This window comes from Hirundo rustica, chromosome 1, assembly GCF_015227805.2.
Source record: "Hirundo rustica isolate bHirRus1 chromosome 1, bHirRus1.pri.v3, whole genome shotgun sequence".
Classification (NCBI taxonomy): domain Eukaryota; kingdom Metazoa; phylum Chordata; class Aves; order Passeriformes; family Hirundinidae; genus Hirundo; species Hirundo rustica.
The window spans coordinates 109143676-109287854 of record NC_053450.1 but is presented as its reverse complement, the minus strand read 5'-3'; the positions used below and the strand labels follow the sequence as shown (position 1 = coordinate 109287854).

The 144179-nt window shown below is 40.2% G+C and overlaps 2 protein-coding genes and 1 long non-coding RNA gene across 3 annotated transcripts; all 3 read right to left on the bottom strand.

Annotated features, from left to right (window-relative positions):
* Positions 1-35469: 35469 nt before the first annotated feature.
* Positions 35470-81611, bottom strand: DPY19L1 (dpy-19 like C-mannosyltransferase 1). Its single transcript, XM_040082773.2, has 23 exons — positions 81265-81611; positions 80293-80361; positions 75204-75228; positions 74609-74696; positions 73834-73971; positions 68713-68833; positions 67078-67171; positions 64988-65045; positions 61263-61354; positions 59686-59785; positions 58230-58307; positions 56621-56707; positions 55035-55094; positions 52534-52614; positions 51657-51758; positions 50856-50927; positions 49399-49448; positions 48752-48776; positions 47052-47171; positions 40509-40683; positions 39660-39759; positions 38084-38209; positions 35470-37058 (listed from the first exon to the last, which is right to left on the bottom strand). The coding sequence occupies exons 1-23, from the start codon at positions 81557-81559 to the stop codon at positions 36902-36904; spliced, it is 2313 nt and encodes a 770-aa protein (XP_039938707.1). The 5' UTR covers positions 81560-81611; the 3' UTR covers positions 35470-36901.
* A 2922-nt stretch (positions 81612-84533) lies between these two features.
* On the bottom strand, positions 84534-94497 carry LOC120758255 (uncharacterized). The gene is made up of 3 exons (XR_005702821.2): positions 94431-94497; positions 87231-87378; positions 84534-85734 (listed from the first exon to the last, which is right to left on the bottom strand). It is a non-coding gene; the product is annotated as an uncharacterized LOC120758255 (long non-coding RNA).
* A 9173-nt stretch (positions 94498-103670) lies between these two features.
* Positions 103671-141748, bottom strand: TBX20 (T-box transcription factor 20). The gene is made up of 8 exons (XM_040076040.2): positions 141574-141748; positions 139294-139528; positions 137803-137967; positions 132195-132303; positions 126556-126714; positions 123130-123206; positions 112012-112121; positions 103671-107728 (listed from the first exon to the last, which is right to left on the bottom strand). The coding sequence occupies exons 1-8, from the start codon at positions 141698-141700 to the stop codon at positions 107388-107390; spliced, it is 1323 nt and encodes a 440-aa protein (XP_039931974.1). The 5' UTR covers positions 141701-141748; the 3' UTR covers positions 103671-107387.
* Between the last annotated feature and the right edge of the window lie 2431 nt (positions 141749-144179).

The window sequence follows — 144179 nt, the reverse complement described above, 5'->3', positions numbered from 1 at the left end:
TTAGAAAAAATAATCTGTTGATGGTCCAGCCTTGTGAACGCATTGTAGGTTTCACAGGGGACCAGTAGTATGCAGAAGTTTGCTGCTAAGCTCCCAAGAACCTGTGCATCATCTTTCCTCAGCCCTCTGGGCATCTTCCCATCACACTGTTCTCAAATGTAAGGAAAAATTTCCATGCAGGTGGGGTGGTTGATATTAACTTCAGTACTACAAGGCAGCTTGAAGTTTTTGTATTAAAAATGCACTCTAACCAGATGCATGGCAACTGAGTTTGTTTCCTCTCAGTGAAAAAATTATTCTTACTTAAGCAAACTCAGTTTAAAAAGGTGTTTTTATTATTATGATCATTTGCAATGAGTTTGTTCCCTGTAAAGCAAGAACTGAATAAAATTTCTTTATAATTGTCTATATTAAAAAAATACATTTTCCTAACTAGGAGATATATAAAATCATGGAGCTTTATGTTCTCAGGAAAATAAATAAGGTATCTCTTTTTATTACCATGAAGTTCTGTTATTTAGATTCTATGTCTAAATTTTGCTACTGCTTAATTAAAACTATGAATCTACAGCAGCCTTTACAGCAGCGACCTTGGATAGGCTGTATATAAAAACCAGACAATATTTTTTTCCCAAGGGCATGTAATAACTTTCCTAAAATTGGTCTACTCTGTTTAAGCTTCATGGATTGTGGATTTTAGCTTTTTCATCTGATGAATGCGTACTCGCTACCTACTTTTGAATGGAGTTTTTAGACTTAATACCTGGAAATCAGATAACATTTCTGAGCAGTACTTCGATTTGCAAATTTAGTATGACTCAATCCCACTAAAATTTACATAATATTCACTGGGGTCACCACATGAATTATCCCATCCATCTAAATTAAACATATGCATGAATTAATGTAAGACTCTGGACTGAAATAAAGTCATCATCCATTTATTTACAAAAAACCAGCTTTTTGTTTCATTCATTATTGTACTACGTAACATTTACAATTTGTTCTTATCATTTTTCGTCTGGACACTATTGTGATGCCTTTCCTCATATAAGAATCCTTCAGTTTAAATGGCCTCACACTGCTTTTGTCAGTATCCCTTCCAAGTGTTTAAACACAGGAATAAATAATTCATTTTATTTTCTATGCTGCTTCCTTACTGTGCAGGAGATGGCATTTTCACTACCTTTTTCTGTTCTCCACATCTTCTGTTTTAAAGCTGAGTTTTTCCATTAGTCTGGAAAACACTCGCACAGTCCTCCTTTATCTCTGGGGAGAGAGATTTAGAGAATTTCATCTGACTCTCGTTAACTTCTTATTCCTTGTCTGCAACTCACTCTACATCTGTTGACTGTTTAGCTGCTTAATGGTGCCAGAGTTGCTCCAACAGAGCCCACACTTAGGAGGAGGCAGCAGAAGTCAGTGTCAAGGTCTGATTGCCCAGAGAGGGGGGCTGAACACAACAAGAAGAGGGCATCCAGCTGGCTTTTCCACCACAGCCCAGGAGGAGCTCTGGTTTTCAACAGCTTTAACACTTCAAGGAGCATCTGTGAGATCCTTCTGACATTCCCAGGGTGAACAGAAATATTCTTATGCATGACTGCTAGGACTTAAAGACTTGTATGATGATAAAGTCCTATTTGACAGTAGATTCCTGAGAAGCATGAAAAATCAGACACTCATCCCCTCAGAGAAGTCACATCAAACAGCATAGGACTAGGATACTCTCCAAACTAACACTAGTTCCAAGAAAACATGTATGCTTTCTGTGCAAGTTTTAAATAAAATCTGAATGAGAAAGCTATTTAATTCTCTTTTTGATATTTTGATTGAATTTAAGGTTCAGTTCTCTTAGAACAGATTTACATCTCTTGCTAGAAATGTAAAGCAGTATTTTGTTTTTCACCTTGGTTTTGCCTCAGATATTTCTGTCTCCTATTTGTTTTTACTTTGAAAAAACTAATGCAAGGCAGCAAAATTCAACATTGCCTATTGTGACCATTGAAGAACATCAAAGCAAAACTACCTAGAAACATTCTTCAGCCTCCTACACTCTGCCAAGCCAGTGTTGAGACATGCAGATATTATCAGTCCAAGAAAAGAAAAATGTAGCCACTACTTTGTTGTTTGCAGGTTTGGAGCTCTTTTTAAAAGATATTTTTCCTGGAAAAATAACTATACTTTTTGGGATGACACAGGATGATGTGACTTCCACAGAGTTTAAAAAAAAAAATTCTTACACATCTCAAATTTTTGCAAGGCGTAAGTGAATGAAGGCCCATGCTCTACAAGTTACCTAAGAATTTAAATACTGATTGTTTTAGTGGGAGTCAAGCATGTCATCATAGAAGTGGACTTTCAAAACATGCTTTTGGAGTAGAAGGTATTGCAAGCACCAGACCCCTCCTAATAGCTGTCTCTAAGGACATGTAAGCAGGAGTTAAAACCAGTAAAATACTTAGTTTAGTTCAAGCCCTGACATTTGAATACCAGAAATCTTTATGTCTATTCAGATTACATGTTTTCTTGACAATACAAGATACAGAAAATAAGGAAAATACCATACCATAGGGCCCTGTGAAAAACATAAGAAAAATAACCCAACTGAACCGCCCCCAACACTGACAAAGAGTTTCTCAAGATAAGAGGTGCCATATCAACACTGAGCATGATCAGTGGGGCAACTCCGAGCCGAGGTAACTGAGAATCGTCTCTTGGCTCTCCTTACAAGGAATATGCTTGCTGAAAAGAGGCCTCAAGTCCAGTGTCCCTAAATCTCTGTTTGTGCAGATACATTTCAGACAAGAACACCTGAGGCGTCACGCTACCTGCCAACTCACTTGACCCCCCCCCAAGGACTGCAGGTACTTTTCAGAAACACTTGATGGAAAAAGAACAACAAAAAGAAAGAAATTACAGAAAGTACACTAAAAAAATAACTGTATACATACATATATGCTGTGGACACAAGTGCCTTTTGTCAGGAGAAGAATCATTCCACGAACAAAAATAAACTGGTGTGGAAGCTATCTGTGTGTACCTTGCAAGACAGAGGCTTGGTGCTTACAGGAGCAGAGATTTTAGTTTATTCAACCTTGACAAATGGGATTAATTTGTGGAGTAAATGCAATTTTTAGTGAAAGGTAAAATATACATAAATTTCTTTAGCAAACTAATTTATTTTACACAGTGTTTAATTAAGATAAACATTATGGCTGAATGGCTCATTAGATAATATTTTGTCATTTTTGATGGAATCTTATTCTGAGTATGCAAAAATATGGGGTAGAGGGTTAGGCATACAAGCATATGCATGAATTTACAAACAGACAGCTTTCCTCAGACTGAGCTGGTTACAGTGGTACATAGTTTGTGGATTTAGACCCAAGTAAGGCAAGTGAATATGCGTTAAATTCAGCAGCTTTAATAAAATCAGTAAACATGAACAGAATCTGAGGCATCACATAAGAAGATGACCTTCAGGACCCAAATAGCAGAAATGTGATAGTTGCAACACTGTGTTAATAATCAATTACATCAATTACAAGAAATTCCATTGTAAATTGGGAACTCATCAGCTGGAAATGTCTGAAGAGATGAAAGCCTTGAGCATCTTCAGCCAGAGCATGCCTGGTTACTGACACCATAATAGCCAGTGAGGTCAGGGGGCTTATATGATCCCCACAGGTATCTGGTGAAGCATTTGTCAGAGGAGCTCCAAGACTGTGTGAGTGTCACTGTTGCTCTCTGATGAGACCACTCAGTATTAAACAAGAGGAAGAGGGAGTGTGGAAAAGAACAAGTTGAGCTTTTGGTTTGTTGAGGCTGGAAAGCTGAAAAGGGGTATTTCTGCTGCCTGTTAAGACAATAACGTCAGTGGGAAAAGGAAGATAGGGAAAAAAAACCTACTTAAAAACTTAAGTCTGCAACACTGCCCTGGAACCCAGACCCTGCCTCCTGGAATGATCTCACTATGAATAAATTTGAATAAATTTATCTAATACAAAGATCAGCCTACCCAGACCTCATTCTATGGGTTGGAAACAAGCTTTTGGGTCATAAGAGAGCCTTTCTAGTTTCTGTTATGGCTGTTTATTGAGATCTAAATCCACAGCAAAACAAGGCTTCCTCTACAAGATTTTCAATGGGACCAGGAGTTGTTCCTCTCATTTTGGAACTTGCTAATGGCCTTGCCTCTGTAATAATGCAGTAAGGAGACCTAATATAAATAGTATCAAAGGGGACTTCTATTTGGGGAGATAATATCCTCTTAAGTCAGGCTGAGAGAGTTGGAAAAGGCAATGAACTTTCAGGCATGAACATGCTCTCCCCATTGCTGCCCTGCCAAATCACATCACAGGTTTCAGGAAAGTACAAGGCAGAAGCTGGCCTTTTCACTTGTGTTCAGGCTTTCAGGCTGAGATCAATACTGATGAGAGCAGAGTTATACACGCAGTGCTCTTTGAAGTATAATTCTCTGTCCTCTTTGCCCAAGACACTCACACTCTTCAGTCTCACATGAAAACCTCATGCCGGAGCAGCAGCCCACGGCTACACTGGTGGCTTGCAGACAACCTGGATCTACTCACCACTGTCTGGGTTCTGACTCTACCTTCACACGTGCTCATGGCTTTACAAAGAAGTGACTAAAAGCCTGTAATTGCATAAGTTATGTACGGAGTGACAGCAGAATTCAGACTCCTGGGCAGGAAAGACTAATGCCCAAAGGAAAAATTCTTGTAGCTCTAAATTGATGAAGTGTCCTTAACTTAAAGGATTTGGGTCCCTTAAATGCTTTTCACAGAAAATTAAAGATAAGCCAGACTCCCCTGATCGTGCTAAAAGCTAAAAGGCACTTCATGTAGCTCCTAGGGGGTGAAAGGAGACTTTAAAGTGATCAAGTAGCAAAATATCACCAAGTCCCATTTGGACCTCATGGCTTAATCTTGTCATTGGGAGGATTATTCCAAGAAAGTTTTTAAAAACCTAGACAGGGGATTTACTGATTTGTATATGCAATTGATCATTGTAAACTGATTATATTTAATGTAGGTAGAATAAGCATGCTCAGTTTTAATATGGCACCAAAATTGCAATTTAAATGTGACTCAACATTATGATGTTTATGAGATGCCTTGGGTGTCAGATAATTCATAGAGGAAAGTCAGATCTCATCAAACACTTGGCAATTCCCAGAACATTCCCCAGAGAATGGACTGGTAATGTGGGACGAGGTGTAGGGTCATCTGGAAATAGTTATTGTCAATCAAGCTCTTGCAGCAAATTATTATTTTTGAGATAACTTTGACTTTTTTGCATGCAGAAAACATTTTCTGGATCAAATGGAAAAGGGGGGTAATTCAGCATCACCATGGCCTTGGCCACAGGGTTAAGCAACATGCTTATCAATGTCTTCATGTAGCTTCTCAGATCCAAAATCCCTAAGGCTAGAAATAAAGAGATATTTCCTGACTCCCGCTCCCTCATGGTGTCCAGTATCCACTCTGTAGTATTGAACCCCGCAGACTCATCTCATGACTCCCCACTCTAGGGAAAAGACCCTCACAGAGGAGCATCCTGGAACTGTGTTGTGATTTAAGCCCAGATGGCAACTAAACGCTACGGAGCCACTTGCTCTCTCCGCTGCCACATCACCCCAGTGGCACAAGGAGGAGAGTCAAAAGTAAAACTTGTAGGGCTAAGAACAGTTCAATAATTGAAATGAAGTAAAATATAATAACAATAGTAGTAGATTGAAAAAGAAAGAAAGAACGCCCAAGAAAAACAAGTGATGCACAATAGAGTTGATCACCATGTGCTGACCAGTGTCAAACCCCATCCCCACAACCAACCATGCTGTCCAGGTAACTCCCCCAGTTTACATACTGGGCGTGACATTCTATGGTATGGAGTATCTCTTTGGCTGGCTGGGGTCAGCTGCCCTGGCCACGCTCCCTCCCAGCTTCTAGCGCACCTGCTCACTGGTCAAGCATGAGACGCTGAGAAGTCCTGGGCTCAGGGTAAGCGCTGCTCATAAACAGACAAAACATCAGTGTGTCATCAACACTATTCTCATACTAAATCCAAATGACATCACTCTACCAGCTACTTGGAAGAAACTAACTTTATCTCAGGCAAAACCAGGACAAGCTGCCTCTGCTTTCACAACCCCCTACAGCTCCTCCCCTCACTCTTAGCCTGTCTTCCCTCCTACACCAAGATTTTCTTGTGGCTTGGGGTTTCTTGTTGAGTGTGGAAAAATGTCTGTATCCCTATGAAAATGGAAAAAAAGAGAGGAATTTCATGCAAATGAGTGTAACCTGATTGAAGAGGGGGGAAATGGCTCTGCCTCAGTTTTCTTAAAGAGCAGTACTTGGCCAGGAAGAATCACTGGAATGCACCATACTGCATGACTGCAGTAACCACTCATTTCAAATCCCAAAGCCGTGGGTGGGATACCTAATTAACAATATATGGAGGCAAGCTGTTGATACAGCTCACACGGGGACTCAGTGAGATATCAGAAAGGGCCTGGTGGGAATTCAGCATTTCACACTTCAACCTGTTTAATATTTGGAGCCAGGTTCTCTTTATGCATCTCAGCAGGTCTTTATCACCTTTCATTGAAGATATGGTGGGTTCATTAGATCAGGCCCACATCTGTATATCGAGGAACACAAGTGTGAGCCATTCTGAGCCACAATCAATCATCAGAAAAGAGGCATAATTTTATTTTTATAATTATGGGGATAATTGCAAAAGATTAGTAGTCTAGCCAGCTGGAGACTTTGCAAAAGCCTGAAGGCAATTAAGCGGCTATATTTTGAATGTATCTAATCAATTTAATTTCTTTTCTTAGATAAAGCAGCATGAACCTCAGTTTGCATTGTTGGAGGAGGCCTGTTGGGTGATGAATAAATATTTCTGGTAGATTAACCCATCCCTATCGCAAGTCAGGAAGATTCTTTCTGTTGATTTCAGTAGGAGTTGATCAGGCTCTGTTCAGGAAGAGCACAAGACCTGTTTAATTTGTTTATGTTTAGTATTTCGGGCAGGACTGAACTGATTTAACTGCCACCTCAAACAAACTGACATTTAAAAAACAGGTTGCAGTGACTTCTTTTTGGCCAAGCAGAATGCAAGGAGAAAAATAGTGAGCAGTGACATGGAATTATCTAACAAAACACCTAAGAAATGGGATGGGAGGAACCACTGAAATGGTGACAGAGTGGTGAAACAAGTAATGCTTGCTTCCTCTTTCACACGTCATTCTATTTCTTGAAAGGATCCCCTGATACTCTGCTGAAATTCAGTGGATTCAAATTACACTACAGACAGGAGAGACAGAAATATCATACAATACCAACATGTGTTTGATGACACTATGGGACACAAATCTTTCCAGGATTTTTGCAGAAACCTCAGACATCTTTTTGACATTTTTATGCGTTTGGCAGTGGTATAATGTAATTCCTGGATCACCAAGTATGCTCAGAGTCACGTCTATAGGAACTAAAGTCAATCTCAGGAAAAATGCAACTCTGTCTAGTCAAGATCAGAATTCTGATGAATTTTACTCCTTCCCACCATGAACTGGGATTAAGCAGCATAAAATCCATGCTTGAAAGGTCCCAATAGACAAAAAAAACTTAATAAAATGTGCTACCCTGCTTATACTGTGACAAAAAGTTATAGATAGGCTTTCAAAAGTGGGCTTGGAGTATTTCACAGGTGTCAGTCACATAGAGAGTTTGGGGATTCACTGTCATCTTCTCTTTCATCTTCTTTCTCATCTTCTCACCATGGGGAAACCCTGATCTCTGTAGGGTAACTTGTACCATGTACTTGTGTCTGCAGCCTGAAACCCAGTCTGCAGAAAGAAGGAATCAGACTCGAAAAAGCCCAGGAAATGTTTACTCATAGTCAAAAGCCATGTCCAAGCCCACCATTTGAGTAGTTCTCCAAATGGCACTCTTGTGCATGTGTGAGGTTAAAGGCAAAAAGTCAGGGGCCACAGTACTCTGGTCATTCTGCTCCGCATTCAGAACCAGTTTAGATATCTCTGCATGCTTCTGCACCCAGCTGCATCCTTAGACACTGCCTCTGCATATATGCCACCCTTCTGTCCAGGAGACAGCCATACCAACTCTGACATCTGTCTTTTTAGTAAAGTAAAAGCTTTTGGTTAAAAGACTCAACATGCCTTACTGCTTTGCTGTTCGTTCAAAGAGAAGGTGAGCTTAGGGTAAAAGTGCCCTAAGTGCTTGTCTCTGCCAAGCATTCTCATTTAAGATAAACCGTATAGCAGTCTGATTTTAATATTTCTGTGGTGTAATAAAAGCTGCCCACCACTCCATTTCTGCCTCACAAAGCTAATATGACTCAGATAATTAACTCAAAGACAAATGATTATCAAGCTACAGGACATTCACCAGTAGAGTCATTAAACCATTTAAACACAGAGCCACTGCTCCACTGACTGACAATCTTTATGTGATTAGCTGAATTCATTTCATGATCTTTTTCAGCCAGCAGCACAAAATATGAGTGCAGTTTCCCAGTTTTCCTCTTCTGAATTGCTACATTAGCTGCCTCTGAAGTTTGAATCACAAGGATTTGTGAAGCTTCTGCTGTTATCTATTATAGTGATTTATGGTTCATATTATTTCAGGTGGCATACCTGCAAGCAGAGACAGAAATGGCACTTCTGCTCTAAAGCTGCTTTTAAGTTCTTGAAAGCATACCTGAAAAGCAGAGGGGGAAAAAAAAATACTTTTCAAGTAGAGTGACTGTCAGGAAAGTTTGTTTACTACAACCCACAGATACAATCAGAACTGCAGCATGACATTTTTGCATACCAAACCTCCCCACATGGGGCTTTTTCCAGCCACCCCATTGCAGCTTCATAAATCCCTGATCGTGCATTAGAAATTTTCCTGTCACCATGTTACAGGGTGTTGAAATCCACAGCAATCCCCACACAATCCTTGATTTCCATCTAATCCTCCAGCTCCACTTGCTATAGGGAAAAGGGACAGGAGGAAATGTGGGGGATTAGTGGGGGGACAGGCAGAGCTGGCTGTAGGTGCCCTCTGCCAGGACTGTGCAGGCAAAGAGGGCATTGAGGAATCACCTTCCACTCAAAATCTTTTCCCCAGGGCTCTTGCAATTGCTCTGTTACCAAGTGTTATGCAATCTGAACCCTGTAGGCAGATAAAAAAAGAAAGTGGAAAAATATCATATTGATCTGATCCAGTACACTTATCAGTGATTTGAAAACATAAAGGAAATCACTTCTGCTAGGCTATGCAGATGTCAAACAGATAAACACTGATGGGGGCTGAGTTCACAAAAGCAGGACAAGGACATTCAGTAAATTAGTCCAATACAAAAGGTGTATGAGTACAATCAAGCACCAAACTATGCATCGAGGGGAAAAGAATGCCCCTCTATCTAGAGAAAGGGGTGCTGTGGATCCAAGACCAGAAAGGGACTAGAGATGATAATAATAATAAACAACAAAGCATGAGCTCCCAGTGTTATCAGGGGATCAAAGGAGATCAGGGAAAAGAAGCAAGGGGTCATTCAATACCCTTCCACACACAATGGGAAGGGTAGACATAAAAATCACACCTTTTTCAAAAAGCTTTTACAGATTTTGGGTGGTTTTAACTAGTGGAGGGAATTACCATGAGCAAGAAATACTGGGTTCCTCATCTTGGTTTTTTTCTTATCAAAGCTGAAGAACTTCTCTTCTATAAGCGCAGTTCAGCAAGCCTTCTTCAGTTTATGGTATTTGAAAAGCAGAGTTATGTCCTTCATGGATTTACCTCATCCCTTCTAGCAACAGTTAGCCATAATGAGGAATGGAAGAAATAAAGTAAAATGGTTCTCCAGCTTCCAACATGATTTTGCATCCTTGATTTGGGATAGAAACAAAACAATGATTATTAATGCAGAATCAAAAACAGTCAAGTGCCCCAGTACATGTCTTCTAGGACATGTTGAAGTGGTGCAGGGAAACCAGCGACTGGGTGAAGTCTGGGTAAAGCAGACTCCTAACCTCGTCCCAGCAGGATAAACAGAGTAAACAGAGCATCTTAACAAGAGGGATGAACAAGACCGTGGCTGGGTAGCAGGAAGAAACTCACAGGATTATGAAGGAGATTTCCTGTTCCTATTGTCTTCAATGGAAAATCTGCTGTTAAAATCAAAAGGAACACACAGACCTTGTTTAGTTTATCTGGGAGAAAGCCAGAATCTGGACAACATCGTGATACTATTTATGCACTGTTGGGACAGTTACCTTATGAGAACAGGAATAAGATATAAAAAAGAGATAAAGAACAGATTGTGAAACCAGGTGCCTGGATAAATGATGCCCTTCTTAACACTGAGTTGGTGTTAAGGAGCTTTATTCCAGTTTTTGGAGATTTCATGACACCCCTATTTATTTGGCCTAATGACCAAGGAACAAAGATAACTGGGTTCAATAGGAAAGACAATCACACTTGTGAGCAATCACTAGAAATGCATTATCATAATTAGCACATGTGCTGGTTTTCAGTATCTGGAATTCATCACTCCTCTCTAACACTTAATCAGTTTAAATCTTTGTAAACTCTTAAATGTTTGACTGAAATGAGCAGCACCTGCAGTTACTGTAGCTCTGGGTGGATTTCAGATTAAAAATATGATTGCTATTTTTGGAAATAAAAAATGTCACAGAAAAGTGGTGAAATACCACTCCCTGCAACATTCATCTGTGAATGAGTGCCCTATTGCTTTTGAGTGTGTCTCCTTTTTCCTTTTCAGATAAACCCAGCCAGGATCACAGCAGTGGTAAAACAGGGTTTGGGAGGAGATGATTTCTAATCCCTTTGTGGATGTCAGTTTCTCTTTTCCTTCTTCTAGCAACTGTTCTGGCTTGATGTAAATCTTTGCACATAGCAAATAGGAAAAGAGAGATGTTACATTTTCACAGTGCCCCACAATGATATTACCAATTGCAATTTTAATCTGCAATATGGACTGCTTTTGGCTCTACAGCTGAGTCACTGTGACTGCTTGGATCTGCTTTTGTAATTTTGAGAAGGATTTATTTTTCTAAAAAAAAAAAGCAGGGAGGGAGGAAAGGACTAAACTGGCTCATTGGTGCTTGGCAAACACCTGAGTCTTTTTCTCTTGAATGGAGGATTAGTGGGCATTAATCCTTCCTGAAGGCAGTGTATTCAGCTGATCCCCATGTGGAGCGTGGTCCACTGCGACTATTGAGATGTACTGCCTCAGAAAAACTTGACAACTGGCCTTGTCTAAGTGCCAGGATGCCTGTAGCCAAGCAGCAATGGGCTAGCAACCCCTTGAGAGAACCCTGGCACCTAGGCCAGCAAAGAAAAATCCATCCCCTCCATGGCTCCAGAAACAACACTGGGGCTCCAGTGTGCTTGAGTTATCCTCGTAAGACAGGCTCTCTTTGAAAGGACATGTATATCTGTCAGCATCTCGTGTGTGGGAGGGCAAGCACAGGGCCTACAGGCACCAGGCAAGCCTGGTAAGGTTCTTCACAAGAGTCAACATATATTAGTATTTCATTCAATTTTCATCTCAGTTTTTTAAGGTCTGAAATTGGAATCACACAAACTAATGGCAAAGTTGTAGCAGCAACTATATGATAGTTGCTTAATACATAATTAAGCCTGTTTTCATTTTTCTCTAATTGGAACAGGGAAGGAATATTGTGACTGTTCAGGGTCTTTTTTTAATAATCTCTCTGTGTTCAACTGCATCCAGGTTTAGCTTAAATATATTGCTCCCTCTTCACCTTCAAGCTCAGATGGTGGTATTTTTTGTTCAGTAAGACAGATGTGAAAATAAATCATTACCTGATTTAATAATACTGGAGGCTGAGGAAATGCATTTATGAATGCTTTAGGGAATTTGTTTACATGCACTCCTTCATTGTCTGTTTTACCCAGACTGAATGTCCTTTCTTTTTTTCTTTTTTTTTTTTTTTTTTCCCTAAACAAGACATTTGGAGACATTTGAAGGTTAATTTAGCATTTCTCAAATGTCACCTAAACTCTGACTGATAAAATTATCTAATTTCTTTTCCACCCGTCACCACAACAAACTCTTAGCAACTTATTCACTTAAAAATTCTTTGGGCCATAGTCTCTGCAAACTGCACACACCTAGAAGCATGAGCAGAACCCTTGGTTGTGATGGAATAAATCCCACTTCCTTGTCTTCCTTTGGTTTCTTCTTCATTATTTCCATAGAAGATAACAAGGGCAGACAGTTCCACCTACATCTCTACTTACAAACTAGGGTCCTGAGAAAGAAGGGATGGGCATCCTGTGACAGCATTTAGGCTGGCAGCTTGGAAGACCTTTGGGAAGCAACTCTCCATGGGGTTTGAAGACAATGGGTTTTCTCACAGCTGTTGAAGCCAGTCTGAATCTAAGGTGTCATGTCCATCAGGCTGTCTGAAAGAAAACTTTACTCTTGTTAGGGCTGTTTTTAGCTCGTAAGATCATTTCTAAGAGTCACTAGCATGATGGGAGGTGGTGGAGACATGCTTGTGGAGGACAGTGGGAGGTCAAACTGCTGCAGCCCGACCGTTCAAATCTGCACAAGCATCGCTGAAAGGGTGCATATATCCATGTGCAAAATTGCCTGCACACTGTCAAGCCTGATGAGACATCTTTAACTGACAGAGAACTGGAGGCACCAGTAGCAAACTCTTCACACTACGCAAATTCCCGCCTCCCTCCCACACAGGGTGGTCCTGCCAAGGTCATAACCCTGTAGATGCGACAAATTAATAAAGATACGGGTGCTCCAGGTAAGACCTGTCTCTGTCTAGCCTGCCTGTTGACATTTTTATATTGTTTGAAAGTAGACATAAATATCTAGGTTTGTTAGGCTGCAAGTTGAACTTTATCTGAACTCTATGGTTATGTTGTGGAAGATGGATTGAAGTGAAATCTGGAGCTAACAGTCTGAACATTAATTAGGATTAGGATAGACAAAGCTAGCTACTTAAATATTACTTAAAAATTAATAGGTAGAGAGCCCCCAGGTCATGGTATATGAACTATAACAGACACACTACAAAATTGACTGGAGAATCAGCTGAAACTTTCACAAAATCTGACCTAAGGAAGTATGAAGACAACAACATTGCAACATTTGGTAACAAAACAGTGAACCAACTAGGAGTGATAACACCCTAGACTGTAATTCATCTGTTTGTCCATACTGTCACATGAAGGATGAGGAGTTCAAATAGTAAGGGTGTAATTGGTCAAGGATTTCTTTGTTTGGGGTCCCTCTTTAGAGGCACCTTGCTTGAGCTACCAGAGACTGTGATTGGTCTGTGCCAAAAAATTATCTAGTGGAGATGAGAGTCTGGTGATGAAATTTCTCTAACATTGCAAGACAAAGGCAGAGTCAGGCCCCAATGCCACTTAAGGCTTCCCAAAGTGAACCTCTCACTTTGTGCAGGATGCATCTGTGACCAGACCAGTGCACAAGACACCAGCTGGTGAGTGTATTTCTCTGACTTAACCAGAACTTCCCACCACAACTCCTGAAATTCACTGCTGTCAAACCCGCACTGAGGATGGGGAGGTTTGGTCCAAAGACCTGTGAAGCCGCTGATCCCCACAATTCAGCTATTTCTGCTTGCCATAATGCATCTGCAGCAGTCCAACAACAGCAGGTCATCACCATTGCAAGAAAAGAGTCAGACCTACCAGGTTACACAGGGACCTTGAGTTGACTTCCTCGTCTGTCAGTACAGAGTGGTGGGAAAGATGGAATGGAGTTGCCTTCCCAACATGTCAGCATCCATCCAAAGGTGTACTCAAGTAAGCTGGCCTGAAACAGATGAGGGCAGATGGTCAAACTCCAAGTTTTGGTTATTTACGCATTTATCAGAAAAACTCAATTCTCATAACTGTTATTACAGCAAATTCCCAAACAATATTTCTTTTGCTGCTGCATGTGACTTTGTTTTACTTGGAAATATCAACCACAATGAGCAAGCTCTGAAATACCGGAGTGAAGCAATAACAGGATGAAGGGAAAGAAGATATTCAGTTACCAGAAGGAAAACTGGAATTTTCCAATCAGCTCACGAACCAGGGTTCAGTGGCACTCTGACAACTAGAGCTTCAATCAGTCTGCTAAGTCTATTTAATCTAATTTGCTGATGAGATCAGGACAAGCCTTCCTCTTCATTCTGCTCCTTGATCTAGTGCTAACTACATGTATTGCTGTAGCTTGTGCCATCCACCTCTGCACCCTTGGGACTCTCCAAGAACAAGTGTGCATACAATGCTTGTTACCCTTTGGTGACAGCACAGAAAAATCCTTTTTTTTTTACAAATTTGTGCTAGTCTAAGCAGACCAAATTAATAACCAAAAATACAATACTGTTAAAACAACATTATCATGCTGCAACTTTAGAGAGGAGGGTGATATTTCCTCTGTAACTATAATTACATAAGAGGCACGTAAAGCAGCAACATAATTACTCAGCCTACACTGTAACTGTGCCTCAGAATTGCACAAAATTGACAGAAAGAAAGCAACAAGTAAAGGGTCACAGCAACACATGCCATTTCCAGGTGAGGTACAGTCAGTTACTATGTAAAAGTTTAAAAAGACAGGGCGAGAAAGAGAATTTGCCGTGGGGAGGTCAGACCCCTGAAGATTTGGATCTGTGCCACATTACCCTCCCAGATGGGAAACTCTGAGTTTGACAGCTCAAAACTCCCACAACCCTTGTTTATCCCAATACAAATGGTGGCAATTTATGCCCTGCTCTCATCATCTGCCAGGCAAGGAAGGAGAGGAGGGAGGATCATGAGCACATTTCCAAGAGGACAACATTGCTCCTTGCACTTTTCAAGGTGAGCCAGACACTGCCCTTCCATACATTGGATCTATGCAACACCAGCAGAGCTCTGATTCAGACAGGTACTTAAAAATGCAACTTTAGCCCACCAATTACCCTTTCTACAAAAGGTCATGTTACCATCTCTCCAACCCCATCCTTCTGCATTCTCTGGGACATTTGCTTCAGGGGGATAAGGTTTAAGGGCAGGGACACTCCTTTGATATGGTGGCATGAAATTAACTGCATTGTCTGTAACACCACTGATGCCAAAACCACATTTAGGTGTGTGTTTGAATGGAGACACTAAAATGCAAGTTCAGTCCATCAGTTCCAGGTACTGGATGCTGAGTTGTCTCCCCTGGGGGAGCCCCTGCTTCTCCTGCACCCTCCCAACCCCCCCATCCACAGCACACTCTATGCCCACAGCTAAACATCTCCCAGAAAGTGAGGAAACCCCTAATCTTGCTAATCTGAGAGCAGAAGCACAAAAGGAAGTGCAGGGACACTTCAGGCAGCTCACTAAGAGGCTCCATGCAGGGCTAAAGGAAAATGGTGCCAACCACACATCTACAGAAAATCCTATCAGCCTCCTCTGCCAGGAGCTATTTTTGCTCTGCCACATATACTGTAATTTGCACAGAATGCTCCAAATTTCATCCTCAGCTTTCTTTGGGGTATGGATGGGCTTTCCTAGAGATTTGTTGAGCTCGCACAGTCACCGGTGTTAATAAGAAGCATTCAGAAAGGGCCACTGTCCAGACTGATGCACCTTAATCCACAGAGCAAGAGGGTCAGTTCCACCACAGCTCAGCTTCCTCAGCTGGAAGTGAGTCCAGAGCAACATGAGCAGAAGCATCATGTAAGAAGCAGATTTCTTTACTGATCTTTAAAGATTAGATACCTTTGTGAAGCAATTTTTGACCTTCTAAAAATGTCATTTTTATTCATTCAAGCAATTTGCAACATGAAAGTTTAAATATTATTCAGGGGAATCCTTTGTCCTTTTGAAAATGCCGTTATATTCATCAAGACACACATATTTGTTATTTATATGACTCTTTTTAATTCTATTTTACTGCAGTCCTGAAAGCAAAGTTCATGACCTTTAGCTACACTTTGAATTCCTCTTTACTTGTGTTGCCTCAAGAATTTACACCACACTGAGCTTGCTGCAAGGCTCTGAGGCTGTTTCTTCACCTTTTTTGAAATATATTTGTCTGGAGGTAGGAACCAGGGCTGCGGTTCCCAGCCCCCTCGCAGTTCAGGCAAGGGCCCCACGCTCCTGCGATGTCGCCAGCTGTTCTCTGGGCTGCAGGAGGTGAGGATGCCCCTTTAGCGATGCCTGGGCATCTCTCTGCTCTCCCTCACACTAGCAGAGCAATAATTCAGATCTCTGCTCTCCCTCACGCTGGCAGTGTTAGGCATGCAAAAACCGCTGTACAGGTGCACACAAAGTGGCTTTTCATCTGACCGGGCAGGATACCAACACCTCTGCAACTCAGAGGCGTATCTGCCTAAATATTCAGGGCCAGAGCTGCTGCAGCTACTTTGCCTTTGTCATCTGAGCTATTGAGATGAAAGCTTTATGTCTCTGCTTTTATGCCAGCTACAATCTTTAAATCCCTTCTTGCAGAGTCGATATGCTCCAAGCCCTTTACCCGCCCCATCCTTATTTGTACACAGGCAGCAGCATCACGTCAAGGAGCATCAGTGCCTCAGGTTTCAGGCTCACTCCTTGTCCCTAGCTGTAAGACAGCACTTGAAAAAAGAGAGCACTTAAATCAGCCTAAATCCAAAGGAAAACAACTATTTCCAGAATGGCAAAATTCCATTATTTTTGCATTTCCATTTAAAGTGTGAGAATATTTTCCTGGGTTATATATTAGCATCTCATCTAGTTGTAAATCTTACAAAGGATAAAATATTGACATATGAAATTTTACACTGAAATGAGCTACGTTTCTGCAGTTACCTGAGTAAAAACATATGGAGGATATGAAAAGGCAAGAAAAGCAATTTTCTAGAGCTCTGACATACTGAATTTATAGAGATAACAGCGTATGAAACAGTGAACTGAAAGCAAACCCCAGCCACTTTGGACCATGACTAAGTACCCTTGGATTGAAGCTGATGACGCACATTCCCTCAGTTCAGTGTTTCCAAATTCCTCGTTGTGCTGAGCTTCATTCTCAGTAAATTAGCAGATGCTGCACTATGCTGCCAGGTAACAAACTCATAGCAAATAAACAGTCTTTCAACCAGACAACTGTAATTCAGGTCTTCTAGATGCCAGGTATCCTGGATGTGCAAGATTCCAGAAATTCCTTCAGGCCTTTGCATAATAGGAGGGCACTGGATCTGTCCCACTCCATATGGGCTGCTACTGGGTACTGAGTCATGTTCAACACATCAGTCATTATTTTTTCGGCACTTCAGTGTCTGGGATAAAAACTGCTAAAATCTTACAGCTCTTTGCTAGGGAGGTTTAGATTGGATACTAGGAAAAAATTCTCCACCAAAAGGGTTGTCAAGCACTGGAACAGGCTGCCCAAGCAAGTGATTGAGTCACCATTCCGAGATATTTAGGAAAGGCATAGATGTGCTGCTTAAGGACATGCTTTAGAGGTGGACTTGGCAGTGCTAGATTAGTGGATGGATTCAATGTTATCAAAGCTCTTTTTCAACCTAAAAATGATTCTATGACTCTAAAACACTTTTGCCCCAGGATAGACACAGCTGGCCAGTATCAGGGTGAGCAGTCTGTATCCAGTACTTGCCCTTCTGGGTGATACAGGTGGCACCTACCTAAGGCACTACAACGCCTGCTTGCTCTGTTCAACACAACTATATACCATAACCAAAAGTCTTATTATTCTCATACTTCCTAGAAATTATCTCCTGACTTCTCTCCAAATCTCTGGCTATTTGAGCTGGAGACCAGAAATTTTCTCCTCTCGTATTTGGCACAGTTCAATCACTTTACATTTTGTTCTGGATTTTTATACCTTTGTCAGTGTTAGCTGTTGACAACACATGAGATGGCATGACATTGTTCTCTCCCTTTTTAGCCATTCCTGCAGTCTAAGTCTTTCCTTTACATATCACACAGTTGTTTTCTTCTCTTTATATCTGAGGAAGAGTGGGGGGGGTGGGGGGGTGGGGATGTTAAATAAAAATAACAAAGACCTTTACTTTAGACAGGGTACCTCAGACACAAATACAACCCCACCCTACAATTAAAGTTCATGCCCTCCACCTGTGTGTGCACACTCAGGCTGGTGGCTGCTCAGGTGATGACCTGCTATGTACCTTATTTATCATGCACCTCTCTGTCTTCTCCTAATCAAAACAATCTGAATATAGGCTTGATCAACTGCCATGAAACATCCAACATTTTATAAGTTATGCGAAAAAACTATCTGCATCTTTAATGTGGACTTTCTCCTGCTGCAACAGGAGAGCTCTCAAGCAGAACTGGTGTGGTATTCAGCTGTGGTCAGTTCTCTACCCAGGACACATTCACAACCTCGCAATGCTTATTTTCACAGATACTCAACTTTGACATTAAAAATAGTCCCCACTTTTCACAATTTCAGTCTTTAGGGTGTGACTTTGTAACATACTGCAAGTGTCACAGAGGGCTTGCTACAGGTTTTCCGGAGTGCGTGTTTCCTTCACCTTCATCTCGCAGCCCTTGGCTGCACACGTCTACAAATAACTTGCACAAGCACTTTAAATTAGGTTTAATTTCAGCAACACTAAGTATTACCTTGACCTGTTCCTATATCCAGTTCCCCATAAAGCTGCAGAATGCCTCAGCTAACCAAAGGGGAGGGTGGAAGTGGAGAGCCAGCAGACCGTGTTTTCTGGCAGCAACAGCAGTTTGTGGAGATGCTGACATTGGCTTTGTACTCAGAAAGCAGAAAGTCTTCCATAATGTCAAAGCTTTCCAAAACAATTGTCTGGTAAAATGTACTCTGAGGACAAAGCACTGTGGGGGCACCATGAATGAAAACTCTGATCCAGCATTGAGCCTAAGAGCAATCCACTATTTGGGTGCCCTTGGACCACACAGCACGTGTGCATGCCTAGACCATGGAAAACCTACAAGTGTGTCAAAGTTAATTCAAAACTAGCACAAACCAAAATTAAGGTTGTGTGTGGAAGTTAATTTATTCATTCCTTCTATATGTGGACAGAGCATGTCTAGAACAGAATTACAACTACAAAGTATATTTGATTTGTATAGCACATGAAATAGGTTACCCTGATTAATTCTATTTCATTAGTTTATCTTATCCCAAATGTTCAATGCATAGCCACACACCTTCTTTACTCCATACTTTTCAGATGTGCTGCCTTAGATTTCTATTTTGTATCTAGCATCACACCACAAGTTTGCATTAGACATATCAATGAAATGATGTCCCCAACATCCTTGTGATGAAGCCCATCGTTCCAGCCCTATGGACACAGAAGAGGAGTCTTGAATCACCTGGTATAAACTGATACTTTCCAGTCAAATTTCCTACAGGCTTCATGGACAGCTGCAAGTGCTCAGCAGATTCTACTTGCATCAGTGAAGGGGCCTGAATTGGGAAAGCCTTGTTCACCATTTAGTTTGGTTGACTTAGTTAAACTATCAGCAGATAATAAAGGGGATAATATAGGACTCAACCACACCTTGGGAAATAACTCACTACATTAGAGAAGCACGCATCACTGCCTTCTCCAGAGCTATGGGATTCTGCAGGTGCAGACACAAACACACACTCCACATCCTTGCGATCCTCTGGCCAGTTCCCTTGAACCTGTGCACTTCACAAGACCCACAGAAATGCCTTAGCTCCACAGCTTGCCTTCCAAGCCTGTGCTGATGCTTATGCCTGCAAGCCTACAGGATCTTGGGCTGGACCTACCTGCAGCCCCCTCTGGCTTTCTGTTGTGCCTTTGGAAACAGGACTATAGTCCCTGTAGGCCAGAGGGTGATTTGCTGGAGTACGCACAGGCCTTCAAACACCAGTCAGACAGCCTCCTTTTCTTGGTCCTCCCTGCAGCAGGTGCTGGTCCCACCTGTGCTGACTCAGGAAGGGCTGGGAGTGCTTCACAAGGGTGGCACCGCTTCCAAGCTCTTGAGCTATGGGGTGCCGTGAAAGGGGCAGGGATGTACATACACTCCTTGAGCACAACCTGCAGATATAAGGCAGGAGAGGGGCTTTTCTGTCTGGAATATTAGGATGGAAATAATATTTTAAAATCAGGCTGACGCATGCAACAAATATGCCTTATAGATACCTTGTAGGCATCTGGATCCTTCCAGTGAAAGGTCTCTCTCTGCCTCTTATGTGCAGAGAGGTGGGAAAAAGCTCTGAAACATAAGCACTTTCTTGAAAATATACTTCCCTCTAGCCACCCCCCGGCTCTCGCTAGCTCAGTTATTCAGGGGTTTTAGGGAAATATATTTCAGAGAGACAGAATAGAGATTTCAAAAGAGTGGCTCTCACCCCCAGCTTCCGTCCAAGCTTTATTCTCGATGTGATGTTCCAGGAGGCCGAGGAGAGAGAGAGAGAACCAGGAAGAAACAGGGGTATATCTAGTTTTTGGCCAAGGAAAGATATTGGCCCTGAGCCAATAGGGTCAGGAGTAGGTATGATAGGGAAAAAGGGTTGAACTACATAGCACAGGTTTCAGGGGGACTCTGAGGGGAAAAACCATTCCTCAGAGGAACACAACATCTCCCCCTTTTTTGTTTAAGATCATTAGAAGAAGAACATTAGGTTACACGGAATGTGGGTTTTCCCACCAATTACAATTGGTGGGGGAGCTAACCTGCTTTAGGTTTGCCAACTCTATGTGGTTGACTTCTGAGGTAGAAGGTATGAGACTATTGATAGCCTTGAAAATCAAACAGCGTAGTATCCCGAACGCTATTGTTACAAGGAAAATAATAACAAGAAATAACAAAATTGTTTTAACTATAGAAGTCCACCACCTTGTAAGTCCCCAGCCTTTGCACAGTTCTTTGATCCAGTCCTCAGATTCTTGCTTCACTTGTTCGATCAAGCTGTTCATGCTTCGAATGGCAGCATGGATGTTTGGAGCCTTCGAGGTCAGGTTTAGGCAACACAGTCCTTCAAATTCCTGGCATTCATGTCCATGAAGTAACAAGAGATAATCTATAGCAGCACGGTTCTGGAGAGTGGCCTGTCTGGTAATTTCCTCATCTTCTAGGAGAGAGCTGATGGCGGTGGACGTTAAATTTGCCTGTTTGACTACCCAGCACTCTAGATGGCCCAATTCACCTAGAGCTTTAGCTGCTGCGACCCATGGAAGGAACAGGGACACAGCGACTCTTTTTGACTTGGCCCAATGAAAAATTTCTGAATTACAATTTGGATCCAATTGGTCAGCACTTCTCTTTTGAATTTTGTTTGCCGATTTGTTTTTATGAGTCCATTCACCAATTAAAGTTTGGTTGGGTGTCAATACGGACAACCGCCCTATGGTACATGGCCCTCCTAAAAGCCGAGACAGAATTCCTGCCCATAATGGAATTCCTACCAGACAGGTGGACATAGGATTCTCTGTTGATGCAGTGGACAAACATATGTTTTCCTGCGGAAGTGTCTGTGCCAGGGTCACCCAGACATTTTGACATGGCTGAGGGATGATCCATGCAGTTGCCAGACTGTTCAGCAACAACAAGATGACAACTTGTATGGGGTTCATCACAGGGTTGAGTGTGAGGTAGGCTTTCTCTAAAAAGAAAAACAAACATTTTAAAACATGTTAAAAGTTTCTGTTTCTGCTGGAAGGAGTCCACATCTAGGAAGATTCTTTTTCTTCCATCCGGCGGCGTCTTCTTTTGGATGCAACGGCTACTTGCCTCTTATCCCCTTCTGCTGGAGCTGGATTTTTAGGGACAAAAGGTTTCACCCACTTCTGGGGAATCCACCGCGGGCCTGAGGGAGTGGCCACGCACGCATAGCCACGACCCCAGGTCACGAGCTCATAGGGACCTTTGGTTTCCCAAGTTTCTGGATCCCTAATCATGACTGGTGGACGCTGAGACAATTTGAACTGATTGCCACTGTTAAAATGGCATACCACTGGTGGACTCATGTTTTCAAATGAACAGTTCAGAAAATTGATGGTAAACATGGCTTTGCAGAGTTTCTCATGTGGAGACATCCACACAGTTGTACTACTCTGTCTAGCCAGGACCTGTTTGAGTGTCTGATGTGCTCTCTCAACCACAGCTTGACCTGTGGGGGAGTGAGGGATGCCAGTCTTATGTTCCACTCCCCACTGCTGGAGAAACTCCAGGAACCCCTTGGATGTGTACACTGGGCCGTTATCAGTTTTGATTTCTTTTGGAATCCCCAACACTGAAAAAGCTTGCACTAGGTGTTTCTTGGCATGTTCAGTCTTTTCCCCTGCATGGGCAGAGGCATACACTGCACCTGAATGTGTGTCAATGCTTACATGAACATATTTGAGGTGTCCAAAACTAGGAATGTGTGTGATGTCTGTCTGCCATACCTCACAACTGCCAAGGCCCCGGGGGTTAACTCCCATACCCATCGATGGCATCGCTTGGACCTGGCAGTTGGGACAGGTGGCCACAATGGCTCGAGCCTGGCTCCGTGTTAGCTGGAACTGACGGATCAGGCCTGGCACATTCTGATGGTATTGTTGGTGACTCAGCTTTGCCTGTTGGAAGATATCAGGGAGACGTGCTTTTTCAACAGGTGCAGCAAGGGAATCTGCCTGACGATTCCCCTCTGCAATTTCACCTGGCAAATCCGTGTGTGATCTTACATGCATCACATAGAACGGATGTTCTCGATGAGAAATTAAATAAATTAGCTTTGAAAGCAATCTGAAGAGATGCTCATTGTCAATTTCTTTGAGCACAGCCTGCTCCGCTCTGGACACTACCCCCGCCACGTAAGCAGAGTCTGTTACCAAATTAATTGGTTCCGAGAACTTCTCAAAGGCTCTTACCACTGCAGCTAGTTCAGCCACTTGGGGGGATCCCTCCACAAACTCCACATCAGCTTCCCAACGCTGAGTCTGAGGATTTCTCCAAGTCATCACCGACTTGTGGGAAGCCCCAGATGCGTCCGTGAACACTGTGAGAGCCTTGAGTGGTCTCCGACTCCTCTTCTCACGAGGAATGAGGTGGAATTCCTCATTGAGCAACTTGTGAGACGGGGCATGGACTGATATTTGTCCCCTGTAGCTGTCCAGAGACAATTGGAGACTGGCATTGCTCTGGAGCAAATGCTCAAACATCTCTTTGGTCAATCTCTTGGGAGAGTTCCTTCCCTCCTTAGAAAGTTTGACCGGAAGGTGAATACATGTAAAGTCACAACCAGCCAGCTCACCCTTGCCTTCCGAATCAGTTGAGCTATCAATTCTTGTGGCTCAGTGATGGTCTTGGATCTTTGGTGAGAGAGGAAGACCCACTCTATGATCAAGAGTGAATCTCTCTGCCCTTCGATCCATTGAAAAATCAAACCATGCAAATGTGGCAGTTTTCCTAGAACAATGAATTGGAAAGGTATGTTTGGCTCACATCGATGAGCCTGCCTCTCTGATAAGGCCTTCTGTGCTTTTTCGATTGCTGTCTTTGCCTCTGGGGTCAGTACCCTGGGAGAAACCAGCTCCCTCTCCCCCTTCAATAAATTGAAGAGAGGGTCTAAATCTTCATTTGTGAGGCCTAGCCAAGGTCTTACCCAATTCAAAGACCCACACAAGGAGTGGAGATCTGCTAAGGTTTTGGGATTACACTCAATTTCCAATTTCTGTGGAACAATGGTCTTTACAGCTATTTGTAGACCCAGGTACTTCCAAGGTGGCATCCTTTGAACTTTATCTTCCTGCAATTGAAATCCAGCAGAGGTTAAAACCTTAACCACTAGGTCAAGCGTGTGTTGGAGTATAGAGTCATTGGGGGCACACACGAGTAGATCATCCATGTAGTGAAGGATGATGGCATCCTTTCTCTTGGCACGTACTGGTGACAGTAGTGAGGCTACGTACTGTTGGCATATGAAAGGACTAGATTTCAGACCTTGGGGAAGTACTTTCCAGTGATATCTCTTCATTGGGGCTTCTCGATTAATGGTAGGAACCGAGAATGCAAACCGTGGGGCATCTTCTGGGTGTAGAGGAATTTGGAAGAAACAATCTTTGATATCTAAAACAGCCAATTGCCAATCTCGAGGGAGCATTGTTGGAGAAGGCATCCCTGGTTGGAGTGGTCCCATGTCCTCTATAATTTTGTTTATTTCTCGGAGGTCATGAAGCAACCTCCACCTGTCCTTTCCCGGTTTCTTTATTACAAAGACTGGGAAATTCCAGGGGCTTGTTGTTTCTTCTAGGTGACCTTGAGCCACCTGCTCCTCCACAAGCTCCTCAAGCGCCTTGAGCTTCTCTTTACTCAATGGCCACTGTGCTACCCATCTTGGCTTATTGTCCAACCACTTTAGTTTGTGGGTAGGGCGCTCCACAGTGGCTATTTCTAAAAATCCTGGGGTGTCTTAGGAATGACCAGTTGGACTCCCCACTGTGACATGGTGTCTCTCCCCCATAAGGGTGCCTTATAATCAGCAACGAATGGACGGACATTTGCCAATTTCCCATCAGGTCCCTCAATTTGCACTATGTTTTTTGAGATTTTTGCCATTGTGATTCCTCCTATGCCCTGAAGTTTGCCTGCCACAGGTTGCAACTCCCAATGTGATGGCCACATGCTCTCAGGTATAACGGTAATGTCTGCGCCGGAGTCGAGCACCCCCTCCACATGGAGGCGGTCTGACCCACGGGCTAAGTTACATGCCAGAGAAGGTTTGTTCTCCCCCACCACCTCTGCCCAGTAGACTTCCGGTGATTTTCCATCCGCTAGGACCTCAGCCGGAACAGGAATGGCCTGGGCAAGGACTTGCCCCTCTGTCAGGTAGAATGGTGGGTGCATGCAGCGTGCCAACAGTGTGAGGCCTGTTATCTTTCCCTTAATGGTCATGGGAGCTACCTCAACCTCAAAGGGTGTGTGTGCTGTGTCCCCAATAACAAAATACTCACTGTTCGGTTCCATGTGGTTAACCCTCATGTCCTGTGAAATGTTTTGCAGGTCCACTGTAATTACTGTCCAATCAGTAGATCTGAAATGAAAACCTTTGGTAGTCACGAGCCTATATCGGCCTCGCGGCTGCCATACCTTGTTAGTTGAACATTTGACATTTTTATTTTTCTGTACCCCCACACCCTGCGACCTGCCCTCCCCCTTTTTTGTTAAGAGAGAGACATTTGTCACGGTATGGCCTTGTAAATTTCTTTCTTGGCGCGTCAAGGAGATAAAATCTGGGCCGCGCTGTGAATTCAGTTTTTTTGATTTTTTGACTTGTGTTTCTGGTTTTCTGGGCAGGCCTTGGCGAAGTGTCCTGGCCTTTTGCAGTGGTGGCAGATGATGTGCTGCAGCTGGTCTGATGACATCGGTTGCCTCCTTGCTCCTGGTGCTGCAGCTGCCACAGGCTTTGGGTGTGTCAGTCCCGGATTCCTTTCAGGTGCACTGAAAAGTTCTGCTCTCGTGGTACAGGCTTCTATCATCTGTGCGAGACTAGGTGATGGGTCAAGGGGAAGGCTAAGAATGATTCTACGACAGGTCTCATTAGCATTCCTCTGAGCCATCTCCTTAATCAATTCTGCCTGTACCACTGGGTCTTGCACTTGTCTTTCTACTTGACTTCTCAGACGGTCCACAAACTGCAAGAAATTCTCTGAAGGAAACTGTTTAATGTTAACATAACTGGTCTTTATCTCAGGTGATGGAATCTGATAAAAAGTCTTTTCTGCAGCATTACAGATCTTATCTAAAACTGACTTGGATAACAACCGAATTTGCTCATTCGCACTAGATAAATCACCTTCACCACACAAATGATCATGTGTGATGTCATTGTGATCGCTGTCCTGAGCATCAGGAGTTTGCTGAATTTCCTGCAATACTGTTTTCAAAGCTTTTTTCCATAATCCTTCCCATAGGTCATACTCTGAGGGAGTTAATAGGCATCTGAATAAATCTTTAATGTCACTGGGTACCATCTCATTTGAATTGAAGGTAGCTTTCATCATGCCCTTAAATATTTCACTGGATCTCCCAAATTGTTTCTGCATTTTACACAGCTCTTTTTTGTCTTGGTATGAAAAAGGCAAATACTCTCTACGCACGTGTCTTTTACCTACATATACTACAGGGGCCACAGATGGAATGCCCTGCTGATCGTTATTATGAGTTGCTAAAAATCCTGCCGCTTCTCTATTGCCGAGGCAGCTCGAGGGTGTTGTCCCACCCCCTCCCTGGGATCCAGCAACAGGCAGTTCCTCCCTCCTCCCCTGGGGTCCAGCAACAGGCAGTTCCTCCCTCCTCCCCTGGGGCCCCAGGCTAGGCTGCCCCTTAGCCCTTGTAACAGGGGGGCCACCCCCCCCGACTCCGCTGCTGCGGGCTGCATTATCTATCTCCCCATCCGCGCTGGGAGTAGTGATTGCAAGGGACCCTCCCCTCTCCCCCTTCGCGCGGCCGCTGGGAGGGAGGGGGAGGCACTGGGGAGAAGGGTGGGGTGGGGGATTGGGTGAGAGATATGGGGTCGGGGCGGGAAGTGGGGGGAAGAAGGGATAGTGGGAAGGAGGAATGCAATGCCGTCTGCCATCAGGGCTGACCGCATGGTGCGAACCCCCGAGGGTCTCATCCACGTGGCTAGAGCTCCGAGAGGAAAAAATTGCATCTTGCTGAGGGAAAACAGGTGGGAGAGGAGGGTATAAGGACGATGGGTGGGTTTGAGGAGCAGAATCGAGTATGGAATCAGGGAATCCCTGCTTCTCGGAAACAGGGTATTGCTGAGAGGTTTTGCATGGCTGTCTGCTGTTTTCTGCTTCTAACAGTTTCTTGCGTACTTGTAAGAATATTGGAATAAATGAAGAAATTTTGTTTTCCCCATTTTCAACTTTTAAAGTTATTAATTTTCCCACATCATCCCAAAATGAAACAGAATTTATATCTTGTAGAGTACTGTCTGGAATCTCAGCTGACAGCCAGGAAATAAATTTGAGTAAGAGCTTATTTGGAAATTTTAGATCTGTTGTAATGTTTTTAAGTTGTTTAAAAGCACTCTTTTGATTTCTCGATAAACGTATGCCCATGTTTCTGATGTTTTAAAAGCAAACTGTTCGAAAAATCTTAACCCCTGACGTGAAAAAACCAAAGACGCCGCTGCGTCCCGCTCGCTCCCGAGGTATCAGGGGCAAGGCGGGCTGCCCGCGGCTCGGGGCGGCCGTCTCTGGCCGCTTCTCCCGACTGCGGGGACACGGGCAGGGGGGTGTCCCGGTGCCGGCTTCTGTCCCGGGACCCTCCCGTAGCTAGCCCACCCCAAAAACGCGCGGTTCTCCCCAGTACACAGAACTCAGCCGTTCCGCAGAGAAAAAATCTCAAACCGCGTTACGCAACACACTGCGGCGCAGGGTCCTAAAGCCCTCTCACTATTAAGCTATAGGGATCTTCTAGCGAACCCCGCAGCACGTGTTGCAACGTCAGGGTTTTCTGTCTAAGGTCGATTCACTTTTGTAGTAAAAGCGAACTCCCGACCTTGTCCTGCCACCCCGAGCTGCTCGAAAACAGCCGATAGGGGCCAGGTAGTTGTGCCTCCCAAAGAGCTTTGTTAACCCCTTAAATAGGGAGTCCCTCTTCATGCGTGGGCTTATTAATATTTCATAACAAACCGACGTTGGGGGCCAACTGAAAATATACTTCCCTCTAGCCACCCCCCGGCTCTCGCTAGCTCAGTTATTCAGGGGTTTTAGGGAAATATATTTCAGAGAGACAGAATAGAGATTTCAAAAGAGTGGCTCTCACCCCCAGCTTCCGTCCAAGCTTTATTCTCGATGTGATGTTCCAGGAGGCCGAGGAGAGAGAGAGAGAACCAGGAAGAAACAGGGGTATATCTAGTTTTTGGCCAAGGAAAGATATTGGCCCTGAGCCAATAGGGTCAGGAGTAGGTATGATAGGGAAAAAGGGTTGAACTACATAGCACAGGTTTCAGGGGGACTCTGAGGGGAAAAACCATTCCTCAGAGGAACACAACACTTTCTAAAGGAAAAATCCTAATTAACAGCCCTATGAACAGTAATGCCTGCTCTCCTTAGCTTTCCCTCCTTTACCATAATAACCCCCTTTTCCCATGTCCTCAGTACACCTGCACAGGGACAACAGTGTTTAGGGACAGGGGTACTCAGGCAGCTGGGTTCTGCTGCTTTTGCAGTGCAGAAGGAAACACTGACCTCTCTTGCTGTGTACCAGTTTAACCAAAACCTGTACAAAATATCCTATTAACGTTCTACCTCCCCATCAAATTTCATTGAATTTAGGTTAGAGCTCACGAGTTTTTTGGTAGGGCCTGACAGAGCAGGGATGTTAGGAAGGTCCAGCATCCCAGCTTCTATCAGTCTTGTTTGACCCAGCCACTGAAAAAAGCTGGCTGACTGTCTGTGTACTTCCCCGTGACGCCTTTTCTCCTTGGTGGTTTGAAGGTTCCTGTAGCTGTGTGATGGATGAGAATGCAAACTCAGCTGACGTAAAAAAATTAATTTATTTTCCCAGATGAGTTTCATCTGGACCAATTCCTGATCTGGTTTATGCCCCTGACTGCATGAAATTTCAGCTGGCATGTGAGCTGGCTGGGGGACAATGAATTCATCAGTGGCACTTGTGTTTATGCTATCACATACATTGAAACACCGCTTCAGCCAGACTAAATCTTTCCACCATTTTAATATCACTTACCTTAGAAAGGTTTTAGGAGAAGATTGTACTTAACATTCTCATAACTATATTTTGCATTAGCCATTCTCTCAAAGTTAAGTCAGATTTCCATTTCTTCCAACATTCATCCTCCATTTTATTCTTAATTCAATGAAAAAGAATAATTTATTGATGTTTTTCTCAAACTGAATGTGATTGCTGTGTCTCCCCTCAGCCCTTCAATCTTTCTCAGTCACAGAATAGTTCTGGGAGGTGGTATTACAGCTTGTACAAATTGTGCATTTCGACTTCAGTAATCCTGAGGAAGCAGAAAATCTCTACCTCAGGGAAAGTTTAGTTTATCCTCTTCTAAATCCTTCCAAAATCAAGCACACCTGCTAGTAAATGGATAGGGAAGTTTCATCCATGAGATGAGACTGAACCCAACCACTTGTGAAGCAAAGCCTGAGCAAATAGGCTCCTGGATACTGGAAATGTAGACTAAAACCAGGGCAACCTCCCTGAAGTTGCTGGAGTAGCACTTGAATGGCATCTCACCTGGCAGTGATACCTACCGCAGATGAAACCCGCCTGAACTCTGGCATGCCAGCTGTGCAGGTCAGCACGCTCCATGGTGACAGCCCACGGCACAGACTGTGACCTTCCCAGCTCTGAGTGTGTGTCCCACATGGACCTTGCTGGTCACTCACTGCTACCCATCTTGTTCTCTCAGCTGTGATTTAGGCAGTCACAAAGGAGTCAGTGAAACTCATTTATGGAATCTACGTCCAAGGGTGTAAGTAATGTCCAGAAAGATTCCCTGCAATGGACCTCTGTGCAGAAACCACAGAGAACTCAATAAGCCAAGCCAGCAAGAGGTTTTGGCTCCCTTGCTTTTTACCTTGAAATTGTCTCTCTTCTTGCATATCCATGAGCTCAGATGGCAACAGAAAAGGGTGCCCACAGTCACCTTACATGAGAAAGTACGAAGGTCTGTCAGGAGACCAGAAACAGATTAAGTGTGTCTGTACTGTTTACCCTCAATTCTATTTCAAAATTGTGTGCTTACTTCATCCCTGTTTCTTAAAATATGTAATCTGACCCACCATAACAGATAAGTGTGATCTGAAACACCATCAGAGAATATCTTATGACATTTTGGCCACTTTATCAGAGGAAATTGCTCTGATTTATGAAACGTACAGTAAATTTTTCATGTGTATTTTCTGTAATTTCCTGTCACAAATTTGCAGAAAAATGTTCCATAAGGAACTGTAGGCATTTACAGAATGGTAGCAACATCAAAAGGTTCATCACTGTTGTAACTTATTTGTGGAATTTAAATAGGGAAGCACAGAACAGGTAACCCTCCATCAGTTGCCTGCTCTGCACAGACAGCATATAAATTCCTTTAGTCACAGAATGGAATATTACTTTTAATACAAATGCATTAGGTGAAGTGCAGTGGTAATAAGGGGATGAAAAAAAGAGGTGGGGAAGGGGAAAGCACAGTGTGAGGCAATAGGGAACAGAAATCCTGTGCCTCATCTCACTGACAGCAAAGGTGGCAGTAACCGTGTGCTAAGAGGGTTTCCATGATTTGAAACAATTCAGAAAACATACCTTTACAAAGATAAACCAAGCAGTTAAGCTGGTAAACAATATTGCTATGAAGTAATGTCACCAACCACAGACCACTCCAGTTTTGTGGTTTTAAACATACTGGACATATCCTCTTCTATTTCAAAAACTCTGGCAGCAGGAGTGGGCGTTGCAGAGGTCACATGTTCATTAAGCACAGTTCCTCACAAAAGGTTTACAACTGAACTGCTTAGCACAGCAGAGCAACATCCTCCTGTTGCTTCTTCAGTGACTTGTCTTAATGTGCTTTAACATCAGTCTTGGAAAGACAACAAAAAAAGAAGGCTCAGAGTGGAAGGACTGTGCAATTCTTCATGTGGCAGCAAAAAACCAATGCACAAACTCTACTCCTACATCCAAAGCAAAAGGGCAGCTTTAAGCAGTGATTACTGAGGATCAGAAAATCTTTTTAAAATAAAAGTTGATTTCTTTCTTGAAATGCTTTCAAGATTTACTGTTATTACTACTATTACTAATCTTTATAACAACTATTATACACATAGGCTGGCATAAACTACTTGTAGGATATCAGTTTCTCTCCCTTCCTCTTGAGGTGAAAGTTTAAGTAGCCAGTTTTGAGTGACTGACTTGACCAATACTTTTTTTCTGGAAGTTGGGTCAGGACTGGACACCAAGAATGAAGGCACACAAAATAATTCACAACTTTAGAAAAGCAATTCCTTCACCTCTTTTGTACTAAGCTTTGTTTATTATGTTCCCAGTGATTAAGAATCCAAATAATCCCTAATTTTGTCCAGAGTGCCTCTTCTGCATGTTGACACGGTCACATTCATTAGTCAGATAAAGTTATACTCCCTTCAAAGGTCTGCACCACAACACAGTGTATAACATTGGTCCAAAATGCTCTTAAGATGAAATCAAAGTCCTTGAGAAACTTGGTCAAACAACCAGCCACTATGGCCTAAAAAAGATGTCATGCAGATTTCCAGCAGTGTGAAGAAATTCTTCCATGTCTGGATGTGCTGCTTAGGGTAGTAGCAATGTAGTCCTCGCCAAAAACAAATCTAGTTTCGACCAACTCACCAGTTCAAGACCACACAGATCACTTGCCCTGATCATTGGCATAAGCCAGGCATTTTGACAAGATTTACTAAAACCAGGTCACTCAAGTCTTTTCTGTTTAGTTTTATCCCATTTCCCAGCACCAAAGAGAAACAGGAAAAAAAAAACCAAAACCAGAAACAACAACAACAACAACAACAAAAAAACAAACAAACAAACAAAAAACAAACCCCAACCCCCCCAAAAACCACCCCACAAACAAACAAACAAACCAACAAACCAACACAAACCACTAAAACAGAAAGAGACATTCCAAATGAAGTCTGACTTCATTGAAACCATGTTTTCTTTCGACAGTTCAGTTGCCCCTTGACATTGCAAACATTTACACTTTCCAGTTTATTTCAACTGGAACTTTATTGCTTCACTATTTCCTTAAGTGTAAGGATAACCTTACAAAACAAGCCATCAGAGCTGACAGGTTTCTTTCTAAATTCAAATACAAATTCAGTTGCACACCAAGGCAAAGGAAGGCAGTAAGACAATGTCACAAGCTCCTAATTCAACATCTTTTTACAATATCTTCTTATTTCAGGCAAAACCTAATGGATAAAACAAACCTGTAGGTTTTCAAGTAAATAGCCAAGACCTCATTAGCTTAAAAATTAGTTACAGATTCTGTAAGCACCACTTGCTAAGTAATGTTTCATTGGTTTTAAGCATGAAAAGTAGTAAATTCTACTACCTTAATTAAAGTTCTGAATAAAGTTGTGGAACATAACTTCTTTTGATCATCTTGTTACCATTTATTCTTTCTCAAAATAATTATTCCTTTTGTTTTTCAAGGTCAGGCTGGGTGAGGCTTTGAGCAACCTGAACTAGTGGGAGGTATCCCTGCTCAAGGCAGGGGGTTGGAACTGGATGATTTTTAAAGACCATTCCAACACAAACCATTTTATGATTAAATTATATAGTAACACAAAATCAGCCAAAGTGTGTCAAATCAAAGATTCTTTATGCAGCAGCCAGTAGCATAACTGCAGCTAAATCCAGCAAGGATCTAGAACAAAGAAAATTAAGGTTAAGGAAAACAGCTACACCTTGTGCTTTTATACAACACGTGTTTTGAGTCATATGGCCTTAGAAATACTCCAAGAATGTAAAAATTTCTACTCAATGCATTTACTAAGCTTGCTTCTAACTTTAGTTTTTTCAATTTTTTTTTTTTTAATAAGCAGTGGAAGGTAAACTTCTCCAACTACAGATGCATTACATTTTAACACTCCAAATAAAAGCAAGACAGCAATTCATACACCATCACAAAGCTAATTTAGGGGAAAAAAAATAGGAGGAATCCTACTCTGGGCTATTTTCAGGATTTGCTACCTTGCTTAAGCCAAGAAAAAAGCAGGATTTTCAGAAATAGTTGAACTATAAAAGCCAATACTTCAGAAGAAGCTAGGATTTTTTTCGCAGAGCTCAGGCAGAGATACCTATACCAAAACACTAACTGCCTGCAAATAATGTCTGCTAACAGCATCTTGAGACACTCCAGGGACTTGTAGTCAACAACCAGTTGCTCAGTAACATGAAGATGATACTGTTCAGGTGTTCAAACACAGGAATTATTAGTAATGGGAGTAAGAATTTGGTGCACTGGCTTTAAAAATAAGCTTGGTCAAGCCTAAGGAATGAACCAGAGTGATCTGCCTCCTTTCAGGTAAACATTTAAAGGAGAGAGATTTTCCTGTTGCAGGCTCAGTATCACCTTTAAATGTGATTCAGTCAGTGTTTTTATATTCTTCAGTCTAAAAACTGAATCTTATTCTTCCTACCAAATGGGCAAAACAAATGCTGCTTGCACTCAAGACTCAATTTAAACATTAATAACCTTGACAGGGTGGAAGACTGGCCACAGGGATCCTCCTTGAGTCCTCGGCCAGATATGAAATCAATATTATTCATTCACTCTGCATTTTCTATCCATATCTCATGATCTACTGGCAATAAGTCTTCTATATATGCTGTAACAGGAAGTAATAAAATTGTTGAACTATTACATGATGAACCCACTCAAACAACTGATGCTTTCAGACATTATATGAATTACATCACTAATGGAGAATTACAGCATGAGATCAGAAACAAGCCAGTTTACTGAGAAGGAGATTCTGCCTTACACTGTAAATCCCCCTATTACTCTGTTCCAATATAAAAGGTCAGCTTAAAGCTCCACTACAAACAGTTCATCGAAACACTCAACTTTGATTTTGTACTGAAATAAAAGTGCTTATATTGTACAGCTACAGCTGAGAACTTATTATAGCACCGAGAGGTTTCGCTACCCAAGCAAATTCTGCACAGCTGACCAGCTCTCATATTTAGAACTTCTGCACGCCACGTAGAAAAGCAATGCTGATTTCTGACAACCCTGTGTTTGTACTCTAATTCCTTACATACCTGCTTTTGCTAAAGTTTTCTTCACTTGGAGTAAGTCCTGCGTTTTGGAACTGCATGTCTTAATCATAAAAATTCAAGAGATTGATTCAAGTTCACTGTTTCAACTGAAACTGGCAAAAGAGCTTTTTTTTTTTTTTTTTTTTTTTTTTTTTTTTTTTTTTAATAGTATATGAATAGAAAGACGTGCAGGGCAGTACTGCATAGGATTTAGCACCTTCATTTCACAAAGGTGCTTCATTTGGATTCCATACTGAATATTAAGCTTGCACAATTGTCAGAAGTTGATCAAATTTCAACTGTGCCCACTGTACTGAAGAAATTTAATGCAATGCAAGCAGTATTTCAGATTCCAACAAACCAATCAGGCAGATTGTCACAGTTTAACCTAAGCAAGCAAGCCCCACACAGACACTTTTTCACTCCTCTATCAGCAGGACCAGGGAAAGAATCAGGAGAGCAAAAGCCAGAAAACTCATGGGTTGAGATGCAGTTTAAGACAGAAAGCAAAAGCTGCACACACAAGCAAAAAATTAGGAATTAATTTAGTGCTTCCCATGGGCAAGCAAGTGTTCCTCCACCTCTGGGAAAGCAGGGCCCCACCAAGACAGCAGTGACTTGGGAATACAAACACCATCACTCCAAACATCCCTCCCTTCCTCCTCCCTCTCCCAGGTTTGTTATACACTGAGCATGATGCTGTAGGGTCTGGAGTGTCCCTTTGGTTAGTTTGGGTCACCTGACTTGGCTGTGCCTCCTCCCAACCTCCCATGCATCCCCAACCTCACGGCTAGAGTGGCAGTATGCCTTGGCTCTGCCAAAACCAGCACAATGATCCAGTATTACTAAAATGTAATGGAAACTGTCTTCAAGTATGGAAGTATTCCAGTCTTGTGCCTAAATTACTTCAAGGTCTGCATGTATTTAAAGCCGAACTTACTTGGGTTACACATTCATCGATTAGGATCTTGCAAAGAGAGAAGCAACTTCAATGAGAGCTAAGAAGCCTCCAACTTGTGTTCTCTGGTTGAAGTTGCAGTGATAAGCATAATATTAACATTGTGCTCCTATGTGTTAAATGTTGTGTTATTTAAACAAAAATTCTTTCCTCTGAAAATGATAACAAATTACTGAGATGACAAGAAATTCATAACAAAAGACACCTGATCAAAGAATTCACATATTTCTTCCTCACAAACTTATACTGCATTTTTTACTCTGTATTTTTGCATTACTAAATTTTATCACATTAATACCAAAAAGATGAAAATAATTCATTGAGTTTCAGAGCAGTTCAAAGAGGGACAGACGAAAATGAAAATTTGCAGTGTCATTTGTCAGCCATGTAGTGAGTAACAGTCACCTCCTTAACAAATGATGAACATTTTTACTAAAGCACATCTTTGAACCTTAACTTTCAAATGTTTCTTCATTCCACCAGTCTATTCACATATTCCTGCACTGATATTTTGAATAAAAAGGAAGCCAGAAAGAGGTGTGTGAATTTGGTTTAAATCAGCTGCAGCCCTTCTGTGCATTTCTTTAGTTGAAAGTTCAGCTTCAATCATATCTGCTGTGGTAACTTGTTAAACTTTGGTTTAGCAGACAGAGGAGAGTGTAACACCTACCAGAAACATGAGAACCATTTCAATCTTTCTCTTTTTTATTTAACCACATAAGTACATGTCAACAGTTGGCATAAACTTCATAAAAATACAGTACCTTTTTGTGCCGAAACGCTAGTCACAATGTTTTATATAAAGACTTTTTTCCTACTTCCTTGAATTCAATTAACATTTTAAAAAGTGACTTCCCAAAAGCCCTTTTTTTTGTGAGTTTCCTTATAGAAATTTTTCCAAAATCTATTCTGTAAAAGTTAAAAAGCTAATGCATTTTCAGCCATTCTCCCTCACCCGCTCAATAAAACAGATTATAAAAAAATAAGACGTTTTAGAATACTGATCAGTTGTTATACTACTACTTTATCACAGGTTCCCATTTAATTGACACTGTTACAGGCGTGATGGATGGTGCCCCCGTAACATCCAGGATCACCAGCTGCTATTAGTGCTAAAAAGACCAGTCATACCAATTGACTGATATGGACAAAAAAACTGAGTTGAAACAAATCCAAACCATGAATGATACACGGCGAAACATCAGACCTTAGAAGTCTTACGATGCTATAGAATCACAATTACTGTGACAGCTCCCAATGGCAATAAACATACGAAAATTTCTACCAAGTCAGTTAAACGACTAAAGGGTGTCCTCACATTGGGTATCTCGGAAAGTGAGTTCTCTATTGTCTAATTATAATACTGGTGTGACATCACGATGACAGAAAAACAGCAGAACCAGCCTAATAATGCTGGAGCTATTATACCCACACAACTACACCCATAGCACAACTGGGATAAATTTCATTTTTCTTAAATGCTGATGAAAAAGTCCAGGCAGGATCTAATATATGGGGAAAGGAAAAAGGGCATTAAATTTTGAAAGCAATTTCTTATCAAGTTAGGCGCTGAAGGTCTAGTTAAGGCAGTGAAGGATTTATTTTAGTATCTTTCTAAGGCTATGACAGATTTTTCCTGAATAAAGCATTTTCCCTTAAAAATTTCATGTATATTATGCCAGCTTATTCTGAATGCATAAGAATGCTAAAATCCCTTGGACGCTGAGAAGCTAAACTATTGCTTACTGCAAATATTATCCTTATTAGTCTTCTTTTTTTAATATCAATAGGATTCCAATAACATGCACCAAAAAAATGAAGTTTCAAGTCCACCTACAAACTTTTCCATAGCTACTTTCAGCTCTTTTTGGATCAGTGTTAAATAACATGTGCAAACATATAATCATTTGCATAGCAAATCTCAAGGGACTGACCCTGAAATAGAAATCCAAACTGTTAGGTTTAAGATATTTCTATAATCAGAATTCACTTAAAATGGTAAAAAATAAAATACAGATTTTTCCATTTTAAGCCTAGTAAAAAAGGTATTTCTGACTTAGAATTCATACAGTTACTAGTTTAAAGATTTGAAAGACTGATGCTTCATTGCATTGAAATGTTATTCCTTTGGAATCTTCAAGACTCTGTAATTGCTGTTTTCAAATACTGTGATGAAATATGGCCTGGAATCCTTGCTCATAAGGGTACATAAAGGAATTTTTCCTCTGTTAGCAGGATCTTCAACATCCCAAATTTCAGGCATACTGCAGCCAGGCCTAAATAGTAGGAATAGAAAAAGAGAAATTAAAAAGTGCCGTAAAAAAACCCATGAAGCTTGCTTCATAGAGCCCCATGAATACTTGATCATGCCATATATATTTTTTTAAGTTTGCCTTTAGATTAGGAAAATTATCAGATTACAAAATCAATAAATATAGTAGTAATTTAAAATAGTATTGAAAATGTGTAAAATGCATCTGGCTTCCATGGTTACATAATTAATAAAGAATTTAGAGGAGGAAACACATAAAACAATGCAAATTATGCAACACATTATACATTACCAGGGACCCTTAGATCTTCCTATAAAATGGAGGGTGGTATACATATTGCTAACATTTCTAAAGAAAATTCAGAAAATAAGACACCTTAACAAAGTAGTAACCCCTTGCTTTTTATAAAAGATCACAGCCAACATCAATTCCCTGTACAGCTGCCTTTCAAAGTTATGACTGAGAATTTTCTAATTTTATCAAAGATAATACCAAAGAAATTGAACAGATACATCTAATTTTATTCTAAATGAAAAAAAAAATAAAATCAAAATTGTGTTCTGGAGGACAGAAAGAAATCAAGGGGGGGAGGAGGGAGAAGAAAAGGCATAGCTCTTTCTGAAGAACATCTTAAAAGTGACAAAATTTTTAGTGACTATTAGTGGTCATAACATTTTGGTGCTCCAACAATCTTTTACTCTGCAGCTTTTATTGATACTACACATCTGTTCTTGCCATCAGAGAACAATTACTTCTTTCCTTTTGTAATGACTTCTTTCCTTCAGTGTTCTCTAGTGAAGTTTAAAAACCCATACAACACAGCTTTCCAGGCTCACACAAAGAACACAGGGTTGCTAGTGAGGGTAAAGTCAATAATAACAATTACTATCTACAAATGCCAGACAAAAATGTATTTTGGACACTTTTAATAAAGAAAGCACAATTCAACATTCCAAACCTTGATATGAATATTAGACTACATATTTGAGAGGTGTATTATTCCAGTGAGGAAAAGGGAGATTACTTACTTTTTTCTGCTTACACACAATGACTCTTCAAGGATGTAGTAATTCACTCCTAGTTTTACCAAATCGCTTTTTACTTGGCTTGCAGGTTTTCGACTGTACATGGAATACACTACTTTAGTTCTGGCCCTTCAAAAAGAAAAATCTAAGGGTTAGCTGCAATGAAGCATGAAAATGTAAGCTTTAACTTCAGGAGAAGAAGGCTTTTTTATTACACAAGGTAACTTTACTAAAACAAAGTTTACATTAATAGTGCCATTTGCTTAAGTATGATTACATCTTCACAAATATAATGATTCCAAGAACATTCAGGTTTTTTGTAGCAGGAGACAACTTTGTAACAAGACCCACGGTTACTGTGAACTGAAAGTGTAAAGATGTCAAAGCAACGTAGTCACTGTGTAATACTCAAGGCTAGAAACGACCTTGCTTGGGCCGGCGGGATCAGGAGGAATTTGCCCACAGAAGCCTCTCCACAAAACATCCCGGTCACTGTGTGTCACTATGGTCAAGCTGCCCTCGCTGGTGCATTTTGAAATGCAGAGCACAAGACCTGGAGTCCGCCTACAGTGATCAGCAAAATCAGCCCTCAGACACCATGGTCCTGTTTCAGAACTAGATGACCTTTAAGGTCCCTCCAAACCAGGCCAGTCCATATCACATGCAGTAACATCCCCCTCTGAATGTGCAAAGTATGATGTTACTAAAGCCCATTCGTTTTCTGATACTTAATATTGGTATTAAGTACCTTATTTTTCTCAGACATGCCCTGTCCCATGATTTTGTAACTAGGACATAACATTTCAGTTTAAAGGGGCCTACAGTGATCATCCAAGTCCCACTGTCTGACCAATTCAGGGTCGACCAAAAGTTAAAATCCAGTTAATGCCAGGCAGAGAACTAAGGACACATAAGGCATGTAAAATGAAACTCTGCTGCCCTTTCTCCTTCATCCCTCTCTATCTTGCTGCTTTCTTGTTGTGTTGGATTTCTTTTAGGCAGTTTCACCAAATTAACAAAAAAACGCTACACTATTAAATTTAGTAAAACAAATTCATGACCTTTTCAAATAAATCAATTTCAATTTAGGCAAATATCCTGATTTTGAAAACAACAAGAGTACAAATCTTAGTAACTCCACTACAGAATTTCAGCATCAATAATTAACCATTTATCACAAAAATTACAGCCAATCACAGAAAGCTAATAGAAATAAATACCCTGGCTATCTTGGGGGGAAAAAAAAAAAAAAAAAAAAAATCTAACTCTTTACAATGTCAGGGGTAACTAGAATGAAGAAAAGATATCATTGTACAGATGAAATCTAATTCCTTAACTTAATACTGATTTTCTTGTATGTAAGTTTGAAGCCCTATTTGTCCCTAAAGTTTATCCTTTCTGATGAACACAAACCCTCAAGAAATAATGCTTGTGTTTTCTACCTGACTGAAATAACAAATCCAGTCCTATGAGGTTTTAACAAAATTTACAGTATAACATGATGCCATTCCTACTGTGTATTGCAAACATTATGAGAATCAATAGCAGATGCAAATAAAACCTCAACTGCAAAATTTACCTTAATCCTGCATCTTCGTAGTGAGGATGATTTACAATAGGACGAAGTGTAGACAATTTAACACTTGCCATTGTAGGCATTGCTCCTGCAAAAACTGCATCTGAAATACACAATCAAAGGTATTTTTGAAACGAGAAATCAAACAGTTAGAGAAACAATTCAAATACCTGAAGAGTAATCCTGCAGAAAAGCCATGAAGAGGGTAAGGTACTCCTTTTTAAAAGACCATATGCGACATCAACAGGAAATCAGTGTTTTTAGTTTGGGGTATTTTTTAACCTTGGATATAAGCCATTAGATAACTAAGCAGCTAAGAATAGAGATTTAGCGCATCTTATTTTTCTTGATTTGGTAGAATAACATACTCATTATAACAACACACTTTTATTTGTCACTTCTTTCACTTACGGGCAATAAAATCTCAGTCCACCACGGCTTTATCATATTTTCCTTCTAAAAGGCACTACATAATTTCCAACCAGTTTTCTGACACATTTTAGGAAAAGGAGGGGTGCAGCCAACAACACACACAGGTATTTTTAATTCTCTTCTTGCAAAATGGTGACATGGACCCACATATAGGATCAGTGTCGTGCAAGTAAAAACCTATTTTAATTTGACTTGGCAAAGACATTTTTGTTGAAAATACTCCACCAGCGGTTAGAACCTCCAGAGCAGTAGCCTGGAGTCTAACAAAGCCAGCTTTTGGTGCTTTTTTTCATTGGACGTAACTTTTATGTGGATAAGTAGACATGCCAGATCTACAGATAGCAGCAACACCTCTGCACCAATTTTGATAGGTTCAACCTCACAATAAATGGGGACATCCTACATTATTAAATAGTTTACCTTGTCTGGTATTGACTTTTATCCACTCTAAAAGTTCTTCCTGTGGCAAATTGCTAAATTCTCCCATGATGTTCCACTGAGTTCGAAGGTTTGCAGATCCCTCTATTGTCATCAATGCTAAAATAGCAAAGACCAATGTTTTGGGCTGGATTTTATAGTAGAGCCATCCAAACAACTGAAATGCAAGAATCAATTAATTCCTAGACAACAATCCTGTAATGTTACATAGAGAACAATTCATCATTATTTCTCTATGAGGAACCTAACATATATTGCACTACAAAACATCTCTGCTATTTCTTCTCCACTAAACTTCAGATCATAGTATCATAATATAGTTCAGAATAGAATAATATATTATATACAATACATATTATATTTCAGAACATAATTCCTAAGTACTATTCATGTTTAACAAATATTGTACATTACATTTGCAATTCTAAATAAATTTAAAAAATTTAAAAAAATTCACAATGTGAACTTTTAAAGCTGTAGCTCAAAATCTGCAAATAAAGATGATTCAATAAAGGCAGCTGGACTTTTACAGTATTTGATCTCCTATTTACATCTAGAGGGTTTTTTTCTGTAGTATACAGATTAGAGATTGCACTGCAAACTTCTGAAACATATTAGAAAAACACAGTACTTTGAGGATAGTAAGTTTAATGCTGTTTTATATCTTACTCTTTCCTTTCTTGAACTGGCTCTTGCCTTGTTTCCCAAAGACAATTTGCTGGAGGCTCTAAGCAAATATTCATATATACATGAAAATGGGCAGCTAAAAAAGTAGTACTAAATTTGCTGTGTTGAAGCTTAGTTTGAGCAGGAACGCTTTATCTCATCCATATTTGAACTAAAACTTAAGAAGGTTTTATAAACTACATCTTTTCCCAAGCTATTTTTAATTAGAAGGCTTCACACTTCAAAAATATCAAACCCACACTAAATAAATACATTTCGTTCATAGTACCATTACCTGTTTTTTGGTTTTTTTTTTAATTAAAGCATGAAACAATAAAATCAAATGCCTCAGTAGAAGCTCCCACTAGGCTAATTACACCAACTAGGTACTGTGTGTTATTTTTCTTATAAACTAATCACAAACTACCTCAGATTATTAATATTCTCCAGCCACCTCTCCAAAAGCACTCTAATACTGCATCCCTCCCCAAATACTCCAAAAGTACTCTACTCTCATCCCTCAAGCCTCACTAAACACTCTGAGAAGAACAGCAATACTTTCCAGGGAAAATTAATATCCCAAACAGGCCTGACCACTGTATGTATCTGAAAGGATGAAGAGAAATTAATTCATTTGTAGGCTGCTCTACACATGAGCAAACCTCCTTTTTACCAACAGTTACAAAAATGTCACTTTACTGACATGTTAGAACTTTGACAGTTCCACAGCTTTTAAAATCAAAGAAAATTACATTACTGTCATGCTTTTATACAACCTCATTCACGTTCAAAGTCTCTGACTTTAGCACTATTTTGTTTACTTAAGTAGCCTAGAATGGTTGAATATATATGCACCGCAAAAGAAGCATTTCTTTCATCAGATGCTGTTCCTTATGTGTTTTTTAATATCAATTCAAAGTTTTTGGTTTTTTGCTTTTGTTTTTTTTTCCAAATGAATACTTTAAGTCTTTCTCCACTTATTTTATTTTGTTTTCAAAACTTCCACCAGGACAATAGGAAAAGAAAGAGGAAATGTGTGGATGGAAATGGTCAAAAGTCTGAATAGAAACAACAACAGATATGAATCTCACTTGAAGCACAAAGAGTAAATTAAATTACAAAAATGAACGGATCCCTAATTTGATTACTCCTCTTTGTTCAACTTAAGAGAACTCAAGGTTCTAATCACAGGTTTCTAATACTTAAAATGCAGTTGTACAGAAGAAGGGAGTTACTCTCTCTGCAAAGATGCAGCTACTTTATATTTCATTTCATTAAAAAACCTTTCTTGAATATATGTTATGAAGTGAATTACTTTCCAGTGAACATCAGGTCACTTCTTTTCATCACAATGCATTCCAGACAATGAAAACATTCTTTATTAAAAAAAGAACATTATCATTTTTATTGCCCATCAGCTGCCACAAGCTGCTGGTAATGGAAAAATGGAAAGTGCAGGGATTCAAGCAATGGGCTGAAAGAACACAACATACAAAATTTCTTTTCCATGCAAAAATAATAATAATTAGCCTCCAAATAAATTAACACTGCAGATAAACTTTCATAGTCTACTTGATGAAAGGATTGTGTTGACCTCAATTACAATAAGATAACTACCTATCTTAAATTTGCTTAAATTTTTCTTGCATCTGTAAAACCAAATTGTCACTTATTAACTTATACTTCATTCAAACATGTAAAACTTAAAGTGTACTGAGTATTAATCAATCATTTGGTCACAAGTCCCATCTTCCCCTTCTCACCCAAGGAATTCTGGATCAGTATTGCACACACAGTCAGATTTTTCAGCCTCAAAACCTACTTCCCCTCAGCAGCCAGTAGAACAGAGAAAGCTCACTGAAAACCACTTGATATTTTCCTGGCTCTACAAAAACAAATAAATCAACCAAAACAAAAACCAAAAAAAAGAAAAAGGTTTTCTTATTGCTTGCTTAAGTCTTAGAAGTGATCTGTTCAGTGATCTGCCAACAGCGTTATGGGCCACTGTTTCTCTATCAGGCTGTATCAGTTTGGCACAGCCTGGTTTTGGGTAGCAGGGCGGCCACAAAGATGCTGGAAGCTTCCCACCACGTCTGGCTGATGGCTCTGAAGATGGACAGGCTGCTGGCCAAAACTGGGCCAGTGAGAGAGGCTGGTAACACCTCTGTATGGTAACACCGTATTTAAGAACAAAATCAAAACAAAAGTCATGGGTCTTGCTTCTAGTCAGAGAAGAGGAGGAGATGAGAACATGTGAGGGAAGCAACATGGAGACACCAAGGTCAGTGGAGAAGGAGGGGAAGAAGGTGCTCCAGGCACTGGAGCTGAGACTCTTCTGCAGGCCACAGCGAGACCATGGTGAAGCAACTGTGCCCCTGCAGCCCAAGGGGATCCACGAGGGATGCAGAGATCCACCCACAGCTCATGGCAGGGAGGTGCCCGTGCCAGAGCAGGTGGATGCCTGGAGGAGGCTGTGATCCAGTGGGAGACCCAGAGGAGGGAGAGGGGCCCTGCTTCCAGGCTGGTGCAGCCTGTCCTTGGAGGACTGCACCCCGTGGGAAGAGAGACCCATGCCACAGCAGTTTTGGGAGGACTGTCTGCCCATGGGAGGGACTCATGCTGCAGCAGGTGCAGTATGGCTGCTGCTCGTGAGTGGAGCCATGCTGGGGCAGTTCATGGAAAACCATCTCCCGTGGGAGGGATCCCACGGTGCAGCAGGGGAAGGACTCCTCTCCCTGAGCAGCAGAAGAAAAATCTCAGTGATGAACTGACCAAAACCTCCAAGCCCTGTCTCTCCGTTGGTGGGAAAGAGAGAGGGGCTGAGGAGGGAGAAGTTGTTTTAAGGGCTTATTTTACTTCTCATTATCCTCTGATCCTGTTAGTAATAAATTTCACTTTGTAACTAAAGTTGAGCTATTCTGCCCTTGAAATATTTCTCTCAGTCCCTATCTAACTCATGAAGCCTTCCTTAACTTTTTTTTTCCCTTTTCCCTCCTTTGTCCAGCTGAGGCAGGGGAAGGTGAGTGACTCTCTAGGTGCCTGGCACCGGGTCAGTTTAAAACCACGACACATGCTGAAGCCAGTTCTGTATTACTTGGAAGATTATCAGCCTCTCCCTACTAAAGCAAGCACACATCCATGAGACCAGAAAAATATGCAGCTTGTCTTCCATAGGTATCAATCAGCACCAACCTAGGGAACACACAGAACAAGCAAAAGAACCTTCACTAATAATGAGACAAGGAAATTGATTTTATTTTCACTTACACTGTTCCCTTAAAAGGTGGGCTCACTTAAACACTTCTCCTAAGGGCCAGGATATTCCCAGGCTGTATTATATAGGGCTGCTGGTTATTTATCCCCTTCTGCACAAAATAGATGTCTGACCTGCAGCAATCTAAAGCCCTTCCCTAGCACTCATGACCTATTTCTTTCAAGCCAACCATGCTTCCATGATGCTGCAACGAAGGAAGGAAAAGTCACTGGACCAGAGTCACCTGGTCCAACAGGGGCAGCTCCCAGAACAGGTTATCATCTGCTCCCTGAGAAGCTTACTTTCACTCTACAATAGGAAACAGCAGAACAACCAAAGGGCCAAAATGGAGTTGGAAGCTGCAGCTAAAAAAATATTGACAAAATACTCTAAATCTGTCCTCTCCCAATATTTACACACTTACGACACATGGCTTCCTCTAAAATCTGACACACAACAATTACAAAAAGCACCAGCATTCACTAACTGGCCTGATGACCTCAGCTGCAGTACTAAAAACCCACAACAATCCGGGAAGAATTACTGAAATGCTATTACTCAGGTGCTTTAACAAAAAAAACACCATGCAGCAGAAAAAAAAAAATCAATACAGATTTTACAGTGGCACAAAATATACAAATACTTTTAGTTTTGAACTTCACTACAAAACTTTACTACTACCACCACCACCACGGCAGAAAAGCCCATCAAGAAACTCAGTTGAAAAAAGAACTAGGAACAAATCAACTTTGGACAGAATTAATTTAAATTGTAATTGTTATCTCGAAATTGCATGTTAAAAGAACATTTTTTCATTTTGTTTTTCTGACTTTTGAAAAGCAGATTTTTCATTTCAAATTGCTCAGAAACATCTTATGGGAGTTCACGTAGAAAAATACCCAGTGCAACTGCTATTGCTTAAATAATCACACTACCTAAAAGGTTGCCAGCATTTAAAGAACAACTGAGAGCTGCAAAACTGAACACCTGTGAATCTTCCAGAATTTCAAGTATGTAGAGGATATTCCTAAGTCCCAATACTCAATTACAAGGTGGCTAATGAAAAAGGTTTTGATGATTTGTTAGCATTTTATATTTTACCTGTAACAGAATCATTTGATGTTGGCAAACACACAGCACTTTCACCGAGGCCAAATAAATCAGGCATCGAGAAAGGGATGAGCACAACATTTAAGCAGACTGATACTGTGTAACCTGTCCACTGTTATGAAGAACTGCCCTTCTCTAAAGATCATTCAGGAAGTAATTCAGTTTTCTGGAAAACAATTATTTGTTCAGCTGGCCTAACATGAGATAGCTTTCCCCTCTTTGCATAAATCTGTCTCATTCACTTATCTTCCAGTAGTTTGACACAGGTATCAGCTGTTTCACAGACAGGAACTGCCTTCACTGTACCACCCTCACTCTGCTTTAGACACTTGTACAAAATCACAGTGCAGTGCAGGATGACAGGGACCTCTGAAGATCCATCCCTGCTGCTTGAGCATGGTCACCCAGAGCCAAGTGCCCAGGTCCATGTCCAGACAGCTTCTGAATACCTCCAAGGATGGACACTGCACCACCTCCCTGGGCAACATGTGCCAATGCTTCTCACACACACAGTTAAAAAGTTTCCACATGCTCAGAGGGAACTGTTTGCATCACAGCATGTGCCCATCACCTCTGGTCTTGTCACTGGGCACCGTGTGAAAAGACTCTGCCGTTCCCTCCAGTTTTGTACCATCAGCAAACCTGCTGAGGCTACACTCTGCCCCACCATTCAGTCCATTACAAAGACACTGAACAGTCCTGGACCCAGCACTGGCCCCTCAAGTAACTGGCCCTCAGCAAGACTTGGCACCATTGATCTCCCCTTTCTGGGCCCAGCTGTTCAGAGCTCTCCATCCACCTCTCTGCCTGCTTTCCAGACACAGGACTACTTACCCTACTTTTGCTGAGTGTTCAGAGCTTCTAAAACAACTCTTTAAATAGAGATTTAATCACATTCTCTTCTCAAAAACACCGATAATGAAACATGAAAAGCCTATTCTAAGACCTTTCATATCTGGAGGGAAATCTAGTAACATTTGATGTTATTGATGATTTCAAGGTAGAATGATAAAAGCTCAGGCATATGAGTTTTGATTTTTAAGACTGAAATGTTTTCAACATGCAAGACTTCAAACAACACTTCTGGAAAGAATTAATAGACAAAAAATAAGCAATGCAGATAAGCACTGAAGAGCTGTGAAAACACAGTGTAAACAAAGACAAACATTGGATAAAATTAATAGTCAATAAAAACTTGCAGTGGCACAGAGGTGTGCAAACACAGTAAAATCTAAGATATATCTCCCTGTGCTCAAGCTCAAAATCCAAGTATGTTACCTGGATAATAATGCAGTTGGACAAGCTGCATAAACCATGACTTTTGCTTTATTTGTGAAGAAGGGAGAATTGAACCATTTTTTGACAGGCAATATAATCTGGTTTATTTTTATCTGGTACCTTCAGATTCAGCAATTACACACAGAGAAATCTGCTTTAGGACAAATATCTGTAATGCTCTAAGTACTGAGATAGCTACAGGATAAAAGAAACCTTACCTGTTTTGAACACACCAAGGAAGCCATAATACACAGATGTGGTGTTAAAAACAGTTTTAGTCTCATGATTAAAATCGCTAGGACACTGTATGCCAGCAGCTGCAATGCATGGAATACCAGCTGAAAAGAAAAAAAAAGAAACCACAAAACACAGAAGCAAATTTGCATACTTTTCATTTCTGACTTAAATACACAACTTCATTTTCAGTATAGCTTAACTGACAAGCTTGTCTGAAAGAGTCCAAGTCAAAGTAAAGATATTCATATTTCAGATGGTGATAATGACTTTGTTATCTTTTATCTAAAGTGCATGTAGTATGCTAAAGAATGGAATAACAAGGAGAAACATTATCAATAAAGAAAAAGTAGCTAGAGAAACAGCTAGCTATTTAAAAAAATCCTTAGACATTAACAGTCAATTACATATGTAAAATTTCTTGTATAACCTCTTTATAGAAGTTACAAACCCCTACTTTTTAGTGCCCAAAATACTCAAGTATGGAATAAGAGAAGCAAACAAGATCATCCTTGATAATCACACAATCAGAGGCAGCTGGCTTTAGTATTCTAAAAAGCATCAGATATGCCACTGACTACTCCTAACATTACTCTATGTTACTTGTCAAAGTGCTGTGCTAAATCAGAGGCATTTTTGCAATCAGTGCTTTTATCTGATTGATTATCATATAATCATTTAGGTTTGAAAAAAATCTCTAAGATCAAGTCCACTCATTAATCTAACACTGCCAAATCCAGTGCTAAACCATGACCTCAGTGCCACATCTACATGTCTTTAAATGCCTTCAGGGATGGTGACTGAACTCCTTCCCTGGGCAGCCTATCCCACTGCTTGACAACGCTTTTGGATATTTTTCCTAATATACAATCTAGACCTCCTCTAAGGCAACTTGAGGTTAAACCGTGACAGACATCTACCAACTCGCTTGGACACCTCATCCCAGTGCTTCACCACTCGCATTGTAGAAAGATTTCCTTACAGCTAGCCTAAATTTACCCGATTCCAATTTTAAGTCATTAACCCTTGTCTTACTGGAACAGGCCCTGGTAAAAAGTTGTCTTTGTCTTTCTTACAGGTCCCCTTTGAGCAATGAAAGGCCCAATAAAATCTCCCTGCAGCCTTCTCTTTTCCAGGCTGAACAACCCCAACTCTCCCAGCCTGTCTTCACAGGAGAGGTGTTCTATCCCTCTGTTTTTATGGACCTCCTCTGGACCTGCTCTCACAGGTCCATGTCCTTCCTGTGCCGAGGGCTCTAGAGGGGGACACGCTACGTTATTTTGAACAGTTTTACTAAAAAGAACCATGTGTACTACAACATCCATTAAGGCATATCTCAAAACAGAATTTGAACATAATGTCATGTGAAACCCCAAGTAAAGGAACTAATCTCCTTCTCAGTCTCCATGTGGAGAATGGAAGGTCCAAACGAATAGCATCTTTTGGAACAGCTACAGTAAAAGCCCTAGATTCCTCTCTTGCACAGTCATCCCCATTAGCCAGTATATTCCTCAGTTCAACATTTCAGAACTATTCTGGTGACCCAACTTAAGATGAGGGAAATAACGATGCAAACACCAAGCTTCAAATAAACCACGTGTATCAGCACCAGCCCATTGCAACCTGCATTTCAATACTATTTGCATTAACACAGGAATAAAATTGTGCAGAAAAAGGATCTTACCTCACCATGGTTAAAACGTTCTTCTCTGAAAAAAATAACAACCCCAAATCCACCATTACTTATGTGCTACAGAAGTACTGGTTTTATTTTAAAATCATCTCTAATGGCATTAGACAATGCAACTAATCCAGTAAGCATGAATCAAGTGTCAGAATTTTTCCCCCTCTATGCAAGTTTTGAAATAAATAACTAACTTTCTCAATGCCTGTATCTATTTGGAAATCTCAAGTATTGATTTTAGCAGTTTTTTTTTTTAATTATTTACATGAGATGAAACTCAGGTATCTTTATAACCTGGAAGGAAATAATGGGGAAAAAAGATTTTGCATTCACTATTTATAGTAAAAAAGCAAAAAAGGCATATAAATACTGGTTTAGGAATAGAGAAGAAAAGCAAACAATTAAATATAAAGTCTAGGCATAAATAGTTTAAGATGTCTAAAACAGGTTTAGCAGATAACCTTAGTTTAAGTTATAATATAAAAATACCATTTGTAATATATTCATTCAGTAACTGAACTGCACATAACTAACCTTTCAAAAAGGACTTATATAATGTAGAATTCTGAATTATGTAGCATATAGCAAATCAAATGAACTTCCAGAAAAAAATTCAGTTTTACATTAAAAAAGAAGACAATACTTACTTTTCGTATCGGCCTGTGTGAAATAAGGACCACAGAATATATTTAATTGCCTGAAGAAAATAAGAGACAACAAAAAGTATGACCACACTTTCAAAACCATTTTGAAGTATTTTCAACATTTGCTGAATTAAACTACACCTGGGTAGTCTCTTTTTGAGATAATGCTAAAATAAAAGACGTGCAATGTTTTAGCTAAAACCTTTTTAGAGGATGTTTAATTAGCCAGGTAGTTAGTAGTTATCCAATCTGTTCCTGTGCAAACTGTAAGTTTCTACACAAATTATATATAATCAAATTTACAAAACAGGTATGAACTTCAGTTTTAGTATTCATCAGCTAAGTAACAATTTTTTTTTTTGCGGCTTAACATCAAGACTGGACCTTTGCAAAAATCTTTGTAAAGGGAATACAGAATTTTAAATACATGTTTTTGAAAACCTGTATTTTTTCTGACTGTGTTTGGTTTACATACCAAGGTTTCAGTAGCAGGAGCTGCAGGGGTGGCTTCTGTGGGAAGAGACCAGGGGCTGCCCCCATGTCACAGAGAGCCAGTCCCAGACAGCTTCAAACCAGATCTACCACTGGCCAAAGCTGAACTCATCAGCAACACTGGTGGGGCCCCTACTGACAACAGGGTTACACAAAGGTAACTGCAGCAGGCTTAAGAGAGAGCAGTAAGAAAACTGGGAGTGAACGACCCTGAAGCCACTGAAGTCAGTGAAGGAGCGGGAGGAGGTGCTCCATGAGAACCATGACATTGCAGCTTTAGGAGAACATCATGGTGATGGGATTTTTTTTCCCCCTAGAGGCCCATGAAGGATTCTGGTGGAGCAGGACCCCATGCCAGAGCAGGTGAACACACCTTGAAGGATGCTGCAACCCACAGAGAGCCCACAAAGCAAAAAGCTCCTGGCAGGAAACTGCAGCTCGTGGACAAGAGCCCCCAAAGGAGCAGGTTTTCTGGCAGGAGCAGCAACCTGTGGGGGACTCATGCTGGAGCAGTCTGTTTCTGAAGAACTGTACCCCATGAAAGGACCTATGCTGATCCAGTTCTTAAAAGAACTGCAGCCTATGGAAGGGACCCATTAAGCCTGGGGATGAGGAGAAGATGGTTTTAGTTTTGGTTTTGTTTCTTGCAGTTCAACTCTATTTCTAATTCATAAAAAGTTAGATTCATGTTCCTCAATTCAAATCTGTTTTGATCATGAGTGAATCAGAGAGTGAGGCCCCTGGACTTATCTGGACCCATGAGATTTTTCTACTCTTCTTTCCCCATCATACTGGGGGTAGGGAATGGCAGAACGGCTTGGCAAGCACCTGACAGTCAGCAAAAGTTCACCCACCACATCAATTTCTTTCCCATCTGAAATAAGTAAGTAAATAAGTAAATAGCAATCCCTTCAAAAAAAAGAAATGCAAGTTCAAGGTAAAGGTGATTTACTAAATCAATCACTTACCCTTTTGGTGATTACCCCAAAAACCACCAGAACAACAGGTAATAGCAGAGTCTTTGTGTATCTTACTGGAGTCTAAAATGGAAATCAAATTCATTAATTGCTTTCCTTCATTATTATTTTAATCATCATTTTTTAATCATCGTTTAATCATCATTATTTCAATCATCATTTTAAAGAAATTAATATAAGGAGATCTTCCTGGAGTAAAATATAAATGTGAACTCCACCCAGCAATCATACTAAAGACATAATACTAGGGACATCAGCAAATTATTTTCAGTTCTTTGGAAAGCCTTCCAAAGATGAGAAATAGATTGTATCTCATCTGAATTTGAACACTGTGGGTTAACTAACCTATAAACATTCTAAATGCATTATCTAGGCACTGATAAATTAAAAAAGGCTATTAATGCCACATTATGAAGTTGCAATGCTGTTCTGTAGTCTAAACCTACCACATAAGGCCCTTGCAGTACATTTTCCATATACTCAAAACCAGGTACTGAGAGCCCCATAAAATCTTGTTTGCAGAACTGTAACCTTTCATTTATTCGTGAGGAAGCACTTCTTTCATTCCAGCAAGCACATTTCTTAGATCTAACATTAAAACACTGCTTCGGTTTAAGTTCATTTAAATGCAATAAACACAATTTAGCTTTAGTTTATTAATTTCTCTTTTCACAAGTATGCACTTGAACTTATGATGGCAGTAGGAGCTGTGGTTCTCAAAGGTCTTAAGTTACAAATAAAGATAAAGCAAGAAGTTCCCTCTTCCACAATCACATATTTTGACCAAATTACCTCTTTTTCCATGAAGTCAAACTCAGCAGCGCAAGTATACATTAATGTATCAAAATCCTTGTAGCCAATAAATTTAGATTTCAATATATTTCCTATATGAGCCTGGTGGGATATACAGGAAAGAAATACCAAACTGTAGTAAGCAAAAACTGTCCTGCTTTCCACAACAAAGTAGTATAAATGTGAGAAATTCTATCGTATTGAGAAATATTTTTAATTAGAACAGAAGTTTATACCACCTACAGTATTGTGTAAAGTGTTATAAGAGCACCAAAAATCTACTTCCTGTGTATTAAATAACATATTCGAGTCTAACATAGATTGTATGATGTTAAATAAAAAGTAGAAAACAGCAGAAAGCTTACCATTGTGAGTGTATTCAACAAGAGTACGGTTTTGCATAGTCATATTTTAAGGCATGACTTTCCTATCCCTAGATATATATCTGCAGACAGGTTTTTAACAATAGAATAATACAGCAAAGGCTATAGTTGTTACTAGCTGTTACTAGTTGTTATAGCATTTCAAAATTATCCTGAGAATTAGTTTCAGAGAAGAGTGAACTGACAAACTGAGTAAATAAAGGTGTAGGTAGAAGATATCCAAACAAAGTCCTATAAATGCACATTTAAAAACAAACATAGAGCATTCACTAAGACAAAACTAAAGATATTTGTGTTTTCACAAATTTTGTTAATAGCATCTCAAAGTGATAATAAATAATGAAAGAAAAAGCAAATATACAATCTCTCTCCCACTTCTGCAAAACAAAATCTGGAAATCCAGGGAAGTATATCAGTGAGATGTCAAAATCAAATATTAGGAATGATGAAATTTTTGAAAGACACCAACCAGACACTCTGAGAAGAGAACTTACATCATCAGCTATTCCAAACACACGAGAAGTCAGGTATTTCAAGGTGACTGTCCCAAATAACCAGGCACATCCTTCAATGACCTTGAAAAATAGATTTAGAATTAAATGGATGTCTTTGACTTTTATATGTTTTTTTCTTTTTTAAAAGGTTTCTTAAATGCAGCAACTACTTATAAACTCTCCTATGTTACAGCTGAAATAATTTTGTGCAACTGATTTACACTTCAGCTGTACCACTGCATACAACATTGTAGCAGCAGCAGTGCCAAAGTTAAATTTAAACAGGGGCAGCCTCACTTTCTCTTCCATCTATTTTGCACATAACAGTGTGTAGGGATTGTTTTTTGACAAGAGCTGCTCCATATTATCAGGTTGTGCTAGTCTGGTAATTCAAATCTTTGGAGGAATTTGCTGATTTATAGCACGGTCTCAAGATGATCTGAGGTTAGAAGTTGGAAGTATGTACAGTTACTGCTTTTAGTTCTGTATCCAGTTTATTCCTGTAGCAGGAAGGTTAAATTCTTTGCAGTGTAGCTTAATCTAGCTAATTCTTTATAAAACTGGATCAACTGAATAGGACAACCTGTCTCAGTATTATTTTGTATTTGGGACTCACAGAAGATGCTTTCAGAGAATGCAACAAAAACTGATCTTTGCCCTAATGTAACCAGGGTTTTTATGTGATGATGGGCTTCATTCAACCGTCTCATTTAATGGCTGCTAAGAAACCTAAATACCTAGGAGGTATCCTAATCCTTTACTGAATGCCTCTGGGTTTTTTTCTTCCACAGTAACTTTCTTATTCCTTATAAGCTTATTGCTGCTAGCATAAGGGGCTACTTTTATTCACTGGTTTTGTCATATTTACCTTTATTTTACAAGATGTAGAATTCTAATATATTTTAAAATCTCAGCTATTTGGTGAATCTACATTAATAATTATGTTCACACTCTACTTAATGGTAACAGATTTGGGGGAAGGATTCTAGATTTTTAATTTTTTTTTTTTTTTTTTTTTTTTGGTAAGACACACTGCCCGAGACTACACACAGTATTTACAATGTTACATATGAATTTACAAAATCAAAAAAAGGAATTCTGCCTTCTCTACAGGTCCTTCTCTATGATTCCCACCAAGCATTTTCCTTTTTGGTGCCTGCTTAGTAATGAATTGGTGTGTTCAGAGAATTTTGCATAAGAATACTGAGATTTCTCTGCTGAATGGTAGCACTTTCTTTGGGATCAGTTATTTTATATACACTTTTAAGGTCGTGGTGGCCTTTTGAAAACTTATCATTTAATCCCACCCTTTGTTTCTGACCTTCTACCATTCATACCTTATCTCATGGAATGTAATTTCTCTTATAGCTCCAGGCAGACAGCTTCTCTGAAAAGTTCCTGAAATCTATGTACAATACATTCACCCCCACAAACTAATCTACATCCTTCAGAGAAGTCAAACACTTCTGCAAGGTGTGACTTCTTTCCACAAATGCTACATTGGATGTCACTCATTATGCTGCACATATATACAGCTTAACACCTTTCTGGTCGCTCAAGTTTTTGTTCTTTACAAAACCAAGATTTATTAGTTTGCTGTTTCCCAAGTGCCTTGGATCTCCACCTCAGAAAATTGACATGAAATTGGCCCTACACTCTGATTGTCCCTGGTACTACAGCCAGGCATGTATACATGTACTGCAGTTTGCTATAAATATTTTAATTCCTTCCTATTCTAATTCCTTTATAATAACTTTATAATATATGAATTTCATCCAGTTTTGCCAACAGCTTACCCTTCATTTAATAAGGATGCCTGTCTTAAGGCTAGCATAGGCTTGGTAGGCTTGCATTTCAGGTGTTTTTTACATTTTAACCTTATGTTTTAAGCAGCAAGTCGCTTCTCATGTTTTCTGCAGTGTTACATTTCATTCCTAATAGTTTTGGGAGTGTTCTCCCTGTTTGGACATGACTTCTACTACCCTCCAACCTCACCCACACACCCCGCAGTGTTTTACTCTGACTTGCTTCCCTATGTAATTTTAAGATGTTTGCTATTGCCATAAAAAATCCTTAAAAAGTTATATCGATACCCACATTTTAGTGACTATCTAATGCAGTACCTTAATCTCCATTCCTGCAAGCGCTGTTAGCCTTTTACTTGCTTTTTCCAAACTGACCTTTACTTTAAAAGGATTTCCATACAGATCTCAGGTTTTGTAAACAAGTCAAGTTGGCAATTTAAAATTAAATGTGTTGCCATTTAAAGGCTATTTCAGCTTTCTGATATAAATGTGTGTTTATACTCTTTTTATTCCTTCAGGAATTCAAGACTAATTGCTGGGAACATTGACAATTTATTAAAGACAGTAGTTCAGCTATATTCCTTGATTTTCTATTATTAGAAACTAAACCAGAAGTTGTTTCGGTATCTGACAAAAAAAACCCCAAACAAAAGTCATCGTTTTTCTCTGAAATTCAAAATATACAAAATTCCTCACCCATACATAGACTTCTCTTTTGCGCTTTTTCAAGACTTTTGGACTCCATTCAAGAATTGCCTAATAAAAAAAATTAATGCACATTTTTAGGTAACATAATAACAAGAAGCTATTCCAGTACCCTGAATGAGGGGATTTTCCTTTTGGTAAGCCTATTGCGTCATATATTTATTTATTAAAAAATATTCCATAATTAAAACAACCTGAGATATGAATATATATAGTATATATAGATATATACTATATAACCCTGCACTGGCAAAACTTGCCAACATAAAAACTTAGTGCAGTTCGAGTACAATTAATGGAAGACTACTTTTCTCCTCAACAAGTAAGGAGATTCTGTATTATTCAGCTTTAAGCCTCTTTAAATCTAATCTATGGGAAACGGAGTTCTGTCTGCTTCTGTGAATGACAAGAGACTGAAGCAATAAATAAATAAATTACTGGCAGCATAGTACAAACAATTTTCAAGCAAGGCAAATTAGCACAGAGGACAGTAGCAGTCACTCCCTTCTGTTTCACAATATGTTCATTTTATGACACAAGGAAGACCCATTTTAGGCTAATTTGATGAACAATGTAATTAAAAGCTTCCGGAAATCCAGTCCATATGTGAGACTGAAGCCAATATAAGCATCCAAATAACAGAAAAACAACAAATACTTTTTTCACAGCAGAAAACAGACAAGGAGCTCAACTGGTTGAGAACCCAACTCAACCTGTACTTAATATGTAATTACAGAGGCTGCTACAAGAAACTAGAATAGATTCATAACAATCAAGCTATGCTACAGCAAATATGCAGCCAAGGCAGTTTACTGTTAGCCTAAGTGAGAAATTGCCACACTCTTGCTCATCAACAAAATACAAACAAACAGACAAAAAGAATCAGGAATTAAGATGATTTGCAGTAAGCTAAATAGGATCTGTTCACAACATTTTATCTCCTATTTCTTATGTACATAAATCCTTTATGAGGAACTATGCAGAACTGAAAGAGGTTGTGGGGTTTTTCCTATTTAAAGAAAAATTAAGATAATGAATGGTGAGATGATGAATCTTCAGTGAATAATTTTGCTAACACAGCAGTATGATGCAGCAGTTTCAAACAGTCTTAAACCACTGTTATATATGGTTTAGTCATTTGTTCTGCACTAGAGTATTTACTGTCAATAAGAATCAGTTAAATGAAGCTCCACCTTGCTCATGTTCTTGTTTTACAGTTACTTACATTGAGTGAGTCAAAACTTTGACTGTTTTACAGTCAAAATTACATACATGGTAAATTTTATATTTTTATAAAAAGAAGAGAACTATAACAGTAGAACTCAGTCTTAACAGAGTTTCTCTTACAAAGAGATTTTGGTGTAAATCCATGAATTTCTTGAATTTACCCTTTCACTAGATATCTTTATGATCTAATTGATCTAATTAGATCTAATTAGATCTTTATGATCTAATTCTGTTTTTCATGTTTGTCACCTGTCTGGTAATGCAGCAGTTTCCCATTTTACCTCAATACATACATAACAGTACAGCACTGCAGTCTTAGCACAGCATATGATTCTTCTCAAGCAACTTACCGAGATAACCACTAAAGATGCAGCATAATATGATGTCAGTAACATTGAATTACCAAACATCAGAATAAAACACACCAGAAGAGATACCTGAAAGAAGAAAATAAAAATTATTCCATTTAAAATAGAAAAAGTAAGGATTACCTAATGTGTTAACAGCTTTAAATTTAAAAACACTTTACAGCAAAGTGCAAGCCTGATACTCACACTTTCAGATTTGTTCTGGAAACACCAATTGCAAGGACTTAATGGCAGTAGGTAGCCAAGTGTACATTACTGTTTTAGCCTGGTCATAGGATAAATTTTTTTAATACAGTAACTACATTTCTGAAGTTATTTCTAACGTATTAATTTTTTTCTGAATTACAGTATGGGTTCTCTCCATCCTGTTTGTTACCTTTCAGAATTCTGGACAAACATAAAAATGAATAGAATGTTTAATGTCTTCTTTCTTCCTAACTGACAAACATATGCTCAAAATACCACCATCATCATCATCAAAGTCAAGGAAGCAGAACTCTGACCGTTTCATCATATGAACCTAATTTTGAAAGTCAAGGCTGAAGTACAACTTTTATTTATACAACATCCTGATCTACTGTCCTCTCTTTTTTAACAGAAAGTAACCTGAATTATATTTTCCAATTTGGAGGGCAAAAATCAATAAGCAAGGTCTGTCTTTTTTTATACACATGAATAAGGAAAAATAACATAGTAATTTTCAGACTTTTCTGCTCCCCTTTTCACATAGTTAAGACTTTAATTTTCCACAGGAGGAGGGTAGGATGGAGGCAAAAATTGAAAACAGACTGGCAATTTACCCAGACACACTAAGCTGTCTCTGTAATATAACATGACTGTTTATCTATCTGAAAATAGGGTATTTATGGCACTTCAGCACCTAAATTATGCTATAGCTATTGACATAAGTCTGAAAGCCTAAGTATGTCATCCTGCTTCTGCAAAAAATACCAAACAAATCTGCCTATTTTGTCCCTGCTTTATATGAGAAATGAGTTGCATAGAACTTACCACTGCCTTTAGTTTACCATTCACAGTGTATCAAAAAATGTTTGAAAACATAGGAAATGTAATTTAGTTTCTTTTCTGGGGAATAGTCTCTTTTTACCCACTGAGTTAGCATAGCACAATTTTAGAAAAAAAGAAAACTTTTAAACACCATCACATTTCTTAAAAAAATTTGTCTACATCGTCCTCTATATTTAAAGCTGTACTTTCACTTCAAAACCCAAAACTTGCTCGTTCTCTCAACTCTAAAAATCTTAACACATCTTTTACATATTTCCCTTCTTTCTTGACTTTCTCATCCAGTTTTGAAAAAAGAGGAAAAACTGGTTTTCAACTGAACAGTTTACTTTCTTGTCCTCCCTTCTAAGTATTTCCCCACATAGTTAAACTACATGATCTTTGTGTGGTCAAGACTACAGCAGTTTTCAAAAGCCCACTTTAGTTCCAATCCAGACCCCTCCCTCCCTTATCGCTGCGTGCTTTCTACCTTGGCGCAACTAAGGAAAACACTTCAGACAAACGGTCTCTTTTCATGCTTTGACCTGTTTGAGGGGATTTAAAGTTTTTTTTTAAAAAGCATTACCATATGAGCAGATAGTATCTTCTGTAATTTGCTGGAGTCAATGTAACCCATAATACAGACCGCAAATAATGAAGCTATCTAAAATCAAAAGTGAAAGGGAAGTTAATACAATTTGCACTGGTGTACTCCTTCATGCAAAAGAAAAGATTATTCAAACAATCATTAACTTTTATTGCTACTTTTTGCTAAGTAGCTAGGCGTTTCATAATTATTTCTTTTGGAAATCCTGCTGTGGTGCTCTAAATAAGAATTTTCAAATATAGTTACATATTTAAGAAGTAAGTATTCAACTTTATAAAACTGCAAGTCACCAAAATAGAGCACTAACACATTACCTTTCACCTTTAAATTTAAAACAAAATTAAAATGTCACCAAACACAAAAAGAACCCCAAACCAAACAAACAAAAACCCAAACCAAATAAAGCGAACTCAAAAAAAGGAAAAAAACCCCAACAAACAAAAAACCCCAAACCAACCAAAACCAAAAAACCCAAAATATATCAGTCAAAACCACAAAAGAATTACTCATTAATTTTAAGTTTTCAGCAAAGAATGAAAAACATCCACAACTTGCTGCTGAGGGAAATAAGACTTTTTGACTTATTGATTAGACAGCCTCTTAAAAGTCATATGGGAAATTAATGAAATTATTAAGTGAACCTGAATTTTCTTAATTAGCAGCATCTTAAACAGGTTATAGTGACAAGTTTCTCTCAATATTTTTCAGAATTTATTGGTGTCCTCTTATGCAGTTAGAAAACTTGCATACCACAGCTTATATTGATTGTTTAAAGCTATCAACTCAAACCAGGCAGCATCTGCTCCAATAAGGCAGACAAGTGAAAAGATCTGGAGACACAGATGGATTTCAGTCAAGAGGCTACAGTTCAACCAATTCAAACACTATGAAAGTTGTTGTGTGACAGTATCCTGTGTTCCAGTGAGCATTCACTAGATTTCACTGCTAACTACAGTTACCTCAACTATCCAAAATCTCAGATTACAGAACTACTCAAAGACTTCAAAATTATGTAGGAAATCATGCAAAATCATGCCAGACATTACATGCCATGCAAACAGTGGTATATTTAAAAGTTTGTAACAGCCTGAAGAAATGCAAGATTAATGTCTTTTTTTATTTTTGTGCTTCAAAACACAAAGTTTTTTTTCCTGTTCTGACGTACTGATCTCAGGCTAGAGGCCGCTTAATGGGAAAAGTAAATATTTTTAGTACTGGAGACAGAATAGTAAGTGGTGTAATATGGGCAACTTTTAAATTCAAGTCTAGAAAAATACTGATGTGATAAGCGGTGAGAATCCTTTGGGACAGTAAGAATGAAATTTGGCTACAAGAAAAGCGCTGGTATAGTTGTGAATTCAATGGCTGTCTGTACAAAGCAGCCAATCTGTCCAGGTTAGACAAAGAGGATAGTTAGAGGTAAATATGGGCTTACCTGAGTTAGGAGAACAAACTGAGCAAACTGCCAGGGAAGCATGAAAAAGATATTAGAAACACACAGTGCAATCAAGCTTCCTGTATTAATACTCGGAATCCTTGGGAAAAAGAGATAGAATAGGCATCAGTAAGTACAATTACACAGGTGTTTGCATATAATTGAAAAGTACAATAGAAAATGCAATAGAAACACGGTTGCCTAGGAAGATAGCTAGCAATATTGATCAACTACAAATAATACTGCTCAAGTAAATTTAATATCTTTTTTTTTTGAGTTTCCATGACAACAGCTCTGATATTTAATGTTCCTTAACTATTTGATGAGTCACTGAGTACCAAACAAGTCTTCTCCTGGCAGTATGCAGTTGAGCAGGTCAAAGTGTGCCATTTGCAAGTGCTTCACCTTCTCGTGACAACTCTACAGTCTGGTCACAACCATTTTCATTTCAGCTGAAATCACAACTGTTTCAGAATGGCTTCTGCATTTGAAAGCGATTTAACTCCTCTCTCTCACATTTCTTCCATATTTACTTTCTGCTAGCAATCCCGAGTGGTGTTTCAGAGAAGGAGACAATGACAAATACATAAAACTCATCTGTAACTGAAACCCCCATCTATTCACCATAGAGAATGTTTCTTCATAATCATATTCCTCTGAAATAAATGCTATTTAAAATTCTTAATCCTATGTTGATTCAAGTTCAATTCTGAAATGTCATGTTTCAAATTTCACTAAATTCTAGAAAGTACATATCTTTTCCTCATATAAAACCCACAAATTAGTGACAAGCTTGAAATATATTTGCTTTAAACATCAATAACTACAAATCAGTATGACCTAATAAAGGAAAATTGGTGGTTATAAGTACTAAGTTCAACTAAGTTATAAATACATTGTAAATGTGATGCAATAGAGTTGGTGGAGGAGCCCTTAAGTATGAATGGTCATGCTTATTTTCTAAAACAGAGGCAAGACAGTAACACAATGATATTGCAAGCCAGAAACAATCATGTAAAAGCAGGGCTAATGAACTCAAGAGCATCCCTGCATTACTGTAATTAGACTGCTCTAAATCACTGAACTAGTTAATGAGACTAGTTAATTAGTCATAGAAAACTGCAAGAACATACTAGCTTATGGGTGCCTATAGCATCCTCTGTTGCAAAGCATAGGCTTATTCTACGTGCAGCCAACATACCACTCTCCAAGAGGGACAAAACCAATTGATGAAGTATCAGCTTGTTTCTCATGGGAAGGAAGGAAGGGACATCAACCAAAAATTCTGATTTTTACTTTAGATACGTATTTGCCAACACTGTAACTCTGATTTTATGTTAATCATGTCTTCAAGTTGAAAAGTTTTTCCTTTTAATAAGTGAATAATATGACTGCAGTTCTACTGGTGCAGCGTCTGCAATGTAACAGCCACAGGAAAGTTTCTCTGTTAATGATACCATTGTTACAGCACATGGAGGCATTTAAATAAACGTTTAAACAAAGGCACTTAAACAAATGTCCTGTGACATTCAATTTTTTTAAAGCATTGTAAAGACCCAGTATAAACTGAGAGGTACCTGAGAATATAGGTCAAAAGCAACATCTGCATCACAAGGAATGGGTACGAGAAACTTTCACGAAGAGGCGGAGTCCACATGACACGTGTGCACTAAAAATAAGAACTGGGTTAGATGGTAACATTCATTGATACATTTCCATAACACCACATATTTGTATTTCAAAATGACTACAGATACTCCAATAAAGCAAAAACCAAGCTATATGAGGTTTTAGTCAGAAAGTTAAAAAAGCAAGCCAGGAAGCAGAAAAGAGGAAGGAAAAGGAAGTGGCTTTCACACTTGAGGCCTAATATGCACTGTTTAACTAAAATAGATCACTGCTTTTCCAAAATTAAATGCGGCAGCTAGGGAATATCCAGGAAAAAACCAGGACGGCAGCTACCTGCCCCAGGTTCTGAAATTATCCACTCTTCCAGGTAAATCATTCTCAATTTCATGGAGTGACTCGCCGTACTTAGACAGAGATGGTGTGTGGGGAGATAAGCTGAAAGATAAACCACTATATTCCTCACAAAGCTAGAGGTTTTTTTAGGTTTTAAACACTTTGCATTTCTATTAGCAACAGCACATTAAGTATAAAATCTGAAGCTGCCCTCCAAAACAGGCCAGTACACTAAACTCATGAAATTAAGTCCATACAGACTCTATACTACTTATATATAATTTACATATTCCACTCTTTAACCCTCATAAAGCAAAGCATAATACAGTGAAGTCAACTGAATAGCTTTTTTCATTAATTTCCTAATTAATGGGGTTCATGACAAATAAATAATGGGTCTCATGGCAAATGGCTCAGCTACAAATGTGGTCTCCAATGTTTATATTCAGCTCTTTGCAAAGTGTTTGCACTGACCATTAAAAAAGAACAAATACAACTTTACAGGAGTACTCTGACATACAAAAAATATGTTCAAGCTGGCTATCAAGAGATTTGCATTAAAAATCTTTAAAACTACAGGAGAAAAATGTAATTCATCTTAACATGGACCATAATGAATCTATGAAAATACTGCTGCCAGGATGTTCCTTCTCCTTTGCTTCCTAGAATCTTTAAACCTTTTTTTTTAGAAAAACTGTTTTACCAAACAAGTCAAATTTAAATACTGTTTTACCAAACAATTATATAATTCCTTGCTTATTGTCTTGCTATTTCCCAAGTATGTTAAATTAATAGTGTAAAATAAAAGCAAAGTACAGAAACCCATCACATTAATCACAGTCCCTGACGTCTAGAAGCACTCTTTGTAAAAGCTGCACCAATTATCATTAAAATAAACCTTTCATAAATATATGTATTAATGTGCTGTCCTCAGTTGACTGCACAGATGTGATGAGTTCATTTTTTTAAATAAGCAATAAATATAATCATGATTTTTTTAAAGCAGTGTAGTAATTTTGAATATTTTTCAACACTACAGCAACCTTTGGTTTACCAAATCTCATGATACTAGAGAAAAGAAGACAGGAAAAAAATGATGAGCATATACAACCATAAAAAGGAAGCATTACCTTAAAAGTGGATTGACTAATGTGGGCTATGCTACTTTTCTATATTTGGAATGTAATGCTAAACTCAATCATCCGTGGATGATCTATCAAGGCTGTAAACTCACTATGCTGCAGATAGAAACATATCAGATTCGTCTAAGTTTGAAATCATTAAAACACAGCAGCAGAAGCACAGCACAAACTAAAACATACAGCCTTAGGGTCACCAGCTCAAAGCCAGAGAGCATTTTGACATACCACTTTTACACAGCTTTATTAGAGCTGAGATACTGAGGTGTTAAGGCATAGGTTGGACTTGATGATCTTAGAGGTCTCTTCCAACCTCATTATTCTGTGATTCTGTGATACCAAGGCTTATAGATCAGGCTTACCAGTGTAGCTCAGTCCTATCCTTCCCAAATAGGAAAGGAAATTTTTAGCAGCTGGTCTAGCTCAACTGCACACACTGTCAGCCCACACAAGATGATTTGCACATAATCACAAGTGCATCGAAGAGCTGGGCATTTCTTATACACACAGGCACACCCACAGCACGGGATTCAACAGAGCATCCAGTGAGGGGAGACCCCCTGTGCACCTGCAACTACAGGTACCACCATAACTACACACACAACAGTATCAAGTAAGTCTGAGTTATTTCATTCAGCTACAGTCCAAACACAAAGTGTCAGCTGAGATCCAATGCTGCACCTCTGCCAAGTATTTCCTGTTGTTGTCCAGAGATCCATACAGTTGAGCCTGATTCAGGGTCGCCTTCCTTAAGCCCTACCTAAGCCCAGACTACATCTGTGTAGAGCTATGCAGATCTGATTTCACATCATTCTCCAAAATACATTATCTATGCTTTTTCCCCAAGTCAAGTCATCTAAAGAGAGAGAGAAGCTCTCCTACAGTCACCTATGGATAGAACTGCGCTGTACCACAGTGAAATAAATGGTTTTTTGCTACCACTGCCTGGAAGTTTTCAACACGTTTCTTTCTGAAGTTACAATTACCACCTTCACAGGCTTGGCAAAACAGTGCCTATCCTATTACTATTCACTAGCAAAGGATTAAATATAATTTCACTTCAGGATGCCATTTAGAATAGAAATCCACATAAAATGCCATATTTACACTTGCAGAGCACAAGAAAAGTTTAGCAACTCTAATGTTTACCTGTTCTCAACCAGGCAGTTCAACATCCACGGGGGACAATGTTTTAATATGTTTAAATTCTTTAAATATTTAAAGACATTTCAAATGGAACTTGAAAATAAAATAGCTATTTCATCACACAGATTTTTGTTTTATAAGGAAACTGTCAAAACTTACTGTGAATGGAAGCATCTCTAATTCTGTTATGTACAATACGTGCTCTAAAAACTCAGTGTTCTCTACCAAGTTCAGGTCAGTAAAATAAGAAAACAAAACATAAATTCAATCCTAAACTAAATTATAAGGTAGTTAGTTTCCATTTAGAAGATCTTTACAAATTTCCATTCATAAACTGAGCACTAAGGGGGAAAAAAAAAAAAAACAAGCCAAACAAACAAACAAACAAAACCCCCAAACAAAACAGCCCAAGGGAATCAGAATGAAAGCTATGAATTTTCTTCCAAAATATGAAACAATGACACAAACAGCATTAACTGGGAAAACCTGTATATGTTTTAAGCAACAGTTTCTTTTTTTCATCTTTCCTGCGAAGCAGCTTAAGTTTAACACTGGGATCTTTATATACATACACTATTTCTAAATTCTGTGTATCCTGGGTATAGTATATAAGTAATATGGAGGTTTCTTTGTACTTCTCTTTGTATTGATGATTTTCCACTAAAATATATAGCAATTTAAAGAAGCTTCTGGAGCTTACTCACACGGTACATGTAGCCCACTTATGCGTGGTATGGGCACGAAAATAGAGCATTCTGATGTTTTGAAACTTGAAGTCATTGTGCTACTAAGTTTCAATCTCAGGACCAATTTACAGTATATTTCCTTTCTGATTTTTTATTTTAAGCACTACAGTGACAGTGGACCGTGCTATATAATTTCCAGTCATGGTCTATTTTTCTTTCAGTTGTCTTATTCATTTATTTTGACTGAATTTAAGTTATTTAAATTAAATCTGAAATGAATAAGCAACATCGCTACATTTAATGAAATGAGAATTAGCTTAAACTTCAACAGTAATTAAAAAAAATAAGTGGTAGTAGAGGGAAACTTACCTCTCCATGATTGAAAAAGAAACACAACACCGTAACCAGGCCTCCTAGACGACTCCCACTGTGAAAAGAGGAATAGGTACAACAGGATCTTATAATGGTTAATGTTGCTTAAAAACTGTGAAGCAGCACTTGTGTACAGCTAAGGTTACTGGAGGGAAGGGAGGAAAGCTTTCAAGCATCAAGGGAAGGTAATGAACAGAGTACATATAATAGTAAAACACTAGTTAGTCAGACCGTGTTTATTTCAGAGCAAACCAGTCCCTCATACATCAACTCTTTTTTGCAGAACACCAATTTTAATGTTAGTATCTTGGAAAACAGTTATTCCATTGCTCACAAATTTTGCTTTAGATGATTACATCCGGTGCTTTTAAAAACCAGTCAATATAAATGCAGTACTTCTTCCCCAAGATGCTGAGCGGGAAATTTTGGTCTGGATCTAAAGATTAATTTAGGGTAATCAAATCAAGCACATTCAAAAAACATACTTAAAAATGAACTCATTATATGGTCAATGCAAGATACGACTGAATTTTTACGTGAAATACTGCAATGTTAACATGACTTTAGTATTTTTTACATTTCCGCATCAATCAAATTCACCTATTGAATAAACAGCAAAGGTAAACCCAAAAATATTACTTAGATTTTTCCCATGTCAAAAGAGCAATAGATAAGGTTCCTACTTGTTTGAACAGATTTGTAATTGCTCAAGTTATGTGATAAACAGCAAAGAATATTTTTGCGCACACAAATTTACCACTACTCTGAATAACACATGATACCATTTTTGCTACTAAACAAACACAGCAGTCAGCTGTTAAGATTCTTAAAAAAAAAATACCCCAACCAAAGAACAAAAAGAAAAATCAACCACACACACAAAAAAAAGCCAGTCAAAAACAATCCCTTCAAATCCTCTCAGATCCTTCACCCATCACTAATATACAAGTCAAACAGAATCAGTAGGTTCTGGGTACAAAATCTGAGGATTAAAGATACCGAGCGCTAAAACAATCTCCAAGAACTGTGCATTCTTGCACATAAAACTCAACCTTCCTTACATCCTATAAATTTGAAAAGCTTCAACACTAAAATGCAAAATGACAAAAAGAATGTGCTTAACATTAAAAAAGTTAGCCCTAGAAACAAAAAAAATTGCTAACCAGAAATAAAACTCAAGGTCTATGCTTTCTAAAGAAAGTAGTGAGACATAAAGAGCTCACTGATTTTTCAATGACATTCATATATGAAGTGTGAATTTCTGTATAACTCCCTTAAGAGAAATATTACAAGTTAATGACACAAATATTCAAAGTTCACCTACTTCCTCAAAACATGCACTAGGCAACTTCCTGTTTTTACTGAACAGTGTCTGCCCTCAACTATTCCTTATTTTAATTACCAGCACATGCCCGAGAGAAAGAAGAAAATCCATAACAATGAAACCAGAAAATGAATGAGGGGGAAAACCAATCACATCCTTCAAAGGAAAACATAGCTGCCTTTGACTTTTTGGCAAAACCAACACATGAAACCAGATGTAAACAGAAAACAAATTTCCACTTCTGCTTTTCTGCTGAATGTGGAATCTATTTTTGTATGAAAGTGTATTACAGCTCCTGAAATGTAAGGACAGATACTGAAAACACAAATTTAGAGAAAAAGGGAAGTGCATATAATTTGTCCAAAAGAATGCATTATGTCAAAAAATATTTTGCCTTCTCAGTTAAGTTAAAATGGAAATACATGCAAACGTGACTTAAAGCAAAGCACAGGGAAAAGCCCAATGTTGCTTAAAAGTACACTGTCATTCAACTTGTGTTTAACAATGAGGTGCAGTGATAATTTTAAGAGCAGAAATATGTCAAAAGTTGTTTAAAACACACACAGCATCTAGTTTTATCCACAAGCTGGTGGTATCAATGAGTAATTTTTAGTGACAACGTATATATGTAAAAAAACCCCCACACACTACTGCTGTACAAACAAGTAATATCCCATAAAATATTTTTATGCTCACTTTTTCAAACTTTGTCTAAAACCTGGAAACTAATACCAAATAAATAGCCCAGTCTCAACTGCCTTACCTGAGGTATGTACCATATATGAAGAACAGTGACATCATGAATCCATTCAATAGAAAAATCACAGCAACATAAAAGGAAGCAGGGTCTCCCAACCCTAACAAGAAAGTTAATATATTGTTGTCAAATATAGAATTAAAGGCCATATTGGTTATAAAGCACCATACAATCAGCATACTATTTTAATATATCTATATTATATATAAACTATCAGTATAATATCTCAGTGTACCAACAGAAAGAGACAATTAAAAAAAAAGTAAACGTCATTATAAGACTATTGTGAAGATTTAATCAGGAGACCAGAGCTTTGAAAAAATCCAGGAAGAGTACAGGTGCACATAACACTGGAGCAGTCAGTGACAGAATAAGCCAGGAAGGATGCATTAACTGCAGAGAAAAAATCTGTGAGGTTTAGAAGGTAGAAGTACTGCTAAGAATTTTCTCACGACTACATTTTGACTTCATAGAGCTTTTTAATACAGGTTTGTTAATCCTAGACTCTCACTTCCCATCTCTTGCAGGAGTAAATCCATCTATAAACATATCACACACACAATGCTCCTTGTTTTCTTTGTTTCATTATAAGCCAAGATACTTTCCAGTAATGCAAGTCTTTCAATTTATTCATTAACAGACACTTTTGTGCTCACTCTTCTGCTGTTATCTTTCCCACAACTTCTTTAAAACCTCCTGGCTCTAATCATTTCAGCAATACAGCATAAAAAGCCTTATTCATTAAAGTGAATGGCAGCAAAACTTCATAGTTTCATATGCAGAACTGATTATTCCCCACTGCTGAAAATACAGCAAGGCAGTTTTCTAAAGTTGATGATATGCTCACCAAACACAGTAGTCTCAATAGCTGGTGCTTCTTTTGATTTTGTTTTTAAGAAAAACAGGAATGAAAGGTTGTACACTGTTTATTGCTTCTTACAAAATTAGAGAAAGTGAACCATTCAAGCTCTGAAGTTCTTACAGCCTTTGTGAAAAGGAAAAATACTACCCTGTCATCACACAAAGGCTTTTTAAATGATAAAATGAAACAACTTCACAAACTACCATCTATTATTCAGCTTGAACTGACTGTAGTACACCTTGAAAGCACTTCTTGCTAAGGTACTTTTATTGTTTAAAACTTACTTGACAAGCCAATATTTCAAATGCAGGAAAAAAAAAAGTGGCAGAGTCCTTGCTTTGGTGTCAAAATCAAGGTACAAGGTCGAAATTCTTATGCTAAAGAATAGCTCATGAGAGGAAGAGGATTCTTCTCAGCAGCATCACTAATATTTCTCTAAAAAATCTCCAAAACTGAGGGAGGAAATTTTGAAATGTAGAAACTTGGAATGTATTTGGGATCTTTCAGAAGTTACAAAAAAATAATACATGTACAATAGGCTTCCAATTACATTTAGGACATCTTATTCTTTGTAACAATCCAACATTATGAAGGCTCAAACCATAACTGTGGAGTTTTGAAGTCCAGGATAGGAATTCAATCTAGGCAGGATTTGCTTTATCTAATAAGCAAAACCCACATTTTCACCCTTGGTAACAGAAGAATATTTATTATTTCTGAAATACATAAAGCCTCAATTGTACGCTTCCAAGGAGAAACCATGATAAAACAGAGTTTACCTTCACAGCTTTCAACAGGACTAAGCCCTTTTCCTCTGTTTACAGTCCAACATGTCTTTGTTGGTAAACCAAGGAAATCCATAATTGTGGTATATATGCGGTACCAGCTGGCAAGGACCACCTATGGGGAGAACAGATTAGAAGTTTCTGCCCAGAGTAACCTCTCATGACAGCTGGCCCTCATCCAGGATCATTTTCAAACTCAGGATTTATCTCAGCAACTTAAGCACTTTTGACCACAATTTCCTAGAGGCATCTAATAGACCAAGTGTTTATTAACAGACTAAAATTATGCCTATTGATATTTAGATGCTTTATCACAGAAACAATTTCATGCATCGAGCTGCAATATTCCAAAAAAAAAAAATCCCTACATATAGCATCGTCTCGAAGGTTCCGCATTTGAGTATTTTTGTTTTATCAGATATTAAAATCACGGATATTGTTGACAGAGGACAATTGACCAAATTGAACCCAGGCAAGCCAGTTGATTTTTTTCCACCTCACAAGAATATTAGTGGACCAAATCTTTAGGATTTTTAGTCTGTTAAATTTTGATGGGTTAATTTTAAGAATGCATTACAAAGGGCTTCCAGATGCAATGTAAGAGAGCATTTCCATTTTCTATACAAAGGCTGTAATGTTCTTGTAACAACAACTCAATTAAATCTCAACACCAGACATAGAAAACATCAGTACTTTACACACAGCAAAAATGACAACTCATCTCACAGCAAAGTCATTAGTTAATAACATTCCCAAGCTATTCTGTCAGGATATAACTGACTTTATAGAGTTCATAAATGAGTAATGTGGCTATTCCGGTTGAGCTGCTTTGAAAGTTATAACCCAGGGGTTCCCAGACTGACAATATGTTTCACCACTGCAGTATTAGCTGCCTCTGCCCTGTGTCACAGAGAACATATATAAGAAAGATGATTCTCTCTTCTCGTTCCCCATACAATTAATAAAACTCTTTATGTCACTTCTATCTTCAAGAAGGGCAAGAAAGAAAAACAGAAACGTGTGTGAGAATGTGATGGAGTAAATCCTCCTGGAAACCACTTCCAAACATACAAAGGACAAAAAAGTGATTTGAAGCAATCAGCATGGATTTACAAAGGTGAAATCACACTTGCCCAGTGTGATTTATAACCTTCTGAGATGACTGTCTTGATAGATAAGGAGACAGCTGTGGATATTTTTTTAATCTGGTGCCAATCTGTTCTACATTTTAAGACTAGATGACGGCACAAGGGAACATCCTCAGCAAGTCTGCAGGGTAAACACTGGAAGGAGCGACTGATCCTTGTGCTGCCATTCAGAGGAATATCAAAATGCAGGAGAAATGGGCCAACAGGAATCTTCCCAAGGGAAATGCAAAGCCCTGCACTGGGGATGAACACTACTGTGCACCAGTACAGCTGGAAGCTGACCACCTAGAAAGCAGTTTTGCAGAAGAAAACCTTTGAGTTCTAGTAGACAATTTATACTCGAGCCAGCAACAAGCCCTTGATGGAAAAAAAAATATATCATCAGCTGTATGTCACCAGGACAAGAAAGGAGACTCTTCCCCTCTACTAAGCACTGCTAGAACGGTATTTGCAGTGCTGAGCCCAGTTCTGGGCTGCTCAAGACAAGAAGGACATAGAATAAAGATGACCAAGAGAAACTCTTTTTGGTTGACAAGAGAAGAGACAATGATCCCAAATTCAAATACAGGAAATGCCACTTATACATAGCAAAAAAACTTTTTCAATTTGGGAGGGGCAAACACTGGAACAACCTGCACGGAGGTGGAGTATATTCAAATTGAAACTGGAGATGACACTGAGCAACCTGCTCTACTTCACTCTAGTTTGAGCAGTGTTGAGACTAGTCAATCTTCAGACAGCCCTTCCAACCTCAACTGTCCTGGGATTCTAAAATTCATATATTTTTAATACCAAGGCTCCAATCATCATGGTTCACTTCATCTGTGGCCTTCACACCCTCCTAATGCAAATCCTGTATATTTAAAATATGACTAAATCTTCCTAGACAAAGACTCCATGCCTCAACATTGTGCCTTAAAAATAAAGTATCCTGAATTCCTGGAAGCTCTCTAAACATCTGTGCCCTGGTGCTTCTGGCAATGCATGTGTGCACACATGAACCAGACACCTGCCCCATCTCCAGACAGACATCAATAGGCCTGGAGAACCAAACTGGCATCTTTCTTCTTATCACCTGAATGTGCTTTGTTAGGGACATCTGTATGGCATATTTGCATCACCAGCCCTGAAGCTGACATTACCCAAGCATATAAAGCATTCTTGCCAAACCAGTGTTGCACCAAAAAATCCCCCGAAAAAACAAAAAACACGCCCCCCCCCCCCCCAAAAAAAGAAAAAAATTCCAGTGATTAGTTTATCAACTTAACCATTTAACCTGTTTATGCCGCAAGTGCCTGTGTCTACTGTGTCTACTACAGATTTTAAAAGTGAATACTCCCTAAAAAGGCATCAGGCTAGGTACTTAAGTACTTCATGCAAAAGCCCCCATTGTTTGCCAAAAGCTACTTTATATGAAACAGTTAACAAGGGAATAAAAATGGAAACAAATCAGAAAACAATACAAAATTGCTAGGTCAGTTGGAGCACAGTGATGTTTCTGGAATTTCTACTGTTCTGTACCAGATAAGACAGTAAAACAGAACGTGGAAAACAAAACCCTAGCTTTCAGACCCAGGAGAGTTCTGTGGACCAGGCTAGTCCTTTGCTGTAAAAGAACACGTAGAAAATTCAAGCCCTTTCACTAGTTGCCTTTGAATGTGCACTTTAAAGCCAACTACACAGATCTTTGCAACACACTCCTCATTTCAACTCACATTTTCATTATCACCACCACACACAGAAATATCAACAGTTCCATAACAATGACTATCCAGAGAGCAAACCTAACACATTATCTCTCCACCACAGAAACTAAAGCATTATCATCCCTCTGCCATTTTTCATCAGAAATGAAAACACCACAATTACTAGAACAACCTGACTATGGAGCAAATACTTGGAAAATCAACTTTATTTGGATTATAATATTGTACAGCCACAAGGACTACCTTGTTGCTTTCAACAGGTTTTTTACAGCTTACATGTGTAATTCACATAAAAGATGTATTGATTGCTACAGACTCATTTTACTTTATTTTCCCTTTTTTGAAGTTTTTAAGGCTAGTACTAGCTGTATATACAAGTGAATTCTTTTACTTTTCTTAATTAATTTAACATCCTTTTAGCAATGGGATTTCCAGATTGGTTTTGATGAATTTAATTTTAATATCCACTAAACAAACAAACATTTTATTAGAATTCAGCCTTATTGCTACTAATGGGCTGAAAGAGCTGGAAAGGTCCAAAATATAAAACAGGAAATGAAACACTTTCAGGAAGCACGACTGGCTACTGAGCATCTGAAGGAAAAACTTTACTGCTAACAAATAAATCCACAAGCATCTTCTCACCACCCAGCCCCATTATAATCATAAGAGAATTCTACCAATTTGGACAACATATTTCAGATGTCAAGTTGCACCTATCGACAGTTTTACAAGTACAGTTATGTGGAAACAGGAGTACTGAAAGAAATACACTTAAAAATAAACCCCAAAGCACTATTTACAGGAAAGCTAGAAATTAAGCAGTAAATGACTGAAAGGAGCAGAGGAGACTGTTTGTCTGCTTTGCATGCCCACACAGGCACAGAAAAGATGAATGAATTAATACTTTATCACCAATTTCTGCGAGCCAGTATAATCCTAGACAACTGAATGAACAGACAAACCTACATACTTTGCACTGCAATCAGCCTAGTGTTCTTACAGAATGTCAGCCACTATAACTGATTGTTTTGTTTTGATTTAATCGTCTAATTTACTTAATTGTCTTTCAGCATGATACTGATGAGTCTTTAAGAACAAGTTCATTTGACCAATAATCTTTGATTTTTGAAAGTCAGACTATAGCTGAAGTCAATAAATCTTTGTCAGCTAAAGGAAATGACTCTTTAGTATTCAGATGATGTTTAAAATGGGGCATTTCTAGAACTGAATTGAAATCCCTCTGGAGTTAGAAAAAAATTACAAGCAAACCCTAAACAAGTGAGGGCAACAAAAAGTGTTCATTACATAGTGTTTAGTTCTTCCAGAGCAAGGACTTAAGAAGCAAATGAAACCACCACATGCAACTTGTACAAATACAGGCACATCAAGAACTCTTACACATGTATTTCCTGAAAGCAGCTCTGCTCCAACAGAACAGGAAAATGAGGATAAAAGCTAGTACCCAACAATCACACCCATTATTAGCTGGTTCTCATAAAAATAAACACAGGAAATTATGGAAACATACATTAACCAAAGGAATGTTCTCTTTGCAAAATGTTTGAGACACACTAGCAAAACCTCAAGAGACAAAAACCTCAGCATTTTTTTGTACTTAATACACTTGTTCTTTTTAATGACAAAAAAGCAGAGTAGGAATATGATCTAATCAGGTAACAAGTTCAACATTAAGTATGTACAAAACAACAGCAGTCAGTCCTCCACAGAGGAATTTCCCCTACAACTTCTAAGTAAACTTATTACCACTCATGGATTTCTCGGCCGCTGTGAACTGTGATGTGCTTAGTTCTGTCAGTTTTGGATGTACTACACAAAATGGAAAACAAAATAACTCCTGCAACCTGTATCACTGCAGTCACCATTGTCCCATGCTACCTTAATTTCATACGTCTTATATCCTGAAGTACATAATGTCAACAACCTACTTGCTTTCAGGGAAAAGAACAAAAAAAGGCAGGAAGTACAGGATTGGTCTGCAACTTTTGGGCACAAAATACTAAGATCAAGAAAGCTTTCCTAGTTGATTGAAAATACGTGAAGTTTGGAAATTGATCACAATGTATGAAGGAACTTTCTCATTTGAAATCTGGAACTGAAGTACAGTATTTAAGCAACACTTCATTAGTCACTGCATCTTTACAACCACATTTTCCAGAACAACTCTTCTTACAAACTTGTAGTCAAAGCTAAAACAACCAAATATTTGCAGAAGGTATTATATTAAAAACATAGCTCACCTCTGGGTAAAGGTTGAACCTTTGTAAGGTGTTAATCACTAAAGGATATTCAGTTAGTTTGTCATTCATAATTGCACATACTCCACTCCAAAATGATGGTGCCTCAATAATGATCTTGAAGTAGGAATAATAAAGACCCTATAGGAGAACAGATTTATTATTTACAATTAAAGATACTACTTCTGCTTCAGGAACCACTACATACAAGCTTCATTTTTAAACAAATTTTGTAACGTAACAAACGGGACAGGCTTATTGAAGATGACTATCCAGCTTTTCAAATCTCTTCTGCTACTGCCATCGAAACAAGCAATGTGGGTTTCCTTCCACTTTGTTTCATAGCATACCTGGCAATCTCTCATTTGGGCTGGTAACTATGCATCACATAGTGTTTCACAATTCTCAAAATAAAAGTAGACAAAAGGGGTATGTGTGCGTGTATACATATATTCCAACATATATTAATTGAAAAAAATATTTAGCAAAAAAAGGCTGCATAAGAAGACTATAACTGAAAGCAAGGTATAAGGTACTTGCAGTTTTGTATTTTGGGTCCTCCAGAACCCTACTTTTAGATTATATTTTAAGTGAACTGTGAAGTGATACATTCATAGGGATCAGGTGCAAGTCACACAAATACTCTGCATGTAAAAGTGCAATGCACTGTAGTTGTATGAGATCAATATGTATACTTATGCGGAATGTATTAAGAAATTTTGGAAAGCCCGTGATCAGATTAGACAGAAGTTTTGCAAACACTGAAATGTAATCTAACCATTTCCGTGCGAAAAGCCATTTCTCTTTCTAGTGTTGACAGGTGAGAAAAATGACGGTCATTTTCAAAAAGAGTCGTTATGTGACACCTGCCAAAAAATAATAACAATTAAAATGGAATAAAGAGGTTTAGAATATGTACTAAGTCATAGTTACCAAAGAACATTCAGTGAATACCCAAAGTTTACTTATAAACTGCTACTGTAATTTACACATATACCAATACTCTCATCTATTCAGATAATTCTAAATTGAGAAAGTATGAACAGAGTATTTATGAAATTCTATTATGGCATTACTAAAAATACTATATATTATATATAAAATTGTTCATATTTTAAATTAAGTGCAGATGCTTAATGATTAAGCAGCAATTTTTTGCTTGAAAAGCAGGCTTTACTCTCCTCTGAAAAGGCTTAAGAAACCTTTCATCTCAGCTTCACAAGAATAGAATTATTCAGCTCAAAGATAATATAGTCTTGGGAGAAAAGTTCTAAATATAAATTATCCCAATATCTTCTCTAAAAATAACAAAAAATTATATTTTTATTATTTTAAAATACCATATTACTCTGAAACAATAAATTTAACCTTACCAATGTAGGACTCCTGCAAAAACAGCTGTAAAGGAAACAAAAGGTGCAAAGTTACTCAAATATTTAAATAACTGAACATGAAATTGTGTTCACTGCAGTAATTGCAGTACTACTTCAGAGATGCACAGAAGGTACTCAAGACCCCAGCAAACAGAAGAATAGGAACATCTGAATTAACCTCCACAACCAGGTCTTTGAAAATTTTCAGTGGTATTCAGCACTAAGCAACGTTTTCACCTACACCCTGCATCACTCAAGCTGACCCACCAGCATCTAACACACATATTTCAGTTATCAACAACAAAACTGAATTAGAAGCATTTTTTCTAATATGCACAAATATTTTTAGAATTTTTATGAGGCCTACTGTGACTGTTCACTCAACTCCTGCTCAGATTTTCACTAACTCAAGCTAAAAAGTCTGAGGCACACTACCAGCAGCTCTGCTAGGTCAAAGCAAGGGCAACCAACAAGCAGGACCAAGTGGCCTGAAAGGGCTTAAGGTCACTCTGCAGCCATTATCTCCTGCACCTCCTGGTGTACTGATTGTCTGGCAGCTTCTTCAGAATCTGCTAACTCATGGAAACTCAACAGACCAAACTTTCAAGCTTTAAGGTGAAAACACATCAGCTGAGCCAAAAAATTTCTGAAGCAGACTGAGCAGCAGCTGGACTCCTGAGGCTTTCATGCTTCTTGGTGTGATACAGCATCATGATGAAAAAGGAAGGAAGAACACTTCCACCATCATCTTGGTAATTATTTTGTTGAGAGGTGCACAACTCAGAAGTTTCAAGTTGAGCTATAATCTAGAGAACTTGAGTTCAAAGCCTCATGTCTCAAATGATGATTAGTGAATTCCTGTGTTAAGACTAGCCTGTACAAAGTGGACTGGCCCTTGTTTGTCATGTTTGTTTGTTTTCTTTCCTAATGGACCCATAAAATAAATTTTAATTTACAGAGCACACTGTGCTGTAAATATGAGAAATCCAAATGGACCGTGACAACCAACAAAAATCTAATTGAGTCTGTAATTGATAAAAAATTACAGACTCTGAATACAGTAAAGTTCCATTTGTCCATTTGAAGACTATCTGCACTGCTGCCATGTAGGTACAGAACAAGGGAAGCAATCTGAGGGACAAAGGGAAGAGAGATATGCAGAAAAAGCAGCAGGTTAACAGTACAGGTCTCTGGCCTCTTGAGTGTGACAAGATCCAGAGAGAGCAGGAACCACTCTGTTTTGCTTGAGCAGCTCTGACAACATATGCAGCTTACCACAGAAACAAAGCCTGCATGAGTGAGGGGATAATGGGAAGGCATTTAGGGGGATCACAGTGCTCCTCCTAGACTGAAGGTGTCTCTGTTGCCCTCTAGGCTTTCTGCCATAGGAAGTTCTGGCAGACTAGCTGCCTTTAATCCATGAAAATCTTTATGGTTAATGAAGAGCCCTCTTACTCACAAAGGCTGAATGGAGCAGAGAGGAAGTGGAGAGGACAACCACCCTCCCTGCTTAGACCCAGCTGTGGCCAGAAAGGTGCTGAGCACCATGTCCCTCTCCAGGGTGCTGACTGGCACACACCTTCCCTCTGGCACCCAGACACTGCAGCTGCCTCTCTGAAGAGGTGGAATGAGTCACGTTGCTTGGACATTGGTAAAACACACAGCAATGCCTGCATGCTGATGCAGAATACAGTCTGAGAGTTAGTGAATGTACATTTGTTCAGGCTCCATGTTACAAGACTAGGGTTGTCTATTTCTGGAAAGCAGCAGGGATAAGAGAAAGAAAAACACCTTTGCAAACTCACTAAATTTATGTGGAATGGGAGTGGACTTACTGTACACTTCATACCCTAGTATACACACAAAATATATATATTCCATATATATATACTTCACATATTCCCCCAACACAGAGCCTGGAAGTGCTGACAGTACTTGTTATCGTGGTCACAACAAGGTTCCTAACTAGTGTGCTGCATTATGACCTAATTTTAAAATTTACGTTTTGCATGTGAAGAGATCCAAGGTGAAGCTGGGTAAGACAAAAAATAAAATTAAAATTTAAACAACCGGAAAGCAAACCAAAACAAATTACCACCACAAAATAAAAAGAAAAACACACAAAAAAATTCCTAAAAAATTTCTAAACTAGCTGCTGGTACGATTTAACAACATTGACCTCGTGCTAAACACTTCACACAGCAGGTGAGGTGATGCTATACCACGCTGAAACTTCCCTCAGAGTTTAACAGCTCCACTTCCATCACTGAAGTAGGTTTTTCAAAGACAAGCCTGGGTTCCAGCTAGAAAATGAAGACCCAAATTTTTCACTTAAAACTTCATATTTTTATATACTTTCTAGAAAAAAAAATCACAAAAATTGCTTGGTGTAAGCAGAGCTTAATGTTTTAGAAAAGGTTCAGGAGCTGCAGGGGTTAATTTTATACTAAGGACATTTACACTGGTTCTCATGGAAAGCTGAAGATGTCTTTTTCAGAAGAGCAGGTATTGATATGACATGGAATTCCAGGTAAGCACGTTAGCTCTATCAGCACTGCAGCAAAGCATATTCCATACAAAAAACATGTTTTGCAGCAATTTTATGGAAAGAAACAGAGCAGCCCATACCTTTCTTAGTTATTGCTTATTGAATAATAGTTACACATGTGCACAAGGCATTGTTTTATTTCTCAGCAACATTCCCAAGATTCCCAGTAAGATTAGATGCTGAAATAATTTGCATATACACACACACACGCCAGGTATAAAAAAACCTCCGATTTTCAGACAGACCACATGTTAGGTAAGTATATACAGTGAAGTCCAACGCATATTAGTTACCAGGATTGCTCATTAACTCAAATTCATGTGGTTCCAAATATGCAGTATTTTACCGATACAAATAAATTAACTATTCTTATGGAAATTGCATTTCACATTCAGACATACCACTTATTTCATAGAGGAAACAATGTCTTTAAATCTGATTCTTCTCTTCAATAAATGTTTTATTGAAAGTCAATGCACTAAGTGTAAATACATTCAGTTATTTTGGAAAATTTCATATACATTTTCACAGTATCGTTCTATTAAAAGTAGAAAGTGAAGACCTTTCATAATCACACAGCAATTAATGTTAATTACTCATATTTCAAGAGACAATGGGCTTAATTCATAGACTTCCACGCTAAGTCCAAATCAGCATTTTTCAACAGACTGCATTATGCCAGTTTCTGATGGAACACATGCAGCTCAGCTCTGTTAAATTACCACCCTTTGATCTCATTAATGTCCTTGCTGGAGAGGGAATGAAGGAGGGGACAGGAAGGGAATACTATAGTCCTAATGCTATAGACACTTACATAGCTACTATGTACTTGAACTTGCAGATGCCATTTTCTCACCCAGCCTAAGAAGCCCTAAAAGCAAAGCATATGATAAGATTTTTGCAGACTAGGGCTATTATGTAAAATCTGATAGATTTCCTATTTTTGCCTGTGTGTTATTCTGAGAAAAGCAATATGGATGGCATATAAAAAGGACTCTAATTCTGGAAATTAAATACTGAAGAATACAGCCATTCATTGGCTTTATTTACCAAGAGAACAACAAATGCTGAGACACTATAATCCAACAGGACGTGAAGCATACAAAAACTGATTCATATTTTGCAAATATCCACAAAGTGAACAGGTAGAAATACAGCAGAACTGAAAACAGTGAAGAACCTGCAAGCATTGACTACTTCTGCAGCTTAATCAAGCTGCTACATTTTGAGATTCTCTGCAATATAATAAGGATGTGTTCAGGAATAAGGCCTCAAGTCAATGGTCATGAAAAAACCAAACAACATAATAGGGTGAAGTGTTGTATAAGATCCTTGAAAGTCTGACAACATTACTGCTGCACATAAACTGGGGATAATTTGTAAGAGAAAAATTTCACACTCTATAATTAAACTAGCTCCAGCTGTGGGAGCCTCTGTTTTTAAAATATGCACCTTAAATCTTATGCAAAGCAACAGCAAAAATTCAAATTCCACTAAACTTAATCAAAACTCACTATTTCATATTTAGTATATGTACATTCTTTGCTACTGAAAATACTGTATGCTAGAACATAGTTTGCTATTAAGGTTTTACTCCAGTTGAAAAAAACTTCCATGAAATATTTAATAGGTTATCTGGGTTTCACAGACAAATTCAAATACCAGAAATTATAAAGCTCTCTCCCTAATCTGCTCTCAAATTTCAGAGGAAATAATTTTTCAATTCTGACCGTCTTTTTAGCATTTCTATGTCATTTAAGTAACTATGAGTCCAGGAAATGCAGAATAAGCAGATGAAAGTAAAGCAATTCAGAAACACTTTATTCATTAATTAGTTTGCATGCTAAGGGCTGTTTCCCTGCTACTACTTTGCAATGTAATTCATCAAACTGAAGAAACTCCCTCTGGCAACCAGGACTACTGGTGATGTGATTAACAGTAGCAGCATCTTTGGAACATCCTGACAGTCTTTACTAAAATACCTTTCAGGTTATACCTAATGGTGCATCTGACAAATACGCTATTACTTAACATTTGTTAACTTTAGGACTGCATCTCTATGCAAATACTTTAGGTGTTTTTTTCAAGACTTTGGTCATTAGCCATTTCATTGTTTACTCAAAAATATTCCCAAAGACAATAACATCCCAATTTACATCCCTCTACAACTTACGTACTTCCACCCATAACTCTTCCCAAACATGGTGTTGCAATTACATTACTTAATAAGAGTTGCTGCCTTTTTTTTTTTTCATAGAAATTAATGACTAGATAGGAGAAATCCATAAATATCAGATTTTTTTTTTCCTATAAATATTGGTTGATACCACATCAACTGCTACATTAACAGCTTTACAAAAGTTACCAGATAGGAACTTATTTCCTGTCCCTTTTCAACATCAGCTATGTTTTTGGGTTTTTTTTTTCTTTTTCCAAGTTGTATTTCCAAATATACTTCGACACAATTTACTATTCCAGAGAAAGAAAGGTAAAAAGATCAGTATTTCCCCCCCTGCCCCCTGATGTATTCCTTCTACTTACCCAGAAGGAAGGTGAGCCATATCTTGCTATCAGCTTTTGTGATGAAGGCCTTTCTGTCGACAACAAATACTGCCAGAAGAACACAAGCACCTTAAGCACCATTTAAGTACAGCATCTATAAAGAATCTGAGCCCTGCAATATTAGTTTTATGTAAGAATCTTGACTAGACCTCAAAAATGCTGAAAGAAACTTCATACAGCAAGTTTGTAACTACACACAAAGCTTTAAACACCACAGATAGACTACTAAGGTGACTATATAAATCACCAGGTTTTGAATTCCTGAAATAACTTTTACAGAATAACTTGTCAAAAGGGAATTTCTACATAGCTATGTTACTGGCAAATTTGCTCAAGCAGAAAAGTCAGACTTTTAAAGAATACACATCCCTCCACGCTTTCCAGCAGAAATAAGCTGGTCATGCCAGCACCGCAAGCTGCGATAGTCAACACCACCAGACAGACTGTTTTAACGAGAGTTAGTTACACAAACAGCACGTTTCCCCACTTCTCCCCCGAAGGATGCTGATGTGGTAAAGAGCCCTTTCCCTTTCCGTCGCCCCCGTTTCTCGCCGATCCCTGTGTGGGTTTTGTCAGCTTTTCTTTCTCTCTACCGTCCCCCGCGCTGTGACAGGCTGGAGCACGGGCCCGGGCAGGGCGGGAGCGCGATCCCGCCGCCGCTGCCCCGGGCAGTGCCAGACACCGCCCGCCGCCTCCCTGCCTCCTTCCATCCCGCGGGAGGGACCTTCCCGCCCGCCAGACCCCGGCCGCCGCTTCCCGGGGAAAGACGTCCCGGCGCTCCCCGGCAACAGCTACCCCGTGCACGGGGCAAGGATACCGCCACTTGCCGGAAAGAGGGACGGGAAGCGGCGCTCAGCCCCACCGCCCTTCCCCCGGGCGGAAGGGCTGGCTCCCATCCCAGCGGGGGCAGAGGGAGCGGGGAGGGCGCAGGGTTCGGGGCAGGAACCTCACCTCGGAGCCGGTCACCGCAGACGCGCAGGAGACTCAGGGGGCCGCGGCCCAGCACGTCCCGCTCGCCGTCCGCCGCGGGCCCCTCCCGGTAGAGTCCCCGGGGGTCGCCCCTAGCTCCCCGCCGGCCGCCGCCTCCCTTCCGCATGGCGCGGGCCCCGCCGGAGACCTGCCTGCCGGGCGAGTGCGGCCGGCGGCCACGGCTGGGGCTGGCGCCCGGCGACTGCTGCTGCTGCTGCTGCTGCCCGGGCTTGAGCGGCGGCGACTCTTTGTTCCTGCCTCGGCTCGGGACGACCATCTCCGCATAGTCCCCGCCGGGGCCAGGGCGCCGCGCCGGAGGGGAGGGGAGCCGAGCCGAAGGGGGCGGTGCTCAGCGAGGAGCTTCGCCCACCCCCTGGCAGGGCCCGGAGGCCACGGGGCGGAGCCGCAGCCGGCGGGCTCGTAGTAGCGGGGCGAGGGGGCGGCCGGTCCTCGCTCCGCCGCTGCCGCCGCCGCCGCCCGCTCCGCCCGGCTGGACACGTGGGGGCGGGGGCGGCGCTGGCGGCGGGGCGGGGAGCGGCTCCCGCGGGCCCCGCTCCGCCCCGCCGCTCACGGACGCGCCGCCCCGGGGCCCGGCGGGGAGGAGGAGGAGGAGGAGGAGGAGGAAAAGGAGGAGGAGGAGGCGGGAGCGGTGTTCTTCCCGCTCACTTTTTCCCCTCTTTTCTGAGGGGTGGCCGCGGTGCTCTCGCCGGTCCCCGTGCGGGCGGGCCTGCAGTGCCCTCCGTGCTGCTGCGGCCTTTTCCTCCGACAGCTCTTGGCGTTTCGCTCAGTGTCCTTTAACATTCCCGGGCCGTTCAGCCTTGTAATATCGTCTGCTTAAAGTGAGTCCACCCTAGAAGTGCCCGCCACATCTCCCCCTGCCCAAATGCCCAAAATTTTAACTTCCAGAAGGTAGCTTGTCTGTGTTGTTACTTGTCTGTGTTACAGCACAGAAAACACCCCTCTTCCTTCTCCTGCTCCTTGTTGTGGAGTTTTATTGTGGGTTTGCTTTTGCAATGCTCATACAGATCCAGCCAAACCCTTGGTTTGGGTTCAGAAGTTAAAAGGCCCCTTCGCACATAAACTCTGCGTAAAGTGCACCCTTGAGACGTAAGGTGTTAAATGACTTTTCCAGAGCAGTTATCTTGAGGAGCTCCCAGTCGCAATCCCTGAAGATCCTACTCTTATGTACGGCACAACTGTGGAACAAGACCCAGCTACGGCAAAGCCACTGTCCCTCCTCCTTGTGCTCTCCTACTCAGCACAGAACAGTGCTCAGGCAGTGGTTCATCCGATAATCATAAATTAATTTAAATACCACTTTTGGTAGTGTTGATTAAATATAGCAGAGTATAAACTCTTCAGTAACTGCAACCTCTCCAAACAGATTGATTTTGCTCCTTCTTATCTGACCTCTTCTTATTTTTATATTTCTTGACTGTACCTATTTCTTGCCTCCCAGGTGCTCCTAATTGCTGTCTTCAGGCTTTTCTTTATCCCTCTGCACTCGTCATTTTATGTTTCTGCTCCCAAGTTTTCTATGTTTGAATTTTCCATTCAACTGTTTACTTTTCCTAGCCTTTCCCCTTTTTTTCCTCTGACATATGTAGGTTTCTTCTATAATGTTTATAGCCTCTGTTATGTCCATGTCCTTTTTCCTAATTACTTTTATTAATCCTATCCTGTGAAACACAAGGTTTGAGTCTGTGGCAAATACTGGACTAAGCATTTTAAAAAATTGTTTAACAGATATATAACTGGCACAGGAAAGTAATTTTGGTTCTGATTCAGCCACTGAGGCAATGGAAGTGTAAGAACAGGATGGCTTTTGCTGTCTTTGTGCAGTAGTAAGGCTGCTTACACCCCAATAAGGATGTCAAGATACAAACCAGTACTAAACAAACCAGCCTGCGGGACTGACAGAAATCCTGTGTGTCCACAAGTTCTCTTGGCCCCATATTTCTTTCCTTGCTGGGGGGAGAAGCACCCTTCTACCACTAGCTGTTTTGGGGGGAAAACTGCAAAGGGCATGTATTACACTGATCTCAAAAAGGCAAGCAAGGAAGAAATACAATTTTTCATATAAGACAGCCGGTCTCCTGAGTACCCAGGCTCTTTCCAGCATGAATTACGTGTGGCAGTTTCATATTGCAAGAAACATTTATCTGTGCTTATTACATACTAAATATAAATGAAGGCATAAGAGGAACACCCTTCAAGTGTTTGAAGACTACATACTATTTTCCCCCACCTGCTTTTCAGGAGAAAAAGTCCCACAATTTGCTCTTTTTTGTATTTGATTTTAGTTGAGTAGCCTTGTTATAAATTCAGTAACCAAAGGAGTCTATTGTTGCTGTCTGAGTGATTGAAGGATACAGGCTCCAGATGGAGTTTTGTACGTAACCAGCATAGAAAAAGAGCAATATGATACGTTCTGCTGATTTTTAACTCCTGTAACCTATATTTCAATTTTTGCCAAAATCAATAGAGTCATGGAACACTTAGAAACTTGAAGGGTTGACATTATTAAGGTTCATAAAATTGCTGTGGGATGGCTCAGCTGTTGAGATTAACTGGGCCTGCTCCAGCCTGCAGCAGATCAATTACCTTCAGGCTTTTTTCTCTTAATAAAACTCTTCAGGCAATTTATTTCAACAGGTTAAAAGACCCCTTCGCACATAAACTCTGTGTAAGGTGCACCCGTGAGACATGAGGTCTCACCCACAGAACCTGGTTACAAAGGCACGTACTACTAAACAATTCTAAAGGTTTTAAAAGTTACCACAAGTGTGCAAGAACAAATCATCACTTTCTTAAATGTAAAGGTGCCCATATTCAGCAACCATGAATTGCTACAGGAAACCTCCAACACTACTTCAGAAGAGCTGCAGTAGAGTACACCTCTGAAAATAAAATCACGTTTGTTTCAATCTATAAGACACAAGTAGTAAGAAATAAAGTTTGGGTTTATATCATCACAGGAGTTGCTTTTTTTTTTTTTTTTTTTTTTTGAGAAGTGCTATGTTTAATACCCAGCATCACATTTCAGACAGTGTAGCTCATTATTTATCCTGCACATCACAGCAAAAGGAATGATTCCAATAAATCAGCACATATATTTCTGTTTATAACAAAAAAGGAAGGGAAGAAATATATCTCTGAAAATAAATTTTATTTTTCTCAACATTTAAGGGTGCTGATGGACATATTCAACTACATAGGAGAGACATAATCTTAATCAGATTGTCCTAACTTCTTTTGTCCAGGGAAAGCAAAATCCATAAGATGTTGTTCCACAGTTTTCTGCTGTCCAAGGACAAGGCACGTTCTGGAACATGATATTTCTGTTTCTGCTAGGCCTTCTCTAACTCTTTGGTCACACATTTTCTATGATCACTGGACTGTCTCTTCATATTTCCAAATCACTCTGACACATACCAGCAATCTCAGCTGGACAGTGGTTGTGACACACTGTCAGTGGAAACAATTCACTGTCCTCAGGTATAAGCCCCTGCTAGTGAAGCACATTGGCCTTGGCAGTTCTTATATATTCTCTAACAGTATTCATTCCTCAGGATGGTGGACTGGCACACCTCATTACCAAAGAGTCCAGAGCTTGCTTTCCTCTCCTCCACTCATTCTCATCTTCTATATTGTTTCATTACAGCAGTTCTCTCTTCTTCTCTTGCCTCAAGTGAGACCTTCACTTTCTAGTTTATTACCAATACCAACCTCTTCTCTCTTCAGTCACCTTCAAGGTGATCTAAATAAGAGTGCCTGTAGAGATTCCTTTTTTCAGTCTGTAATGATGTTTCTTGTACTGCTTGGCTTTGTTCTAGTGGCACTGCCTCAGAGTTTATTCTGCAGATTTTGTGACAAGGCTGCCGTTTCCACCTACCACAGGGCTTTGCTTCTGTGAAGTTTCTGTTGATCCCCCACACTTTCACACGTTCAGCAGCAGACTTAATAATAGCAGGACTGCATTGTAGCAAGTTAGAGAACTTCAGGATCCCTTTCCTTGGTTCATTTAATCCAAGGTTAGCATGCAATGAAGGCATGTTCTAGAAAGTATGTCTCTTCAGAAAACCATTGTGTGATTGCTGCATGGTTAGATGTACTCAGCCTAGCATTAAATGAGCCATTTTGAGTGCTGACAGCAAGAAAGCTGCAGCAATGTGGAGCTCAGAGCCTCAGGTAACTAACCGGGATGTAAGAGCATTTTGTGCTCCACGCCATATGGCCATATCTGACTTAACTCATTATTTATACTACTTGAGCTTCAGTCATAGAGCAGACAAATTCTTGCTTGCAGAAAGATCTTTATGAAAGCAGAAATAGTTGGGACCTCTTCTTGTGAAGACCAGGCTGAATATAAGTGCAGAAGACAAAAGGAGTCTCATAAGGTAGAAGTAAAGATGCAGGATTGTCACTGGAGTTGTTACATGGAGGAGTTTGCTAGGGAAAAACAAAAACAGCACAATGCAATAGCAAGCTATTATAGTGTGTATTTTGTCATATTTAACAGCTTTGTGGGACCAACTCACTTTCTGCAGGATACAAATATCCCCCCTTTAAAGGGAGCTAGCCCCTTTAAACAAATATCACCTATAATCTGAGGAGGGGAAAGTATGCTCCTGGTAGGTTAGTAATCTGATCTCTACTTGAACATAACTGTTCATATGTATCTTCTCTCACTTTTAAAGCTGCAGTTGCATTTTAACTTTTGTATCTATAAAAAACCATGTAGAACTGGATTATCTGTGTCTCTATGGCTAACTGCTCATACAAGCAAACCCTCGTTTCCACTAGAAACGAATAAGGACAATCTACCTAGCTTGCCTGCCCTGGCAACAACAACAAAAGAAACAAATAAATCACATATTTTGTAGGAGAGGTCCTGAAAGCCCTTCTATCTTTGACACAGAAATTACTTCCTTTGTTTTTATAATGTTGGTTGTAAGTCTCAAACTTCCTGCTGCCAGAATAACACTGAAGAACATTAGTGACTCAGAAAACCTAATTAGTCTCCACCAGACTTCTTCTGCTTTCTTTGCTTTCATTTTCCAGTACCATATATTCATGCTACATTAAGTGCTTCCCTGCAGCTCTGGAAAAAAAAAAAAAAAAAAAGGTTTGAAAAAAGAACCTCTAGATACTATAATTTCAGGAAAGAAATTTAGGCTACACTGAGAACCTTTTAGGTAGCTCTAACATACTTCCAGTAACACTTCTTTCCTTGCTACAAACAGAACAATGAAAGCAGCACAGGCATTCATTTGTCCTATTGACCAGCTGACTGGGGAGATTTGGCAATGCCCCTTCCTAAGATATGGAGTGTGATCATCTCCTCACTACTGAGGCCTTTTCTGGTCTTCACTGAGGACTTCTAACTCCCCTGCATGACATAATCTCCTTACAGATTTCAAAATTAAGATCTCTTGCTGTACACACCACATTCTTATTGCCTGGCATTTGGCCACTGTGAGTAGTCATGCTAATTTGGCATAGATGCCATGATTCACAGCCACAGCAACTGCATCTTGTTATGCTTCTATTTGGAGGAGCAAATTATATATTAAGTTATCCAAGGACCACAGAACTCAATATTTACAAGCAGAAGTGATGGATCCAGCTTCCCCTAACCTGATTTACTAGCCGCGACGATTTTACTTAATTTTTTATGTAGTCGGTGTTTGTCTACTGTGTCTCTAAGTAGCAGCTGCCAAAAGATGCATCAGAGAACACGTTGGAAACAGCTTGCAGCGACAAGCAGAAGCTAAGTGATAACAACAGAACAGGACCATATGAACATGGGCTGAGCTACTACTATATTTCATGGCATATGCTCCCTGTGTAAGATTGAGAATATAGACACCACTTATGGTGGAAATACAGGAAGATCAGCAATGGACTTAGAAACAGGAGAAAATCAATGATCTGGAAGTACTCACAGAATAGCTTTTCAGTGAACAACTGTAGGGCAGCCAGATGTGAGAAACGGTGGTGCTCTTGAAATATGTTACCAAATTGAAGTCAGTATATCTGCATCGGTGGAGATTTACTGGCAAATCTGTTTTGGCATGAGAAACCTGTGGAACACTGTGAAATACAAACAGCTGTATCAGGAACAGCAGCAGGGTCTAAGCTTGCCTGTTCAGGTGTTAGCAAGTTTATTTCTGTTTTACACTTTGCTCAACCTGATTTTCATTTCAGTGGGGATTCTGGAATGTGCTTTTCTGCCCTGGTTACTGGAGGTAGAGAAGAGGCACATTAAGACAGTAAAAGAAAGTACCTCTAGCAAACTGAGCAACATGGCAGCCAAGACTGAGGGCAAGATAATCCTGCACATCAAACACCCCTTGACAAACAAAGTCGTGGCTTGGGAGTGCTGTTTGCTTCCTGTATATGACTGAGAAAGAGTGAATTCTTTATGACAAGCTGAGGTGACACATTCACTTTGAGGGCTGCAGGACACCCTTTCTTGGTATATCTGGTCTTTTTGCTAGATACCTTATAAAGAGGAGAAAAAAAAAAAAGATACTGAGACTACAAACCCTTTTATCTATACCCATACAAAACTAAAAATGTCATACAAATTTCACACAGAAAAATTTTGAAAATGGTACTTGGAGTCTCTGTTGGTGACTAAAAATAGTAGTTGCATCTTCTCCTCTCCTTCCTCACCTTTTCACCTTTTTGACAATCTGTCTCAGAGCATGATCCTAAATACTTCAGTATGCATTCTTAAACTTTGCTAAGAATAGCGCCCAACTCATGTTTTAAAGACCGTGTTCACAAAACATTAAGATGTGCCACAGTGTCAAGCATCTTGATGGAATTCATCCCTTTTTTTTCCAATTTGTTCCTGTGGAAATTTGTGGTGATCATGCCTTTACACTAAGTCCAACCCCTCCTTGCTTTTTGCTATTATCTCTCTAGTCTCTAGAACTACTAAGAAACAAACAGCTCTTTTTCGGTTGAAATGGGGCATTTGTCTGTGTCTGATCAGCTGTGTTCGCAAAAAGGCTCAATTATGAAGTTTGAAGCTTATTTTTGAGGTCACAGTGCCCTCTACTGTCCTTGGCATCCTCTGTGCTGCTGCATCGTCTTAATTTAAAACAACAGCAGGTGAAATAACACATTCATTTGTGTTTCAATATACTCTTTCATCTAGGCTAGTAGGCCAAGTCTGGGGTTGTTTGATTGAAAAGAAAACAGATTGGCCGGGTCATTATCATTTCTTGCTGACTCTCATGCTGCTTTGTCAGTCTTGCTTCTCACTTAAATTAAACCACCGATTTATGCAGATCTTGAATCACACCTGACTTGTAAATGTTGAGTAAGTCTGCATAAGGAAGCACTTGGAGATGCATGCAAAGTAAGAAGAATCAGGACTGTGTTTCAAGTACAAATTGTAAATACCTCTGCCACAGATTTGTATTGCTCCAGGTGATCATTCCAGCTCTGCAGATACAAATTACCTGTTACATACAGAGATGTTCTTTACAAGCTCCTCTTCAATTTGTGTTTGCCTTCACTCTCTCCATGAGTGGTGTGCAGCAATGTAGGTAGTTTCACTTCCCTGTGAATGTTGCCTGGAACACCACAGACTGTCCTGTGTGAGAGCCTGGGACCATTCCTGCTCTCCCATCAATCATTGCTCACAAGTAACCACAGACCCTTGGTAGCACTCCCTCTTTCACCCCAAAAGCCCCATTTACATTTACACAAGGCATGGACTGCTCTGGCCATTCCATTCCTACCATTAGAAAATCCTACTTGCTTTTGATGTTACCAAAAACAATTTAAAAAAAAAAAAAAAAAAAAAGGCATAGGCAACAAAAATCTCTGGCCTCACCCACTTCTCAAGAGGCATGCAGCTGTTAGCACTGAAGATACTATGTGAGGGGAAGGGGAAACCTTCCAAGATATACTGTTTGTTTCATGATCTCAATCTCTTTTTAGTTTGACAGAACAACTCATTATGCTCAGACAGCAGCAGCTGACTTATTGTTTCACAAGGCAGGTGCAACCACTCCGGTTCTTCAATGTGTTACAACTTGTTTCCCAGTAAGGGATCTTGTAGCATGGCTCCCAGTGGCATGACATGTGGGAGTTCAGAGGATTTCCCTTCCAGAGAGATTACGCTGATGATATATATCAAAGTATATATTGATGACGGACTGAAGCCTGAATATAGGATGGCATTCATTTTCTCCTGCTAGCCCCACAGTAAAATGAGGAGAATTCACTAAAGGATGCACTTTCAAGTGTGCATGTACAAGTGCACACTTTTTATATATGCCTGCATGCATATATAAAAAGCATCTATAAAATACTAAAAAATCCTGCACTGCTGAGCATGGAAGGCATTATTTCACAAGACAGACCTATCTTTTGCCATTTCTCCCATGCAGCTGTCACATCATAAAGTCACAGAGAATTTCACTGAGTAGAGCTGTGGTTCAGAATGAGTCCCAGGGCTGCATTGCAAGGAAACTGTGGCCCACTAGTAATCCTGGGTGTTGCTGAGGAACTACTTCATGGGAAGTATGCTTTTAAAATTGCCACTTAATGGAGAAAAGGATGTCAAAGAGCAGAACGACTGTCAGAAAAACATGATAAAGTTTTAAAAGGTATTTTCTCTTTAGAGAAAACTTTCCAATCTATTGAGGTGGTACTTAGAAAAATTCTATCTGCCTTTCAAACAGAAAGAGCTTCAATGCCCACTAACAACTCCCGAACTGCCTGTACCAGATTTAAAGTAGTTTCATGTTAGCACACCATATGCAGAATTCCTTTTTGCAGACAGCATGGAATCTCCACGTTCCAGCTGTCATTACAAGCCTTATTGCCAGCATTGTTAGAAAAACTGCAGAGAAAAGAATACAAAATAAATGATGACAGTCTTACTTTGCAGTCATTTTAACTTTGGTTAGTACTGGGGAGAGCTCAGTTAAAGGAATGTGAACACTGCACTTCAGAAAACATGTAGACCCACTGAAAGACAGGGACTACTCCTAATCTCCTTTATCCTTTACTGTCATCCTTATTTTAGATCAGCCATGGTAGTTGTAAAGCAGGTTTCCCCCTCCACCAAGCACATACACACTGCAGAAAACACCCTTGAAGTTCTACACAAGGAAGATGGAAAAAGTAGCCTGGAGAAGAGTAATCAGAGGGAATGTAATATCAGTTTTCAAACAGGCAAAAGGTTGCTACAAGAAGTGACAGAAGCATTGGATAAGGAATGAAGGGCTAAAATTTCAGTCTGGGTCAGGTTAGATACTAGGGCTAATTTCTAAAGAAAGAATAGTTAAGCATCAGAATCTTTAAAGGACCTGTGGAGTCTCCATTGTTGGGGCCTCTTAAAAATGAATAAGATAAACATCTTCCAGAGGTGGTTTAATTATAAACTGATCTTGGCTTGAGTCAAGGAGATGATCTCTGAAGACCCCTTCCTGCCCTACCTATTATTATTATATACTGGCTAATCCCTCAGTGAATATTTATGAAAAAAAATCATCCCAAGTATCCCCTGACCCAGCTTTGAGCTGGAGACCACCCAGCTCCTAATATACTGAGGAAAATGCCGCTTTTACCCTGAGATGCCATGCTGTTTATCATAAAGGCTCTATGTAACTTGGAGATTATCAGTCCTCAACAGTAAACTACATTGGCCAATTGGCCAACAGTAAACTACAGATTTTGCCAATACCTGAAATAGGAGGAAAACCAAAACCAAAACCAAAACAAAAACAAACAAAAAAAACCAAACCAAAACAAAAAACCAAACCAACAAACAAAAAAAAACCCAAAAACCAACCACCATAAAAAAAACAAACAAGAAAAGAGAAAGAACAGTTCTGGAAGCACACGAGCAGGGACAAACCTGCAATATTTGCTTGAGCCTTTCCTTTGAGGTGGGAGAGCAGAAGAAGAAAAGAAGGAAGAGGTAACACTGAGTTTGCAGTTGAAAATTAGCCCAGGTCTTAAAGAGGCACACAAGTTTCACTACTGGGTCTTCTATCGGGCTACTTTGTAAGTACAGTAGATGGTTTAAAATGAGGTGATAAAAGGGAAGAAAGAGAGCTGTAACAATAATTGTTTAGTAGCATAAATGAGGAAAAAAATGAAAAGTCAGAGGACAAAGAAGGAAAGAGGAAAGAAAAGTCGTACTGGAAAATAACTTTAAATATGTAAGTGCAACAGAGGCCTGACTCCGACAAAGATTCTGTGCTTTTCAGTGTTTCATATGTTTTTAAAGGAGGACTACAGGTTGGAAAAACATTATCTAAGTACAGGAGTGAATCTTGGCCCTGGGACCTGGATCCCCTGACCTCTGGTTTTTGGTCAGAGACCCCAAAACCTCACGCTCCTAAGGACATGTAAAAGCCAGTCAGCCATGGTTGAATTTCTCATGTAATTTAAGAGATTGAATTGTATCCCAGGATACAATAAATGTTGGTTTCTCATGGAATCATATCCATTCTATTGTCCACGTTCAAGAATGGGTCTGTCTCTTGTGTGATGGATTTTTGCTGCTGTCCTCTTTAAACTCACCCACTGTTTCTTCCTCCTCAGAATTTCCACAAATAAGTCCCAAAGGTCTTGTGAAGAGCCTGTTTCTGGTCCTCCCACCTCATTGTCTCTACTACCTGAATTAGAACCATAGCATGGTAGAAAATGCTGAGTTGGAATGGCCCCATCAGGATCTTCGAGTCCAGCTCCTGGCCCTGCACAGGATACCCTGAGAATCACCGTGTGTCCAAGAGCATTGTCCAAACACTTCTTGCAATCAGACAAGTCTTGGTGCTGTGACCACTTCCCTGGGAAGCCTGTTCCAGTGCCCAGCCACCCTCTGAATGGACAGCCTTTTCCTGATATCCAATCTAAATCTCCCCTGACTCAGCTTCACGATGTTTCCTAAAGTCCTGTCACTGGTTATGAGAGTGAGGAGATCAGTGCCTACCCCTCCTCTTCCCCTTGTAAGGAAGCTGCGGACTGCAGTGAGGTCTCCCCTCAGTCTCCTCCAGGCTGAACAGAACAAGTGATCTCAGTCACTTCCCACACGGCTTCCCCATCTTCATTGCTCTCCTTTGGATGCTCTCTGACAGCTTCATGTCTTTTTTAATACTGTGGTGCCCAAAACTGTGCACAGGACAAGGTGAGTCCCTTGCCTGGCTGGAGATGCTGTGCCTGATGTCCCCCAGGCTGGCCCTCCTGGCTGCCAGGACTCACGTTCAGCTTACTGTCAGCCAGGACCCCCAGGTCCCTTTCCACAGCACTGTTCTCCAGCCTCTCATTCACTGTGCACATAACTGGAGTTGCCCTGTCCCAGGTGCAGAATTTGGCACTTGCCCTTGTTAAATTTCATAGAAGAGCTGCACCCCTTGTGCAAGAAGAAAAGGAAAGCCAAAGAGGACAAAGAACTTCGTACCTGCCTTGCAACAAGAAATATTGTAACTGAACCTTCAAGTTTTTCCTACCCTTTTTCTGTTGTAAGGTCCTTAATAAACACTATCAAGTTTCTGTCCTATCTCTGCTCTACTCTTTGGAGTTACCCTATCCTTGTCTTAAAGTCCCTGTAATTTTAGCACTAAGGGAATTGGATTTTTTTTTTCCCCCCCCCTGGGGTTTAGCCCTCCTGTTTCTAAAAAGCTCTCCAAATATGGCTTGGAAGAAGAAGGAGGAATTCAAACTCAATACCAGTCATATGTCTTTACTTCTCAGAGGTGGCAGGGCTATGGCAGACACATGATTTGGACTTCAGCATTTCCATTAAAAGAGAATTCTTCCCATTTCACTGGGGAGTTCAGTTGAGGCAATCTGATCCTTTTGCAGAGACTATTCATCCTTTTCAGTGTGTGATTCCATTTCTTTAATTGTGTCCACTTGATTACAAAATCCCAAACTATCAAAATTAAAGAGGAAAATAAGTCCTTATGCTCATGATTTTTACTCAGTTTCTTACAGAAAAAGATATTTGGATATGCAGATATGAATTTGTCTAATTATGCAAAATGATTTTTTACTATATAGACAGTTTCAACTTAATTCAACACTACACTTTAAAATGGTAGGGTGTGGCTTTGTAATTTGATGACTTCCGTATTAATGATAGTTTAGATCAACACAATGAGTGGAAGGAAAAGGAGACAAGGTGCTGAGACTGTCAGCATGCTTTCTGAGACCCAAAGTGAAGGGCTGCCGATGTATGAAAATGATTGCCCCAGAAGAAAATACAAGCATCTTTATGCAAAACGTGCAATCTGCATAGTTTTGCCCTGAGTGAGGTGTTAGGCGTGGCAGGCTTACCCGGTTCAGCAGCAGCAAGTCCTGAACAACTATTCAGTTACACAACTCTGGTGTGGAAAGAAAGCTCTAAGTGGGTGCAGACATCTGCTTTAATCCCTGCGAGGCTTCCTGAGCTTTATAAATTGGCTTTTGTGTAGATGAAAATCAGGCTGTGTATTTTTTGCCTGGTGTGGTGTTGAATGCATGTTCCAAAAGTATTTAAAGATTACTTCTTTGTTAAGATACAGAGAAAAATACTTGTTTTGTCTACCTGGAAGAAATTAGAAGTAGTACATGTGGATACAAGCTAATTCTTTTCTCTTGTTCAGGCTCATTTATTGCAGACAGCAGTAATATTAGCTGAAAATAAAAGAGTTAAAAAAAAATGGTATCTTATCATTCATAATCCAAAAAGACATTTATGACTCGCCTGGACGCCATCCAACCAGTAAGTAGAAAACAAACAAACAAACCTACTGAGATAACAAACAAACCGGGGAAAAGCCTAATCAACTTAAGAAAAATAAAGAGATAACCGATGCGAGTCAGCACGCTTGCACTCACCATGCGGATTTTCCACCTGAGGACCTGGTAGAAAATCTGGGAAAACATACCCGAGGCAGACTGTGTTACATTTTGTGTATGGGGGGGGAAAAAAGGCTATCGCTGCCTGAAAAATATCCGAGGCATTCCAGCGAAATTGTGCAGCAGCGGCAGAAGAAGTTCTGGGCAAAGAACTGAGTCGCCACCGCGTTACAGGGGCTCGAGTCAGAGGAGGCAGTGGGAATTTAGGCAGTACCAGAGGCGGCAAGGGGGGCGCACGGAAAATATTACGTACAGGAATAATTTCTTACTCTTTTTCTTGCTTCTGTTCCCACCCCGCCGCCGTTTCCTCTCCCGCCCGCCTTGTCCCGGAGGCGCCGCCGGCAGAGGGCACAGGGCGCCCGCGGGATGCCCGCCGCGGACACGGGCGTGCGGCTCGTCCCGGCGGCCCCTGCCGCGCAGGTGTGACCCGGAGCAGGCGGAGTAACCCACTGATGCTTGACAAGAAATCATGAAGGTGACTGCCCCTTCTTCTTCTTTTTTTTTTTTTTTTTTTTTTTTTTTTTTTTTTTTTTTTTTTTTTTTTTTTTTAAATACCGTAAAGATGAGATAGTCGCATGAAGGAGTGTCTTAGGACCCCACATGGCCAAGAAGTTCAGTGATAAGTGCGTTTGTCAAAAGAAGGATCTGGTTCCTGGAAGCGGAAATGAGTTTCTAATTCAGACCAAATGATTTTCAGCTGGAAATAAAAAGAGGGAAGTATATCAGGAGTTGAAAATAAAAAGTTATTTGATAGGTGATGAAGTGTTTTAGTATTTCAGTTGAAACTGATGTCAATTAATAAGTTAACTGAGTCGTGATTAACTTGAGGACACAGACAAATATTTTCAGTGAATACAACGTTGTGTGTTTACCCAAAATGTGTGGGTCTTCTTGTTCTTCATTTAAATCATCCCTTTCTACTCCTCCAAAACTGATTTTTGCGTTTTCATTTAATTCTGGATTCCTTTTCCCCCTGTTTTTCCAGTTCATCAGCCAACCAAAACCATCCACAAACCCTTTTTCTTAGAGTCCTAAAGGCTGTGTAAAGAGTGACAGAGAGAAGTCACTTTTGCATTACTGTTTATTTTGGTTATGTAACTGGAATAAATTATATTAGAAATAAATTTATTTGCTGACATAGCAACAACAGCAAAAGTTACTCTGTTTTCAGTCCCAAATATTAAAAAAAAAAAGAAAAGAAAAGGTGTCCAAACAAGAATTAACAGGTAGTTTATTTATAAGTATCCTGAATTTTGAAACGTTTATTCCACTTTCGTTTCCTCCCACCTTTTTTATTTTTCATGGAAGGTGGGGTTCTCATGAAATTCTGTTTCATGTCCATGCTTTTAATAACAACATAAGGTGAAACAACACAAAATTCACAGTAAAACTACAAAAGAAAAAATCAGAGGATGCCTTGGAGAGGAAAATGTTGGTTTCCCTAATGCTGAATTGAAATATTTTAGTCTTAAAATTAGATTATGGAGAATAGCCGTCCCACATTAAAATTTAAAAGTAGTCTTATACCTTATAGCTCTACATGTGGATATCCAATGCATGTGAGTCTGGGTGGAGCAAGAAGAACAACTAGTTTGTAATGTCTTGTATATATAAATAAGGAAATCCAGTTAAAACAGCTGAAACCACAATTGTGTTAAATGAACGAGCTCCCTGCTGTGGTCCTTTCCATCACAGAGATGCACAGTACCTATAGAATCGGGTTTATGCCTGAACTTTTTCATGTTTAGGAATCATTGTTCTCTGTACTAGCAAAGGTGCAGGCCATCATGTAACATTTTTGCAAAGGTTTGCTTTTTTTTTTTTTTAAACTAGTGATTTCCTCACTAGCTTGAAATGTTTCATTCAAAAACTAATTTTCAACGTGACTTCACGTTGAGTGAAATCTATTTTAAGGCATTGGTTAATTCAGCATCAGTGAAGTGTGGAGAGAAACAAAAATGAAGTCATTGTTCATTTAAAATTATTTATGTCGTATTCAATGGTGGGGGAAATTTTGCAGACCTCTCTTTCTTTTCTCAATTTTATTCCAACATATTGGTGGACTTATTAATTCTTATGGCTTTCATTAGTTAAATGAAGATGATGCACAGTTCCCTGTTTCCTTTTCTGGGGTCTTTTTTGTCTTCTCTAAGTAATTTATCCATCTGGATGCATGTTCAGCACTTGCCATGAATCCCAGTTAAAGCAGAAATCCATTATTGCCATCCCATTTGTTGTCTTTGTGTGTTTGAAAAACTGTTTTAAGCCACAGTCGAGCAACTTATTTGATGTGGACATACTCCAGAACCAAAATAAACAGGGAATTAACTGTGTATTCTAACACAAAAATTAGAATAAGCATTCATATTTCCTCTGTTTAAGCATGCTAACACTGATGCTTTTAAAAATTTTTTTCAGTTAGAATCTGGCATAGCTGAAATTTGGATGTATGATCTGGTTTTCCTTCAGGTTACGTTTTATGGAAACCTTCTTTCTAAGCTAGAGTTGTCTTTAACCATACTGCAGTTTTGTTTACGGTCGCATTGCATGTGTGACTTTTAGTATTCTTTTTTGTGGTTTGCAATTTCTCATGTGATTTTAGGTTTTAAAATGTCTGCCCTATTCTCATGTTATCATGCAGCTCATACTCAGTGCAAAGTTTTGTGCTTGGCACATAGGGCAATTCATCTCAAAATTACATGTTATTTGCTTAATTTGGTATTTCTATTTACACTAACTCTAAATACCCACTTGGATCTTATGATCAGCTTCCAATTTATTTCTACTGTTGCATCCGGACAGTTGCTATTTACATCTTTCTGGATTTTCCAGTGTGTCCATTCTGGTGAAAATATCCATCTCATCGCAGCTGCACTGTGGATTCACATTTCCAGAATAATACAAGTGTTAAAAATATTCTAAGCCATAAGTTTTTGCGTGTGTGAAGGAGAGACTTGTACATTGCAGGTCTTAGGTTCTGGGCTCTTAGATCACTCGGGGAATCCACAGCCTTGAGTGGCTCTAGGCGCAAGCTGATGCTGCGCTTCCCCAGGATCAAATACTCTGCGTGTTTATACGTTTGTCGGCAAGGTGGGGGACAAACCTGTCCCAAAATTGACGCTTGCTTTGCTGCCTATATCAAAGCCCTGAGGAGGAAAACATTTTGCTTTTGCTGTTGGGGAAATTTTGCATGCAGAATGAGAGCAGCTGCTCAGGAGCAGGGTGGGAGTTCCTGGCAATGGTAAAAGCATGCCGGACTGATGCTCCTCCCTGTCATTTTATATTCTGATTTCTGAGCACATCCTTCAAATTTTGGACAGCAAAATTCAGTTTTGCATATATTGTCATGATGGCAACTCTGCCTTTGATATAAATATATAGACTACTATAAGCAAAGCAAAAAAGAAATAAGCTCTGAAGAATAGGATTCATTAAAAAAAAACAAAACAAAACCAAAAAACAAAAAAAACCCCACTACATCCAAAACTCCACAAAGAAAGAAAAAAGTGAATTAACCTCTTCAGCTCACATGAGTTCTCTTATTATTGCATTAGCAAATGAAAAGGAAGTATCCATGTGTTCTCTAACAGTTTGGCCAAGGTTGAAAGAGCAGAAGAACAAAGGCATGATATTATGGCATGGAGCAAAAGAGGCTTTAAAATAATTCAGGAACAAATGTTAAAGTGTTTAGGCTGGTCTCTGAAAAGAACCATAAACTTTTTAAAATAACAAACACTTTCTGATAGCAAAGACTTTTAAAATAGCAAAGACTTTCTGAACACAAGTCTTGCTAAAATTACTGTGAGCTGAGTAATGGTTTTGAAGTCTCAGCCTATAATATTCCTTGTCCCTCATCAGGTAGAGAGGAAGAAAAACATTTTCTGTGACTGAAAACACAAGTAGTTGTCCGTCCAGAACTACTGGAAAATATGCCAAGTTGTCTTAAGTGCTAGATAGGCTCTACAACACATACTAATTCATTTAAGAACAACTCAGAAGTGTTTAAAGCCCCGTAAAGGAAATTATGGGGGCACAAGTGTTACGCTTTTCTATGTTCAGTCAAAAATGTACAAGATTCCTAGTGCATTTTAAAATGAAGGAGCAAGGAAGGCCAAAGTCTTTAACCATCTGAAACAATCTAATCATCCTCTGAAAATGCACTGTTTGAGGTGACTATGTTAAATGAAAATGGAGAGATTAAATAAAGTCACGCTGATAAATCCCCTGAGTACTACTAACTTATTTGTAATATCATCGGAGATGAGTAGTTTGACTGGTGTCTCAAGTCTGAAAGCTATGACATTCAGAGGGAAGGTAATTGAAGCCTGCCACTCCAAAGCCCTCGGTACATGTTCAGATATTATCAATGCAAATCTTACAGCCAACAATTTGCATCAAGATAAAAAGTAATTCCTCCTTCGGCTGCCTTGGGATCAATCCATAAGAGAGCACAAGAGGAAATAATAATTGATTTGAGATGATGTATCAACCATGTCTTTAAGATAAACAGAAACTTCTCTCTCCCACACTCAACTTTTACGCCAGAGTGAAGACCAGTGAAGACCACAGAGTTCTTGTTTCAGAAGATCATGTGGGATTTTCAGTAGAAAAACTCCTTATTGAAAGGAGTTACTGAAAGCCAATTTCAGTGGCTCCTATTAAGCACAGACTACCAGTTTAAGCATCACAATTTACCCCATCTCTGTGAGAACTCAAAGAGAGGGTGGTTTCTGATGACACCAAAGACCTAAATGATTTCGTATTTACACTTAAAATTATGTATGCATTGTCCCTGGAAGCTGACTGGAAGACAGTGCAGGCTAGAAGTAAAGACATCATGAACTTCACCAGTTCCATATAATTCCTTTCACATCATTTAAGATGCCTTGAGACAGAGACCCAGGTAAAAAGCACAGAAATCATTCTAGTTTGAGGCGACAAAACCATACGAATGCATTGCCTTTGAAAGAGCAGATAACAGAGTTCTGACACAAGTGACAGACACAGATTTTTTATGTACTTTTTTTCTTCTATGACTCTCTCAGGACAGCTGACAAAAGTTAAGCATCTAGAGAGAGAAAAGCTACAGCTGTTCAAGGAACTGTAATCACCTCCACCTTTTGGGGGATTATTTATTCTAAATATCATCAATTACAGATTCAGTTGCAAACATTTTCCATTTTAAAATTCATCTTACTCTTAGAGCTATGCTGCAATTGTCGGTAATTTAACCAGACAAAGAGCTAGCTGAGTGCCCCTTGCATATCTGAAGGACAACCATTCAGTTCACAACCATTTCTGCAACTGCCCTTCTCCAAACACAGCACACAGACCTTTGAAGGGGGTACTCATGGAGTTTGTGAAAACATGATGGAAACCCAGGAGATTCTCTAGGATACAACACCCTAAACCCACTCAAAATTACTGCATATATTCCTGCTGGGCTTCACAATGGGAATAAAAACAGTTCAAAGTCAACCAAGAGGCAAAAATTGTTGCTTGCGAAGGGTTGCTTGATTTTAGTTTATCAAATCAGTTAGTCAATTTAGTTCCTACAATAGACTTATTTTCCATCCTAAAAAGCCTTAAAAAATACTAGATTTTGATGTGTCTGCCTGTCAAATTATGTTTTATATTTACAGAGCTAAAAATGCTACAGTGGTGATATATCTAATACTCTCTTCATTGAGAGAAATTATTGTCCTACTCTTCAAAAAAACCTGTCCAACTTTTCTGGTAGGCACCCCCATAGGTTTTTCTTAGTCCCTCTGGTTATAACTCTGGAGAACAAGGACGAACTTCTGTACTGCCTGCAAAGGTCCCTAGAACCTCACGGATCAACCCTGAAATCAATGACTAACTTTAATAAAGATCTGGAACATTAGGCCACTGCCAGTTTAATTTTTAGAGTTATTATTAGTGATTATCGTTAGTTTTTATATATTGAACTGTTGGTGTATAATCTAAGTATTTTTATGTGTATTTTAAATGGTCTTGATGCAAAATATGTATGTTTATTGCTCTGTATTTCAAGCATACCATTAAATCTTGCGTTCAGTGTGCTCCTGGACAGGAAGTTTAGAAAATAACATTCTCAAATAATTTGTTTTCTGCACTGCTTATCTCCAAGACAGATAATTTGGATATAAATCTTTTTTCTAAATGTGATACACAAGGCAACCTACAGTCATCATGAATACTCATCAGTCTCTTCAAAATTTATGAAGACATAAACTACTGGGAGACAGTTCAGAATCTTCATTTTGTTCAATCCCCGTGTTTCTCTTTGGAAAATAGCAAATAAAGGCTCCGATTATAGAGGTGTTTGTTGCACAGACAACTCGTTCCCAAAGGTCTTGATTCTGCAAAGCAGAGCCACTGCAGCGCTTAAGCACTGATTTAACTTTACGCAAGCAAGCCTGCTGGTTTCAATGGGGCCATTGGCATAACTGTGTCTTGAACCAGTGTACAGCCAATAGCTCTGATTCAGGAAAGTGCCAATGCACGTGCTTGGTGTTGCTTGTAATCAAGAAAGCCCCTTTAGCCTGAGGTTAAGCCAAAGACTCACAGCACTGAATATCCATGAGAGAATGCAGGTGTTTTGCTACCAAGATGCCATAAAAATATAATACAGAGACAAAGGGCATCATACAAGTTACCAACTCAGTGATCTATCCTAATTTTCATACATTCCAAACATTAATGAGATACATAAATGTATGGCTGCAATTTAGCATAGTCAGAGGTAGATTTGAATTACCTGAGGCTGTTATCTCCTTGCTTACATTCGCAAACCAAGATGATACTTCCTCTTCTGTTCCTTGGGACCTCACAGCTTTTCCACCCCGTTGAGCTTCTTTGCAAACCAGGGATCTTGTGACCCAGTTGCAAAAGACCCGGTAACTGATCTCAGTTTGGGGACAAGATAAACTATGGGTGTATAACAAAAACTTTTGGAGCAACATGACAATTTTGTCAGAAGCTGCTTTAAGGGATGGCTCTTGTAGGAAGCTTGGAAGCACCTCAAGAGATCATTTGATTGCCCTAAGGCAAGATTAGCTTTAATCACATCATTCTTGAGTAGTGCATGTTCAACCTGTTCTAAAAGACCTTGAATGATAGGTATTGCTCCTTATACTCTCTAGCTAATCCTGTACTGTGTGTCACTATCTTTCCTCTTTGCATACCTTAGAGAGAGTCTCAGGTAACTCTCTCTTTCTTTAATATATGCTATTATAATTGAAATAAAATCCTTTTAAATAAATAGCCTGCAGTGTTTATGGAGAAGATTTTACTCCTCCCTTCATTGCATTCTTCACTTCTCCTGACTTAAGAGACCTAATTCTACTCTCTTCTTATACGGTGTTTTCTAGGTCCGCACTTACTATGTTGGGGATCCTAAGAATCCCATATTTCAGCTATTTAATTGGGTTCTGCTGGTAAACCCAGGAATTTTTATGAATATGATTGCAAAGCATTTTGGAAATGAAATAATTTTTGTAACTCCATGCAAACTACAGTTGTATTTAACTACAGTATGACTGTCACTCCATATGAATCAAAGACTTAGACCACCTTTTGTAGGTGAGCAGCCCTAAAAAATTTTGTGTACTCTCAGAAACATCTGTCACTGGTTGCACTGCCCTCAGCAACTTGGTTAGAGGGAAGAAAAAAAAAAAAAAGGGGGGGAAAAAAAAAAAAAAAAAAAAAGGCAGAAGAAAGATTTGTCTAAATAAGAATGATATATCAAAACACCCAATATTTTAATGAAAGAAATGGAATATCCACACATTTGCACTTCTGTACAGTTTTTGTGATATATATATAATTTTAAGCTGTTTACAAATAACATTTAATGCTTCAAATATTACATAATGTTGATATTATATTTCTAGCAGAAATAAATATATTGCACTTAAAAAGAAACTTTTCATTAGATGTTGTTTCATAGTTTATGTTCACAACTTTTTTTTCCATAAAAAGATTTCCCTCTGCCCCCACCCCATACACACAAACACACACTTCGGTACATGGTGAATGTGCTCACGCAATGCATTATAAACAACAAAGTCAACACAGCAAACAGAAGAACTGTGGTACATTCTGTTAAAGAGGCTACATCCAGTTTTTTTACCTTCCTTATTTTTAAACTAAATCCTTCCTCATGTTTCTGAAGGCACAATTAAAAACAAAAAAAAGATTGTTTAAATGTGCTAAAGGTAAAATACAGCAAACTGTATTTTTTGTCCTTAAACTATCATAAAATGTTACTTCAGAGCTTATTTAATTCACTGCCTAGTTTTTTCTTAAAAAGATAAAATAAAGAAAAAGAAATTGTCATTTGATAATCTAGAGATTATATGCAAGGACATTTGATTACAGAGTAATACATAAATCCTCTGGCCAGCAAGTAGATAGATAGTAAAGAAACCACATCTCCTGCAGCAAAAAATGCTCTGTAAAGAATAGTGAGAATAAAATCTCACTAAAACCAAAATTAATCTTGCAGTGAGTGTCATCCCCCTGCAGATGATAAGTATACGCATTGTGGCCACAACTTCTTCAAGACGAGAAGCCATAAGCGTTACGCTGATCTCACTGTTGCTTTTACCTTTATGTAGGAGTAAATTACCACAATTTATATTGACTTACACTTTTGGAAATTGTCCCAAGTTTTTGCAAAAATTTTCACTGGTATTTCTGTTTCTGTATAGTGCACACATATAAAAAGATTTACTACATAATCAAGTTGCCAGCCCAAATGCTTTTCAATTAAAGAAGGTTCCTTTTCAAGCGGCAGTTAGTGTTTGCTGGATGTTGGAAATGGCAACATCTTCTTACATGTGAACATATTCATGCAGTGTCCCGGCCTCAATGGGTAAAACTGTCTGTGAGAAATTCTGGAATTGCATTCTGAAGACTGTGGTACCAAGCATGTTAGCTAACATACAACTCACCATCCTTGGACTCATGAAGGAAACATTTCCATTAGGAACTCTATCTACTTGGTCTATGCTTGTTATTCAGTTTACACCCAGAACAGTATGACTGAAACCCAGTGGCATTGATTTGCTATCTTTTACAATTCCTCAGGCTGTATAAAGCAACGCTGCAAACCAAAGAAATAAATTAAAAATGGGAGGTTTTATGTTTAGATTCTCAGGACTCCAAAAGTAGAAGAAAAAATATTCAGACAGATACATCCAAATCAGTTTTCTTAATATATGGGATGCTTTTGTTGGATTAAAGACTGGAGGGTATTGATGATCTATGGATTAAATGGTAATTCAGGAAAAACACAAAAATACTTGGAACACTTCCAAGGAAAATCTTATCATTCTCTTTAAAAAGCATATTCAGGCATGTTCTCTCCACCCTTCTTAAAAAAAAGCAAACATCTCTCTCCTCCAAAAAAACCAAAACCAACCAACCAACCAACCAAAACAAACAAAAAAAAACACCAAAAAAACCCAACCCCCCCAAACAAACAAACAAAAAACCCCACAAAACAAAACAAAAAACCCACCAAACAAAATCAAACAGCATAAACCAGCTCCATTTTTCTGAGCCAAGAACAAAACTCATAAAGGTGAAGAACGCTTCTCATGGGATATACAATGTGAATTGTATTTGGAAAATAAATTCTAGATTATATTTGGCATTCCTAGCCCATTTACCAACAACAGATGTTCTGTCTTGGAAGTGATACAATTTTGACAGCAGTATAGCAAGGCCTTAAATAAATTACTGCGTTATTGTCAAAGTGATGGAGATAATTTAGGGTTTTTTTCTTTATTTTTTTAGAAAAAGTGATTTCACTCTTTAACCAAGTAATTACAAATTTGCATTCATTTTCTTCCTGTTGTAAGTTCAGTGCTAAAGCTGATTTGTACTTGGGTTTTAATATTTTCTGTACTGTTCCTATATTATTGTTGTCACTTAAGTCACTGTTCTTACTGTCAGACTTTATTTTTAGATGACAATGTGAAATGAAGTTCTGCCCCCATTACAGCCAATAAATTTACATTTGACTTCAGTTGGGCAGGAATTTTATTCCTGGCATCACTCCCATTCCTCCCCAGGCCCACAGGAAGGTGAGAGGGACAAGGAGCAGGAACATTGTGAGGTGGTAAGACCTCTTCACTGGACATCTTGTGGCCTCAATGAACTTAATCCCTTCAACCTCAAATCTATGCAACAGGTTTTTTAGATAGGACTGTGAGAGCAAAGAAGAGGAAGTGAGGAATGGACATACCTACTGATCTCATTCCTGGTCAAATCTGTCACAAGCTGCCTTCATTCCCTTGCTTGGGACCTGCCTGTGATTCTGCATTAGTGAGGAACCCAATGGGTTTCTTCTGCAAAGGAATTAAACCATCAAAGAGCAGCTCAAGGAGGGATAAGCCCACTGAGAGACTTGGTCTGAGTGTAAAAATCAGGCTGTGGATTTTGACAGATAGTTCTGCATCATCTGTAATGCGAAATTCATCGGAGAGAACTTGGATGAGAAGTTGGCTTTATCATGTTTTTATATTGAGACAGCCCACTGCCATTTTATTTCAGATATGAATCACGCTTCATTTGTAGTGGAAAGCACATTTCTTTCATTTAATAATTTTTGTAAATGAAGTTGTCAAAATCCTGTTTCATTCTCCAGAAAGAGCCTGGAGAATTTTCTCTGAAACAGTATCAGTGGCATTTCTGCATGCCAAATATTGGTGTTCCTAGAGCAGGGACTGGGACTGGGCTGACAAGATTGTGCTGTTTATTACTCTGAATTTGCTTCATGAAGGAAGGTCGTGTATGAGCAGCCTTTATGTCACATTTTGACCATGCCTAAATCAGCCCACCTCTTTCGAACTTGTTTCTGGAGTTATGTAAAAGTTGTCTACTCATTTGACCCTTTCCTGATGGAAGTATCAGCAGTAAAACTACTGGCTTGAATTCTGAACCTAACCATATCCCCTGCAGCTCCAGATAAGTTAATGAAGCTGCAGAAGGAGTCAGATAAAAGAAACAGAATTTCTCCGCAGTGCATGTCATCGTAGGGTCTTCATACAACTTCATACAACTCTGACAGAAATTTAAAAAACTGAAGAAAAAACTTTCTTCCAAACCTCTTCTGTAATTACTGTTTCTGTAGAGTAATGTGTACTTGAAGAATTACATTCTTGTAGGGTCAGTATCCCCTAAATTCATGAAATTAGGGGGTTTATATCAAAACCAGTTATAAGTAGGCACAGTCTTGCAACATGCACATTTCCTGTGAATCTGATAGCCCACAGCAAAATCTAATATTTGGGTGCACCAAGACAAATTCAGTGTCTGATTCTGAGCCATTTAAATACTGCAGAGCGTGGCCTGTTATATTAATTTATGGAACTCCTTTTAGAAGGTCTAAATTGTATATAATTTTTCATTTTTATTTACATACAGAGCACAGGAGTTGCAAATTGGCCAAGGTAATTTTTCATCAGCAGGTCCAACAGTGGTTGATGGGGAATTAGGGTGATATTGCAGATAACTTGGTTGAAAAGGTGATTGAAATGGCCAACTTGAGAAGATTTTGGAAAATACTGGAAAATACATAATGATGGTTTTTTTCTGTGGGATGCATGTGCCGTGCCTTGCCTTGCACTTTGCAGAGATGGGAATATGTGACTCAATGTACTGCACTCTGCTTTTTACCACATGACACCAACACAGAATGGTCAAAAGTTGAAGACAATAGAGGGAAATAAGTCTGTGTTGTGTTCCAGCTCTAAAGAGATCTGTAATATATGAGATTATATATGCTAGTTCTTTTTTGTCAGTAGATGTATCACCTGCAGCTTGGATGCAACTCGACACAAACTTTATGTCAGCTTATCATTTACATTGGGATCCCAGCTCCTGCCACACAGAAAGCCAAGATCACACTACTACTGTTTCCAGCAGTGCAAAGGATTCATGTTAGCTCTCTGCAGACAATGTCATTATTTTCTTATGCCTCTATAGCTCTTCCATTGCATCAGACACAACCTACTAGAAAAAGGGGAGTACCTTGAATGAGAGCCCCAAATACTAACTGAAAACAAGTCAGACATGAATTTTAAAAAAAATTGGTGTAAAGTTGTGTACTGTTATTTTCCCAAGGGAACTCCACCATTCTAGTGGGACATGAAAAAACTGGTAGTACAACCTTCATTTTCCTGGCCAAGGAGCTTATATAGTAACAGCCATGACCAAACTCAACAAAATCAGAACAAGTGGAAAGATACTCCAATGCCATTCATACCAGTCCCTTAATTATTGTTTGATTCAGAGAGTCTATAGACTGGTCTAGCCTGAAATCAGGTTAACTTGGTACACATGTGCAGCTGGAAACAGGTCTTCAGTGGCACACACAGTAGCAAACAAGCACTGCTTTAAAATTTGAAATCTTGGGTTTCTAAGTTTAAGTAACAGATTTTTCCAAATCAATATTTTTCTTCATTATACCTTAACCAACAGTTAAGTTGCTGCTCCTTGGATATAGTACAAACTTCCTTTTAGACTGAAGGACAGAATACATTATTACTACTACAGTCCTGTAACACAGTTCTTTTTTTTGGAACCAATAAGTGTTTTGTGAAAGAAACAAAGAAAGAAAGAAAGACTTGTTATTAACATTCTCTTTGTGATTATAGTAGCAACTAAGAAATACTGGTTTTGGTGAATATATGCCAGTCTTGAAAAGGACAGTGGTCTTCTCCACTTTGTCCTGTTTTCAGCAAATGTATGTTGAGATAGCCTAAAACATGCTCAAAGTTATAGCAATACATTTTTCTGTTTAGATACTCATCAGTCACAAGAAGAGATGAAGGTGAGTAAGAGTATTGCCTCTTTTAGAATTCATCTAGCATATGAAAAAAGACCTATAAACAATTAGTTTGTACACTGCTGCTTAAAGATAATCTCTTTCCACTAGGTATAATGCACCTTTGGAACAAGCTGCATGCGACCAAAGATCCTGTGGACTTTGGAATCCATTTTGGCTGTGTTACACATAGATCTGTGAGCAGCTCCAAGCTGCACGCTCTCTTCTTGTGATCCCTCAAAAGAGGAATCTAGATCCACAAAGTATTTTCTTAGCTGGTTTGTTATGAGTTCAGCACTCCTGCCACAGGCCTTTCAGGAAGGTCCCTTGTATTTTTCATAGCAAACTTGCACATTTAAAATCTTGTGTTCCTCTTGTCTTACGCCACTCATACAAATGGTGTCATCACTGCGGAAGAATGCCGCAGTCCCTGGATAGCTGCATAAGGACCCTGCTGAAAATAATGGTGGTACCTTGGCATGTGGAAGGATGGGAAAGTGGGGCCGCTACCTTGCATGGAGCTGGCTATAGCAGAGGGTGTAAGAGGCATTCCCAGGCGGCTGTATGGAGGCAGAGATCCTTGGATCGGATGAGGAATGGGTGTAGCTATGGATGCAGTGCTGGTACCCAGGGCACTCAAAGACTGTGGATGCTGAAATCCTGGGAAACTGGTTGAAGAGGAAACCCAGGAACTGAGGGACAGGTTATCAGATGTTGTAAAGGCTGACCCTGCAAGCAAAGAGAAAGAATACCTGACATTGGCACTATGACACACAAAGCTGGTAAAGTAGTGAAAAGGGAGAAAATTAGTCTTTCACAGCAAGCCTGGTTTCAATGACCAGTTGTCATTAGAAATACTTCCCAAATATTTCCATCTTTAAAATGTTATTTGCTGATCGCTGTCCTTTATCACTACATCTTAGACAAATTTCCATTTTCAGAAGTTGGTTGCAGTGGTTTCAACAGTAAAATCAGGTTTACACATTGAACATTTTAGATATTAAACACTGAAGCACCTTGTAATTCTGCCACTAAACACTGAAATATCTACTCTGAAATGGAAGCTCACTGTATTACATCCCTGTTTTGGTGACATACTGGTAGATTTTTGCAACAGATCCTTAGTAGAACTGTTGTTTTGGAGCTTTTTTTCCTAAAATTTCTGTGTGGCAAAAATGCAGAAAAACATAATTTGCACTAAAAGTTTTCTCTTTTTTTTCAACCCAGTGAAACCTATCAACACTACATCTTTCCAGTCAACCTGCTTCTTTCCATAATAAAGGACAAAAAATTCTAAAAACATAAATGTCAAAGTATTCATTGGTTTTTCCAGCTTTATACAGTACTCTGATAACGCTAATTCATAGTAAGAGATGCAGAACTTCCTCTGAAGGTAATCATCTACTTTTGATTAAATGGAAGTATTCTGTTTGTAATTTTATTTTGTGTTTGTTTAATCTGAAAAGTCTCAAAAACTATTTCCACAAATCTTCCAACTCTTTAAAACACTTTTTCCTGAAGATTGAAGAATCTTAAAAACAAAAAGAAAAAAGGTTTCTTAAAATTAGAACAAATTACTTATTTCATTTAAAATTTTGGGGAAACAATTTGTTTGGATAATTATACATAGTCATTTTCAAATAATCTGATGACTATGTTGCCCCTCATTTCTGTAGTTCCTGTATGCATCTGGTCATCTCATATGTCTGATTTCTAGAAATGGGGAATACAAAAAAAATGCTATAAATAAACTCTTTGTATTCCTCTTTAAACAATAATTTAACTCTTGTCTCTTATGCATTTTCTTACTTGACCAACTTTCTTACTTTAGAAAATAAATTTGTTGGCAAGAGTATTTGACAAAAAATAATTTAAATTCAGTATTGCAAAACTTTCTGAGACAACAAATTTTGTAACGGGTACTAGTTTCATAAATCTGATTCAAGAAAGGAGATTCATCTGAACTGTAGAATGAAAGCATGAAGGCTTCTATCCATCAAGGAAAACTTACTAGAATTAACTAAAGTAACCAATCACAGCCACGTACCCAAACCAAAACTCTAAGCAAAAACCAACAGAAATAAAAAGGGCATATAGTTGGGTTGTTTTTTGGTTTTTTTCAATGATAAATCTCTTGTGGGATATATCAAATCATGAATTATTTTTCCTCTGCTTAATGGAACAAGTAGAACAGCCCAGTAACAGGAAAAAGCAATTGTGGGAATTTAGCAGTGGAAATAAACTTGAACCAAATCCTGGTCCTACCACTGAACCAAATCCTAACTGCTGGGAAATCAGGATCCAGCGCCAACCTCTAAGGATGACACAATACTCACAGACCACAGCAAAACCCTTGACAAATCAGAGGGTATCTGAGTATTACTGCACTTTGGGGAAAGCGGGGTGCAAATATGGATTTGCCCAGAAGGTTTGCATTTGGCTCTGTTCCAGGTGGCTACTAAGAATCCTATGTGTGGATGTAGGCACAGAGAAATTATGCATTAAAGAGTTTCCATTAAATTTATATATTTCCTATTTGTTAATTCCCTTGGAATTAGACATCTTGTGCTGTAGATTAGCTGCTTCCATCTTTAGATGGTTGAAATTGACTGAGCAGAGAATGCTCTGAGAGGCTGAAGTAATTACTAAGTCTATCACTACTATTTATTTCTTTGTTTTATGCAGAATAAGGTATGTGATTCTTTCTCATGAATAACTGCGAGATGACTGTAGGGCTGGAACACTTCTCCTATAAGGAAAGGCTTAAGAGAATTGGGGTTGTGGGGTCTTGAGAAGGGCAGACTTTGGGGACATCCAATTGCATCCTGTCAGTGCTTAAAGCGGGCCTATGAGAAAGCTGGGAACAAATTTTTTAGCATGATCTGTCACAACAGGAGTACAGGCTTTAAACTGAAAGTGGATAGATTTAGAATAAATATAAGGAAGTAATTTTTTACTATGAGGGTAGTGAAACACTGGCACAGGTTGCCCAGAGAGGGGCCAGATGTCCCATCCCAGGAAATATGCAAGGTCAAGTTGAATGGGGCTCTAAGCATCCTGATCTAGTTGGAGATGTCCCTGCTCATGGGATTTTGCACTACATGGCCTTTAAAGGTCAACACTAACTATTCAATGATTTTCACAAGGAACTTCCTCAAGCATCCTTTCCTGCTCCAACTGATTTTATCTCTAATTGCAGCTTAGTACTCCAAAAAGTCTCACATACCACTTTTGCCGCCACCAAGGGAATTAGTAGTTGTGAGGCAATCAAGGTCTCAAAGATCTTATAACACACACCACCCAGCAATGCATATGTATTTGGCTCTCAACTCTTATTTTTATGGGGGAGCATCCATCAGTTTTGCATGCAAGGTAATTTTAAAATTCATTGGCAGAAATGAAAGTATCTATGGAATTTCAGTAAGAGCCTTGTTTCTCTCCTTGCATCTTGGAAGACTTTTCCTTATTTAAGGACGCTAGACCTAAAGAGAGAGCAAAGGCAGGACCAGTTACTCATGTGTAGGAGCAGTATGATTTACCCTCTGTGCAGTCTCTGGTTGCCCAGAGCGCTCATGTCCCAGGTAGCATATGGCTCCCAGATTAGAAAAAAGTTCTTTGCCATGATTCACAATTTTCCTCACTTACTCATTTGCCATATTGCGAGCAAATGCAGAACTGTACCCTTTTATTACACATAAAATTAATTGTAATGAAGTAGTATATCCCCCATGACACCTTTCTAAGGACTCTCTTCTGAAGAGATTTAATGGCCAGCTGTCTTACTGAGGTTCACCTGGTTCATTTTGTCACTCCCAAGGGAGGGCATCATACTGGGGAGAAATTTAATTCTTGAAAAGAGCGTGCTTTGCTCTGAGCACTTCCAGCAATGGAAAATTTAATACTGTCTTCAACAATAGCTGGCCTAAGATCTAAGTTGACATGAGGCAAGGTAATTCCCCAGAACTATGTGAAAGGATGGCATCGTAACAGGTGAAGAGTTGCTTCAGAAACTCCGTAATCTAAGGACCTGCTCTTAGAATAGACGTGTAAAAAGAAGCCCACCTAATCACATTTTGCTGAAGAGCAACTCATGGTTAAAAATAAGTGTGTTTTCCCTGCACAAGTCTGAAGAGCTCATGACCAGAAATAATGCTCTTATCTTAGCAGCATTGTATGAAGTTAGAGGACAAGACAAGGGCACTGCCAGTCGGAAGACAGATAGAACTGCTTTACCTCAAGTGGCTGTGGCATATCAGGCAGGTCACAAAGTCAGCATGCAAAGTATAATGCAACACAAGTTTATGCTAGTCAGCAATCCTACAGGAAGGGTTTGAGATCTCTTTGCAGTGGCAAATTATGACATGCAATTTCTCCAGTAAGCATCCCCACAAAGAACATATCTGTCTTGATACTACTTTTGCTACTGCTAACACAGACAAATTGTTTGATACAGCATTTGGGGCTAATTGCTTCAGCAGGAACAGCACCTTTAAGATACTAACAGATAACAATTAAACATCAAATTTTCAGGAGGCAAAGAGGGTTAATGACAGGCTGGTTGAAGATGGTTAGGACTAAGTCCTCTGTTCACAGAAGTCTGGAGGGGCAGCAAGCAGCACATCTACATGGTATCTTACAAGTAGTGTGGAGTCCAGTTAGTAAGTCCTGCCAAGAGATGGGGAATGTTAACTTGTTCTCATCACCACAGTAATGAAGTTTTCTGGCGCACAGACATCTTGAAAAGGAAGCAGAACTAATTCTCTTCTGATGGCAAAGATTATATAGTTGTCTCTAGAACTGCCTCCTGAATTGAACCACCCACACCAGTGCCATGGGCATATCAGATGTCCCAAAGATCCAAAAGGTAACAAGTATTCTTCTTCATTATATGACTTCATGGCAGAGAGACATACCAGAGAAATGCTTTAAAGTACCACACTACCGCCTGTGGTCCTGCTTTTCTCAAGCATAACTGAGTTACCACAGTTTACATCATGAGAGTGTTTTCCTACCTCTGCTTTGTGCTGCCTGGCTGTCATCTCCAAGTTCATCTTCTCCTCCGTAGGTCCGAATGGGGGATCGGGCATAGGAATGCTTTTGGATAAGGCTCTCCACGCTTTCTCTGTAAAAGGAAACAACCTAATGTACCAATACCATCCTAAGCGGCATCCTAATTCCTCAAGGTAAATACAGTGCCTTTTCCTGTCCAGATCACAGCTTTCTCACACAGGCTCTCCAAAGTTACTTAACAAAAGTCTTACCTCGTAGCATGACATTGGAAATGCCAGATTTAGCCTGAGTTTTTTTAACATTGCAGATCACCGTTTACCAGCTTCTTCAGCAGAGTGAACTTCTACTGCGTTTCCTGGATGTGGGCTCAGACAGTGAATATCAGACCAGCACTCTTCATAAATTTGAAAATGCAAACTCTGCAGTTATTTCTGCTGAGTCTGGGTTCAAAGAGACACCTGTGGCCCAGCTCCTTTCAAACAAGCCTTTGTATCGCACATGACCACCTCATTTGCTGCTCTCCCCTTTTTCTGAAAGCAGGAGCAAAGATAGGCGTGTCCAGAGACAACTCAGCTCTGACTATGCTCTCTCAGCATCAGAGTCGAGGGCAGTTCGTAGCAGGAAGTCTGCAGATACTACCCATCTCATGCCACGTCTATTCTGGGAGGTTAGACGTGTCTGCCAGGCCCCTGCCTCGCTGGTAGCACTAAGCACTGAAGTCACCCAAACCATTTTTAAATAGAAGGAAGGCATATCTGCATGATAAGCCTTAGTATTTTGTAAGGAAGATCCAACCTTACACATTCCAAGCGCATTTCCATGTAAGTAGGTGGCATTATACCAAAGAGGAAAACAACCTAGGCACATTTCCAAAATGGCTTTGACCTTCTGTTCTTGTTTAAGAAATCTAAGTAGCCATAGTTGTTTAAATCTGCTACTTGATGAAGGTTTTGTCCGAATTTACCATTTGCCCATTCATACTTGCTAACGCTCTTCGCTTAGAGAGTACGCCTGTTCCAGAAATTCCAAGGAAAAATATTTTTCAAGTACCACAATAAATCACAATGGCACATGTTTTCCTTTCCTACAGAAAGTCCATTATGGTCATTTTGTCCTTGCTCTATCACTGGCATCATTACTTATGCTAGTCTCCTCAGAAAAAAATAAATAAAAAGAGGATCTTATCAAAGTGATTTACTTGTGTCAGGATTGGAAGTGGACTGAAAGCAATGGCAGTTCCTACACAGAGGATGATCTAATTGGATTACTGCCTTTTAAGTGATTGAAAACAGTAGGCATATCAGGGCTATCTCAAAGAAGATTTTCTGAAGAAAAAGACAGATGGCATTGTTTACATTATGTGCTGAATGCTTCTTGAAACATTAGGCTTTCTTCTGAAACAGAATATGAAATGCAAAGAATTTTACTTGACCAAAAGGACTATTTCACATGAGTACAGCGTAACAGAATAACAAATCAGACCAGTGTTTTCTGAGTGATTTAGATACTGCTATATAAACATATTCATAATCAAAGAATTACTAGTCTATCAAGGTCTGAAAAATAAATTTAATACAGGTGATTGTCTGTATTGTCTCTATTGACTTTATTGCTGCTTATAACGACAGAGATTATAGTGCGTAATAATATCCTGATGCAACAGAAAAAGTACAGGCTGTAGTTTTAGCACAGTGGGCCAATTTCAGCTCTAAAACATTGGATCCAACGGCGGCTTGGGGATAAACTCACCCCAATAAATTTACATTTGAATTACCTACAGGGATTTAAAGCTAAATCAAATGCCCACAATTATTGCAGACTAAATTCTTTCCAGATGGGTTTGTATGCTAGACAGAGAACTCTATTATTCTATATGCTTGTCTTCTTTTAAAGGAAAAGAGAGATGACTTCTTAGTGAACCCTGAATCTGCAAAGTTTGAAACCAGGGAACTATGTGGTAGGTTTATTTATTTATTTTATGATGTAGTGTTGCAGATAGTATGCAAAAGGTTTTGGAAGATTAATCTCATTCATCATCACAAGAGGCAAAGGTTTTTATGGCAGAGGGGATGTGGAAACTTGGATCAGGGAAAGCAACTAATCTCACAGAAACACTTCCTTTTGTGCAGCTGAGATTTAATATTCAAAACTGTATGAGCTTATCTTGACTAACCATGTTGGTTGCTTATGCTATAATCAAAAAACAACTACTGAATTTTCATTTTAGAGGATGAGGCTGTGACTCTCAGCATGAGTGCAAAGCATTGAGATTCCCACTAAAATTTAGGCACCTGCCCCAACAGTCTTCAGGTGGCCCCTCTTCTTTCCACATGCAACACATGCTGCATATAAACCTCCAAACAGACCCACAAAATGCAAAAGGCTGAGTGCACCTAAGTGTGCAAAAGGAAACAGGGAAAAAAAAAAAAAAGAAGTGGTGCATTTTCTCTACTCATAAAGCATATTTCTGAGTTACCCTCCAAGCACTGTTTCTTCCACTTAGAAAAACAAGAGCAGAAGTCTGTACTTAGATTTCTTTCCTTCCCCTCGTGTTTCAAAGGAAAAGAGTGTGGTGGCCTCTGTACCATCCTGCAATATTCCATCTTCAGAGAACATCACTTGGAGTCTGGATAGAGAAGACAGATGTAGCAACTCATTTAATCCAGGAAAACATTTGGAATTTCCCACATAGATTTGAAAGAGGAGACTAACCTATTCCAACCTTTAAAGACAAAGGTGCCTTAGGACTTACTCCAGGACAGATATGTAGGATGAAGCAAAACTTTAACAACAAGACTTAAGTGCCTGTGAAATCTAGTTCAAAATACAGGAAAAGAATTGGCAACCTGTAACACAGATTCCTTCTTATATCCTTGTTTCCACTGGGTACAAAAGGACTTAAATCTCAAAATCTTTCTGAAAATTCTCTATTATGGAAGTATGAACCCTTCAGGTTATCCCAAATATGGTGCTCTGGAGAGTGGATTAATAAAATGCATTTTTTCAAGTCCCAAAATATTACACTAACACTACTAAAAGGAAAATACATTATTACCTCTGGCTTTATAGTTCTGTATGCTACATCAGATATATCAATATGGTTCAAAGGATTTATAGAAATAATTTTTGCCACTTTATGATTCTATGCTCAATTTCAAAAAATAGTAAGTGAAGAGTATGGTGGAGATTTTTTAAAGCTGTCTTTGCTTATTTGCCAGCACTGTTTCACATCAAGCAGTCGAAGAACAAAGTGACTTCCAGTTACTCTATACCCAACTTCTGTCCTGTTTCTTTATGGTCAGAGACTTATTATCTAATACTGGGACCTAATAATGTTTACCTTTTAATATGTCTTAGAACTCCACAGTTCCTTCTTAGCAAGAAATTAAACTTCTGAGAGAGATTACACGCTGCCAACTGAATAATGGAAAGATGCCTTCTTTCTGTCAGATATTTTTTGTGTGGTCTACCAACAAGTTTCAGTCTTTCACATTGTTCTTCAGCTCACAGATATCTTGGAAATACCCAGAGGAGGGGGAAAAGCATGCACATACACATAATATATTTCTATGATTAAGCTGTGCAAGGTGTAGAACTGGATAATAGTAGGAGATGACAGGCTGGAGAAGAGGAAGTTAGGGACTGAAGCTGCTTGAGAAAAAGGATTCATGTGCCAAATGGAAAGGAAAAATAGCTTGTATTGGCAAGCACACCCACAGAGAAGATGCTGAGGAAGGATAAATGTGAAAAGAGATAATAGGAAAAGGAGCTCAGGCTGATCCCAATAATCTGCATTCCAGCAGAAGCACACTTTGAGCCCAGCCCTGTCAATAAACCTTATTATGAATGAAACACTTGTCTCCTTTGTCCAAGAAATAAACCAGCAAAATTTGAACCTGAAATCAAAGCATGTGAAAGACTGAGAGAATTCATCAATTAGAAAGGGTTTAGGGTGCACAGGGAACATCTTGCTATTCTGCAGGTTCTAACCCCTTGATTAAACATTTCACTCTTGCCTCTGCTGGCAGCCAATTCCAAAATTAAACCTGTGGCTAGGGATGCTTTATGTCATTCAGTTCCAAGCTGAGTCTTTGGCCTTGTTTAGCAAACAGTGCCCTGTATGTACAGAGTAGCCTCAGAGGACAAAAAGAAGATGGGAAAATCCTGCTGTAACTGACAAATTATTCACTAATGCTTTACAGACCAAACCCAAGATTTGCCATGGGTTTGAACTAGGAAAGGGCAGAAAAGAGAGTTGGCTAGGTAAGTAGCTGAGGCTCTGTGTGAGGGTGCTCACGTTCTTTTGCTGTCAACCCAGATTATAGAAATTCTCTCAGGAGATGATAAAGTCCTAGATTACCCTGAGCAGGATCTTTAATCAAGATGAAAGAACAGGGCTTCTTTGTAGGTGGGACCAGGCATCTCTGACATCATTTTTGTCTGCTCCTTTTGCTATTACTCTACTCCAGCTGTGCGTGCACAGCAGCCCAGTGTTCACCTGACCCTAATTCTGAGTTTGGCAGAAAGGAGATGGAGATGGGAAGCCTACCTTCTCCCTTTGGGACAAGAATGGTTGAGACAATATATTTAGTGTTGGTGAAGGTGTCAGAAGAGCTGATTCAGAAGTAGCTTGCTGGAACCAGGGCATCCAGTATCTATCTTAGATCTATACCACAGTTACAAAGAGGAGGAAGTTCAATGTAAGGGGCAGCCATCTCTTACAGTGGGAGCCAGGTTCGAGCTTCTTTGAGGACAATACCCTAAAGACAAACTGCAGTGAGAAAGCGCAAATGGCTGAGCCAGGAACTCTGAACTTATGTCTTCAAGTTACTGTTTCAGGAATGGCTACAAGAGGTAAAAAACTCAGAGCAGAGCTGAGAAGCCTCTTAGTATTAACCTCTTTTTTTTTTTTTTTTTTACCCCTTACTATCCAAGGATTAGGTATGCAGAAAGGTAAGGATAATATTCCCAGAATATGTTCTCTGTTCCTGATGTTATTTTTTTGTTGTTGTTTTTCAATTTTTTTTTCTTGTTCTTTGCAAGGAAAGGCAATGTCAATTAAAAAAAAAAAAAAAAAAAAAAAAAAAAAAAAAAAAAAGGAAAATAATAAAATAGTAAAACTGACAATCGTGTTTTGCTTGGCTATTCAGTCTAACACAAAGAAAAATACAGAACAGGATATAAAGTGTATGAATTATCAGTTTGCAGCCTGAATGACTTCTTTAGTTCTGCATTTCAAAGGTTTCCTTTTTTTGTAGCTGCCAGTTAGTATGTTTGGAAGAAAGCCCAGATAACAGAAGATGTCAGAAGTGAGGTGAGGTGAAGACAGATGGAATAAATGGGCTGAGAAGGCACAAAAATAAACTTGTCGGAAGTCGCACTGTAGTAGAACTTTTTTTTAAGGGAAAAGATGACTAATTTGTCCAAGACACAAGTGCTAAAAACGAGTCTGTAAAAAAAACAAAAAAACCCCAACCCAAACAAAAAACCCCAACCAATAAACAAAACTCCCCCTAAAATACCAATAAAACCCACTCCCCTCTCAAAAAAACCAAAACAAGATAGCAGGATGAACAAATACATTTCTGTAACAGCAGCTATGAGTGAACAACTTATGCTGTCAGGACCGCTGTTCAGATATCACTCAGCCCTTATGTTCCTGTGGCTTTCATTTGCTATTTTACATATGCACAAATGTACAGACACATTAATTTTCTACATATAATTGTTCTTACTGGTAGATGAATATTAGAGGCTGACCACAGGAACATAGTTTGGGTTGTGGATGGTCCATGGTATGGACCAAATCCTTGAGCAGAACAAAGTAGTTCTGTTCCACTGCTTAGATTAAAACTGAACCAACCAAGGACAAAACTAGGCCTAGAGGCTACAGTGGCTCATGTGACCTGGCCCAAAATCTAATCCACAGCCCAAAACACTTCCACACAAAGTCAAAACTGCTGGGCAAGTGTTGGATGGATGCATTACTGCAAGAATATATGCAAGAAAGAATGGAAATGAGTCTTAAATTATGAAAAATCTAGGCTTTGATGACTGTTATAGAACAAGTGTACTTCCACAATGATGTTTACTGTCACCCTCTCAGTAAAAATCCAGCACTTGTAGATGGGCTGTAATATGCATGGATGTGACAAAGCCTAGCTGAAGCCATGGCATGGGAAATGTAATGACATTTATGAAGAAGGAGCATGAAGTTATCAATGTACTCACACCACTTCTCTCAATTGCAAATAAAAATGAGAAAACTGTCTTACGTAGCCAGCCCCATGGAGGTCCACTTCACCCAGTGGAGCAACCATTTCTTTCTGACTGTAACCAAATGATGAGAGGTGAGTACAGAGATGTCCTGTGAAATTGTAGGGAGAAGTCTCTGTAAAACTTTCTCTGGTAGAAACCATAGATCTAATTTGATATAATCCCCACCCGTTATGCACATACTACGTCTGCATGAGGAGAGTGGAAACAACTAAAATAATATTTTTATACTATTTTGCATGAGTAAGAAGATAGATAACAAAAACCTAAGTGGAAAGTGAGCCAGAGTATGAGTGCTAAAAACTTGGGAACTAAAGAGAATTTAAGTGGCACAGGGGGCATTCTGCTGGCTGAAAAGGAACAGTTGCCTGGCTAACAACAAGCAATGTCAGATGAACCAGACTTGAAGGGAATAATTCAGGTGTTTAAACATAGGCAGGTAGTGCTTTCAAAATTTGCTAAGGCATCCAAGCCACCTGCAGTGTTCTGGAAGGGTTGATGCAGAAAATGCAGAAATCCACCCACCCATTTGGAGCAGCAGCTGAATACTGGAGTAACCTCCACAACATCTGGAATGGCACTAGATTCCAGGTGTTTCTTTGCCAGAGTCCTTGGTATTTCTCCCTAAATTCAGGACTTCTTTTCTTCTCTGAACTCAAACACTAGAGATGATATCTCATGGCTGGTTGCTGACATTCACAGACTGACAACTAGCTGAGAATAAAAGATCAGCTAGCAGTTTGACTTATTGGAGAGCTATGACAAAGCCCTGCTTAACCATGGATGTGGGGGTAGGTCATAGAGCATCTATATGTATCTGGCTGGTGGTAGGGGGCTTTCAAGAGTCTGGGAAGTTCTTCTAGACCAGCAGTAGGAATGGGGAGGAAGACAGCTCTGTGGGGTAAGCAGGGAAGGGATGGGAGAGAGGATGGCTGTGCTCCGCCCATCACTGAGCATGTGGTTTGACTGATCCTTCAGCAGGGAAGTGCCCCTATCCAAGCATTAGCATGAATTTTGCTTACAGCCTTGTAAGCCAGCGTGATGTATTTCCACATCTCAGAGATGAAGCTCCTCAGGGGAAAATCTGGAATTTTATTACCATGCAAATCCAGTTGGGATGCTGCTCTCTAACTCCCCCACCCCCCATCCTTCCCTTCTCTGCCTAAAATTACTTGGGTGTGCAACCATACTTTTCCATATTTCCTCTTGGAGTATCTCAGAAGCATTATTGGACTTATGCAGATGGGTATACTCATTTTACTCTCTCTTTAATAGTTAAAAATCCACACCCCAAACTTGCCTATCACATACTTGGCTCCTGCCAAGTAGGTTGAAATTGCCACCTTTTTCACTGGATTTTTTGGATGGTATGTAATGATGATGGTTTTATTCATCTATTTATTTTTAACAGGCTAATTCTTCACAACAACTCAAAAGATAAATTCAGACTCAAGATGAAAAAAAAAATCATCCGTTGGGTTCTGCCTCTGCATCCTTTATGCCTCTGGCAGTTTTTTCTTCAGGAGAAATGCCTCATTACTCGATTTGGCATCCCACAGTCAACAACACAGTATGCTAAGCTCCACATTCTAGTAATTGCTGCTAAATGTTCATTTATTTCATTTACAACCACTGTGGGAGCCTTTTTATAGTAGAGGAGATGTAAATACCATGTAAAAAGATCAAAAGGTGAGTCAGAAACTTATCTAAATCACAGTAGCCCCAGATAAAGTCTGCCCCATTGCTATAAATAGATTACAAGTAATGTAGGGAAAGGGTTGATTGTGAAAGGAACCTTGCATCCTACAAAAATGTCAGTATATACCAAACTCAAAGATTTTTTTCAATAGTTAAAAGGCTTGCTTATAGCTATAAGCACAAGGAAACCATTCTATGGTATTTAGACAGGAATAAAAGAAAACACAGGGCATTTCAAAAGTTTCGCTGTTGCCTACCTCCTCTATTGCTGTGCAAATTTCACTATCCTTACATGTATTATTTCAACTCCAACACATACAGTGCCAACAGATTTAATCCTAAAGGCATTTGCAGCTTAAATTTCTTACGTAAGGATCGTAAATCTAGAATGGGAAGCCTGAAATCGTTAAAGTCACATATTTATAAAATCATATTCAATTAGGTTAAAAAAGTGCAATTTCTGTCATCATGTCATAAAAAGATGTGTTTTTCTCTCAGATCTACTATAAAGAAAAGCTCCCTATATTGTTACAGATAGAGGCTGTTTTCAATCAGTTACAAGAAGCAATCCAATTACTGGATGGTTTAGTGCAGTAACTGACTCCAGACTAATTTAATTTCTTTAGGTCTCTAAAGATCAATTGATCTGATTTGTTTCCCTCCCCAAAGGCTGTTTAGGAAAAAGCAGGCTTAAATACTTGGAAATGAAATACAAAGCTCTGTGTGCTTTCACACTACTTAGGTCATTTGGAAAAGCTGGAACTCAGGATAAATGACTGCTGTCTTGGCCTCAACATCATGGGATGCTTTACGGGAGGCCATTAGGATCACCACGCCACGCTGTAGACTACACGCGCACGTGCTGAGCGCACGCCTGCTGAGGGAGCGGCGCAGGGAAAGTATTTTCACAGCTTCTTGAGAACTATGCAATTTTCAAGAGCTGTGCAAGTGTGTTTTGGCCTTCACAGTCTTTTCCCTGGAAAATTAAGTATTTTTCTCCAGCAGTGATCTTATAATTTCCAATTAAACTGAGCAAGAGGCATGCTGTACTATTCAAGATTTACCTATTTGCAATTAATATTGCAGTGGACGTCAAATAAGAAATTCTTCCTGTTGTTATAGCTCACTTTGCTATTTCCTTTGCTTTGTATTGGATTTCTTTAAGCGATTTTGCTGGTGCTAAGATGAAATCTATAGAACCAGTGGGCACTTAGAGAATGATGTCCTCATCTGCCTGAGTATTTTAATGGAAGAACCAAATAAACTCCTTCATATTTCTGCACCATTTGTATAATAGGCAATTCTCAAACCATCTCTTACCATCTCACTTGAATGTTACACTTTTATTATCTCATTACTTGATGTGTTGCGCAGCAGATTTCAAAGTTTTAAATACTATTGTAATAGCAATCAGGGCTAAGCTTTCTAATTAAAGCCAAAATCAGACCTGACCCAAATTTGAGCTCTGAAATCCAGAGTTTTAATGTAAGTTTAATACTTTTCACATTCTGTTTCTTGTATTTATTGTAGACTTCATCTTTGTCTGCCTTATCTTTCATGGCAACATTTGTGCCTGGGCTTGGCTGCCTCTCTCAGGCTCTATTCTTACACTTATCAATAAACAAAAGGGCACTGCAGCTTATGCTCAGCATTTCTGACTCCATGCCATGGGCTGTTATAATAAGATGTCCTCTGGAAAAATTCCCTTCATATCCAGCACCACGATAGTCAGTTCATCTGCACAGAGGTAACTAAGTTTTTCTCCCAGCTTATCTGTTCAGACTCTTTCCGCCCTTGCAAAGCTGTGTCGTTAGATGTCTCCTGTCTGTAAAAGAAGGAAACCTCTTCTGACAGGTCCTTCCTTCACTATTTATTGCGTACTAACCTGAGCTTCGGATGTTGTCTTCCTCAGTATTCTGTCAATAAAGCAGGTCATGATATTGTATTAAATTTGTCTCTTTTTTTGTTTGTTTGTTTTCATTTTCAATGAAGGCTTTCACTTAAGAAACAATTTTCAACAACTTTGGGAGTGTGCACTGCAGCCTACAAGCCTTCTTTCCCCAAATTACTGTTCTTTTACCCATTTGCTCAACAGATCACTTATGATCCAGTCCCTAGTAAGGTGTAAAGGATACCACTATTTCCCCTCCATGGGCCTGCTTAGATAGATGTACTTTTCAACTTCTGTAAAGACTTTCTCTAGCTCTGAGGCTATGACTTCATTGAGCAGTTTGTTCCCTGTATGCACCTGTGGAAAATGATTCACAGATACATCTGGATATCTCCGCATAGGAGCCTGGAGGGTTTGGCCCTCTCCAAACTTTCTTTCATGACTGTGTGCTCATAGGAAAAATTGGATGTGCTATATCCATCTCCATCGAGTTCTCTTCCAGCTTAAAGGACACAAGCAGCTTAATTTGCTTCATTTGCCAAGTTATTTGACACGATATCATAAAAATGTGATGTGCTGGAAAGCTACCAAGAGATTGAAGTGTATTTCCTAACTCAGCTGTGGCTTAATGCTTCTGTCCCTATGGCAGCAGTTGCTTGTAATGAGCTATACGCACACAAAACAGTTTCCAGATAAAGCTTTCCCCTGATGCAGCTTGTAATACAACTTTGGCAAAACAAAAATGGCATCTTTGTTGTCAGAGTGGGAGTTATGGGAGTCATCCTGATGGCAGTAATTGCCAATTTGGAGTCTGGGACTACTGAAGTGAATTTTGGGAGCTCTCCTCTCTCTTTTCCACTATGTTGAGCGGTGGGGAGCTGTAAAGATGTTTTTCACAGGACCACTGCCCTTGTTTCCAATTGACCCAATTCACAGCTCTCAACAGGATTAAATGGCATGATAAGAAAAAAGCTTTTCATTCTGAAGCTGTAAAACGGACCCTCTTCCTCCTTCAAGAAGCCCCCTGAGGAAGACAAATATATTGGCCCCAACTGGAACAGATGTCAAAACTCAAAACAGCTCTTTCTTCATAAAGTTTATAAGTATTTTTAAAGGATGTGGAGGAGTCTTACTATATGCAGCAAGATAATGTTAAAAAGCACAGGTTCTCAGGAGTTGAAAGGATGCTTTTCCTGCAAACTCTCTCTTCTCTTTATCTTATCTGCATGGAAAGTAAACACAAAGTCCCCATTACCTCTCGATATCAGTGAGTCTGGAAGAGTCACGGAATCCTTTAGCAAAAGGGTTGCTGTCAATTTTCAACTTGGTTATCTGGGAACACAGAAAAGAGCAACATTACACGAATGCAGTGTTAGGGCGCTGCAGCGTGCAAAGTGTTAACCAATCCGTCCCCTGTGACTTCACTGCTAATTTCATCTGCGTGCCCTGTGCGTGTGCACTGCTCCCGAGACATTGCAAAGCCGAGGAGGCAAACCAGGGTGCACTGCAAATATGGCAGTGGAAAGACCAAAGGGCACAGCAGACTCAGCCTTCCTGTTGCCCGGAACAGGAGGAACCCACCCATGAACAGCATTACAGCTTCCAAATACTTTACCAGCATGAGTCACGTTCTCTTTTCCACAGGCAGCACGAATCACCCTGCTAACAGCAGAGCCTGCTTGGTGGAGCTGAGCATCAACCAATGCTTGTAAGCCATGAAGCCAGGGCTTCGCTTCACCACCACTGTTTTTTTACTGGGATGGAAATGTTCTCAGCCAGGCCTGCCAGCCACCACATAGGGGCAGTTTAACTGGTTTTGGATGAAAAAACGCTGAGGAAGGGAAGGAAAAATGTGGGGAGAACTCAGACTTAAAGTGACAGGTCTTGGATTGAAGGAGTGACCCCATTGAAACCACCACAGTTGTGAAAAAACAATACTCACGAATAAAAACTTTCCTCCCTTCTTCAAAGGTAGCTACAAACCTGCCCAATCATTCAATCAGCCTTTCCATTTTTGACTGAGCAACCCATTGACCAGGAATCCCTCCTGCCCCAAAACAACTGAGGTCCCCTTTGTGGTGAAAATTTTCAGGTATGTGGTGGTGGCTTTCAATATGTTTTTTCGAGGACCAAGAAGAAAAATGCACCTTTGTTCTTGTGAAATCTTCTGTCTATCCAACCAATTTAGATTTGGTGAATAAAACCTGAGACATCATTGTAATATTTGGATTTTCCAGGCATACTTCTTCCAAGGGCTAAATATAAACTTGTAAGTGGGAGTTGGCGCTTGATGAGAGAAAACACAGGACCTATCCTGAAGGGCAGTGAATGCCACCAACTCTAGCTTAAGCCCATGAAAATCTACAGCTCTTAATGTTTTGTATTAAGGGGCTTTGTCAGCCTGACTTCCCTAAAAAAAAAAAAAAAAAAGTTCTTTTCCAAATCCTCAAACAATGAAACACTCTCATCAAACAAATATATTTAAAAATGGGATGGCAAAGAATAAAGAGGACAAATATGTATTTATGTTAAATATAGAAAAAAACATAAAGAGGACAACTGGACCCAACTTTTAATTCTGAGAAAGAGGTCTTCTGAGGAAAACACAGAGAGGAAGGGACCTGCTGACAAAGGGAAATTCTGAGTTTTTAGTAAACGGTCTGCCAGTGATCAAACGCTGTAGACCTGAGTGCTGGTGGAGGGTTTGAGGCTGTCTCATCGCGCAGGTACAACTGCTGGAAACAACCTCGAAGCCTTTTCAGAAGGACCTTGAAACAGCTCAGAAAGTTAGTTATAGGCTCATTCTGCTTCAAAGACATCCATAAGCCCTCAGCTCATGGTGATGTTGCAGGGTGGCAAGTTAGTGCCTCACGTCCAGTGAAGATTTTTATGGCAACGTTTTGAAAACCATCTTGAAAAAAGAAAAAACTCTAACTAGTTCCATTGACTGAGATCACTGACACACCAAGCCAACTGCACTACAGAACAATAAGGATGTCTATTCATCTCTCAAGCATATTTTCACCAATCAAACTTCCATCTTTCTGATATTAAAGTTTTGGTATGACATCACAGGAGAAACTTTTTGTATCCACCAAAGCCAGATGAGACTCACGATCATTTATGGCCATATTTTTCCTGAGAGACTGTCTCACAAACAATCAGAGAACATCTGCTAGAAAGCATTTTAAAATGAAACCTGACCTACAATTCAACTCTGTGGCAGTGGTTTGACTGTTTAAATAAATGCATGCCCTTTAAATCTTAAATTATGAGATAGTTTGTTGAAAGTGTAATGTATTTAGCTTTTATCTAATAACCTCCAGAAATGTAATCAATCCCTCCTTAAAACAGTTCTGAAAGAAATGGCAAAAATGAAAAAAGGCTCCATTTTCATTAGTCATAAATAAAATGACAACATCAACCTCTAGGGGTTCCGGAGATGTTCCATTGAGAAATTTTCCAGGACTCAATGTATGTGCTTTGGGAAGGTTACTTTAGAAACATCTCTAGTGTAAATATCATCGGTAGACACAAATCCATCCTCCAGAAATAAATTTAGCTGGTTTTGTGCCTCTTACTACTTTGCTGGTTTCTAAAGAAAGTTACGTGGAAAAATCTAACTGCCTGTCCAAACATTATTTTCTTGAGATTTCCAGGCGCTGTGTTTTCTACGGCATTCAGATACAAATCTATGTCTAAATCAATACATTAAAGCCTTAAAGCAGGATATGGGGTCTGTCATAAGGACTGACTTAATATTACTAATATTATCTTCAGAGCTTCCTTGGCATCCTAGTTTAATTTGTTTAATTTTATTCATAACATTTCAAAATTGCTTTTGCCTTGTATTAGGAAATGCCTACTTCTTTAAATAATCCAGCAGGTACATTAACTGTTTGATGCTGCCTGCCCACATATTTGGACAGTGCCTATATTTTTCTTAACTTGAGGGAACTAAGGAAAAAAATAGGTGGGTTTTTTTTGAAGTACCAACGTCAGTAAGCCCTTAAAGCATGCTCTGAATCACACTGAAGGCAACAACATATTTCCACTGATTTAAGTATTAAAGCCCAGTCCACTGTCAAGCAGAACCACTGTTCTCTGATTGTTTATAGACTTCCTAAAATTACTCATTAGCAATCCATTGTTATGATCTCCTCATTTTGTATATATTATTCACTGGCATACAAATTGAAATTCTAACATCTGGATGTAATCTGGGCAGCCTCTGAAAAGCATATCTCTGAGAGATTTTCCTTACGTTTGAGCCTTGCAGCTTAATTAGTCAACTTTTTAAGCCCGTGAAATCATCATGTGCAAACCAGAATCTCTCTCAGCTCGTAGCTTGTGGCATGAAAGATCACTGCAAATAAGAATAGTTCTTTAATGAGCTATAATTAGAAAATGACTAAATGTTAATAGGCAAGCAGCTTTTTATAGACAGAGGGGAAGACAAAAGAAAGCCTCTTACTTGCCATTTTTACTCTCATGAATAATCCTCACTGCTCTTTGAAGTCTGTACTACTACTGTATATTCAGGAAATACTTGTGAATGTGAATAAGATTGGTATGGAAAGATAGGCTATGGCAGAAATATTCCTAGTTTAGATTGGGCAGAAGGGAATTTTCAGCAGGATGGTATCCAGTTACATCTATGGAAATTAGCAGCTTTACTCACCAATTGATTCTGGTAGGCAGTAACAGCAGTAAAAACTGTCTCTGGAAATATGAATGTTCTGAATTCTTCTGATTTCAGATTTAGCAAAGAAGCTGTGTGATCCTTCTTCTTAATGATGTGGACCCGTGGCTGGTACTTGTGCATGGAGTTCAAAATGATCTGCAAGGAAGAATGACAGAGCACTGTCCTGAGAGGAAGGTTGACAGGGCCCTCAAAGGCTATAAAACCATTTTGGGAGGGGTGGGGTGGGGGGCAGGGAGATCTAATTAACACTGCAGGGGAAGCAGCTGAAATCTAACGAGCCAGGGGCTGGTTTTCAGAGCAAACTCTCCAGCTCCTTTGGGCAGTTCCAGGAAACAAAGGTGGAAAAGCAGGCATCCCAGGAGCTAGTCTCCTCTCACTCCTACGCCACGGGTGAGCTTGCATTTCTTGAGGCATAAATACCTGTTCCTACAGGTGAGGTGTTTTACATTCAGAATTAGTCACTGCCAGAGTGTGCCCTGGCTGGCAGGTGTGAATATGTAACTCCTGAAAACTAATGACCAAGAGTCCCCGCTTGCAAAAAAATGCTCAGGTGCAGAATAAAAACAGTCACAAATCCCTCGGAAAAAAAAGAAAAGATGGAAAAAATTAGACCCATCCAAAAACCTACCAGCAGCAGCACAAACTGACTAAAAGTAAAACTCCACGTAGCCTTTCCCTGTGGCAAAATTTTAAAACAAACTCCTTCAGAGGTGCTCTTCACCGCAGACTACCAAAAATGCAAGCGAGGAGGGAAACCAGTACGGAACCCCCAAATGACCGGGTTTTGCTATTCTATCCTCATTAATAATTGTTTACGAGCTCCCAAAACAATTCTAAACCTAAGGTACCAACCAACCAATTTCAGCGTTCACTGGAGTCAAACCAAGAGTCCCCCTTGCTTCAGTTACCACTGGCTGTAGGCCTGTTTGGCGGCCTCTAACCACAGTATTACAATATAAGAATTAAATACAGAGCTCAGCTCACACCAGCCCTTGTTTTGGATATAATCACAGTCACAAGACAAAATTGGCAATGGTGTGGGTGGTTCTATTTTGCAGGGGCCATAACGACATTACAGGCAGCTCTGTACATCTGGAATAGCTAATGTGCATTCCTCAGGAAGCGCTAACTTCGGCTGAAACATAGCAGGAGCAGTGCAGTATTTCATGCTAAGTCAATGAGAAAGGTTGCACATTGCATTGGAGTGGAGAGCTCAGAGACAGCTCTATCATGGCTACAATTTCCATCAGTGTTTTTCTTTGCTGCTCCTTTGGGGACAAATATTGCCAAGACTCACACTAGGATTTTGGGGGGAGGCACACAGCAACAAGAAAGACATTACGATGACAGTGAGCCATCATCCTGAAAGTGTTGCATGTTTGCTTTAACCAGCACAGGTCCTTTTTCAAAGCACTTCACCATTTTACATAGGAACACACACAACAGCCATGGACCTTGCCTTTAATATCCTTAGCACGTTTCCCTCTTTGAAAATTTTTTTCTTGCCATCCTAGTTACTTGGAGTGCTCTAAGCAGATGGAAAAGGCGTTTTAAAGCAGGATGTGTGGATGGTGATGAGGATTTGGCCCACAGACCTTGGTGCTTTCCATTGCCTTTCATGGCCATGACATCCACGCCAAGGCATTACATCTGAGCAGCAGTCAGGCGGAAGGAGGAAAATGTTTTGAGCAGCTCCCATGCATGCCCCTTCCTTTCACTCCTCTCTGAATGCAAATTGTGATAAAAGGAACTACATTTCTCAAACAAGGCCATATAATCCCTTATGAAAATTTTCCAAAAAATAGAGTGCACATAGATAGCCTCCCTTGCCACAGTACTCTACATTTCTTGTTCCCACCAGAGGCAAGTCTGATCATTCTTGTACTAAACAAGTACGGAATGCAGCCAGAGGTCAAAAAGACCCATAACCGAGGTGAGGGTCTGTATGTGTCATTCTCCACCTGAACCCTCACACAAGCTGCTGCTGACATACAAAGGCACTCCTTAATATCCATGCAACTCCTTGGGTTAGGACCATATAAAAATAGCCCAAAGGAGTTAGATCCACAGGGTGTTCCTCACAGAGCAGCCTCCAAGTGTGGCCTCAAAGTCCAAGCAGTCCCCTCCTGCATGGTGTAGCTATCAGAAAATCCCTTATGCCAGCCCACTGACAATCCTGCTGGCATGTCCCAAGAGATACATCAGGTGCCCATATATTCATGGCAGCCCCCCTGCACACACTTGCTGGCAGCCACAGGTTCCCAGCCATCCACCCCATCCACCTCTGTGCTGGACAGCCCGAGTCAGGGGAGATGACCAGGATAGCTCCTTATCGGATCCTGATTGCTGTAAGGTTGGGCAGGTTTGTAGGCATCTGGCTCCCACTGGCTACAGACCAGTCACCAGAGGCAATCTGGATGCCAGCTGCAATATTCCAAGATGGTTTTGCATTCAGGAACTGTGCTGTGAATGCCACTTCCCTGTTCACCAAATTATAGCATTACCTTATAAAGTTTTCTTTCTGAAAGCAGGAAGGTTCCTAACTTCTGCCTGGTTGGCTAAAAAAACTCAGGCATAACTCCTTGTGGCTATTCCACACTCTCTGCTTTCAAAGTTATTTATTAAACATGTTCACAACTTTGAGTTTTCTTTTGCATAGGTTTATGTGTTTGAATAAATGCCAAAAAAACAGTTACAATAATTTATACACTCATGGTTCACCTCACTATAAACCAGAAATGATGGCACTCCAATAAAGGGCAATGAAAAGCCCTAAAGAAAGCACTCTGTGTGAAAAGAATCACTAAAAAAACTGGGGAAAATGTCACATTCATAAATATTTCACAGTCAGAAAAATGCCAATCACTTGCTTGGCTGTAAAAATCTAGAAATAGAGCAATTTCCTTCCTCTGGTAAGGATATCTGAAAGTGTTTCCATGGAGCAAGCTGTAATGCCATGCACACAGAGATAAGACTTCTGCCTGAGGCTTGGGGAGAATATGTGCATAATTCTGGGGCTACACATGCTGCTGAAAGTACACAATCAGAAATTCTTGCCAACTCCAAAAGTCTTGGAATAAGTGAAAACAAACATATGCTAGAAACAAATGCCTCTCTTCTTTACAGATTTCTTTACAGGAAGTGAACCACTCTACAAATAAACCGCAATTACCTTAGCACCCAAAACTGTCTTCTGGATGGTGAAGAAAGCAAGCAACTAGAACAAACTGCAGTCAGGTTGGATCCATTTTCCCTACCTGTAACTAGTATTTAAAGGCGTCTTTTGGGTCATCCAAACTTCCTCAGGAACCAACACACCTTATCAAACATAATTAAAAAGTGAAGACTGGTTCTTTCAAACTGAAGGGAGAGATTTCAGGAGGTGTTTCAGTTCTTCTCTTCTCTTCATAGACAGGAGTTTGGAGATGCCATGGACCATAGCACAGTAAGCCCTCCTTAAAGGCTCCAGAGGACTGATTTCTCCCTCAATTCTACTGATCACCCAATGATGGCATTTGCATAGCTTTGGTAAGGCAGCACATAAAACCTGACATCCTAATTTGGAACATAAACCCCCACGAAATATTAAAAAGAGAGGGCTCTGTGAAGGGGTAACACCTGTCACTCAAATCTCAACACAGGATCAAGCCTTCAGGGCTTATCCTTAACTGAACACACAAAACTTTCCATTGTCATTGGCTGTCCAGAGCCTTTGTGTAAAGAATGGGATCAATCTCTGCTTCTCCGGAAATTAATGGGAAGGCTGCATCTCAAACACTACGGATCATTTTCTCCTGCTGCCTGCATTTGAGACGATTACATCTTCTTGCTCTGCCACATGTCACTGTTCCCGACAGCTCCTCAGACCTACTTCTTCTTCCTACTCCTCTGGGCTTCTGGGAACTGCAGCTCTCCTAACTAGCTTGCAATATACTGCTGCAAGCCCTTTATTAGAGGCACACATGGCCCCTGTTATGATGAAAAATGCTTCTTTTTAAGTGCTCACGTATACTGCTCTATCATCACTCGGTGATAGAGCCCACAAATCTTCAGCTTTGCCCTTCTACAGATTATGAAATAAAAGAGAGAAAAAAAGCAAAACCATTCTCCACTAGTCCTGAAGGGAACGGCAGTGGGAACTGGGTTCAAGAACAATATACCCACAGATGGATCTCTACACAAGAGCAACACAGAGGCATCTATCTGGGCTTTCTTTTGTTGATTTGTTTGGGGTTTTCATCTATTTTTGATGCTGTTATTTCCAGGATATATTTTAAGTGATCATGGCTGTGGTTCAATTCTCAGTTTTTGAAATGAGTGAAAATTCTCTTTTGGATGAGAAACATTTGAACAGAACACAGCTGAGACAAATGGCCACTGTCCAGGCAATAAATGCCACACCAGGGAAGGGATTTGTATTCTGCAGTTATTCAGCTGAATGAATTAGTTACCCCTATACATGCTTTAGAATTCAAAATCATCCCTCTCTTCCCAACACCTCATTTACTAACACTGCCTTTATGCTCATTGTTCTGAACTGACCTGCCCTGTTCTCAGACAACAATTCTTTCAAATCCATCACCTTGTTCCTTCTGCCTTCCCTGAGAGAATCACCAATCCCAGAGGCAACAATTTTAGCTCTTTCTTTGCAATTTGGAAGCACTACCTCGTCGTTCCTGCACTTCACAGGCACTTTTAGGGAGAGGACAGGACAGATGATACCTATTCTAACCACCTACCACTAGGCAGTCAGATAACTAAAGGAGTTGTCCCCACCGATGGTGCATAGCAGGAACCCAGGGCAAGTAGCTCTGAATCCTATTTACCATCTCCCAGCCTCAAGACTTGTGACAACAAACTGGCACCAATCAGAGCTGGGACCTGCCTCCTTCAGAGGCCCAAGCCCACCCTGTGGCACCTTGACTTGCAGTTAGCTTACAGTTATTTCAAGGGCAATTGAGGCACATTTATGTTTTATAATTCTCTAGACTGTGCTTTGGTGTCAGGTGTCTTCTGACTCTGAGCCCATGCTGCGATGAGTCTGGAAGTAAAAGAGCACTTATTGACAGACCCAACCCTAACAAGTTGCCTGAAGTGACCTCTAGGGAGCTTCCAAGCTCACATATAAAACCATGTGGATTTGCTGGGCATGGCACGTGGCAGAGCATACTGCCAAGTCACAGCAAAATGCAAGCAGAAGCACGACAAAAGGCACATCTGCCTTCCTTCTATCCCTTGCTCTGATGCTCAGCTCCACCCTGAACTTGCTCCTGATGGATGTTTTGCCTCTAATGGAAGTGGGAGCATGATTTGAACCATTGATCCAGGCTCTACCTTATGAAATATTACAGAAAATCCTGACTTTGAAAGCTGCCTGTCCTCAACAGCAAAGGAACTCAAAAGGACCCTTAAACGTGTTAAACCAAACACAGGCAACCTTCACACATCTTCCACCACTGTGGTATGAAGGGCTTGAAGGGCTGGCTAAAAGAAGTGTAAAGTGGGGGCTATGGCAGCCTTTTCCCATGGCACTCTCTCTCCCATTTAACCCTGTGGCGCAAGCAAGCAATTCCTTGGTGATTTCTTTTCCCTTTCCCACCCATAGAGCTACTCACGTGGCCATGCTGATCCAGCTCGTTGTTGGTGAGTTTGACTTTCTCAAAGGACACCATCTGCTTCAGCAGTTGCTCTCCTGTGAACGGGGAGTCAGGGTGCACATACAACCTAAAAAAACACAGGGAAAATGCCTGCTCAAAATAAATCCTCACCTCTGGGCTTGTGTGTGGGCATCACCTCTGTATGAAATTAAAGTGCACGTATAATTTTGCTTTTGGGATATGCAGTGGTTTCACGGGCATGGACTTCCTGAGAGCTTAGGGTAATACAAATCTGCTGCTAGAACATGACACCATGTCCCCCAAATTAATGAATTCCCAAAATAAAGCTATTCATTAAGGACAGTAAAGCAGATGACTTATTTAATTCACTGGAACATAATTGAGAATCTCGTGTCTGAGTGCTAGACTGATCCTTAACCATACCTATTATTTTATCCCGTTATCTAAAATGGAGACATTAACATTCCCTGTTGTGTCTTTTCCCAACTGAAAAATTGATCATGTCTTTCCCCACAGCTGTACTAACAAGCACTTAAAATAACAATGACTACAACTCCAAGAGAAAAAGCATGGTGTCATTACAGAGATAATGGGGGAATGCAGATAAAAATGCATTTTTCTTTATATATAACATTAAGCCGTGATAATGATTTTAACCTGCACTCGATCACACATTTGCTGTAGTGACGTCTGTTTATAAGAGGTTGAAGGCTGCAGTCCAGCACAGTGGTCTGACATGAAAAATTAGTTGCAGGTCTGCTATTAACAATCCTACACTTGGGAAATTAAGCAGAAGAAAAGGAAGCACGAAGACATGCAGATACAATGATATATACATTATGACTACACTAATTACAAATGACATGCTATTTAAAAGCAATGACTTTATAGGAATAATGTATTGCTGAAAATTATTAACTCAACTGTTCCTTTGTGATGGCAAATTGACTAGACCTTCAGCTAGTGCAAACCAGCCCTGTTTTGCTGCAGCCTGCATTGGTTATCACTCACTGAAGGCCTGACTCTCATTTTGGGTGATGTCTTTGGCCACACAAATGACTTTCTTTCCCTTAGGTGGGTGGGGCAGCACTGAGCTGCTAGGTTAGGAAGATAAATATTTGTCCTTGTTGTTGAGCTACGGTTTTAGAATGGAAAAACCACTAGACTGTGGGGCGTAACTCTCCAATAGAGCGCGCTGATCCCTAATCAAGGAATGCCCATACTAAAGACACTGGGGAGAACAGCCCAGTTGCTCAAAGAGGAAGGAGATTTGATCCTATATTCTGTTTTTGCCAGCAGAATCCCCAAGACACAGTGAAACTAAAGTTTTACCAGCACAGCTCGCCTCAGGTGTGCAGGATGTTTTCCTTACATTGATCCAAAGCACAGCTTGGCTGCTCTAGCTATGTCCATGGGAGGGATGATGCTGAGCCAGGATTCCTGTCACAATAAAATAATAAAATATTCCTAGCATGCAGACATCCTCACTGCTATCGACTCTGCTGGTTGCACTGCAAAGCTCATAAAAAATGATGATGTATCTGAAATCCCTAGACCTAGAATCACGTTATGTCAAAAGAATATTAGCTCTCACAAAAACTAACTTTGCCTTCCTCTAAAAGACTGTAAAAATTTCAATATTGAGAGCCCTGAATTAGGGGGGGGCAAAACAAAAAGAGTCCCAAACATGCCCTGAAACTTTTCAGCCAGTCTTAGGTTTTGGTTTTTTGGGGTTTTTGGTTTTTTTGGGGGTGGGTAGGGTTTTTGTGTTTGTTTTGTTTGTTTGTGTTTTTCTGTTTTGTTTTTGTATTTTGGGGCTTTTTTGTTTGTTTGGGTTTTTGTTTGTTTGTTTGTTTTTGAGGGAGCCTGACTCCTAATTTTGAATATCTGGGTAGCTAATAATGTTTACTGTGATCACAGAGTGTCAGACCCAGCAAGGTTTGGCTAATTGGGACCAAGAAGCCAAAGTATTTCAAATATGTGCAGGGAATGAGTAAAGACCTCCCTGTGCTGAAAAGCTGAGCATGATTGTTTTACACCATCGATGGTTAATGCTTGGCACTGCTTTAAAAATACAAAGTGCCCATAAGCAGCGTGCTAAGAGGAAAGTCACTGAAGGATGGGGACCAGAATGTCAGATACTGAAAAGCAGTAATAGACCTTACTTTTCTATGCCCATTTGCTATACCCCAACAATCCCACTGCAACACAGGGGACTGTGAGCTACAGTCCTGGTGAGCTACAAACCTGGTGAGCTACACCCATTTCCCACACCTCTCCCACAGCCCAAGCTCGCACACCTCAGGGAAGAGGGTTGAGCACTCGACATAGCGGTTTCTGAAGCAGAAGTGGTTGGCAAAACCACGAATGCGCACGAGCAAACAGGGCAGCGAGATAAACATGCACATTCCAGCACGGCACACGAGGCTCTCCCAGAAGTTTGCCTGGGATCTGCTGCCTAAGGCCAGCCAGATGTGAGGGGCTCCTTGCTTCGATTCACAAAGGATTTAGGAGCCATATTTGGGTGTGAATTTGCTCTGCGGTGTATATAATGCTTCATGATATACGCAAGGTTTGGGTACTGCTTCTTTTTTGTGTATTTTGGAATGCAACACTGCACTCCCTCTATTTAGTTTGATGGACGGTCTGGTCCTACAATCCCCTTGCATGCTACTTTTATTTAACCAAGTGTCTCAAATAGTTTTCAAAATATAATACCTTTTAAAGGTTTCCTGCCTAGAGTTGTCTGTTAGTCTGTAAACACTAAGTTCATTAAACAAATTATTGTAGACAAATACAGTTTAAAAAATATAGTGACAAATTTTTTTGAGTGGAAGAAACGAGGTAAAAAAGGAAGTTCAAATAAAGGTACATGCTGAAACTTACTGCACTGATGTCTCACACAGCCTTAACAATGTGGAAGACAAACACAAAATATCACATAGGAACTCTATCCCCAGATACCACTTTAGAAGATTTACAAAATACTTTCTGAAAAGTATTTTTATTTAAGTGATCGTTGCAACATAAACTCATTCATTGCAACATAAGCTTGTCTTCAACACTGACAGCAGGAAGACAAGGATAAAACTGGTTTTAATAAAAAGTTCCCTGAAGGGCTAATCTTTCAAACAGAATTACAGGATACGTATTAATTTGGGAAAAAAAAAAAAAAAAAAAAAAAAAAAAAAAAAAAACAAAACAAAACAAAAAAACCCACAAAACACCACCAAAAAAAAAACCCCCAAAAAACCCACCAAAACCCCCCAACCCCGCTACAAAACTATTGTAATGTTGAAAGTTATTTTTATAATGGAAGGAGTGAAATGATCAAACTGGTTGAATCCTGCAATGTCTTACACCCATGCACAATGCAGCTCCAGAATTATTCCCCTGATGTCCCTGTGCCTGGCTAGATGCAGGCAGTGATGTGTGTGGGGAGTAACTTACTGCCAGTGCCCACACACACCTCTCACTGACACTCCTCAAGCAGGGAGAACTAAAACCCTGTGTTTGGAGGACAAGGCATCATAACTTTGTTAAGGGTTTCTGTTACTGAAGCAGGACCAAACTCATTTCAAGATGGGAGGAGAACTACTTTTAAATTGTTCAAGCAAGACTGAGGCCTCCCACCTGAAAGGTGCCTTAACACTCTAGAAGAAGCACTGGTAATACGAACACTGGCACACTGAACCTCTTGACATCCTTTTTCTCAACAACGAGAAGTATAAGGAGGACAAAGTGCATGAATGTATATGTAAGTACCATCCAAAAAGAGGAAAAGCTATCTCTGCCTGTGCTCTGATCAACAGTCTGTTTAACTAAGCATCCTGAAAATGAAGAAGGAAAGGTGTACATTCACATATGGGGGCAAAGCATCCTGAAAATGGAACAGCACAGATACGCATTTGCACATAGGGGCACTGATCTGCCGAGGACTCCCAAAAGTTACCACAGTGCAATAAAAAAAACTATCAAACTTCAAGAAGGTTTTATCCAATACGTAGCAGGGCAATTGCTAATTATTCCGCTCTCTTGTCTTATGTTCTAGTATTTCCTTGTTGAGCAAGTCTATGCCAGAGAGAGCGTGAATGAGAAATCTATTTAAAGGTATCCCAAAAGGGGTGTGAACAGAAAAATAAGAAGGGGAAAACCCTGCCTTAAAACTATTTCTGTTCTGCTGTTATTTCTTCTTTTGATGCTGACTCCTTTGGAGCCGGATCTGTGTTTTTTCTTTGGGTTTTGATCAGTGCCCATTACAATACGTCAAATGAAGCCCTCAGACGTTAACCACACTGCAAGAAGGAGTTTTTGGCCATGAAAACAAAGCACACATAACTCCTAGGTTGCTGTCTTTAATCACAGCTTCTCTGCTTGCGCTTTTTGTTTGTTTACTTCCCTGAACAGCCTTCCAGAGATCACCAGTCACCAAGATTTCGGTTCAACTATTTATATAAGGAAATCGCGCAGAATTTGGTGCCTATACTCACATACCAAAAAAAAAAAAAAAAAAATTGTTTCCATTCCTTGTGTTTCACTTATAATTTCTGCCTCTGTAATAAGCAAGTTCTTAACCCCGGGCTAAGCCACCTGGAGCAGATCTGTGTTCCTCCGTGGAGCCCTCCACAAAAGTTTCTTTGAAGCCAGAGAGGCATCCGCGTTATTTCCATATCTCCAGCTCTGACTCAGCAAAGCCTTTCGACATGTGCTGCAGCCTTACTGGACTTGGGGACTGAAGTAGGTACAGAAGTGCTGGACTGAATACGATGAAGTGTGGGTCTCCTCTGAAGTGCCCTCCCGCTGCACAGCCCAGCGCCGCAGCCTCGGTTGCCCAAAGTTTAAGGGAATCAGTTATTAATCACATTAATGGAATGACTTTAGAAATTAAATTTCTAAAGCATTTGTTTCTGTAGAGAAATGGGAATTTATTTTATAGAATTTATTTTACAGAGGGTTCTTTTCCTGATGTCTCAGAATATGTCATGATTTCTTAACGAAAGGAAAAGTAACTGTGCCGAGGAACTGACCTGTACTTTTCCTGCTGCCCAAGAGATGATTAAAATCAAGAATAAAACCTCTGCTTAGCAAATGCTGGGTATGTTACAGAAATAATATAATTTCAAGCATAAACAGCAATGAGCTGCAATTTATTTCTACTTTGGCTTGGCTGGTGGTGCCTGGATTGCTTTAAATTATGAGGTCAAATACTGAGGGGGCAAATCCAAGAGACAAATAAATTTTAGTTTTTTTAAGTTTTCTTATCTGAATCATGACAAACTTCATGAAAACATTAAACCCCAAACAATATATATAAAAGATCTCTTAACCAAATTCTGCATGTCTTGGAATATTCAGTACAAATCAAACCTCAAGCAGAGGTTTGAGGCCAGATTCTGTAACACAAAAGTTGTTATCAGAGTTTTGTAACCAACTTTGTTGAACATGGACTCAAAATCTCAGAGCGCTGTTTGCAAGCAGAATGGAAAGATTAATACAAGATAATTCTTGAAGGGAAAAAAAAAAAAAAAAAAAAAAAAAAAAAAATAAATGAAAAAAAAAAAAAAAATTAAAGAGAAATAAAATACCAGCAATAAAATCTACAAACCTTGCAGGGAGTGGAGGGTCAGCTTTTCCAGCCACTAACCAGGAAGACCTGTGGTAGGCATATCTATATCTTTTATTGTCCACAGGAACTATGTCCATTAACACAATATACTTGGCCTCTGGATCCACTCCCGAGAAGGAAACCCTGATCGTAGGAAACATTCTCCTGAAAAAAAAAGGCAAAATAAATGTTTTGGACAGAGAATAGAAATAAAAGAGTATCTGAAAAGCTGCTGAAAGTAAGAACTATATTTAAATTCCCTGAAAAAAATTCAAGCATCTACTGATTTTGCTTCCACGTGATGGGAGTAAAATGTTGTGTCTCTGTGATAAGGAGACAAAAAGCAGCTTAAAATTCAAATTTGGGAAGCAAAAAGAAAAATGTGATAAAAATGAAAAAGTAAAGGAGAAATATACTATTTGCCTGTTAGTTAAAATTACACAATTTCAGCAAATAGTTGTAGCTAAGGTACATAGATATTTTGAAACTTGAATTTTCTTTCAATTATTTTTTCTTTATACGGGATCCCTACTACTGTAAGGGAAATATTCCAGAAATTATTTCTGTTGTTATTCTCACATATTTTAGATAAACGTTTTCTTAAGCCTGCTCACAATATTTTTAATGGAATTTTCAAAACTAAAACATTTCTTTTCTGTACTAAACTCTTGACATAACACAATTTTAAAATGTAAGGTTATCCTGTAAACCAGAAATGAGGTCTACAGGATATAGATAATATAGGAAATAATTTTGACTGTTTAAAATGTTGAACTTTAAATTGCATGTTTTATACCTATTTTTTTTTTCAGAAAAACTTATACCAATAGAGCTCACCAGTGAGAGAGAGGGAAAAAAAAATCTTCAGGCAACTACATTAACAAAAAGTAACTTGGGGGATTAAAAAACCTCGAAAAGACATTTGACGCCTTCGGACTGCATTTGACTGCCCAAACCCTGTAAGCTTTACTGGAGAAACGGCATGGTTTGAGGCAAAAAGAAAGCCTGGAATTCTTTCTCCCATTTTTGCAACCGAGAGAAAAGAACAAACCTAACCAAGCTCTGACAGAATCTCTCTTCCACGACCCCGCGTTTCCCTCGGTCTGTACCAACCCAGCGCCTGAAAATCACCGCGGGATTTTAGTCACAAACCTGATTATTATGGAGACAACATTTCTTCCCTGCAGCCAGGATGCCCCGGGTGGATTTCAGCCGGGCCCGCAGAAGCGCACCTCGCTGCCGGCCCCGGCCGCTTCTCCCTCTGCCCCAGCGGGGCCCCGCGCACCGCGCCGCACCGCGCAGCGCCGGGCCGGGCCCGCAGAGGGGCTGCGGCAAATACGGGGCTTCACCCTCCTCTTAACCCAGCAGTGCAAAAAAAAAAAAAAAAAAACCAAACCTGCGGGGTTTCGGTAACTCTGCCTTTATTTCCCCTGTCCAAAGCCGCTTTTCGAAAGATGCCCAGAGGAAAACCTCAGGGCTGCCCAGCCTTACCTCCCGGATTTGGTGATGATCATCTCGGTGCCCAGTTCATGAAACTTGTCCCAGAGCTCTTTGGTTTCCAGGCTGCAGGAGATTTTGGCCATCTCCTCGCTGGGGATGATGGGGGTGGTGGGGATGAGGGGCTCGGTGCACAGGGAAGAGGGGCTGCTGCTAAAATCCCCGTGAGGATCCAGGCTGGATAAATCACTCAGAGGCTGGGCGCAGGAGGATTTCTCAACGAATTGTTCTGCAGGGTTTGGGGAAGGAGAGCGAGAAAGAGAGAGAGAGAGGGGGGATTCAGCCAGGACAACGCGACCACTGAGACAAGCTACCCAGCCGATTCGTTAGGCGTCCGCTCATCATTTGCGGGCAGCGGTGGTGATTTTCGGAGACGAGCTTCGCAAAGAGCCCAGAGCGGCGCCACTCCCCAGAGGCGCGCCGGGAGAGACGCCCGGGGGGCGGCGGGAGCAGCACGGCCCCGACCTCGCCGCTGCCCGGCTGCGATCCGCTCCGCGGGGCACGGCGGGGCAGAGCCAGCCCTGCCCGCTAACCGAGGAGTTCCACGGAAAGGTCACTAATTCTCATTAAAACGGGAGCGTTGGGCGCCGAGAGACTGCCGAGGGCCAGGGTCATGCTGAGGGAGCACGGGAGGCCGCTCCTGGTTTGCTCCCCTGGTAGAGAACGCAACGCAGAAGGAGCCCGAGAGCGGCCGCGCAGGCTCCGCGCTTCCTTCACGGGGAAGCGAACCCCAAATACACATTAAACTGCGGGCACGGGCTCACCCTCCCGGAAGGCTGGGTCTGCCTTTCTCCCAGCCGGTTTGCCGACACTGAACCCTCTCCTTTGGAGAAACAGGCTCCGGGGGAGCTGCGTGCGGCCGCGCAACCCACGCGGGTGCAGCGGCTGCTGCCGACGCTGGCCGCCCGCCGCGCCTGGCTCCCACCCCCGCGGGCCCCGGGAGGCTTCGGGCGCTTCAGCAGCTCCGCTAGGAGCTTCCGCCGGAGGCGAGGCCAGGAGGGAGCAGAGCTGCGGAGGCTTTGCCCGGCCCCGCGATGCGGTACCGGCATGCGGCGACGGATCCGCCGCCCGGCGCCGAAGAACGGGAGGAGCACGAACGCGCCCTGCCCCTCCAGGGAAAGGTTTTGCCTAAAGCTCCAGTTAATAAAAACCGAGTCCAGGCAGTCGTTTCCCTTCGGTTTTTAGTTGAACGACATGAGGGAAGCGGTTAAAATTTTTTTGAAAAGTTAAGTTGAATAAGGGTTTTCAGAAAAAAAAAGAAGCAAAACAAAACAAAAAACAAACAAACAAAAACCACCAACAACAAAACAACCTGAAAAACCCAAACCAACTCCACTTACAAAGTTTAACACAAACCCACGTAAATATGCCGACCGGGAATGCTGCAACATTCCCGGCCTACATTAGCTCCCAGACTTAAAACTGAAGTTCACAATGAATCCCTAGACTATGTGAAATTTTTGAGACAGCTGATTAGGTGCAGCAGACACTGAGGAGCTGCCTTTTCTAAATTCTTTTAAGATTGAGTGTAATCCTCTTCATTGGCGCCCCGAAAGCTTAACACATATTTTGTAGTTTTCTGCGAACTCCTGGATACACGCAAGGATGACAAACCGCAGAAACTTGGAGGGGAGGAGGAGGGGAAGATATTAATGGTTTTAAAAGCTTTTAGGATTCTGAATCGAGGCAACCGAATACCAGAGAAATCGCTTACCCGAAAATCACAAGCTCTCACAAAAAAAAACCTCCTCCCGGTCTATGTAGAGCAAAGCAGCCTATATGAGCCTACATCGAGGAACTGTGGAGTGATAGGATTTTCATCTCTATGCACAAGTTTTACTACCCCTTGTAAGCCTACAGCAGAGAGTCTCTAAATTGACTTCAGAACCAGGGTGGATTTGCAATAAATATTTAAGAGATTAATTCCATGTCAGAGAAGAGAAATTGAACTGCCTTAAAGCGTGGGATTATTCCACAAGTGGCGAATTTGGATGAATAAGAGGCATAACTGAAACTGGAGGAATTTAGGAAAATCTTTATACTATAAACAGCCTCGCCTAAAAGCGACCATGGGTGATGAAGGCGCCCAAACTTCAAGCTTAGGTGGTGCTGCTTCCCCCTCTGTAGGGGAACTCTTCGGGCAGGGGCGACGCGCCGCTGCCCGGCCCGGCTGCCGGAGCGCTGAGAAGGGTGAGCCAGGGCGGACAGGGACAGACGGACGGACGGGAGCTCCGCACCCCGCGGACACCGGCGGTCACCCCCGTCCCCACTCACCCAGAGGCTTGATGGTGCTCTCGGGGGACTCCTTGTCCTTGGAGCTGCCGCTCGACATGAGGGCGGCGATGGAGAAGGCGTTGGCCCGGGAGGAGAGCTGCGGCTTGGGGGCCGGCGTGTACTCCATGGCCACTGTGCGGGGACGCGGCTCGGTGCGGCGCTGCCCGGACGGGGCGGGCGGGAGGACCGGCCGGGGGTGGCGGCACCGGGATACCGGGAGCGCTCTGCTCCCGGCGCCGCGCGCTCCCCCGCCTTAACGCGGGGCCGCGGAGATCCTATCGGCCGGCGGCCAATCGGCGCCGGGACACGTCAAGGGCCCCGGCCCGGCCCGGCCCGGCCGCGGGGGAGGGGGCGGAGGCGGGCAGCAGCAGCAGCAGCAGCAGGAGGAGGGACGGACGGACGGAGAGAGAGAGGGAGGGAGGGAGGAGAGGGGAGGACTCTGCCCGCCCGCAGGGTGGGGAGGGGGCGGACGGCCCTCGGGACGGCTCCTCGCAGCCGCTCCCCTTTTGGGTACCCCAGCTTCTCTCCCCGCCGGGGCCCCGGCTGCGGTTCGGGGAGCGCCCTCCGCTCCTCTGAGCCCCGGGGGCGGGAAGGAAGGGGGGCAGGCCGCTCGGCCGGGGATGCTCCCGAGAAGGTCCCTAGGCTATTCTTTGCCGAGGCAAGAAAGGCGGAGAGGCGCTTGAAAGGATGAAATGTAATTGTGATTTTTTTTTTTCTGGTGTGTGTGTCTCAATTTTCTCTTTTACATTCAAATATTAAAAGACCACAGCTTTCAAAGCAGCCGTTTTCGTCGTTGTGTCTTTTCTGTTGGGACAGAATGTTCCTTTAGGCTGATCGTGCCCTTGGTTTTCCTGCACCGCCTCCTAAATATTGTCATCCCGGTGAGAGGTACTCTTCCCCACCGACTCCAGGTGAGACCCTTGCAGCATTCCCTTCTCAGCCAAATCAGTGCGTGGGCCGCTGATCGCACAGTTTTCTTCAAATCTGTTTCATCGGCTGCGCCAAAATAGATGATATTGATCAAGCGCATGAGGCAGAGAAAGTCAGGACGGGCTGATGGTACCAACGAGTAGTTTATTCCAAGGCGGTAATTTAAGTAAGTTGCTCACCAGTACTCTTTCACACATACAATGTAAACATACTCTGATGAATAAATTAAATAAAGAAAAGCGGCGCTTTTAATTAAATTCCTTTAAATAAAAATATCACTGAAAATATTTACTCGCTAGAACGATTCTCAAGAGGACGTCACTGAAGTTCCACCTTTTAAATTTAGAGCAGAATTCGAGGGCTTTTGTTATGCAGGCTCGTGCCAAGAGCCATACATACACGGTGTCGCTCCAGTTCCTACTACACTTAATTAATTGTTACGGAAAAACAATTACTTGGGTAACCCTTCCCAGCCAGTGGAGTGGGGAACACGAAACGGTGCTTTATCGCTTTGAGATCAGCGAGAACCAACTGCAGCTTGCCCTTCTGTTAACCGAATTTCCTAAGAGATAGAATATCTGTCACAAACGGGACGTGCATATGTAGAAGCGCATGTTTAGAAGCGTCTGGCAGAGGATTTCGACGTGGCCCACGGTCTGGGGGCCCGGTCTCGCCTCAGGCACTAACGGGAGGAGAGGGGCGAAAGGGGAGAGCCCAGCCAGCCCCGCGGCCGGCGAGCCGGGAGGGTCAGCTCACGAAGCATCGCCCCTTGCTTGACACAGAGAAGCAGAGGCGAGGGGTTCTGCCGACATCAATCTTAAATAAAAAATAAAAAAAAAAAAAAAAAAAAAAAAAACAAAAAAAAAAAAAAAAAAAAAAACAAAAAAAAAACCCAACCAAACAAAACACTTTACCACTTTATCCCAAGGGACATCCTGCCAGCTATGGGTCCCGTTTCCCTGCGCGACAGCCGCGCTCCTGAGACCCCTCCCGGCGTGTAAAGGGAGGCGGGACGGGGATCCGGAGCTCCCGGCCCTGCGCTCCCTTGGCCCGACCTGAAAAGCAGGGTCCGGCCTGCCTGCAAAGAAAGACAAAGGAGGGTACAAAGAGCCAGAGAAGTTATCCTCCTCACCTTTTCACTGGTGCTAACAGGGATGCCTGAGTCTTCTCTGGTTTCCTACCTACTGTATGCACCGCGCAAGTAAGGATAATGAAACTCACAGGTTCCCGTCAAAGCAACAGCGCAGATCCTACACAAACAAACAATCAAACAACAACAAAAAAACAAACAAACACACCCCCCCCCCCCAACCAACAAAAAATCCCCAGCCCCAAAAAACAACATCTCTTTTTCCCTTACTTATTTCCGTCCCCTGGCAGTGAGGTGGTAACATACCTGTCCCTAGCAGGGGCTGCCCCTGGTCCACCGGGGCTGAGGGGAGAGGGGCGGTGGGTGGCTGTGGGTTATTTCTGTGCGTCCGTCTGGGAAACACCGGTTCAGCCGCTGCAGCTGAGGCAGCTCCGGACCGATTTCTGCTCTCCCTCGTGGCGGGATTTCCAGTCCCGCGGGGCGAGCGGTCATTGCCTTGGCCCGGGGGAGGAGGACTCGGCCGCTGCGGGGAGAAGCGCTGCTCGGTGAGCGGGGCACGGCGCACCCAGAGGGAGCGGAGCGGCGG

Excerpts from the sequence above, each read along its gene's own strand:
- DPY19L1 (XM_040082773.2), bottom strand. The coding sequence starts at position 81,559 with ATGGTCGTCCCGAGCCGAGGCAGGAACAAAGAGTCGCCGCCGCTCAAG. Across the intron at positions 75,229-80,292 it reads ATGGCTCACCTTCCTTCTGG|CTGTTTTTGCAGGAGTCCTA; the intron begins GTAAGTAGAAGG and ends TTTCCTTTACAG. Across the intron at positions 37,059-38,083 it reads TTGTGTGTAAGCAGAAAAAA|GCCTGGCTGCAGTATGCCTG; the intron begins GTAAGTAATCTC and ends CCTACTATTTAG.
- TBX20 (XM_040076040.2), bottom strand. The coding sequence starts at position 141,700 with ATGGAGTACACGCCGGCCCCCAAGCCGCAGCTCTCCTCCCGGGCCAAC. Across the intron at positions 139,529-141,573 it reads GAGCACCATCAAGCCTCTGG|AACAATTCGTTGAGAAATCC; the intron begins GTGAGTGGGGAC and ends CAAACCCTGCAG. Across the intron at positions 126,715-132,194 it reads AGCTGGATCAGCATGGCCAC|ATCATTTTGAACTCCATGCA; the intron begins GTGAGTAGCTCT and ends TCTTCCTTGCAG.